The sequence below is a fragment of the Malania oleifera genome, chromosome 10, assembly GCF_029873635.1.
Source record: "Malania oleifera isolate guangnan ecotype guangnan chromosome 10, ASM2987363v1, whole genome shotgun sequence".
In the NCBI taxonomy this organism is placed as follows: domain Eukaryota; kingdom Viridiplantae; phylum Streptophyta; class Magnoliopsida; order Santalales; family Ximeniaceae; genus Malania; species Malania oleifera.
The window spans coordinates 31,912,582-32,056,760 of NC_080426.1; the positions used below are offsets into that span (position 1 = coordinate 31,912,582).

The 144,179-nt window shown below is 37.0% G+C and overlaps 6 protein-coding genes and 1 non-coding gene across 11 annotated transcripts; 6 read left to right on the plus strand and 1 right to left on the minus strand.

Annotated features, from left to right (window-relative positions):
- The first annotated feature begins 17,447 nt into the window (after nt 1–17,447).
- LOC131165714 (uncharacterized protein At1g28695-like) lies at nt 17,448–24,976 on the plus strand. Of its 2 annotated transcripts, none has more exons than XM_058123723.1 (3): nt 17,448–18,095; nt 18,212–18,601; nt 22,864–24,976. In XM_058123723.1, exons 1-3 carry the CDS (start codon nt 17,940–17,942, stop codon nt 23,413–23,415), a joined length of 1,098 nt encoding a protein of 365 aa, XP_057979706.1. In that variant the 5' UTR covers nt 17,448–17,939; the 3' UTR covers nt 23,416–24,976. The 2 variants fall into 2 exon arrangements, with proteins under 2 accessions (XP_057979706.1, XP_057979707.1); XM_058123724.1 differs by having other exon boundaries at nt 24,300–24,976.
- Nucleotides 24,977–41,991: 17,015 nt separating this feature from the next.
- Nucleotides 41,992–50,751, plus strand: LOC131165715 (tubulin-folding cofactor A). Of its 2 annotated transcripts, XM_058123727.1 has the most exons (5): nt 41,992–42,250; nt 45,270–45,428; nt 47,573–47,659; nt 50,105–50,194; nt 50,400–50,751. In XM_058123727.1, the coding sequence occupies exons 2-5, from the start codon at nt 45,276–45,278 to the stop codon at nt 50,427–50,429; spliced, it is 360 nt and encodes a 119-aa protein (XP_057979710.1). In that variant the 5' UTR covers nt 41,992–42,250; nt 45,270–45,275; the 3' UTR covers nt 50,430–50,751. The 2 variants fall into 2 exon arrangements, with proteins under 2 accessions (XP_057979710.1, XP_057979708.1); XM_058123725.1 differs by having other exon boundaries at nt 50,105–50,751.
- Nucleotides 50,752–74,980: 24,229 nt separating this feature from the next.
- LOC131165716 (heterogeneous nuclear ribonucleoprotein Q) lies at nt 74,981–81,046 on the plus strand. Of its 2 annotated transcripts, XM_058123728.1 has the most exons (12): nt 74,981–75,426; nt 77,092–77,645; nt 77,734–77,823; nt 77,927–78,166; nt 78,715–78,936; nt 79,073–79,373; nt 79,467–79,780; nt 79,874–79,983; nt 80,072–80,178; nt 80,268–80,344; nt 80,437–80,531; nt 80,722–81,046. In XM_058123728.1, the coding sequence occupies exons 1-11, from the start codon at nt 75,180–75,182 to the stop codon at nt 80,527–80,529; spliced, it is 2,355 nt and encodes a 784-aa protein (XP_057979711.1). In that variant the 5' UTR covers nt 74,981–75,179; the 3' UTR covers nt 80,530–80,531; nt 80,722–81,046. The 2 variants fall into 2 exon arrangements, with proteins under 2 accessions (XP_057979711.1, XP_057979712.1); XM_058123729.1 differs by lacking the exon at nt 74,981–75,426 and having other exon boundaries at nt 77,085–77,645.
- A 21,421-nt stretch (nt 81,047–102,467) lies between these two features.
- Nucleotides 102,468–103,502, plus strand: LOC131166594 (uncharacterized). The gene has a single exon (XM_058125180.1). The coding sequence runs from the start codon at nt 102,468–102,470 to the stop codon at nt 103,500–103,502; it is 1,035 nt and encodes a 344-aa protein (XP_057981163.1).
- A 17,760-nt stretch (nt 103,503–121,262) lies between these two features.
- Nucleotides 121,263–130,069, plus strand: LOC131165717 (uncharacterized). 2 transcript variants are annotated; one of them, XM_058123730.1, is made up of 5 exons: nt 121,263–122,044; nt 124,496–124,594; nt 126,764–126,808; nt 129,094–129,231; nt 129,437–130,069. In XM_058123730.1, exons 1-5 carry the CDS (start codon nt 121,649–121,651, stop codon nt 129,764–129,766), a joined length of 1,008 nt encoding a protein of 335 aa, XP_057979713.1. In that variant the 5' UTR covers nt 121,263–121,648; the 3' UTR covers nt 129,767–130,069. The 2 variants fall into 2 exon arrangements, with proteins under 2 accessions (XP_057979713.1, XP_057979714.1); XM_058123731.1 differs by lacking the exon at nt 124,496–124,594 and having other exon boundaries at nt 121,317–122,044.
- Nucleotides 130,070–130,768: 699 nt separating this feature from the next.
- On the plus strand, nt 130,769–130,840 carry TRNAW-CCA (transfer RNA tryptophan (anticodon CCA)). The gene has a single exon. It is a non-coding gene; the product is annotated as a tRNA-Trp (tRNA).
- Nucleotides 130,841–136,322: 5,482 nt separating this feature from the next.
- Nucleotides 136,323–138,171, minus strand: LOC131165718 (trihelix transcription factor ASIL2). Its single transcript, XM_058123732.1, has one exon. The coding sequence runs from the start codon at nt 137,577–137,579 to the stop codon at nt 136,590–136,592; it is 990 nt and encodes a 329-aa protein (XP_057979715.1). The 5' UTR covers nt 137,580–138,171; the 3' UTR covers nt 136,323–136,589.
- Nucleotides 138,172–144,179: the final 6,008 nt, after the last annotated feature.

Consider the following 144,179-nt stretch of genomic DNA (forward strand, 5'->3'; position numbering starts at 1 on the left):
GCATTTCATAAACAGTTCCAGTATTTTTACAAGCATTTCCAGTATTTCTCAAACAATTCAGTATTTCACAGACAATTCAGTATTTCAAAATCTCAAATCTAGATATACAATAATCCATACAAATTAAACCATCAATCACACGATTTTCCACATTTTAACATTTCCATATAAATAAACAAACTTTCCACCGTTCATTTTATTCAAAAATACCATACCATATATCCTAGGTTCGTAAAATCCATTTCGAACGATTGGTTTTCAAAATAGCCTTTAAATTCTCAAATGAATAAATAAATAAATAAAATTATATAAACATAACAATTAAATTGATTCGAATTTCATAAAATTACTGACTTAACTTAATCCCCTTACACGATTCCTAAAAAAACCGGTAATACGCCGGCCTACGCCCCAAGCATTCAAAAATCCTTGAGTCCTCAAATTCAAATTTCACCATATTAGTCGTCACAACCCCTAGATTAACTTTCCCTAAAATTACCCTTGGTTCTAAATACTCTAAATAGCCTAATAAAAGCCTAAATTATCAAACTTACCCCCAATTTAGGATTGGTACCCCGGAACTCCAATTTGAAAACTCGCTCCGCCTAGATAATAGAGAATCTCCCCACGAGTCTCCTGGTAATTTTCGTTCATTAATAAGGCTTATAATTTAAGAGAAATTGAGGTAAGTTTGAGATTTGGCCTTACCCCATGAGATATGCTTATGCTGCGCCCATAACAGATCCGCTCCAGTAGAAGTGTCGGTGGCGGTGAGTAAAACCCAACGGTATTTTCAGATTTTTTATCAGCCGAATATCAGAGATGAGATGGAGGAGAGTGGGAGAGAGGAGACGAGGAGAAGAGAGCCTACGCCTCTGCTCCCTTTTCTTCTAATATCTATATATATATATACATATATATTATATCATTATAATATTATATTATTATTATTATTATTATTATATTATATTATTTAATTAATATTAATTAATTAATTAATTAATCTTTTTTTTAAAAAATTTAAATCTTAATTTTTATTTTTATTTAATTTTAAATTTTTAAAATTTTTTAATTTTTTTTTTTAAGGATCACTACATGCTCCTTCAACTCCTGAAGTTCTGCTGGAGCCATCCAGTACAGAGCTTTAGAGATCGATGTCTTGCCCCACAACAACTTATCACAAACTCCACCTCACAATCCAGAGGTAAACCGGGTAAGTCTTCTGGAAACACATCCGGGAACTCGCTAACCACTCAAATATCCTCGAGCCTCAACTCATCCCATGGTAGTTCCTTCACACAAGTTAGGTACTCCTAACATCTGTCCAAGAGTAACCTCCTCGCCTGTAATGCTGATAGAACCTGTGGCATCGAACACACACACGATCCTACAAACTCGTACTCTTGCTCCCCAGGAGGTCTAAATACAACCACCTTTCTACAACAGTCGATCACGGCATAACTGGAGAATAACCAATCCATCCCCAGTATGTCGTCAAACCCTGACATATCATAGACCACCAGATTCGCTGGTAGCAATCTTCCCTGAATTATCACTAGGCAGTTTTCTAACATCCTCCTACAGAACGATACACTCCCCGATAGTGTAGTTACCGACAATTCTTTATTCATGACTCGGGTCTCAACCCCACACAGTTTTACAAAGTTAGCAGATATAAATGAAGGGGTCACACCCAAATCAAATAAAACCACAGCTCTATTTAAAAGCAATATCATAGTACCTATCACCACATTCCCCACATGCTTAGCATCCGTTGGAGCAAGCGAGTATACCCTTGCCGGAGCTGTGTTCGCCTGATAAGTTCCATGGGATACCTAATTACTTCCCCAACTCTGACACGAAGCGGGTGTACCCCTTTTTGGTGCATGACAATCCCAAGCCATGTGACCTGACTGGCCATAGTTGTAGCAATTACCCCCAAACGATTGGCATTCACCGCTATGCCATCTGTGGCACCTGATACAATGATCACTCGATTGGCTAGCCTGAGAACTCTGACGCTCGGTATTCTGACGGTAACCCGAACCCTTGTCCTTCTTCTTCCATGATCCTTGGTGAGATCCCGACTGAGAACCAAAAGGTACTATCCTCTTCTTCGATTCCTAATCCACCTCATCCTCCCGGATGCCGGTCTCGATCACCGTGGCCTTATCCACCAAAACTGAGAACTCATGAATCTAAAGCATACCCACTAGTCTGCGGATGTCCTTCCTCAAGCCCTTCTCGAACCTCCGAGTCTTCTCGTACTCGCTTGAGATCAAGTACGGCACGAAACGAGATAGCTCTATATACCAAGCAGCATACCCCTGCACCGTCATATCTCCCTGCGACAGAGCAGAAAACTCATCCGCCTTAGCATCGAGTGTGGAGGCCGGGAAGTATCTTTCAAAGAACACCTCCTTGAAATGGCTCCATGTCATCTCTGAAACACCGGCTCTTTACTTCTCCAGCAGACTCACCGCAGTCCACCAACGCCCTGCCTCCCTAGACAACTGGAAGGTAGCATAGAGAACTCTCTGCTTATTTGTGCAATGGAGGACTTCCAGAATCCTTTCGGTCTTCTCAACCTAGTCCTCCGCTATCATTGGATAGGGTCCTCCTAAAAACGTCGGAGGGTGCATACGTGTAAACCTCTCGTTGGTACACCACGCAGCCGTAGGAGAACATTCGCGTCTCCTAACACTCTGCCCGATTTCTCGCATAACCTGCCTCGTTAAACCTCGAGGCACAAAAGGAGACTCGTCACTCGTAGTCTCCTCAAAGCTACTTTCTAAGTTATTATCCTTGGGCTCCATTCTGAAAATACGATAGAAATCTTTTAGCATCCCTACTTAGGTACGGTTAACGCAATTATTCACAACTAATCATGTGAACCACTATCTCACAGATCCAGGTCTGTTCTATCACACCGACATGGAAGTCATCAATGGTTTACCGTGATTTTACTGAAATCATCATTCCAGGAAAAACACAGGACACCGCCAACGAGTCTCTGTCTAGCAACACAACAACCTTCGACCTACTTTACCCATTTCCCACATCCTATACTCTAGTATGTACACATAGCTACACTTAACCAAGTCTACAAGACCTAACAACCTGGTTAGCTCTGATACCAAGCTGTCATGCCCCGAAAACGATAATGGGACCCAGGGATGAATTAGTAACTTAGCATGTCCCTGTATCACACAAAATACCAAGGATACACTAAAGAATGGGGGTCCGACCCCGTGGGTTTCCCAAGCTCCCTATACACATTTACATACAAGACATATACACAGCAAAAAATGTTCTTTATATACATAATTCATACCATACCAGAATCTATACAAAAAGAGTCTAGGCGTCATAATACAAAACACAAGCCCGGTTGCCAACCAAAATCCCAAAACGACAACCCAACATAGTTCCAGTACTTACACAAGTACTTCTCAAAGTACACTGACCACTACACTTGTAACAACCTGCTTATTTACCATTTATTATTTTTTTTTTCCATAATAGTAAAAATTGATATAATAAACCCAATAGATCATAATCAACCTGAACCCATGGGTACCAGGGATACATCAGTATACAGTACGGAAGCCTAAGCAGTAGGAAACATAAATCATAAACACCTCATACACCATTTACCCAACACCAGACATTATAATACTAGAGTTACTACATCCACTATAATTATATATACAACCCAAAAGGAGACCTAGGGTCATTTCCCACAAAATACATCCGACCCTACCAAAACACTAACCCTTCAAAAAGGGTAGACCAGCTGTAACTACTTCAGCGGAACTTTATCCGCTCTCCTATCAGGGGCTTTAGAAATGTTCATATAATTAGGGGTGAGACACCTCTCGATAAGGGAAATAAACTAATACTTGTGTGTGGCAACATGAGTTTATCCGTGTTATACATAAAAGCATATATAAGCATATCAAGTAAATATGTTTGTATCATTTTTGGGAAAAACATGTATAATCGTAACATAGCAGAACATACTGGATTTTCAAAGTATAGTTCATCTCATATAATAATAATACGAAAACAATCCTGGTAGGTTAGCTAACTGTTGTCATGTATTACCCCCACATGACTAGGTTGTGTGGCCCGAAGGCAGAACCTGACAATGGTTGGCTGACCATTGCCAAGTCAAAAGTACAGTCTGTAAATACGATGGGTCTGCCAGACCTGGTTCGTGCACCAGGGGCATCCACAATTCTTAAAACCCCATCGACTATCCGTCCTCACGCTACTTCATACAGCAACGTTAACACAATATCATGATGATCATGAACACATAGCAGCGGTACCGTGCAAGTGCTAGCCTAAACCAAGCCAACCAAGTTCTGATAACGTATAGCATATAAACAAATTGTGATACATAGATATTTCATACTATTAATTGCCAAATCAATATCATCACATAATTTTGCATGTATAAAAACATCATGAAAATCATTGGCCCGTACACCAGAATTTCATATTTTACCATAGCTTGGCCCGTACGCCGGCAAATCATATCCATAGCTCAGCCCGTATGCCGAAAAAACATATTCATAGCTCGGCCCATACGCCGGCAAAACATATCCATAGCATTATCATATTCCCAAAAAATAGTAATTCATCATAAATTCTCCTCATGCCACACAAAATCGGTATTACGTACATTCCAAACATATTGTCATTTTTAGCAGTATTTTCCAACATAGTGTATATATAAATATATTTATTATCTTAAAATCAAATGCTGTAATATCATACATATTTTTCATAAAACATCTAGCTTAATTTATCCCCTTACCTGATTCCTGAAAAGCCCCTTAAACAATCAACTCAACACCTGCTGGGTTCCCCGATCAACACCCTAAAAATAACATTTCCCATAACTAAACTTCAGTATTTCATCATATATAACATTTCTTACAGCTATAGTAAAGTCAAATATTGAATAAAAGACCTTACCCTGATTTTAGGATGAATTCCAAACTCGTCCCACCAACGATCCACTCCAGTAGATATGCAGAGAACTTCTCCAAGAGTGTCGTGGTAGCTTTGGATCGTCGATTTGGCGACAAATGGGCCCAGAAATTAAGAGAGAAGGGTGGAGGGATGAAGGGAGGTGAGAGAGAGAGAGTTTGGGTGTCGAATTTCAACTTAAAAATGAGGTTTGGCCTATTTATACACTGGCCTTCGTCTACGAGCCACGTCACCTTGTCGACGAGGTCAAGAAGGACGTTCGTTAATGAATGTCTACTTCTTGTCGATGAAATTCAGAGATGGGTAAAAGCCTCTCAGTATCTTCTCGTCGACGAGCCCTATATGTCATGTCGTGACCTACTGTGTCCCCTTTTAATTTCCTTTTTCTCCCTCTTTATTATTTAAATATCATAATCCTTTGGGTCACTGCAACGCTCCCACCACAAGGGCGCTAGTTCTGATTACTCGAAGGACCTAAAAAACATGTACGTATGATAGGGGCGAGACACATCTCAGTAAGGCAGATTCAGGTTATATCGGTGTGTGGCATATGATTGTTATCATGACAATAAATATACACAGTTCATGTAAGAACCCGAAATATGAAAAATGGGTTTAAATATTAAGAGAAGGGCAAATTTGGAAATTGCCCGGGTTAAAGGGCTATAAAGGAAATTCTCATTTCTTCCAAGCTAAGCAAACTTAGATTTTTATCTCTTTCTCTCTCTCTAAACCACTCCCTACTCCTTCTCTCTAGAATTCTTCACCGACCGTTGATGGAATCGGAAAACAGAAGTTACCACGAGGATTGTGGAAGGATTCTCTACAACTTCTATGGATCAGAATCTCGTTTCGAAGGTTTTCGAGTTTTGGCGAAAAATCGAGGTAAGGCTCGATTTTCAATTCTGATCCGATAGTTTTGTAGGTATAAGTCTTGTGAGTATTTTCTATACTGTGATTTGTAGGTTTTGGAACTCGGTTCACTATTTAGGAGCCTTGGAGTTTGGGTTTTGTGATTCGGGGTTAAGGTAAGGGGAAACTGTGTTATATTGGTTATTTTTTAAATCGGACTTGGTGGAACTGCTGTCCACGGTCCTGTGTGTGTTTTGACAACTCATTTGGGGGGATCTAATGGGGAAAATTATGGGTTTTTCATTATTGCAGTTTTGGGAAAAAGGAGGTGATGGGCTGAATCCCGGATTTTGTTGAAAACCGAGTATATGTGTGATTTATACTGTGTGATTGGGATGGTCGTGCCTTGACTTTGTTTAAACTGTATTTGTTTAGAAAACCATGATTTAGATTACCAACTAAGTGTGATTTGTTTGGTTATATGAGCATGCATGTGTGTGTGATGTACTGAATTGCTGATGGGACCGTGATTCCAAAGTGAGTCCAGGTATTGAGAGTGACCGACTCTATATCTGAGGGTGTGTGTTTATCGCCTGCCACATAGGCAAGAGTGACCGGCTCTATATCCGAGGGCGTGAGCCATTCCGGCAGATCAAGCTGAAGGGTGTGGATCCACTAGTTAGCGCTGGTACGATGCCATGGGAGTCGAGGACTAGCCATGTGCCGGTGGCGCCGTGCTTCGCTGATGGCTACGGGCCAACGCTGGATTGTCGCGGACCTGCTTCGGGTCGATGGGTGTGACGACACCAGGTTACTGATCATGTGTGTGTATTGTGATGGGGCTGTGTATAAATGGCCGCCGTATTTGTGCGTGAACGCACTGTGTGAATTAGTACTGGATTCCATTGAATTGCGTGTATGTTGTGTCATGATAACACTCGAATGCCACACACCGATATAACCTGTGTTCTTCCTTACTGAGAGGTGTCTCACCCATACTATATGTACATTTTTACAGGTCCTTCGAGTAATTGGAACTAGAGTCCTAGCGTAGGGAGCGTAGTGGCCGTTGTACTGCGTTAGCGCTTGGGTAAGTGCTAGGACTGTAGTTTTGTTGGGTTGCCATTTTGGGTTTTAGGCACACGTTGTACGTTTTGATAGAGCTGTGTTTGGCTCTTGTATAGACTATGGTATGGTACTGCATATGTTGATATAGAAATACTTTTTCCGCTGCGTACATGATTGTAATTAGATGTGTTTAGGGTGCCTGGGAACCCCATGGGGACGGACCCTCATCCTTTGTACTGTATCTGTGATGATTTGTATCATACACGGACAGGTTAGGTTACATTATCACCTCCAGGTCCCATTTCGGGGTTCGAGGCGTGACAGTTCAATGCAATTCCAGTATTTTCACAAAACAATTCCAATATAGTGCATCACACGCACACACACATAATCAAGTAACCCGGTGTCATACACCCTTTGGCCCGAAGCCGACCCCCATTACACGGCGTCCCTGGAACATAGCGTGGCCTCAAGCTCCCATGGCATCGTACTGATACAACTGGTGGATCCACACCCTTTGGTGATCAGCTGATAAGGCTCATGCCCTCGGATATAGAGCCGAACACTCTTTCACAACCTGAAACAATTCGGAACCCAGTTCCTATTTCATTGCAGCAAAACACAACTCATGCATGTTCATATAACCAAACAATCTACACTCATTTGGTATTCTAAAATTATGATTTTTCAAAAATATACAGTTTAAACAAGTCAAAGCACGGTCATCCCCATAATATAATATATATCACAATATATTCACGGTTTTCCAACAAAACCAGAGATACAACCCAATGCCCCCTTTTTTCCCAAAATTGTAACATGAAAAACCCATAATTTTACTCGTTAGATCCCCCCAAATAAGTAACCAAAACACACACAGGACCGCGAACCATAGTTCTACCGAGTCCGATTTTAAAAATAACTGACCTAAACAGAATCCCCTTACCTTTCCCCAAATATACAAATCCGAACTCTATGGCTCCTAAACAGTTAACCGAGTTCCCAAAACCTATAAACCACAGTACATAACATACTCACAATTCTATTCCCTACATAACTAGCAAAACAGAATTGAAAACCGAGCCTTACTCAATTTTAACCCAAAACCCAAAAATGCTCGGAAAGAATATTCGTTCCACAAATCTTGAAAAGAATCCTTCCCTGATCCTCATGGTAACATCAGATCAACGATTCCAGCAACGTACGACGAAGAAATCTAAAGAGAGAGAGAGTGGTTCGAGTTCCTACAGAGAGAGAGAGAGAGAGAGGATTTCTTGATTTCTTAGCTTAGAAGCAATGAAAAAGATATTTATAGCCCTTTAACTCAGCCGACCTCATCGACGAGATGGCGTCTTCGTCGACGAGCCAATGTAGACGGTTCGTTAAAGAAACGGTGACTCGTCGACGAGCCTGAGATTTTCGATTTCCCGAAACCTCTCAGCTTCTCCTCGTTGAAGAGCACCTAAAATTCATCGCCGAATAGCAAAGGACCTTTGTCGACGAACTTTGACTTCGTCAACGAAGCCTGCTTAAATTACTGCCTTGTCCTTTCCCTTATTTATTTATTCCAGATCTCACAGATCGGGTTCTTACACCTACGCCGCTCCTACAACCAATCCACTCCAGTAAAAATGACGGTAGCGAAAAATGGAGTCCAACGGTATTTCCTGATTTCCGATCGGGTAAGCATCCGTCAAGAAAATGAGGAGAGAGGGAGAGAGAACGAGGAGAGAGATATGAGAGATTCTAGGGTGGGCTCTGCGCAGCTTCTCTCTGGATGTGTTTTGTTTTTTGTTTTTTTATGAAATCCTCCTGAAGGAAGCTTGAGGAAGTGATGATAATAATAATAATAATAATAATAATAATAATAATAATAATAATAATAATAATAGTAATAAATAATTATTTATTTAATTAATAAAAATAAAAATAAAAATAAAAATTAATTATTATTATTATTTTTTAAAATTTAAATTAATTTAATTTAATTTAATTTAATTTTAAATTTTTTATTTTATTTTATTTATTTTTGAAAATCACCCAACTAATCTTGTATAACCATTTTTGGGGTTATTACATTACCTGACTTACGGAGAAGCCTGCAAAAATCCCTAATTCCACACTCACGGCATTCGGAGCTCAAAACCCTGAAATTATATTTTTCTCAGTTTAATCAGCTCAACCCCAGAATTACAATTATCTTAATATTCCTAAGCTCACACGCTCCCATTAACCGATTAAATTTCTAAAATAACTGATATAATTTGTACTTCTCACCTTAACCTTGAAGTGGTGTCTAGGATCCCCAAATCAAAAATCTGCTCCTATTAAAATGATGAGGATCGAACCTAGGACTCTGTGGTTGTAGTAACCCGGGAGAAATTATGGTATTTTAAATAATAATAGAGAGTGAGGAAATAGAAATCGGGAAGGAAAAAGAAAGAGGCAACGAGCCTCGTCGACGAACGCAAAGCGTTCGTCAATGAAGTTACAATTGGGCTCGTCGACGAGGACGTGTTTCATCGATGAGAAAATACCGAGAGAGGTTTTGGGAGGTTCTGAATTTCGTCGATGAGGAAAGGGTTCGTCGACGAGTTATCTTCATGACCTCGTTGACGAGGTGACGTGGCTCGTCGACAAAGGCCAGTGTATAAATAGTGTTAAACGCAATTTTTTGGTGGATTTTGGCCGCAGAAATATCCTCTCTCTCCTCCTTCGGTTCCTTACCCTTCTCTCTACGATCTCGGGCTGGATTCTCGCTGGTTCAACGATTTGAAGCCACCACGACGGTCCTAGAAAAGTTCTCTGCAAGTTTGTTGGAGCGGATCGTCGGTGGGGCTGAGTTAGAAGCCATCCCAAATCCAGAGTAAGACTTTCTACTCAGTACTTGGTTCCTTGATAGTTGTAGGAAGTGTAGTACGTGTAGAAATATTAAACTTTAGTTCTGGGGAATGTTATTTTCAGGGTGTTGAACGGGGAACCCTGCGGATGTGGGGCTGTTTGTTTTAGGGGCTTCTCAGGAATCAGGTAAGGGGATGAACTAAGCTAGTTTATATATATATATGATATTATAGCATTGGATTTTATAAAAATAAAAATATTTATATATACTCTATGTTAGGAAAAACTACTATGAATGATGATATGTTCAGATTATACAAGAAACCTACTTTGTGTGGCATGAATAAAATTTACGGTAAAATACTGTTTTCTAGGAAATGTGAAATGTTATGGAGTCTGCTATGGATATGTTTGTCAGCGTATAGGCCGTGCTATTAATATGTTTTCCAGCGTACGGGCCGTGCTATTGATATGTTTGCCAGCATACCGGCCATGCTATTGATATGTTTGTCGGTGTACGGGCCGAGCTATGGAAAAATATGAAATACCGGCGTACGGGCCAATGATTTTCATGATGATATATATATACATGCAAAACGATATGATGATATTGATTTGATAATTAATGGTATGAAATATCCATGTATCATTGTTTCAATATATGTTATATATTATCAGAACCTGGTTGGCTTGGTTTAGGCTAGCACTTGCACGGTACCGCTGCTATGTGTCCATGGTCATCATGATCATGATATTGTGTTAACGCTGCTGTACGGAGTGGCGTGAGGTTGGATGGTCGATGTGGTTTTAAGGAGTGTGAGCGCCCCTGGTGTACGGACCAGGTCTGGTAGACCCATCGGACTTACAGACTGTACTTTTGACTTGGCAGTGGTCGGCCAACCATTGTCAGGTCCCACCTTCAGGCTACACAACCCAGTCATGTGGGGGTAATACATGACATTAGCCAGCTAACCTACCAAGGTTGTTTTCGTGTTATTATTATTATATGAGATGAAATATGTTTATGAAAATGCAGTATGTTCTGTCATGCTATGATGATATATATGTTTTCCTAAATATGACATAACAATTTACTAAATATGTTTCTGTATGGTATATGTATAACACGGAATACTCATGTTGCCACACACTAGTATTAGTTTATTTCCCTTACTGAGAGGTGTCTCACCCCAAAATTTCATTAACTTTTCAGGAGCCTCGGATAGGAAGGCGGATAAAGCTCCGCTGAGGTAGATACAGTTGACCTGCCCTTTCTGAAGGGCAAGTCATTTGCTAAGGTTCTGTAGTGACCCAAAGAATAATAGCATTTTAATAATAAGAGAGAGAGAAAATAGATACAGAAACAGAAGGAGGTCGTAGACTTCGTCGACGACATTGCATTTTGGAGAATAAAATAATTTTAAGAAAATTACCGGGCTTCGTCAACAAAAGTTTAAGAATTTCGTCGACGAACACAGGGCTTCGTCGACGAAAAAATACCGAGAGAGGTTTTGGGGCTGTTTGAATTTCGTCGACGAATACAGGGCTTCGTCGACGAATTTACTAAAGGATTTGTCGACGAAGTGACGTGTCTCATCGACGAATCTGGTAATATAAATAGAGGGAAACCGGGATATTTCTCATTTTTCACTGCGCCTCTCTCTCTCTCCTCTCTCTCTCTCTCTCTCTAAGCCACTCTCTCCCTTCTTTCTTCCATTCCGGCCCCACCAGTCGCCGGATCGACGATCCGAGGTTACCACGACTCTCCTGGCGGAGTTCTCCACAAGTCTGTAGGAGCGGATCGTCAGAGAAACGAAGTTGGATTTCATCCCAAATTCAGGGTAAGGTCTTTTATCCAATTTTTGACCTCATGACAGTTATAGGAAATGATATAGGCAGAAAAATACTGATATTATGCTCTGACATATGTTGGTTTTAGGGTGTTTTATAGGAGGTCCTGCGGGTGTTAGGCTTGTATTCCCTAGGGGCTTTCCAGTAGTCAGGTAAGAGAAATATGCTATGTTAGGAAGTTTCTAAATATTATACAGTTTATTTATTTATGAAAATTATGTATTAAAGTATGGTGTGGCATGAGAATATGTATGTAGTATGGGGATATGTTTTACGAATTGTAGTTTCATGATTTTTATGAATTTCAATACTATGATTATGTGAATTTCAGTACCATGATTTTACAGATTTTAGTACCATGATTATACGAATCTCAGTACCATGATTATATGAATTCCAGTATTACGAATATGCAGTTCCATGTTATGATTATTCAGATTTCAGTACGTTATGCAGTATCATGGTTATTATGATTACTTCAGAATCATGGTAAATCAGATAGATATGTATAGAAATATATTATATGATATCAGACCCTATTGGACTTGCAGTTACAGAGCACGGTACCGTTGCTACAGATATTATGTTACTTTATGAGTACAACCACCTATTCAGATAATACGTGGTAAGGTCGACCACCTAGGTCCTTGAAAAGGTTAGGCTCCCTATCCAGATATGGGTTGAGGTGGGCAAGTCGACTGACGGAGTTCAGTGATTTATTTCTAGTTGGCCAGTTAGGGTAAATCCAGCCTACGGGCCGCACAACCTTATCATGAGGGGGCATGTCATAACACAGATAGTCACAGGGAACAGTTTCAATTACTATTACATACGTATAGATTTACAGATTCGGGGACCCTACTTATGTACATTAGAAGTATTTTGAATTATAACCTACAATACTGTTATGTTAAGTAACATAGAAAGGGGATGCATTTTCGTACTTATACTGTACTTAACATATCCAGTTATACATGTTTATATGAAATCAGATTTTGCATAATATTGTTAGCTCATTTGCCACACACTAGTAATAGCATATTTCTTCTTACTAAGCGTTGGCTCATCCTAGTGTTGAAACATTTTTCAGGTGATCTAGGTAGGCGAGCAGATCAGGCTCGCAAATAGAGGGACGTCTGTAGTGCCCTATTAGAGAGTGAGTATCATTTTTGGGAACGTTTTTGTATAACCCTCACTAGTTAAGGATATTTTGGGAATACAGTGATATGTGTATATTTTGGGAAACACGGTAGTACTCTGGTATTGGTTTTGTATTGAATATAATGGTTTTTGGTTATGTTTGTATGATTTCTGCTTCCTGCTGCTTAGGTTAATGTTGTGGTATCAGAGTATGTTAATTGTTACAGTGTTTTAAAAAAATAATAATAATTTCAGTTAATTAAGCAGGTCGTCACAGGTTCGATGGTGGGTTTTTGAGTATTGACCCTAGGGTTGGTTTTTGGTTTATTTTGGGATATGTATTGTGGATATAGTAAATTCTGGTATTGTATTAAATGATATAAAGGTATGTACATGGTTTTATGATTTCCTACTGCATAGGCTTCCATTATATTTGTCTGCTGTATCCCTAGTACCCACGGGTACAGGTGGATTATGATCTACTTGGTTTATTATATTGGTTTTATTATCATGGGAAAAAAAAAAGGAATTAAGCAGGTCGTTACAGTGGTGGTGTCTGATCGTCAATTTGACTAAAAATTTGAAAGAAATTGAGGAGAGAGAGAGAGAGAGAGAGAGAGAGAGAGAGAGAGAGAGAGAGTTTACCTTATCTCAGGAGTGATGCCTACGACGCCCTAATCCCAAATCCACTCCGGTAAAAATGTCGATGACCAAGAATGGAACCCAGCAGTATTTTCTGTTCTTCAATCGGCCAAAAATCAGGAAAAAAATTTAGGAGAGAGTGAGAGTGGTTGAGGAGAGAGAAAGTAGAGAGAAAGAGAGATAGTAACGTGCGAGAGAGAGCAGGGACGTCTGTGGCTTGAATTGAAATCAAAATGTTGGCTTCAAGATTGATATATAAATTTAATACTTATATTATAATATTACATTATATTATATTATATTTTTAATAACCATTTTATTAAAATAATAATTCTTATTAATTTATTTATTTATTTGGAATCATTACATCCTCCTATAATAATTATTTTTGGGGTGTTACATTCAGTCAACCCAAGGTATCACTGGTCGACTGACCTCACACAAGAATTTAAATTTTCAACAAGGCGTGGTCAACTTTGGAAGGTGCCAGTCGGCTGACATTTGACGATTTTGAATCCTTTGTAGGTTCGATCAACTTAGGCTCAAGGTCGGCATGCCAGTACAAGGTGACCGGTTGGCTGAGGCTTATTCGAACTATATAACCAATCGACCGAGGCATAAAAAATAGTTCAAAAGTTAAGGTTGGTTGGCTAGCCTTTTGATGCTTGAGGATGGCCGGTCGGCCGAGGTCAATTGACCAAGAAAAATAAAAATACTTATTTTAACCCTATTTTGCCCCAAAATTTTCAAACATGTTTATGCAACAATATGACATTTTATGAAAGGTTTTTCCAGGAAATTTTTGGTGCCTATGGTCATTTTGGTCGTGTTTTGATTCCCTATGGTCAATTTATGGTCATCCTGAGCTCTCAATCATATCATGCATGAAATATATTATTACAGGCCAAATCAAAAACTAAATGCAATACAATATAAAACAAATGTCTTCTTTTTCTTCTTTTGCTCCTCTGATTTTTCATGGAATATGCCAAATTATGTGAGCTTTAAGTTTCGTATTGGCTTCCATTTCTCCAGTATCTTATATCTGTGCTGACATGTAAACCTGTTCACACACTAAATGCACACATAAGATACTTATACTTTGTCAGCATCCAAATAGAGATCGGACTCAAAAAGTTAACAAAATCGTCGATGGTTTAAAGTCGAGATCAAACAGTCAATGTAACAGGACAAAATAGTCGACTATTTCTTTGCACCTTAACAAAATTGTCAACGATTTCATGTAAACCGTCGACGGTTTGGTCCTGCAATCCAGTTTCAGTGTTTTCTACCATGTTTTCTCTTTATACATGCATTCCACTCAACATATGAATTACATATTACAACAAAATAATATAATATTTAGTTTAACTTTTTGGATTCAATTATTTGTTTGGTACGTATATTTTTTTAACTAAAATTAAAGTAAAATGATAAGATGAAATTAAATGTAATTAAAATGAAACTTTCCATAATTTTTTTTAAAAAATAAAATAGTCATTTATAAAATATTTTTTCTAATATTCTTAAATTGTCATGTACAATAAGATTGCTCTTTCAAAGTAAATTTTTAAATAAAATAATTAAGTAAAATTACTATAACAATTCTATTTTTATTGTGATTTTTAATTTTATATTTTTATTATTTTAATAATATATATTTTTAAATAATTATTTAATTCAATGGCAAAATTGATCATTCCTTTCATCAAGTTAAATGGACACTATTTTTCCCAATGAATTATTTTTAAAACTTTTTTTAACAAACAAACAAACAAATAATTTTTACAACATTCTTTTCAACTTCTTTTATCAATTCCTTTTTAATTTTTTATAAAAATTAATAGAGTGTCAAACTAAACCAAAGATATATATTATGAGCCGAAACTCCTATTTGGCAAGTCCTTTGAATCAATTTAGATGGCACGAAATCGGAATATGAGAATATTATTGCCCGTTTATTAATACATTGCTAATAATTTATCAAGTAAATAAAAATAAAAATAAATTAAATATGATGATAGAGACAAAGCCAAAGATGAAGCATAATAAGAACAATTTTTATTGTGGCTGAAATTCAAGTTGGTAGAAATTGAAGATAATTATTTTCTGAAAATATATGAAGTACTTTACAGCATACATCATAAATAACGACACACTACCAACAATCCAACATGAATAAAGTACAAAATGCATTAAATATGAATTTCTATTTTTAATGGGGTAGGCCTTCGCCCAGTATGCCTTTAGTGCGGCAGCAATTACAGTTCCCAATTAATGGAGGTTTACCTACCAATATACACGGCAGGGATTCATCTTGCCATATCCCACTTTATACGGAGGTTAATTATACATATGAACCAATCATAATGGAACACGTGCTTCATATGAACCAATCATAATGGAAACAAGTGTTGCGTTTGCTTTCTGGTGGTGGGTTTGTAAAATTCATTTAAATTCGACTAATTAACTAAATTAATTGAAATTTTCAGTTAACAATAATTTTTAATCGAATCGTATCCGATCGAACTAACTTTTTAGATAATTTGGTTGATTGAATTTGATCGAAATAATTTAAATTAATTATAAAAATAAAATATGATTGCAAATTTTAAAATTAATTATAAAATTAATTAATTTTTTTTAATTGTACAAGCTGAATTAGGAGAATGACATTGATTAAATAAATAAAAAAATCAAACAATTATATAATATATGATATTTCAATTATATTTAATATTGCTAATTTATATTTAATTTTTAATTAATTAGTAATTCTGGTAATTCGGTTAACTGAATTAAAATTCCCCATACCCGAACCAAAAGTCGAATACCCAAAATTGTCAAAATTTGTAACCGAACTGAACCGACCGAAATCAGTCAATTAATTCGGTTAAACCCTAATTATGCTCACTCCCTAGTTTTTCAGATGATGGAAAGGTCAACAATTTTAATAAATAAAAAAAATTAAAAAATATGGTAAATTATATTAACACTTACCCAAAGTTTTTATAAGTATAGCGAAAGTAGGTACAAATAAAATTTAATTCATCTTTAGCTCAATATTTCTTTCTACCATTTTGAGATTCGAGTTCAAAACCTTAAACACGAACTCTTCAAAATTTATATTAAGCATCTCCTAAAAAATTGTTTATATATGCATAGAAGGTGTTTGTATGTTTTTGAGTTGAAACTCGTTTTATAGCGTTGAAACAGTTTGTCTAATATCAATCAATTGTCTATTAAAGTTAGTGAGCACAAAAATGTAATAAGTAAATGAGATGATTAAATTGTGATACCAAAGAAAATGCATAGCAAGCTTGTCACTTTGTTGCTTTAATGTAAAATAGTATAAAATTTCATACTAATTTATAAATTTGACTCAACACTTGAAGTTCTTAATGTAAAAGATTAACGTAGTAAAATGTTTTAATTAAAGGTAATGGTATTATTGAAGAAAACTAATGTTTTGATAGTAGCATTTTTAAATGTAATAATATGCACGCCGTTGATTAGAGGGTTAGGCGTGTCACTAAAAAGATCTTAACCCGAGCTAACAGGTTAGGATATATTAATATTTAGTTTAACTTTTTGGATTAAATTATTTGTATAGTAAATGCTTTTTAACTAAAATTAAAGTAAAATGATAAGATGAATTTAAATACAATTAGAATGAAAATTTTCACCATTTTTTAAAAATTAGAATAATGTCATTTATGAAATATTTTTTTTTTTTGCTATTCTTGAATTGTCATGTATGATAATAAGGTTACTCTTTCAAAGTAAATTTTGGAATAAAATAATTAAGTAAAATTATTATAACAATATTATTTTTATTGTGATATTTAATTTTATATTTTTAGTATTTTAACCATATTTTAAAATTATTATTTAATTTAATGACAAAATTGAGCATTTCTTTCATCAAGTTTTAAATCTACTTTATTTGTATAAATATTAATCAAACAGGGCGTTAGATTTTAATTTTAAATTTTTGTTTTAGAGTTTTATATCCATTTTCATAATTTTTAACCATCAATATCAACCACCAAACTTTTGACTTATCAAATTTTTAGAAAAAAAAAAAAAGAAAAGAAAATAAGCAACGAAAATTGAAATGCAGGGGAGCTGTTAGTAATCGTACATCACCCCTTCTGGAATCTGAAACCATTTGCAGCTCTCATCTGGTCAATCAAATTTCCCTCTCTCTCTTTCTCTCTCCATAAATCAAAATTCTGAAATCATCAGTAGGTTTCCCGGTCAGATCAAATTGCTATTTTCTCTAATTTCCATTTTTATTTTTCTCTGTCTCTCTGGACTTTGGCGTTGGAATGGACCACCATGGAAAGCCCCAACCAAGGGCCAAGGCAGCTTGCATGACCTTCCTACCTAATTAAAACCCTTCCCCTGCCTCTGAGCCCCAAGAGCCAAGATTTATTATCCCCTGCAACTCTACTCCCCTGTTCTGTGCCTCTGCAAACACTATTCCCCTGTTTCTGCTGGCAGCACCTATAAAAGAAACAAACGCGAGCTAGGATACCCACATGGATTTCCCCAAGAGCTCCAGCGGAAGCCCTGCAATTCTCTCCCTGTTCGTCGCTGCCGTCCTTCTCTCCATCTGCATATGCCTCTCTCTCGTCTCCAAACCATTCTTCCTCTCGTTCCAAGACCCCAAATGCTCACTCCCAAACCCATCTTCCGTAAGAACTCAAATCCAAAACCCTCATTAATTTCTGATTTCCCCCCATTAATTCCTCTTAACTGCGTTACTTTTTTTTTTTTTTTTTTCGTTTGATCGATTGTCGGTTAATCCCAGGTCGCAGCGGAAATTTACCCGAGGGACGAGTTGGAGGAGGCCCTGAGAAGCGCCGCGACGGCGGATAAGACCGTAATAATCGCGGTCGTGAACAGGGCGTACGCGGAAGGCGACGACGGCAGGGCGGCGATGCTGGATCTGTTCCTGGAGAGCTTCTGGGTGGGGGAGGGGACTCAGGAGCTGGTGGAGCACCTGTTGGTGGTGGCGATGGACCAGACGGCGTACGGCCGGTGCAAGTTCCGGCGGCTGCACTGTTACCGGCTGGAGACGGAGGGGGTGGATTTCGGTGGGGAGAAGCTTTACATGTCGGAGGATTTCATCAAGATGATGTGGCAAAGGACTCTGTTCCTCTCCGACGTTCTCCGACGAGGCTACAACTTCGTCTTCACGGTACGCGCCTTTCTTCTGCATTTTATAGTGCTCTGTTTGGTTGGGTTTAATTTCCTCTTTTGTCAAATCGTCATCTCTTTATCTTTGAGATTTCTTTTTCAACGGAGTGAGCGGGTTAGATCAACCGTCTGACTAAGATTAATAGTTAGGAAGAGTAGTTCACACCATGCAAAACACACACCCACAAATTTATTCAAAAATGGAAAGAAATACAAAATAAGAAATTTTTAGTTATTTTTTATGAAAAGTTCGTAAATAGATTTGAAAAAGATGTATTATAAAATTTTGTAGAGGACTCGAATAAGAGATTATTATTTATTTTTTTCATTTGGATGCCGTGTTTTTCTCGGAATCGGATAACTCTAACGTTGCATTTGGGTATAACTTAAATTTAAATGAATGTAATTTTATATTACATATATTTTAAATTTACTCAAATTCAAATTTAGAGTAACTAAATAATGAAAATTCATATTTAATTCAGATACTTAAATATTTAATTAAAAATTGTAATCTAGATATATTAAATTTTACATAAAACGAGAATACCACCTCTTAATTTGGATGGTTTGCACTAAATCATGGTATAAACGAGAGCAGTTGCACTTTAAATGACGACCAATGGAAGTTGACGCGTAAGCAAATCATTTTCCATGTGCTTTTAACTTTTTTTCTCGGGAAAATTTTTTGGAGGCATTTTGGGAGTTCGTCCTATGTGAGGAAAGGTGCTAATGGTGGGCATCAATTTTTAAATTATTGGAACCAAATCCCAACACTGAAAGTTACCCGTAGTCTTTTAACATATGGTCTTCTTTGTCATGTCTCTATCTCTCTTTGACTTTATCTCTTTAAAAAAAAAAAATTAGGGTTTTGTCACATTATTCTTGTCGTCTTTGGGGTCGGTGGTTCTTAACTAGAAGGAATGGTTTGGGTTTAAGGGCAAGATGTTTGTGTACTTGTGTCGGTGCCCTATAGGTTAAGGGACTTAGTGCCATAACCCAGTTGATGACTTACCCTAATGAGCAATGTTACTATAAGAAAACAAGGGCTTAGAGAGAAAGTGACCCTTAAGAGACCAAGTTTCCCAAATGAAGCCCTAGTTACTCCCATGGAGCAGCCAACATTTTTGTTTATTATTTCATTATGGATATTTTTTGGGGTGTAATATTTGGAATTCTTCGAGGACTCGGAATAATAGATTCTAGCAAAAGGTTATGATAGTTTTATGCCTAATCTTCTTTAATTACGGCTGAATTATTTAAGAGAATCAGAAAGGAAAAAATCTTAGTGTTCACATATTAGAGAAGAAATGGATGAATTACAATTTCTTTTAGGCTACATTTGGAACTTGAAAAAAATATTAGAAAAAAGTATACAAAATCAAAGAATTCACTAGTTATCAAGTGTGAAAGAAATAAAAAAATATACCAATTCTATAAATAAAATTTTGATTTTACACATCATTAATATTTGATTTTTCTTGATTTTTGACATATTAAAATAATTTTTAATTTTTAATAGTATTTAATATAGAAGGAAGATACAATGAAATATGAGTTTTTTTTTTTCTTTTATTTTCTCAAATAAAATTTTTGATCCATACAAATCGTAAAAGTTAGGCAATATTCTTTGATTTGTAGAGTATATTTTCATTTTTGGTATATTTTGAATGAACTTGATTTAGCATTTAATAGATTCCATATAGCTTAGTCCAATGGCGTCAGGCATTAGGTTGGGCATTGAAGTTTGTGTTGAATTGTAGCTAACATTTAAGATTTGTTGAGTTGTAATAAAGCTTACATAAATCTTATCTTAAATCACAATGTAATATTATTCTCACAATTATTGATGTAGTCATAAAGAGGACCCATTAGATCGAGATAGGTTACTTCATAGAAGAAAATAAAAAATAAAACACTTATCATTTGAAAGGGATCAACCCAATGATGGTACCACACATTTCTGTGTGGATTCATTCTTATCGAATGGAAAAAATATATATATTATGTGATTTTATTATCGTTAGTAAATTTAATGATTTAATTGGAAGATCCTTGTAAGAGGATCGAGCATGTGTGAGAAAAAAAAAAAAACAAGGGTGTTGAAAAACCAGCTAAAATCAACCAAACCGAACTGAACCATACCAAATCGACTAGTTTTACATGCTAATCAGTTCTGTTTGGTTTATGAAGTTATAAAAAAAAAAAAATTACTAGTTTGATTTTTGGTTTTTTTGAAAAAAAATTAAAAGAACTAAATTGAACAAATGAAAATCACATATATGATTTATATAAATAGAATTGACATATGATTATTGGTTGGCAATTAAGTATTCATGATTGTAAGATGTTGAATTTTTTTATGACCCCACAATTTAAGACCACTAGGCGAAATTTTTTTGTTAATTTGGCATAATTTAGCAATGCCCATTTTGATGTTTAGTTGGGTACAACTTTACACCTTCTCTTAGTTGGATATCTTGGATAGCTTAGAATAGTCTTGACATGTTTTTTGGCTAGATGTTTGGGAAGAAATCCTCCCATTCTTAAAACATATGGTTTTAAGTGGATCACAAGCAAGTAGAATGTCTTGTACAAACTTGGCTTGTGACACTGGGGAATGAGGTTGAACCCTTCCAAGGTTAGTGAATTAATTTAAAGAGAAGAAGGATGTTGGAATGACAACCTACTCCAATCGATGTTTGATGAGCATATTTTACACATTATGTTATCGTATATCAGTTTCCAGTCCACGAAAGAAGATGGGGCTCAATAAAGGATAAACATCAATGGTGTTTTCTTTTATTAAATTGGATTATATTAGGTAGATCAAGATAACAAGTTCACAAATAATATATCCTTCTCTCGGAAGAAATTGTGGAATTTTAAAATTCATAAAAGCCTTAAAACCATGCTATGAAGGGTCATCTTAGATGCCATTCCTATAAGATTATCAACTAGTCTCATCTTAGATGTCATTCCTATAAGATTATCAACTAACTCCCTGCGTTGGTTTTGAGCACCCATTGGTCATCAGTTGCCCCTCTTCACAACCATTCTACTTAAAAGGTTTTGGCCCCTTCCAATTACTTTTGTGTTCAGAAACTTCCAATTCATCAGTATAACAAGGCAAGGGAAAATTCTCAAGCTACATTTGATGAGCACAAAGATCAATGAAGTAAGCAAATCACAAGATTCAGAAACAAAAACCAAGGCATCTAGTATCCCTTTCAAAGGGGTCAAATCAAATTTAACTTTAATGTGTTGTCTCTAATATAGAGAGAGCTTTTGTATTTGTGTGACTAGAAATGATTCAATTATTACCCTTATGTAGGCACATGGGCATCTGTCATGCAAATAATGTCATTGAAGAAGACTCCAAGACTATTATTGAAGATACTCAAAAATTTTAAACCATCCTAAAAATCCAAACATTTGGTAGAGGACATCATGATCTAGATCTCTTGCCATCCAACTAAGTTCTTATATTGAGGGTAACAAAGTAGCTCATGCTTTGGATTTTTGTAGTACCTTCTTTTATGAGAAAAGAAGTTTGCCTCTCCCCTACAAATTTGCTACTTGAGATTTGTGTAGTAGTTGAGAAGGACTATTAGACTTTTCTTTCTTCTCTGTCCTCCTATTTCTTGTTTTAGTTGTGTTTCGTGTCCATTTATTATGTTGTCTTTTCCTAGGGAGAAAGGCTGGAAGTCATCCACATAACAGTCTCATCTCAAGTTTATTAATAACTCTTACTTATGGTGGAGGAATATCGTGAAAACAAAAAAATACTTAAAATTTATATAATAACCAATAAGAACACTCCATACATCAAACTAAACAAAAGAAGAAAATAAATATATACTAATATCAAAAGGAAACCAATTAAACATATCTCATATAAGTTGTATCAATTTTATTCAATTTATATAAACTTTTAATAACTCTAAGAAGTTGATGAAGTATGATATTTAGGAGTTAAGCATTTGAGCATGAATTTATTTGCACACATTAATAAAGCATTTTTTTTTATTGGTGTACCTCTTGCATTTCTCAACACCAAACCAAGCTTAATGGTTTAATTGAAATCTACAACATTCATTTTCCCTTGCAACTCTTTCTCATCCTTTGTATTTTACCTTTTTAATGCAAATATTAAAAAAATTTAAAACAAGCAAAAATGTTTTAATTATTTAGAAAACTAAAATATAGAAAACAAGAAATGCTCTCCACAACCAGACGACCCTTAAGCTTCAAATTAAACAGGACACGGACATCATGTGGCTGAGGAACCCTTTTTTGAGGCTAAGCAATAACGAGTCAGAGGATCTCCAAATCAGCACCGACGAGTTCATCGGCGACCCCTGGTCGGAGACCAACCTCATCAACACTGGCTTCTACTGCGTCCGATCCAACAACCGGACCATTTCGCTCTTCGACCGATGGTACGCGGCCAAGGACAACTCTACGGCAGCCGGAAAGAAGGAGCAGGACGTGCTCCTGGACCTCATGAGCGGCGGCGCGTTAAGGGAGCTCCGGCTGCGCGTGCGATTCTTGGACACCCTCTACTTCAGTGGGTTCTGCGAGGACAGCCGGGACATGGCGGCGGTGACGACGGTGCACGCCAACTGCTGCCAGAGCATAATTGCCAAGGTGGCGGACTTGGGCGTCGTCCTCCGCCAGTGGAAGCAGATGAAGAAGTACTTGAGAAGTATGACCGCCGCCGCCGCGAGAAATGGAACGGCGGTGGCGGTTCCGTGGGGAGGGCGCGAACGCCACCCTGCATGTCTTAATTCATGGATTAAAAAGGCTAATTAATTGGTGGTGGTGGGCTTAATTTTTTATTTTATTAATTTATTGGATTAATGAGGTATAGTAAATAAAGTTTATATAAAAATACATATTGTCGTACTAGCAAAAGTATTCCCACTTCGAAATAATAAGATTCTCAAAATATTGCTCCAATATGTTTTAACGTATACTTCCTATTTGATTTGAAAATTTTGCTAGGAAAAAAAAAAGATAAAAATATATAAGAAAAAATATTTAATTTTCATATTCTGTTTTTTCTTTACAACAAATACTATTAAAAATTAAAATATTTTTAATATATAAAAAATTTAAATACTAATAATGTGTAAAATAAAAATTTATTAATTGAATTAAACATTTTACTTTCTTAATCTTCTTTCAACTATGAAAAAGCGAATTTTTCTGTTTGTATATTTTTTGCCAAACATTTTTTTTAGAAAAATTATATCGCCCAAGATATCTTATATTTTTTAAGTTTCAAATAGAACATAATTAATTCAGATAAAATGATTAACGTCGCCCACTCCATAATGGTAAATGTTTTTACTGAAATTTGAAAATAAAATACAAACTATTTTAGATAAATTAAGAAGATTACCCGCTAAAAATATTAAGAGCCAACAACTGTAAAAGATTAGAATATTTTTGGTAATATCTGAACAACTATAATTACTAGCATTGAAAGTTAGCGAATGTGTCAATTTTTTTTTCATCTGTATATTTCTTGCTCCTTGACGTTGAATTGTATTTAATGATGACGCAGTACACGTGGCTGCACTCAATTGGATAAAAATATTGGCCGCCATGTATCATTGGCGCAGTGTCATTGAGCATTACCCATTTAATTTAATTCAATAACTAATCATGTCTTTCTACTGTAAATTAAACAGGACACAGATAGCTTGTGGCTGAGGAACCCATTCTTGAGGCTAAGCAAGAACGAGACAGAGGATCTCCAAATCAGCACCGACGAGTTCACCGGCGACCCATGGTCGGAGATCCACCTCATCAACACTGGCTTCTACTACATCCGATCCAACAACCGGACGGTCTCCCTCTTCCATCGGTGGTACGCCGCCAAGGACAACTCCACCGCGGCCGGGAAGAAGGAGCAGGACGTGCTCCTCGACCTAATGAACGGCGGTGCGTTCAGGGAGCTGCGGCTGCGCGTGCGCTTGTTGGACACCCTCCACTTCAGCGGGTTCTGCCAGGACAGCCGGGACTTGGCGGCGGTGACGACGGTGCACGCCAACTGCTGTCAGAGCATACGCGCCAAGGTGGCCGACCTGGGAGCCATCCTCCGCCAGTGGAGGCGGCTCAAGAAGTATTTGAGGAGGATGAGCGCCGCCGCCGCTAGAAATGGAACGGCGGTGGCGGTTCCGTGGGCTGGGCGCCACCGCCACCCTGCTTGTGTAAATTCGTGGATTAAGCCTAAAAATTAATAAGGGCTAAGTGGGTAATTAAAAGGGGTAGTGGGCTTAATTTTTTTTATTTAATTAATTTATTCGATCAGCGAGGAATAATAATTGAATGTATATTGAAAAGTATATTTAGTGGTTATTTCTTATTTTGATTTGTTAATAAATAAATTAGTTTTCATATACATTATTAAAATTTATATTTGAGAAAAATAAAAATAATAAATTTTAAAAATATTATTTTTAATATATTTTCTTTTCATTAAATACTATTAAAAGTGAAAGTTTATTTTAATATAATTTTGAAATAAGGAAAAAATGATAATGATGCGTATACTTAAATTTTTACTTATAAATCTAATATATATTCATTTTATTAATTAATTTTCTTGCTAATTAAATTTTTTTTAAAAAGATTTTTTTTATAAAAATTTTTTCTTTATGTTAATTGATTAATTTGTGTTGCATTTTATGAGATCAACGTGGGAAGTGAGCTGTGCCTCTCGTATTTGAATTCATAATCCAAAAAAATACATAAACTGGGATAAGTTACTTTCTATCACGTAAAGTCTTAACAAAGTAGCATGAGCTTTTAATCAATCAGAAGAGAACAACTTATTTGTAAAAGCTAAATTTTAGAATAAAAGTATAATTATTTTGTCTATAAAGATGCATTTACTTTTTAAAATTTATAATGAAATTAAATTTAATAAAATAAAATTATATTATATTATAAAAAAATTAATCTAAATATGAGCCCATCTATCAAGAAGTAAAATGTATATGTTGAAAAGACATACAAAAGAAATAAACCTTTTGAGGAAATGTGTCTAATATCATTACACGACATCATTAAAGTAAAGTACAATTCAAGCTCTAAAAGATAAATTTAAATCCATATTCACTAACGTAACATTTTATCATTTTGGAATCTAAATAAAAATTTTTAGTAGTTTGTAAATTAAGAAACATGACTCATAAATATGAGATAAACGAGTAATTTTTTTAAAAAAAAATTATACCCAAATTAAATAACTTCTTATGCATACGAAAATTTTCAAATTAATTATTATACATTAAAATTTTAACATGCAATGTATCTTATAAAATTTACTTATTAGAAAATTTCTATGAAAATATAAATATGTTACATGTTATAAATGATGTTAAAAATAAATAGAAACAAGATAGAAATTCTGTGGTTCGGTTATGCCTACACTATGGACAGATGAGATAAAAAACTTCACTATCTTGAGAGGAATTACAATATGATTTAAAATCGACTTTATACAAAATATCTTTTTTTTTCTTTCTATCTCTCATACTCTTTCATCCTTTCTATTTGTCTACACACTTCAAGCTTTTTATGTATATATCAAAATGAGAGCACATAAGGATAATACATAATTTATGGAGGTGAAAAATGAATGGGTGGCAACCACAATTTATTTACAACAGTCATCTTTCCAAATCTCAATGTTATTTTTAAAAAAACTTTTAGCAAGCAAAAGATCTGCATTTCTAACACATAGAAATAAGAGACAAGTTGAAGATAATAACTTCATAGTTAAGTACTTGATTTCTTCATAAACACCAACAAGCGTTCATCGTATAAGAAATTCATAATGTTGATAGTCTTTTTGTACATTGAATTTGGATTTGAGTTGAATAAATTTCAATATAATTTTATATCACATCTTATCTAAATCCAATATAATTTGAAATCCAAGATCTCTCCAAACATAAAGTTTACAATTTTATTATTGAGAAAATAGTTCATAAAAATTCGTGCAATTCTCATGCAAAATGCATGTTATAAACTAGTTCACTAAATAAAAGCATAGAGATATTTTAAGGGGTAAGTAGATTATGGGTGAGTTAATAAAAGGGTGTAAATTTAGTGAGTATGGTAGTTGTCAACTCATCATATCCTATATATGTAGGTGCATCTAAGACCTACTAAGTATTGAGTGGCAAATCAATATTTAAAAGCTAGTGAAGTACTACACTGATTAGTAAAACTAGTTACGAGCACGCACACTAGTTGTAGGCATGCTTGATATGCGTGCTCTACAGCTTTTGAATGATAATTATAATTAAATAATTTTAAAAATAATAATAAATATATATTTGAAAATATTATTTTAATAAAGTTATGAGTGATTAGTGGTACTTTTTAGAATATACATGAATAGTCATGGGGTTTTTAAAAAAAAAATTTCATGGTTAATTATAGGGATATTTTGGGATGCCTTGGGAACACAACTTACATTAAGTATGTCATTTCATCTGCAGACGGATGGACAGTCTGATAGGACTATTCAGACGTTAGAGAATATGTTACGGGCATGCGTACTAGATTTGGGGATAGTTGGATACAGTATCTACCGCTTGTGGAATTCGCGTATAATAATAGCTACCAGGCCAGTATAGAGATGGCACCATATGAGGCATTGTATGGTTGTCAGTGTCGATCTCCATTGTACTAGGATCAAGTAGGCGAGCGGCAGATACTAGGACCAGAATTGATTCAGCAGGCTTTTGCAAAGGTCGAGCTAATTAGAGAGAAAATTAGGGCAGCTCAAAGTCGGGAGAAGAGTTATGTTGATACTCGCCAACGAGAGCTAGAGTTCGAGGCAAGAGATATGGTATTCCTGAAGATTGCTGCGATGAAGGGAGTAATGAGGTTTGGGAATAAAGGGAAACTAAGCCCTCGGTAAATTGGGCCATTTGAGATCTTGGAAAGGATGGGTCTAGTTGCTTATCAAGTGACATCACCCCCAGTACTATCCAAAGTTCACGACGTGTTTCACATGTCAGTGATGAGGAAGTATGTGTCAGATCCTTCGCACGTGCTGAGTTACGAGCCTTTAGAGATCAATGATGTTTTAGAATACAAAGAGATTCTGGTACAAATATTAGATCAGAAGGTGCAGCAGTTACGGACTAAGGAGATACCGTTAGTGAAGGTTTTATGGTGTAAACACACAGTGGAGAAAGTTTCATGGGAACTAGAGTTAGAAATACGCCAGAAGTACCCTCGGTTATTTAGAGATAGTTAGAGATAGACAGGTAAGTGAGATTGTATGTATGTATAGTTGAATAGGTGGTTCATGTCATTTTAGATATGGTTTCAGGAGAGTTTTTGTACGTGTATTGTAATCTCCCGAAGCATCACGTTGTAACCACGGTATTCCTCCGCCCTATGTGAGGGTATGTAATAAACTTGGGTCGGAGCCGCTATGTGGGTGGCTACCGACTCTTCTGTAGAACTAAGTTATAAGATAAGGTTATGCTTATAAACAGTTAATAAATTTCAAGGACGAAATTTTTATAAGGAGGAGAGATTGTAGAGACCCGAACTCATAAAATAAGAAAAAGGGTAAAGAGGTAATTTAGCAGGCTTCATCGACAAAGTCAAGATTCTCGTTGACGAAGGCCCTTCTATAGTTCGTCGCCAAAATTCAGAGCCTCGGCGACGAAGAGATCCCGACTGACAGGAAAAATATCGGATAAAGGTTTGTCGACGAGGTAATAGGTTTGTCGATGAAGAGCCTTATGTGGCTCATCGACGAAGTCACCATTTGTTGACGAGTTTGACCGGGTCAATAAGGTCTATAAATATCATTTTTGGTTACTTAAGGGTTAAGAAATCGCAAAAGCTCTCTCTCTCTCTCTCTCTCTTCGATTCCTTCGCTGTTCATCACCCGAATACACAATCCAACGTTACTACGTGGATTAGGGGGAAAAATCTCTACGATTATAGTGGATTGGATCTTCGTTTTTAGGACTTCTAGATTTTATCTCGAAATCGAGGTAAGGGTCTGATTTAATTTTTGATTCGGTAGATTTGTAGTAAATAGGATTGTGTTGAAATACTGTTCTTCGGTTTATAGGTTTTGAGAACTCGGTTTGCTATTTTGGAGACGAATAGTTCGTGTTCTGGAATTCAAAAAAAGGTAAGGGGATTTGTTTACATCAGTATTTTTAGAAAACTAAACCACTAAAAAGTTAGTTTATGTTTATATGTATGATATGACTGCTTATTTGTGAAGTTTCACCAAGTAAAAATATCGGTTTTACGATTTTACGATTTTGGTAAAAATGAGGGTTTTGGCGTATGACCTCCAAACGTTTCAAAACTTTTTTGTTTGTATTAATCTTAACATAGGAGATGCTTGAACCCCTTATTTTCCATTTAAATGATATTTATTGAGTTATATACTATATAGCGGATTTTTGACCAAACGAATGTGACATATGATATGAAATGGAATATGTGAATTTGTTTAAATACGTATATGAACTATGAGAACTGGAGTTTCATTTTGCTATTTGAAAAATGTGAAAAACAAGTGCCGATTATATACCGAGCTACATACGTAAAAAGGGTTAAGCCGAGAGGTTGTGTGCCTGTTTATGCCACAACACGATTGAATTAGTTTGTGAAAGTACTGGAACTGTACTGGTGATTTGTGAATATGAAACAAGTTAATTCATTTTATCATAAATTGTATATATGATATTTGAAACCGCAGCTTGTTACTATTAGAGCCATAATAAACTCACCGTTACATTGGAGTGTTAAAAAGCTCACCGTTACATGAGAGTCCTAAAAAGCTCACCGTTATAAGAGAGCCTTAAAAAGCTCAACGTTAAGCTCGGTTCTATTGCTTTATATATATTAGATACAGTGCAACCACACATATGATTTTCAGTGTGGGTATCGAGATAGTTGGCTGGATATTGGAGTGGCCACTGGTGGATTAATGGAGCAGGTGGTACCAGTCAGACTATAGTAAATCGCATAACCCGAAGCCAAGGGGTAGAACGTGTTAACATTTTTTATTATTGTATCTAAGCTGTACAGTGTTCTAAATATGCATATTTATGATTTGAAAACTAAAATGGGCAAAGTCACGGGTTTGAGTACCGGGTGAAGGGATCGTACAATCTATGGGCCAGTACCCTACTCTAACCTCAGGAACTCTCACTTGTTATGATGCTAAACCATCTATCATAGGAATTATGTTTATATGTCACCTATATTACAATATTGAGAATATGCCTTATATGTATCTATTTTTAATTGAAATAAACGCATGTGGTCACACACTGATGTAATATCTTCCACCTTACTGAGAAGTGTCTCACCCTAACATGCAACCTTTGTTTCAGGCCCTATAGGACGTCGGTCCTAGTTTTTAGAAGGACTTGGAGTGTCGTTTTGATTTTAGCTTATGTAAGTGTTTTGTATATGTAATAGACTCAGTCCAAAATATTTTGGAGATTTTGAGAACATGTTATGTTTTAAGTACGATCTTATGTATGTGAGAATACAGTTAGAAACTTTGGTATGTCTTTTAGATTTTCCATATGGATGTTTATGTTTTTCGTTGTGCATGAGATTTCAGATCATTTTGAAATACTTGTATGTCCCTATTTAGGGCGGGTTGTATATGTATGTTTATCAGAGACATGTGTATTATACATGTGTAGTAGCACTCAAGGGTTGTATAACGGGCCGAGGCGTTACAGAAATTCAGTAGTCTAGTTCTTCAGGAACTAGATGTTGCTAATCATCTTCTTTTTTCTCAATTTTGGTTGTAAAACATGTCCTTATATAGGCAAATATTATATTGGCATCCCAACGGTCAATTCCATATTGAACCATTATGTGGGCATACCAAAAGTTATAACCTATTCTCAAGATAGTCATCCACATGTATAATATACACATTTTACAACACTTCCCCTTGGATGACTATACAGTATGAATGGGCCTTGTTAAAACCTTCACTAAGGAAAACCCTATGGGGCAAAACCTTAACGAAAGAAAAAGAGTACAGTATTCATACTTCCCCTATAAAATACAATCAATTAAGAAATGTCCTTAAGTTGTCGCATTCCAATGTTATGTACATGTTTTTTGAAAATTGAAGTTGACAATGCTTTTGTGAATAAATTTGTTGAGTTGTCATTTGAACGAATCTTACAAATGTCAACATCTCCTTTCTTTAGAAGTTCATGAGTGTAAAAGAATTTTGGTGAAATATGTTTAGTTCTATCACCTTTTATGTACCCACCTTTGATTTGTGCAATACATGATGCATCGTCCTCATACAATATTGTTGGCTTGTCATTCTCTAATGTAATCCACTTGTCCCTTTAATGTGTTGGATTATAGTTCTAAACCATACATATTCACGACTTCGTGAACTGCCAATATTTCTGAATGGTTTGAAGAGGTAGCAGTAATTGTTTGCTTTACATATTGCTATGAGATAGCAGTATCACCACATATAAAAATATAGTTTGTTTGTGATCGAACTTTATGAAGATTAGAAAGATATTCAACATCAACATATCATTTCAACACAGACTTTACTCCCTTTGGGTAAAACAAATCCATATCAAATGTGCCACGGAAGTAAAGAAGAATATTGTTGACCTCACGCGCTCTCACACGCCGATAGTTGATCGCGAAAAATCGTCACGCGTGCCCACGCGCCGATGAAAGTCCGGTGTACGTTTGGAGGTTGAAGACGCTAACGTCATCGGCCACATAAGCGCTGAGTTAGTGCCCACGTCAACAAGTGTCAAGCCACGTGGTGCCATGTCAGCACTGAGTCAACTGCCACGTCGGCACGGGCCATGGCAGCAATTGAACAATGCTACATCATCGGCCGAGACCCACGATGGACCCCGTTGCCATGCCAGCAAGTGGGGACCGTGGCGCCATGCCAGCAGACAATGTCAGTGGTCATTAATGCCGTCAGGAATATTCCGTAAAGGGAGGGAATATTTTGTTAAAGTTAACAAAGAGTTGACTTTTTTGACTAGTTTGACCGAAAGTTTGACCGAGCTTTTCAAAGCCATTTCGGGTTGGTTTTTCGAACGAATTGAACCATTTCTAAGGTTTTCGGCTGTTATAGAGCCATTGGCGGTGTCCATTTTGTGAGTTTCGGAGTAGAATGACAGGTGTTGGCCCTTCAAAGTTTGAGGTGGAAAAGTTTGATGGGCGAAACAACTTTAGTTTGTGGTAGAGCACGGTGAAGGATATTTTAGTTCATCAAGGGTTGATCAAGCCATTGATCGGGAAGAAGCCAGATGATTTCAAAGATGATGATTGGACCGAATTGGAGACGAAGACGGAAGCACAATCTAATTGTGTCTGACAAATGAAGTTAAATATTCGGTGTTAGACGAAACCTCACCAATGGAGCTCTGGAAGATATTGGAGCAAAGGTATATGTCGAAGTCCCTTACCAATAAATTGTTTCTGAAGAAGAAACTTTATTAACTACGAATGAACGAAGGAAGTAGTCTTTTTGATCACATAAATGATTACAACAAGATTTTGACCCAATTGTTGAGTCTCGGCATAAAAATTGATGAAGAGGATAAAATGCTTCTATTTTTTTTTGTCTCTACCAACTTTATTTGATGGTATAGTAACTGCATTGCTCGTGGGGAAGGATACCTTGAAGTTGGATAATGTGATGACATCACTTCAAGATTCTAAGACGTTAAGAAAGTCGATTATGACGTCTTGTGAGCAAGCTTTGGTGGCTAATAGTGAGAGACAAGGAAGAAGCAAAGATCGAAAGCTCAAAGGTAAACAATGACGTTCAAAATCAAAAGGAGGAGATACGAGCGAGGTCATATGTTACCGGTGTGATAAAAAAGGGTACTTCAAGAGGGACTGTGAAGATTGAAAATGATACGAAGAAGAAAAGAAGACACGAGATGGTGTCAATGTATCGAAGAATGCCATATGGCATAGTGATGATGAGGTCCTCGTAACAACGAGCAGCTTACATCGACAAATCAATTGAAGAAATGTGCAATGTCGATACTGCAAGAAGTACGACCATATGAAAAGAGAGTGTTGAAAGTTGATGAGAAAGAACATGAATGCTCATGGCAGTCCAAATGATGATGGAGGAGTTTTGGACTCTGGGAGTTCAGTTCATGTTTGTTTTAAGAAAGAATTTTTCCATTCTTTCAAAGAAGTTCGCGGTACGGTATTACTCGGTGATGGGTCTTCATGCGATGTCAGAGGGATTGGATCTGCGAAGCTGAAGACGTCTGTTAGAGCGGTCCGTATTCTGAATGATGTAAACTTCGTTCCAAGGATGCGAAGAAATTTGATCTCCCTTAGTCTATTGGATTCTAAGGGTTGTCAAATCTCTGTCGCAGGTGGAGCTATGGCGGTGACCCAACGTGACTCAATGATATTTACTGGGAAGGAGTTTTGTGGGCTATGTCTGTTGATGGGAATCACAGTGGTTGGTGGTTTGACCTCATATGATGATAGTGGCACGTCGTCAAAAACGAACAAACGAGTTCGGTTTGCCAATGAAGAAGGCGGTACTCTTTGCATGGTTCAGAAGTTTGAACCAAGCCATGATGATTTGCCTTGATCAAGTTTGTACTAAGGTGGAGCTGTGGACTTGGGAGTTGATACTCGCCAAGGTGGAGATTGTTAGGGTGTGGCTCGTATTGGTGTCGGCAGCCGCACCACCCAGTCGCAATCATTGACACTGGAGACGGATGACCACAAAACTCTTCCTACCACGTTGACTTTGCAGCTGCCTTGTTTGACTATCCCTTTCCCATACGTGTATATATATGTGATGTATGTGTGGCAAGGTGGTGAGTTGTGTGGGCTTTAGGCTGTGTTGTGTGCATGTAGAGAGTTGTATTATGAGAGAGCTGAGAGTTGTGCATTGTAAAAGTGGTGTGGTGTGTTGTGTGCAAGGCAGAGTGAATCCTTGTAGAGAGAGAGAGAGAGAAGAGTTGAAGGCAGTAGCCTCTTCCTTCTCCTTGTATAATTCTCCTAGCGATTATAGTAGATTTTGTGCATATGTTCTCGATCCTCATACTTATTTATAAAAATATTTATAATCTATTATGTCAAACTATTTTTAAATAAATATTTTTAATTTTTTTTTCAAAAAAAACTTTCTATGAATGGTTTCAAATGAATTCATTCTCCCACAGGAGAGTTTTTTCCCCTTTTAATTTTATTACTTAATAAAATATTAAGTCGGGGAATTCGCCAAAGAGCTTGTTCGCTTGGAGTTATAGCCTTTTTAGACGCATCAGACCGTTGAGGCTCACTGGAATCCTGCCTTGGAAGCTATTAAAAAATATATTTTATTTATTTATTTATTATGACTTTTATCACAACTGTTGGATCGTTTCTAAATCCAACGGTTGTATGGTGTCATATATATGTTTGTAAGTTATGGGAAAAAAAGTGTATTATTTGTCATTTTGTGTAAGGAGAGCTAAAGGGGGCTTTCTCTCTAAAAAGAATTTTTTTTCACTGATATGAGGTGAAGGGGTGTACAGGAGATCTGAGATTAGGGGTGAGCATAATTCGGGGAAAACCGAATTAATCGGCCAAAATTGGCTGGTTCGGTTCGGGTAAAAAACCTGATTCGGTTGGGATTTTACAAAAATTTGGTTAATCAGTTTTGGTTCGGTTAGCAATAAAAAATAATTCGGTTATCCGATTAATCAATTTATTAATTAATTAGATTTTAAATATAAATTTTATTTGTTAGGGAAGGGCTCGGGCAGTCGGGCTTGGGCCTTGGGCCTTGGGGGGGAAAAAGGGCAGAGGGGTCTCACACCCTCCTCTCTCACAGCTCACTTCGTTCTCAAACCGAAACCCCAACCAGTCGCTGCGTTTGTGTTCCATACTTCCATTCTTCTTGCTTCGGCGGCCACCAGCTCGTCGTGCAAACCCAGTAACTCTTCCTCTCCTCCTCCTCTTCTTCTTCTTCTTTCACTTTTGTTATTATATTTATTTGCGTTTTTTGGGTTCGCATTTATCGACATTTTTGCTGCTCCATTTTTAATTTCTGGTAGAAATTTTCACACTGCTTCGTAATTTTTCATTCTTGGCTGAAATTTTCATATCTGATGTTTGATTTTCCTTTATATTGCGGTTGGGAAGGAGGCATGATGCTTTGAGTTAACATTCTGGTATTTCCTGATGTTGGAGATGACAAAGCTTTGACGTTTACAAAGTGGAATGGAGATGGATGCGTTGAATTTAACTTAAGTTCATTACTAAGCTGTTGAACTATTTGTATCAAGGTCAAATTTGTTTACTGATATAGGGCTGTTCAAGCACCCAATTGAAATTCAATTACTCTATGATTGGGTGTATATGAGTTTCAGGCATTAAAATTGAATTTGTGTAGATTTGGATAAAATGTAGAATAAAATTGTATTGACTTTCTTTCAAATTTACTAAATTCAGCTTCAAAACATTTAATGGATGCTCCCAAACACCACCTTGGAGCCATGAAAATTAGGTGAAATCTAGAGAAAATTTATCCTGGTTCTTGGTTAGTTTTATTGGAATGCAATATTTAGTGCTTGAAAATTTTAAATCTTGAAAGTTCAATGAGAACATATTCCATTGAAACATTATCAAGTGTTTGCTTCCATTTGATTTTGTGGAAAAATGCTGAATTGTAATTTTATTTTCTTTTAGCCAGAAAAGTGATGCAAATTTATTCATTAAAATGCTATTCACAACAAATGCATCGATTAAATTTCAGTGGGATGATCAACGCGTGCTCATTGCATGCATTTTTAATAATTGAAACCCAGAACCACATTTTTTTGAGCTTTCTGCATATGATTGCCACTTGCTAAGTTATGAATATGAATGCAATATGTAAGCATATTGTTTTATTTTAGTTTTTTCCTTCAATAAACAAAGTCATGCGTGTTTCTTTAGGTCAATCGATGGTTGATGACATAGTAAGCATGTAAAAGTTTTTAAGGTAAGAATGCTTTATGTTGTGGATAGAGTACCATTCTTCGTTTTATTGCCTGTGTAGATCTTGCAAACTTTAATTGTTGGGATAAAGTATTTTGTTTAAGGAAATGAAAGGAAAACAAGAAGCAATTAAGCTGGATTTGGTTAAAAAAAAATTTATAATTGTATTTTATTTCTAGCAATCAATCCCAAATAATTTCAGTTAAAATCGGTTAACCGAATTACTCGAATTGGCAATTCGATTGGGTCGGGTCGATTCGGTGTCATCCATCAGTTTGGTTGGTTCGATTAATAACACTATTTAACTAAATTTTTTCGTTAATTCGGTTAATTACCCGAATTTGACCGAACCGACTGTTTGCTCACCCCTATTTGGGCTCGGAGAGAGTCTGATCAGATCTTGTACTTTCATCATTTCATAGTGAATTTTTCTCCAAGTACACGCTCCGTTGACGTAGGCAATCTTTCCTAATCACGTATAATCTCTCGTCTACATTTTTTTTGTGAATGTTCTTTGTGCTATTTATTTTGTTGATCAGAAGATTAAAATCGCTGCGCGTTAACAAGTGGTATCAGAGCACGGTTTCGATTGGGTGTAGATCTGATAGATCATATCATATCAAAAGAAATTTTTTGGATCTGTAGTTTTTCCGCGGGAGTGCTCAAGATCAGAGCGGTTCGCTCAGATCGGATTGAGGTACGTGGATTTAGATCAGGTGCCGGAAAATTATTTCGGAGTTTTTTAAATTGAAGGAGGATCATTTTTTCAATTGAAGGTGTGAAAAAAAAATTTGGAAGAAGAAAAAATTTTTTTTTCACGAATGAAGAACATAATGAACAATGTCAGAATTGGGTGACACACCCAGATTCAGAATCGGGTCGGGTATGGAACGTAACGGGTTGACATGCGGGTAAAGAAGCGGGGTTGCGGTCGGATCCAAGCGGAACCCGTCGGGTCAAGGCGCGAGTCAACATCTGGGTCGGCTAGAACACGTGTGGGTCGCGCGTGCAGTGGATCAGTGATCCGGGTCGAGCGGAACGGGTCGGGACAAGGCGTGGATCCTCCCCATGGAGCGCTAACGTCACGCTGACGTCATCCTGATAGGTGTTGATGTCAAAGGAGAGAAAAAAAAAAGAGAGAAAGAAAATAAAAATTTAAATGGCGAGTACTTTGACGGCCAAGTTCGAGGTGGAGCCTTTTAATGGAAAAAATAATTTCAGTTTGTGGCGGAGCACTATGAAGGATGTGTTGGTCCAACAGAGACTGATTAAGGCACTGTATGGGAAAGACAATAAGCTAGAGACCATGTCAGATGATCAATGGGAGGAGCTGGAAATGAAATTGGTAAGTACCATTCGCTTAAGTTTAACTCCAAAAATTAAATACAGTGTGTTGAATGAAACATCACTAGTTGAGTTTTGGAAAAAATTGGAGAATATATATATGTCCAAGTCCTTAGTTAATAGACTGTATTTGAAGAAACAGTTGTATCAGTTGAGGACGACCGAGGGCACAGAAGTTTGAGACCACCTCAATTATTTCAATAAAATAATCATGCAGTTGCTGAGTATTGGGGTAAAAATTGAGGAAGATAAAACACTGATTCTGTTGTATTCGCTTCCCAGTTCACTTGATACTTTGAAAACCACACTACTGCTAGGTAAGGAGACTCTTACAGTTGATGAGGTGACTACTGCCATTGTGGAGAATGAGAATTTTCACAAACCAGATTATCCAGGACATGGAGAAGGGTTGGTGGCCGCTAAGGGTGAGTCTAGCCAACAGCGGATGATATATATATGGGTCCGCGATGTATTGCCACTCGAAATCAAGATATTGGGATTGGACTTGTCGATCGATTCATAACCTTTCGAGCACAACCAATATCTATTCGAACCTCCTTTACTTGTAGGAGTACATCTTGGATCTGTCGATTATGTTATGGCCGGAGTCCTACTCATGGCGACCTGGTCGAATTAGGCGAAGCTGTAGGTATTATTGCAGGTCAATCTATTGGAGAACCTGGTACTCAACTAACACTAAGAACTTTTCATACCGGTGGAGTATTCACAGGGGGTACGGCAGAACATGTACGAGCCCCCTCTAATGGAAAAATAAAATTCAATGAGGATTTGGTTCATCGGCAAGAGTTTTGGCAGGGGTAATTGGAATCGAGGGAAATCTCGATCCAAGTCCAGGGGTAATAATGGGAACTAGAGGAGTGGTTGTTTTTATTGTGGGAACGAAGGGCATATGAAGAAGGACTGTCTAAGGAGGAAAAGAGATTTAAAGGAAAAGAACAAGAAGAAGACTGAGCAGGCTACTATAGTGGAGAGCAGTTCATTAGTTTTTGATGGGGATCTTTTGGCTGTTACTACAAGTTCCTGTTACTTAGCCGATACCTAGACTTTGGATTCGGCGTGCTTATATCATATGTGTCCATACAGGGACTGGTTTGACTCCTATGAACCAATCTCTGGAGGGACGGTGTTGATGGGTAATGATGCTTCATGTGGTATTCTTGTTATTGGAACGGTCAAAATCAGGATGTTTGATGGTGTGGTTAGAACCATTAGGGATGTGAGGCATGTTCCAAATCTAAAAAAGAATCTGATTTCCTTGGGCTCCTTGGACAATTATGGTTTCTCTTTTTCAGCTAGGGACGGTGTGCTGAAAGTGGCTAGAGGTTCACTAGTAGTAATGAAGGGTCACCTGAGGAACAATTTGTACACTCTGGTGGGTAGCACAGTGACAGGTGGAGTTGCAACTAGTACTTCTTCAGATACAAATACAGATGATACTACTCTGTGGCATATGAGGTTGGGTCACATGAGTGAGTGTGGTTTGCAGGAGCTGCACAGACGGAATTTACTGGGAGGTAATTCTTGTTGTAAGCTTAAGTTCTGTAAATATTGTTTGTTTGGTAAATAGCGCAGGGTGAGTTTCAGAATAGGAAAGCATACGAGCAAGGAGGTGCTGGAGTACATTCATTCAAATGTATATGGTCCAGTACAGGTACAGTCTCACGGTGGTGATATTTATTTTGTCTCAATTATTGATGAATTTTCCAGTAAAGTCTGGGTGTATTTTCTGAAGCACATGAGTGAGGTATTCAATAAGTTCAGGGAATGGAAAACTCAGGTAGAGAAACAAACAGGGAAACAGGTGAAGTTTCTTAGATCTGACAATGAACTGGAGTACAAAAACAGTCAATTAATTGACTTCTGTAAGGAAGAGGGGATCACTAGGTACTATACAGTTCCACATGGGCCACAGCAAAATGGAGTGGCTGAAAGGATGAACGGAACATTACTAGAGAGGGCAAGATGTATAAGGATTCAGGCTAATCTGCCTAAGTCATTCTTGCATAAGCAGTGAGTATGGCATGCTACCTAGTAAACAGGTCTCCTTCTGCAGCTATTGATACAAAGATTCTTGAGGAGGTATGGACAGGAAAGTCAGTAGATTACTCTGTGTTGAGAATATTTGGTTGTTCATCATATGTGCATGTGCAGGAACAAGAAAGATCAAAGTTGGACTCTTAAGTCCAAATTGTGCGTATTTCTTGGTTTCCAAGAAAGAGTAAAGGGATACCGGTTGTGGGACCCTATGGCACGGAAGGTGGTCATTAGCAGGGATGTGGTCTTTAATGAGAAAGCCATGTTGAAGGAGAGTGCTGATAAGAAGGTGGAGTCTAATTCAGCGGGAGTACTTATTTAGGTGGAGTTGGATAGTATTCAGAATTCAGGTATGGGTAATACTCAAGCTATTGTTGTTGATTCTATTGCATAGGATACAACGAGACAGGCTATAGTTCCTCAGGAAATTCCTAAGATAGGTGATAGGCATGAGCCTACTGGGCTAACCATCGGCAGAGAAATGAGGAATGTTAAGCCTCCGGTTAGGTATGGGTTTGAGGACTTAGTTGCATTTGCTTTGATTATTAGTAGTGGAGATTCTTCTGATTTTCAAGAAGCAGTTCAGAGTTCTGAACGAGATAGTTGGCTTGGAGCCAGGGTTGAGGAGATGGAGTCTCTTCATAAGAATAACACTGGGGTGTTGGTTCAGAAGCCCAATGACAGGAAGCTGATTGGTTGTAAGTGGGTTTTCAAAAAGAAAAAACCTACTTCAGAATCAGAAGGGATAAAATATAAGGCTAGGTTAGTAGTAAAAGGATACAAACAGGAAGAAGGTATAGGTTATAATGAAATCTTTTCTCCTGTTGTTAAGCATGCTTCTATTAGATCCTTGTTAGCATTGGTTGCCATGCATGATTTAGATCTGGAACAGATGGATGTAAAGACAACTTTCCTTCATGGTGAGTTGGAGGAAGATATCTTTATGGAGTAATCGGAAAGGTTTGTGGAACAATGTAAAGAACACCTGATATGTAAGTTGAATAGGTCTCTTTATGGTTTAAAGCAATCCTTTAGGCAATGGTATAAGAGGTTTGATTCTTATATGTTGAGGATTGGGTATATGTTAAAAGCAGTTATGACAGTTGTGTTTACTACAGATTGCTTAACAGTGGTGTATATGTGTTCCTTATGCTACATGTGGATGACATGTTGATTGCCTCTAACAATACTGATGAGTTGAATGTGTTGAAAGGTAGGTTACGGGATGAGCTTGAGATAAAGGATCTTGGTGCAGTTAAAAAATATCCTTAGCATGGAAATCAAAAGGGACAGACAACAGAAAAAGTTGTGGTTGTCAAAGGGTAAGTATATTGAGAAGGTGTTGGAAAGGTTTAATATGGATAAGGCTAAACCGATAAGTACACCTCTAGCTGCTCATTTTCAGTTTTCTCCTAAACTATGTCCTTCTACTGTTGAGGATAAGTTGGATATGGTTATTGTGCCTTATGTTAGTGTAGTAGGGAGTTTGATGTATGTTATGGTATGTAGTAGATAAGATTTGTCATATGCAGTTAGTTTGGTAAGCAAATATATGACTAATCTAGGTAAAATGCATTGGAATGCGGTGAAATGGATTTTCAGATATTTGCATGACACTTTTGATTATGGTATCTTGTTTGAAAGTACTGATGATTGTAATGTTCAAGGTTATGTGGACTCTGATTATGCAGGTGATTTGGATAAGAGGAAGTCTACTTCTGGCTTCATTTTTACCATGGCTAGTGGTTCCATTAGTTGGAAGGCTATGTTGCAACCTATTACAACTTTGTCTACTACAGAAGTTGAATACATAACTTTGGCAGAGGTAGGTAAGGAGGCTTTGTGGTTAACTGGACTAATTCAGGAACTTGGTGTTATGCAAAATAGGTTACACGTATTTTGTGATAGTCAGAGTGCATCCACTTGGCAAGGAATCAGGTCTACCACTCTCGCACGAAACATATTGACATGCGGTACCATGCAGTTAGAGGTTGGGTTGAAAGTGGAAGTTCCCGTTATTGAAGATCCACACAGATGGAAATGCTACAGAAATGCTCACGAAACCTATTACATTAGCTAAGTTCAAGCGTTGTTTGGATTTAATTAATGTAGTCTCTTGTTGATTATAGACAGATCATCCCAGAGTGTGGGGATGGAATGTTGTGTTTGGTTGTGATTAAAAGCCAAGGTGGAGATTGTTAAAAAATATATATATATTTATTTATTTATTGTGGCTTTTATCATAGCCGTTGGATCGTCTCTAAATCCAACGGTTGTGTGGTGTCATATATATGTTTGTAAGTCATGGGAAAAAGAGTATTGCTTGTCATTTTGTGCAAGGAGAGCTAGAGGGGGCTTTCTCTCTAGTAAGAATTTTTCTTCACTAATTTGAGGTGAAAGGGTGTACAGGGGATTTGGGATCGGGGAGAGTCTGATCAGATATTGTATTGCCATCGTTTCATAGTAGATTTTTCTTTAGGTACACGTTCCGTGGACGTAGGCAATCTTATCAAACCACGTAAAATCTCTCGTCTACATTTTTTATGTGAATGTTCTTTGTGCTATATATTTTGTTGATCGAAAAATTAAAATCGTTGCGCGTCAACAGAAGCCATTGCTGTCGAGGGCGAGTTCCTCAAGATTAGATAGAGAGCTGATCGAGGCAGGTATCTTGTCGGTAAACGAGTTACTAGACAGACCCAGTCGCCAAAGGCGAGTGAGGTTGAATAGTGAGTTGGGTATGAAGCCCACAAACTAAACGCGCCGGAGGGGAAAAACACGCCCATGCAAATCTTGTAGGATGGTCCCGCTAGATTTGCTGGCCACCACGCGTCACCACACAACTTCCCTGACCGTTTAAATCTCGTAGGAAAAAAAAGGGCATTTTTTTCCAAAGTATTATTTAATATTTTATTAAATAATAAAATTAAAATGGGAAAAAACTCCCCACTATTGCCAACAATGACCAAAATCGCACGTTATTTTGCCAACATGGATCCAAGTCTAATTACCAAAAATATGAGACTTGTTTTAGAAATCAATAAAATACCTACATAGAGCGACTGGAGAGACAGACCAGGGGAGTGGGTGATGCAAATACTCGTGCTTCCGGTGACTCCATTTCCTTCGAGCGAGCCGACGATCGATCACTGAGGACTCTGAGTGTTCCTCTGTCTCCGGCAGCCGACAACAATCTGAAAGCCCACGTTCTTTAACTGTAAGTCTTGCCTTTTTCCGATTAAAACCCTAACAATGGTTAGTTTGCTAATTAGCCTTAATGTGCAAAAAAATATATGTATCATGGAAGTGAACCAAGGTCCAAGTGATTCTGCTGTTTCACTGGTGGTCTTCCACTGCCTACTGCTGCTGGTGTGGCCGCGTGAGTTTCTGTTATGGCCTATGGATGTAAACCCTAATGGGGATTATGGAAGGGAAAGATTTAAAGAATTCATGTTACGTTTTGTTTGTGGGATGAATGGGGTGGAAATGGGATGAAAATTTGAATGGAGAGTGCGAAGAATGTGTAGTAAGGGTATTGATTTATTGGGTTATGTGGGTCTGTTTGTGAGCTGCTTCCATATTGTTATGGTCTATGGACCTATGGTATCGGGTTATGGGGATTGAGGATTGGGAAGGTTTAAGGAATTAAAGGGTATGAATGAATGGAATTAATTTATGTCTCGTGGGTAGTTCTGTATAGGAGCCTACTTTTGCTATGATGCTGTGAGTAATGGGGATTATGGGTAAGTGTAATATAGTTATGTGCCAATGAATGGGACTACTCTCTTATTCGCTGCCACTGCCTAATTGTTGTTCCCTTCTGTTTGTTGAATTTGATTCAATATCAAATTAATTTCACAACTAAATTAAATTATATTGTATGATAATTAATTAAGACTAGCCATAAGCACATGCATCATGCGCACTCTGCAGTTTCATGAGTCTTATATAGTTATGGGCAAGAAGCCAAGAATATGCCTGAAATTTAAGGAGTATGGGGCTGTTAGGGTAGTAAGTTTTAAAACTCAGACCCATGACCAAGCCAGTGAAGCCACTAGGTTGATTGAAAAAGTTAAACCGATGGATCACTGGTGGTGATGATGATGATGATGACAAAAGATGTTGGTCATAATTACTTATTAGTTAGTTACAGCCAAAAATAATTAATAGTAACAACTAACAAGGATAATTTTTGTACTATTTTCCTTATTTTTTCTGAAATATTCTTTAAAATTATTATTATTATTATTAGAAATCATACAAAAATTAAATGTTAGTGAGAAAAATGTTTGATTCAGCTAAAAAATTACTTAAGGATGTAATAGTAAATGATTTGATTAATTTTTATATATGTGTATACATATATGTAATGTACTCTATCAAAATTTGCGTGCACCATGCGCACACATTTTTTTCTGAATCTTCAATAGATATTTGTTATGATGGTGGAAATTGGATGATGCTTCATGACTTTTGTTCTATTTTAATTTTAAAAGATTTATGTATTGTTTGACTATTGGTAGATTCTGCAATTATATTTTTATTGTATTGTTTTTTGTCCTTTATTTCATATAGGCGGATATTGCAAAATAATATTGCTGTGGAAAATAGATGATTTTTTTTTTCTTTTTTTTTTTCCCATTGAGTCTAATAGAGAATAAGCTACCTACATTTTTTTCATGTACTTAGAAATATAATTGAATTATTCAAAAGCAACTTGGTAAATTCATTCTCATTTCAAGTTTGTGTATTGTTAAGGCTTGATACACATTATTGGTGCACAACCTAACAACTTAAGTTTTTAGGTAAAATTGTTGGTTAACATGGTATCAGAGCCCATGGTAGTCAGGGGGTCCTAGGTTCTAGTGTTGCTGCTTGCATTACTCCCTAGTCCCTGTAACGGGTGTTATTAATAACTTGTTTCTTGCTCCACATGCAATTGGGCTGCGTGCAGGGTATTGAGGCTTGATGTGCATTATTAGCCCACACCCATAGCGTAATATCTTAAGCTTTTAGGTAAAATTATTGCTCAACACATAACCAAATGCAGTTATTGACATTTTAGTATTTTGTTCCTCTCCTAGCTCTTATGTACCAAACACAGGTATCATTATTTTTCGGCTATATTTCCATTCCTCAAACTCCTATTTTGATTACTTCATTCCCATTTGGATTGATTTAACTCCAATAACCAAATGAGGCCTAGTTGAAGAGTTAAGATGGTATCCCTCTCTCCATCTATTTTCACTTTTTCGTCTCATGCTCCTATTCCTTAGGCATGGTCACCACTTGCAATTTGGTGCCAATCCACTAGTGAAGGACACAAAAGTCTACATCTGGGGCGGGAGGTGCCTAACTTTTATACCCTCTTTGTGTGTGTAAAAATGCATTTTCCACTTGTGCTTTTGAAGCTGCACAAATGGAGCTGAGAGTTGCTTATATTATTCAAGAAATTTCCATCAAAAAGCAAGAAATAAGGTCAGGTTTGGATTCAGAATACAAATTCAGACAAATTAGCAATTTTCTCTGAGTTTTTTTATTTTTTAAAAAAAGTAAAAATAACATTTTCATATGATTACTGGGCGAATAATGAGTACATTTGGGTTGCCATTTTTGGCAATCCGGATTGTGACCTCATGTGATTTGGGGCATAGACATCTTGCAAACAAGGATGCTCAATCTTGATTGCAGTCACAGGGGTTGGCAGTGATCCTGTTAGCTATGGTTCATAATTTAAATATTTTTATTTAAAGTTCTTATTCAGCACAGGTGACATGTTTGGCAGCTGTTAGGCACTTAGTGTGCAGCATTTTTTATTTTTTTCATTTTAAAAAATTTTGCACCATTGGGAAGAAATTATAATGTTTTATATGCATACTACAACAAATGCGGATTATTTATAATAGTAGAAGAAGTGAAATGTAAGGATGGTTTCAAATGGAGAATAGAATCTTTATGTGCATGCATGGCCTTGTTTCTATCTTCTTGCCATGCTACCTAGTCTAAATTGTATGATGCCACTGTTTCTGCAGCATAGGCTAGAATGCAGATTCTATTTTTTGTTAATCCAATGTGATGATTAAAATGCTTAGTGCGTATAGAATAGTAGTGATAGAGAAGTGGCACACAATGCTAGGGTTATTTTACCCAATTGATTGTAAAAAAACATCATTCTGGCATTTATGTCATTGGTTTGATAGTTTCCCAAAAATGAGGAAAGGATTTTTCTTTGATAGGGAAATATGGAAAGCCTTAGAAATTTGAAAATCAAGACCAGTACTTGCAAACGCATTGTAAAGGAGTTGCATTCCTATGAGAAAGAAGTTGAGAGAGAAGCTGCCAAGACAGCAAACATGAAGGAGAAAGGAGCTGATCCTTATGACCTTAAGCAACAGGTATGGCTAGACTTGCATAATGCTTTTGATGGCATAATGAACTTGGCATTATCTCAAATGATAACTGCTCTTAGTGGTATTCTGAATGCCATTTTTTACCTTTGCATGGAAAGTAAATGGTTGACTGATTGAATTTTGAAATTTCTTTGCTGCATGTGAAGCTGAAAACAAAGTATCCATTTTAAGCCTCGTTGGATTCTGAAAAATGTCTTTTTTTTTTTCTTTTTTTTATGGGTCTATATTTTTATATATCAAATTTCAACCTTGTTGATTTCCTCCATTGGTGGTTCTCCATGACCTCCAAAAAACACATGATATTTATTCATAAAGTGCATGTATGATAGGATCCAACTGTAACAAGAATAACAGTGCAAGAAACAATTTAAGACGGTAGAATTTTTTTTTTATTGGAGGTCATGGAGAACCACCAATGGAGGATTTTAGATGTGTATATTGTATTAAGTTTTTCTATATTTTAGTTTGGGTAAGTCTTATTATTTTTAGAAGTTTAGTCAATTTAGGTTTATTTTGTGTAATTAAGTACTTTAGGGTTATTTTATAATTTGTTGTTTTATTGGAGCCTTTATGTAAATATGTGTTCTAGTTAGTAGTGGGTATAAGTGCTGGACATGTAAGTTATTGTACAGTTATCGTTTTGAATCAGATTGCAGTTTCCCTTTCTCTCTCTCCCCCGCAGGCTCTGCTTTTCTTCCTTTTCTTCCTCCTCTCATCTCCTTCTTCCTTCTCTTATCTCTCATCTCTTTCATGGTTATGCTGGATGCTCAAGGACCTTACTTCTTTAGCTTTGTTGAGCTTCTTGGATCATATTGATCACTTCTCAAAAGATTTTACTGCAAGCTTATTTTTTCTCCATAGCTGCTTATAGTACATCCACCACAACAATTGTGGGTCTACCTAATTTGTTGTTGGACACATGAAGCACTAGGATAAGAATGATTCAATCAACTAAATTTGAGCTTTTCCACTGATATGTTCTCTACCCATTTAATGTATATTCTTTTATCTGGTTATCAAATCATGAAGATTGTTTTTTCTTGATGATAATCAAACAACTAGTCTGATTGTGTTGAAAAAATCATCCAAATGGATTTATCTTAAGCCATTTCACTTTATTCTAATTGCTTCTCCACTATTGAATGTAGTGCGCACACGTGTGTGTGTGTGTGTGTGCTTTTTTTTTTTTTTTTTGGCTTTTTAATCACAATAAAGAGACTCCATTTGCAATATATGCAGTTTTGTCATGGTCCAATTGATAATGAATGCTTTCTCTTGATTACTTTAGAACTAGAGTTTTGTGCTTTGCAGAGTGGGCATTTGCAAAGAAATTAAAAGTAAGGAGAATAAAATGCTTTTTGAATGGCCCAAATTACTTTATCCATACCATTAGAAAATGCTTTTCTATAAGGTTTAGTAGCAAAATGGTTCTGCTTACAGGCATGTAAAATGGATTCAAGCATATCCCAAGCACTGTAGTGTACATTGTAATAATCTCTTGGCTTTATTATTTCTGCATTCTTCTTTACTTTCAACAGTTTAATGAACAATAGATTTTGTGGGTTTTCATAGAAACCCTTGAAAGTGCTGAAATATGTTTTTAATGTGGCAGACATTTACTTATAAATCGAGGACTGAGTTCTATTCTGAGCTGTTAATATTTTTCTGATGATTCTCTCGCCTGTTAGTTCTTCTACAAAGTATGAACGGTTATCATTATTCCTGGGTTTAGACCTGCAATGGAGTTGCACCAGTTCGTTTTGAGTTGTCTGAATGCAGTTCCCAATATTTTATTTTATTTTTTTATCCTTGATGATTGTGAGCAGCTTTCTTGGATACTTCTGTGTGTTTATTTTTGTGCTGTTTGGTTTTTGTTTTGTTTTGGGATTGTTGGGGGCACAACCCTACAAGACCTTGAGTTTACCCTGCTTAACATGGAGCGTACTCCTGACCTTGAACTTGAGCCCACTTGGGAAGATTTCATATATTAGGCTACGACTCTTTGGTAGAAGCATCTTAAATTTAGTCTAATTGAAACTTGTGGCATTAATTTTCTTTTTTGAGCCTTATTCTGCTATAGCTATTTCCTTATATTAGAAATCTCATTTTCATTTTCATTGATTGGACAGGAAAATGTGTTGGCTGAATCAAGGATGATGATTCCTGATTGCCAGAAGCGCCTAGAGGCCTCGTTAGATGAACTCAAAAGAACTTTGGTATTGTGTAGCTGATAGGATATTTATGTTGTTTTATCACTGTTCATGAGCTACCATTCTGAAAAGATCAATGTTTGTTATATCCTGTATGAAATTTGATAAAAGCTAGATTGCATTGTGACAACTCCTTTGTGCATTGGATGACTGGCAATGACTTCTCAGAACACACAGGTCTGTCCCTGGCAAGATTTTATTTGATTGAAATTCTATATTAATTTTTTAATTAGTCAAATAAGGAAAATTTGTAGTGAAATATGAAGTAGTGTGGCATGATTTAGAAGAGATAATAATAAAATCTATACATGGCTGGCAGGCATTGGGTGCACATGTTCATGTGGAATTAAGGACTTTTAGCTTGTCAAAGCATAATGTGGCTAGTGTGGTTTGATTAATTTGAATCAAACAAATTTAGCTTGGACAAAACTAGTGCTTTAAAGGTAGTTTCAATGAATTACATGTGAAAACAGTACACTATTATAAACTATAAGTATACTTTCTTGTAAACTTAAATAAAATACTATTATATCTTTTTTAACTGCTTGCAAATGATATTGTCATGATTGATGAAAATATGGGTGGAGTAGTATCTAAGTTAGAACTATGAAAAAAAACTTTAGCATCTAGAGGTTTTAGGATAAATATAAATATGGCAGGATGTATGAAATGTAATTTCAGTCATGATAGGAGGAATACTTGAGAAAAGATTAAACTTGGTTAAGAAATTATTAGCATTATAGATTTTGATACCTTGGATCTGTAATGCAAGTTGAAGGAAAAATCGAGGAAGATGTAGTACATAGAGTTAAAGTAGGTTGGGTAAAATGAATAAGTGCTTCGGCGTGTTGTGTGATTTTTGAGTATCCTCAAAATGAAAAGGAAAGTTTTAAAGGTCGGCTATAAGACTGGCTATACCATATGGATTACATGTTGGGCAATTAATAAATGACATATTCAAAAACTAAAAGTTGTCAAGAAGGGAACGCTATGTTGTATGAGTGGTATAATGCTAAAAAAGATAAATTAAGGAATGAACTCGTTCGCTGCAAGTTGTGCTATGCTGTAGAAGATAAGATATGAGAGGGCAGTTGAGATGGTTTGAGCACGTGCAACATGGGCCAAGCAGGCCAAATAGTGCACCTATGAGGAGTTAGCTAGTTACCATTTGTAGCAGTCGAAGAGGGATAGACCTAAAATAATTTTGAATGAGATAGTGAACAAAGATTTAACAATCCTTAGTTGTCGTAGAAAATTGCCCACGAATGTGTAAATTGGAAAAAATGGAATCATGTGGCTGATCTAGATAAAGTAATTTATTTTTATTTATATGTAAATCTAAAATCACAAAGAGATTGTGGCAAGTACTTTCTTTTTGACTGACCAAAAGAATTGTATCAATAGAGTACAATGCCCAGAGAAGTATCTTGGAAGTAAATAAAAAAATAAATAAAACATCTATCCTTGCATGCATCAAGACCTGTTCCTATTCTAAATATGAACTTTAACTAAAATCCAGAAATGGAAATATAAGTCATCTTCCCCCCCCCCCCCCCCCCCACCTAAAACAAACAACATTTTTTAACAAAATTCTGCTTCAAAGCTTGAAATAGTATTTCTTTGCCATCAACAGCTATATTTTATCTCTCTCCGAATTAAAATTTGTATAATAACATCTTATAATTCAAACGTTAACTGAAAAATAAATGGATTATCATTTCACTATGAGGGTGTGTCTTGGAAAATTGAAACATTCCAAATTAATGAAAATCATAAGGAATTAAAGTTGGATTTATCTATTGATTTTTGAAAGCCCCATTTGCACTTCAGTCTCTGCTGCTTCTTGTTCATCCATTGAGTGATAAAAATATTTGCAAATACACCGTTGATGGTGCGTGAGATCTAAAAAGAGGGTTACAAATAGTGCAACCATACTTGAAATCACATGAAGTTATGTTTGGTTCATGGAATATTTATTCTTGGGGATAAAAACAGAATAAGATAAGAACATAATAAAATTCATATAAGGATGTAATAATTTAGAAAGAACTCGTTCAAAAGCTTGTGTTATTCCATCCAACATAGAATAGGATATTAACAGGCATTCTTGTGGAAAAATTAGGAATAGGCATTCCTTTTCTTTTCCATATTATGAATTCATAAAAAATCTTGCATCATCATTTGCTTCATGATAACAATGCATCATCATTTATGAGTTATCGAATCCTTATATTATGATTGTTCTATTCCTGAGAATAGAAATTTGGAGAACCAAGTGTAGCCTAAAGTGCTTGAAATATGAATCATGTTGATGCAAGCATTTTTTTGCTGCGGCTATGAATTTCTCCATGTGTGTCATTTATGAATTGATGACAGCTAAATATTTATTTTAGTCAGCTAATTATGAAGTTCCATGAACTGCATTCTGCTAAACAAGATGATCAATTCCAGGCTGAGTTGGAGGATGAAAACCAGTGTCCAGAATTTGATGATGCTCGAAGCACCATAGCAGAAGTTGAGCAAGTGTTTCATAAAACACAGGTCTGGTGTCCCAAAATTCTGTTTGTGTTTGCTGAGGTGTTTGAAATAATCATGCTGATACAAGCCATATTTGTCTGTTGCAATGAATATTGTTCCATCCATGCGGATCAATGGATCCACAATTTCTATTGCAAATATAATTTTAGGGAGCACTCTATAGTTCCTTGAACTGTTGCATTCTGCTTAATGATATGATCAATTCCAGGCTGAGTCAGAGAATGCGGATCAGAAATAAGTTCCAGACATCGATCAAGCTTGAATCCCTATGGTGAAAACCCAGTTTGTGTTTTGACCAGCAACAGATGTCTAGCATGATCGCCAGTGTCAACCATGTTATTTTAGGTGTCTTGACTCTATATATCGGCATGGACTTTGTAATGTTTGCTTTCTGAACCGCTGCTCTGGTCGGTATGGAGCTCTTGCTGCACCAACTTATGTTGTTCTTTTCCTTCTCCCTTTCCCTGCTACTCCTGAAAAACAGACACCAGTTTTTTGTTCCCTGTTTGTATCGCCACAGATTTTCAAGATATCAGCTTTCAATTATATTTTTTGAACTATAGCTTTTTCTTTGTTTGAGGAAATCCTGAGTTAAAAGCAAACAACGACTGCAAGTAAAATGATTCTGATATGATTGGTTTATTTGCATTTTTTGAGATGGGCACATTTTTATCTCTCGGTGCAAAGTACCTCCTACAAGGTAGAGTTGTGGTGATTATATTCCAATCTCTCATAATATAATAACTTTTGGGTTATTAATAAAAGAAAATCGTCCTAGAATGAGAATGCATCAAACTAAGAAAAAGAAACTCTTATTTTTTCAATGAAATTATAGTGAAAAAAATGTAGGCGGGTGAATATTTTTTATGCAAAACTTTGATAAGATGACTTAGACATGAAGATATGTACAAATGTTCCTTTATTCTGCATTTGAGAATTTCAAGCTTGAAATTTAAATTTATGTGAATTTGGATTAAAAAATATATATAAATTTATATTTAATTATATCCAAATGTCACAAATTTAAATCTTAAGTTTTAAATTCAGATTCATAAACACCAATTTAAAGGATTTCACGCCATTTGTCAAACATGCGTACTACGGAAAAAAAAAAAAAATTAACCTCAAGTATGGGACATGGATTTGGGGATTAGGATTTTATTGTGTGAATTTGAATGGAACACGATGCAAATTGTATTATTTTTTATCCCGAAAATTTACACAAATTTAAATTCAAAGTTTCAAATTCACACTCTCAAGGTAAGATTAGTAATAAAAAGTCAATTTTTTTATATTAAACAAGTTTGAAACTTCATCTTAACCATGTCAAAAATAATTATTACATTTTATTATTCCATTTTTTAGAACACAGGTGATAATAAGAATGACTTAATTTTAAACAATTACTTACATTGTACCTGCGACTATAGATTTTAACGGTTGAATTTGGATAAAACATGATGTAACATTGTAACGAATTTATGAATTTCATACTCTCAAACACTACTTTGTTGTCTTGCATTGTATCTTTTATTTTACTTTTGCATGTATTTTGTTTTTATTTTTATTTTTAATTTTTGTTATAATAGAGGGTCAAATCTTCTTCTTCTTTTCTGTTGAATGGAAGGTATTAGCCCAAAAGAAGAAATTAAATTTGAAAAAAAAAACAATGAAACAACTATACCTAGGGCAATCACAAAAGGTTTTCAATCCTGTTGAGAGGTATCATGTTAGCATTTGAACACATACAAGTAAGATGTATAATTTAGGGGTTAAAGGCAACCAGGGTCATTGAATTTGTCACTTAAATCCGATTGGATCATGGTACTTTAATTCTTACAAATGTAGTCATCAAAATTATTGAATTTATCCAATGTCATAAAAAAAGCAACGGACGTTAAGGAGATGAGACAGAATGCCTCATTCCTGTCCTAGTTAGCATCCCTCATTGTTTAGTCTGCACCCACTAAGAATGGGCTCAACATCTCCTTCACAAGTGGGAGTAACTAAAATGAGGGTAGAAGTTTAGTGACTTGAATCAACTCCAACTCCTTGTTTGATTTTCTTCGAAGCAAAGTACGAAATTCTCTCCCATATGGGTCCAATCTGAAAGTTGGATTGAAGAAGTTAGCCTTGCTACGATAAGTTTGAAGTTTAGAAATTGTTGAACTGCTAAATTTTTTGTTAATGTGTAGATCGATTTAAAGAACTATTACTACGTTGGCCATGGTTGAAAAACACTAGATTTGAAACCTCCAATGAAAATGTTGGTTAAAAAAATCAATGTTTTGTTGATGTTGGCATGTGATTGCAGCCTTCTGTTTGGATATGTATAAAATAAAGGAACTGGGTCTATTGCATAGAGAATATTGAACTGGGTCTATTGTTTCAATAATATATAAACTACAAAATGCTTAGTGTACTATATTTTGATAAATTTAACCTATTTTTTAAGTTGTGTATAAGAATATATGTTGCAGCCTATTGTTCATTGGCAGCGACAAATTTTAGTTTCACAAGTGTTATGTTTGAATATACATTTTAATGAAGGTATTATTTACTTTGGCTAGGCAATAATTATGAATATTTTAATGTCTGATTTCATTATGATGGTAAGCTACTAGTAGCTAAGGGTGAGAGCATATATTCTACTAGTACAATTGATTATGTGATTGGTAAATAGTGATGAAGCATTACAATTAAATATTGAAGACATGGTTAAGGAGTTCTGTCGTATCAATACTTCAAGAACTATTTACTAGGAAATATCATGGATATATCTAAATGATGGCTTAAAAGCATTAAAACCAATTAAAGATGATAGAAATGTGTTAAGAATGGTTGAAAGGACTTCTAAAGATAGGTGCATTAATTTTTATGTTGAAGAAGATGAAAGTATTGAGCAAAGTGCATCTGCTAAGAAAGTTCATGAACCATCTGTTGAACATGTTGAAAGGGTATAAGAAAATGGCTTCCATAAGAGTGATTGTGATGTCAATAATGATAAAGATTTGTTTAAGATTCATGTCAACCCAATTTGTTAAGGGGAAAACAACTGTGGGAGAAGAAAAAGAAGAAGGTGTTGGCGCTAGTGAGTCTGTTAAAATCATACTCAAATTATGAAGGGTAGGATGACCTTTATGTTGCATCTAACTATGATATTGACTTTGACTCTGACTTAGTAGGTGGCCATTCAAGAAGGTGCAGTGAGTTCAATGAAGAGGTCGACATGGAAGCACCACCAATTCAAAGTTTGGATCATATTTAGATTATTCGATGAATTGAAAGAATCTATTAGGCAATATGTTGGCAAGAAAAGATTATCAAGTTTGAAAGAAATGACAAGCAAAGGGTCAAAATTGTTTGTAAGAAAGGGTATCTATGGAGTTTGCGTGCATCATACGTGAAAGATATTTCCACAATTAAAATAAATACAATGAAAAAACCACAACTGCTCCAAAGACTTCCAAATAAAGTTTGCATCAGTTAGATGGATTGCAAAAATATATTTAGAGGTTTTTAGGACTGACTTGAAATAGACAAGGAAAGGTTTCCAAGAGAGAGTGAGGTAAGACTACAACATTTAGGTGTCTTCAACTGAGTCATAGAGTGTAGGAACAGACTAAGGATAACAACATTCATTGTTGAATGATTATTGTGGAGAGTTGTTGAGGACAAAACCTAGCAACATAGTCATTATAAAGTTAGGCAATTGTATATTTCAAATGATGCATGTTTCCCTTAATGCTTGCAAAGGGGTTTCTTAGTTTATTGTAGGAGAGTGCTTAAATGTGTATGGTTGTTTTTTGAAGGGGAGTTGCAGATAATGGTTATTGGTTGTTGTTAGTGTAAATGTCAATGACTACATATTCCCTATTACTTGTGCAGTTGTTGAAGTTGAATGCAGGGATAGTTGGGGTTGGTTTTTTGTGCTTCTGATAGAGGATTTGGGCATTCAAAATAACCACTCGTGGACTTTCATGTCTGATAGGCAAAAGGTTGGGTTATTACTTTGATTTATTGCCCTTGGTTTCATTTGACTTCATTGCAACACTCACTTTATTTGGTTTTTTAACATTTGGTTTCTTTTGGCTTCATTGCAGCACTCACTTTCTTTTGGTTTCGTTTGGCATCATTGCAACATTCACTTGTTTTTTCTCGTTATGAATGTAGAGGCTTGTGCCAATATTAGAGGAGCATTTTTGCAAAAGTTGAACATAGGTTTTGTGTGCACCGTATGTATACTAACTTTTGGAAGGAGCATTAAGGTAAGTTGTTAAAGGACTACCTAAGGTATGCAACAAAGGTGACCTATATGGTTAAACTTGAGAATATGATGACTAAAATAATAAAAAATTTCCTTGCTACGCATGAGTGGTTATGCAATGGTCTAAATCTCACTTCTCAACATTGCCTAAGTGTGATATGCTTTTGAACAATTTGTTTGAGCATTTCAGTTAATTATTGGGCTAAGGAGACGGGTATTTTGACATTGATGGAGGAAATTAGGTGCAAGATAATATAAAGGTTACAACTGAAGAGGTAGGCCATGAAGAAATGGTTTGGGTCATTATGTTTAAAAGTGTAGAAAAAAGTAAACAAATCTAAGGAGGATAGATTGTTCTGCACCCCACAGTGGTTTAATGGTCTTAAGTTTCAAGTTCTTGCTTAAGCAATCAATATGTGGTGGACTTATGATCCCATTATTGCTAATCTAGGAAGTGGGACCTAATTGGCATATCCCTTGCTTATTTCGTTTCTTGTCTTTTTTACAACAATGAAAAAGTTGAAGATTATGTGAATGCATGCTACACGATTTAGACAAATCTAATAAATGTATCACCATGTTATTAATCCCATTAATGGCTTTGAAATGTGGCAAAAGAGTGGAAAGGAACTAGACCTACCACCAAATAGGGTCGCCTATATCTTGCATATGGCTGTCCCTTGTTACTAAAAAGATTACCAGGCATGTTCCAATTTGATAATGAGAATTTGTGTTGGAATTGGTGTATTTCAAAGAGAGGGGTGAATTGGGTATTAAAAATTCTTAAGTTAAATGCACAAGCAGTATAGCACAATCTAGGGTCTTTCTAAGCAATCCCGATAACCACACATATTTAACTGAGCAAATAATTAAACGATTAAAGCAATCTCATTATTTCCCAATCATCCAAAGTATTTAAAATATAAACAAATAAATGCAAAAAATTAAATAGTGCAGGGAAGGAGAGAATGACACAATGTTTGTTATCGGGGTTTAGCCAATCCTGCCTATGTAGAGACCCGAAAAATTGAAATAATAAGAAAATAAAGAAAAGAAGGAAAAGTGGTTTGGTGTAGACCAAACCATCGACGGTTTGGTGAGGGCGCAGAAAACCATCAACGGTTTTGTAATTACTACGGCTAGGTTAAGGGTAAAACAGTGAAAATGTTTGGTTAAAAAGTCAAACGGTTAATAGTTTTGGGGGAAACCATCGACGGTTTTGTCTAGGGCAAACTTGTATATAAGGGACTTAAGCTTATTTATTTGGAAGAAAAATTGGAAGTTTCTCTCTCTCTCTCTCTCTCTCTCTCTTTTCATTTTCTTCCCCAAAACTCGCCCAGATCAACGATCGGACACCACTACAAGGTTCTAGGGTCAATCCTTGTCAGTTTAATCGAAGCAGAATTGTGTTTTAAGGATCCCGTGCACTACTCCAAAGCTTAGGTAAGGGAGTTGATTATGTTGCTGTTATAAGGTTTAATGGGTTAATGGAGTGTGTGGGCCTAGGAACGTTAAATAATTATAATTTCAGGGTTGAGTTGATTGAACTTAGGCATGTGAATGTAGGGATTTGTGGGAACGCCACGGGCATCTGTTTAGGGTACTCGCAGGCATGCTCTCAGTAAACGGATAAGGAGATAGGTTATGTCAGGGATTTTTGGGAATATTATATAAATGTTTTTCTGATTATCTATGCATGGGGGAAACGATATTTTAGCACAATCTACATTTTCCTGGGTGGATATAATATTATAATTTATCAGACAAAAATTGTGTCGCATGAGGATGATGTTTTATGGATTAGATAAATATGATGATTTTACCAGTTACGATATGATGGCGATATTGCCGAGTATGACATGTGATTTATATTGGGACTGAGAATGATGATTTTTACTGGAATGTGTTTTCATTGGTTGTTGATTTATACTAAAACTGAGAATGATGGTTTTATACGAGAGGTGATTTGACTGGCTATTTATTGATTTATGAAAATAAGATTTTGATACTGTTGTTATGAAAACCACAATATAACATTGGCAGGTTATGAGGAGTTCGTTATAGTGTTGGATATGAAAATGGCAATATAACATTGGCAGGATATGAGTTTGTTATATTGTTTGATTTTATGAATTTTATGGAAACCGCAATATATCGTTGGCAGGATATGATGAGTTCGTTATATTGTTGGTTATGAATATAACATTGGCAGGATATGAGGAGTTCATTATATTCTTCGTTATATATATATATATATATATATATATATATATATATATATATATAACGTTGGCAAGATATGATGAATTCGTTATATTGATATTATATAACACTATGTAAATGATAATATATATGAATTAAGAACCCTGGTGGACGATTGGTGTGAAGAGCACGGTACTGTAGCTACAGTATTAAAGGAGTGAGTGTAACCACATTGACCTGGGATGGTAGTGTAGGTGATTGACGGTTGATTGGGTCTGCGAAGAGATGTTGACTACCCTGGGTCTGGACCAATTGCGGTAGGCCAATCGTACTACAGACATATATTGAAGTTGACTTAACCTGGTGGTGGCCAGCCTCGATTAACTCCAGCCTTCGGAATCCTGTCATGGGGGGAAGCATGACGTTAGCCAGTGAAACCCTATAAGGGACGTTCTTGATGGAGTATATATTGTTTTATTTACATGGAGACATTTTACTGAACTTGAACATGTTTGAGAAAAGTATATGTTATCAAAATATATCTATATACTTGAGTACAATTTTTAAACATTTTCTCAGTTGAATTAATTATTAAATAAATGTGTTTTATTGTATTAAAACTCACGTTGCCACACACTGATAATAACCTAATTCATCTTACTGAGAGGTGTCTCACCCTGATATTTATTCCAATGTTTTAGGACCTCGAGAGGATCGAGCCTAGAGCTCCAGGGCAGGGCATAGAGAGTGTGTTGAAAGTAAATACTGGTGAGAATTGTTTTTATATGTAGAGATGTTCTATATACCTGGGATTGTGATATCATTTTGGCGTGTGACTTATGTGTATATGATAGTACTAGAATTTTGGTATTGTATTCCGGTTTTGATGAGTATGATTCTGCTGCATATATGTATTAAATGGATTGTGAAGTAATGGTATCAGGAAAAAAAATGGCAGAAATTTCAGGTCGTGACAATTGTGGTATCATAGCCTAGGTTGCTAGGTTCTGCAGTGTCACGCTCCAAACGCGCAGATGGGTCCCAAGTGTGAATATAATTGTAACGACCTGCTAAATTTTGTAAATAATTTATAACTTTCCAATAATAAATACTATGAAATTCCACTAATCTGAAACCTTCTTATATATATATATATATATATATATATATATATATATTTATATAACTATCAACCTAAGTAGTGAAAAGCTGAAATCATATAACCATAACCATATATATACAATACTAGAGTGCCGGAATACTCCCAAAATATACATATACAACTATTCCCAAAATACCCTCAGCTGAAACCAGGCTATACAGAGGTGACCTCCTAAAAGTACTCACACGACTGACAAAGCAGCACTGTAACCCCTCTACTTGCGAGCCTGATATGCTTGCCTAACTGGATCACCTGAAAAATGTCAATTTAATGGGATGAGATGACGCTCAGTAAGACGAAATATGCTATTGCTAGTGTGTGGCAAGTGAATTACATTTCTATAAAAATATGATTCTATAAAATTATGAATAACTGAATCTGGGAATACAGGTACAAATAATATATAATACCACCTTGTTCATGTTGCTTAACATAATTGTTTTTATAAGTTTTCTATTCATAATACTTTTAATATACATAAGTACATCCTCTATTTCTGTAAACTGTATATACATATAAATACTGAAAAACTTCCCTGTGGATAACTGTATGTCATGATTTAACCTCTCACGACAGGGTTGTGCGGCCCGTAGGCGGGATCTATCACTTGCTAGCCTACCAGGATAAATCACTATACTCTGTCAGTCAGATTGACCCCCTCAACCCATATCTAATGGGAAGCCTGTTCACAACATAGGCACGATCGACTCTATATACCATATATTATCTAAATATGTGGTTGCACTCTGAACTGTATATAGCTACGGTACCGTACTCTGTAAAGTGTATCTGTAATGTTCCATCAAGGTCTGATACTATATATTACGTTTCTATATAAAACTATCTGTTTCACCATCATTCTGTAATAACTGTATTAACCATGACGTTGTAATAAACTGTATCTATATTAACTATGTTTCTGAAATTAACTATAAATTTGTATGTCATGGTACTGTAAAACTAAATAATCATGGTATTCTGAAAAATACTGTAAAACATGTTTCCTGTCTATATATTCTGTAAAATACAATCTTGAAAATACTGTAAAACAAATTTTTGTACTGTATCCATATTCTCATGCTACACAGTAATTAAAACATCTTAAACATAATTGATAACTGTATAAAATTTCTCCTGTGAATAATAATCTGGTAAAAATACATATTTTATTTTGAAAATTTTACTAGAATTGCCTAGCATAGCACATTTCCCTTACCTGATTCCTGTTAAAATCTCTTATTGTGACAGGTCCTACACCGCCAAGGTTCCCCACTTAACACCCTGAAAGCAACATTTCCCAGAGAAAAATATCATTATTTCTACATATACTACACTTTCTACAACCACTGAAATGTATAACTTTGAATAAAATGCCTTACTCTGAATCTGGGATGGAATTCAACTCAGTCCCACCAATGATCTACTCTGACAGACTTGGAGAGAACCTCCCCAGGAGCGTCGTGGTGGCCTCTGATCATCGATTCGATGACTAATGAGGTCAAAATTGAAGAGAGAAGAAGGAGGAACTATAGAGGAGAGAGAGAGAGGGTTTTTATGTTGAAAATTTTTGCGTAAAATTCAAGTTTAACACTATTTATACACTGGCCTTCGTTGATGAGTCACGTCACCTCGTCAACGAGTAAGAAGGCAACTCGTTGACGAACGTCTGCTGGCTCCTTCTGTTATGTTTCCATTTCTCTCTTTTTTTATTATTTAAATATCATTAATCTTCGGGTCGTTACATTCTCCCCTCCTTATAAAATTTCATCCTCGAAATTTACCATTCATATAACTCATCATCCCTTAAAAGCAAAACAGTCTACTTATTTTATTACTTACCCTTACTTATGGCGGAAGAATACCGTGGTTACATCGGTAGTTCTTGGAGATTACAACTATAAAAGAAAATTCCCCTAAAATCAAAATGTTACCTATCTTATACTCTACATTACAATTACATTGTACTAAACAAAATAAAATTACCACTACTTTAATTCACACATCACTGCTATAATTCACTAAAAAGGTGGGGGTATTTCTGTCTAATCTCATCTTCAAGCTCCTAAGAAGCTTCTTCTATCGTGTGATTTCTCCACATGACTTTTACTAGTGGTATCTTCTTACTGCGCAATTCCTATTCTTTTCTATCTAAGATCTACACTAAAGCTTCCTCATATGCTAGAATATCACTAGGTTCCAATTCTGCATAGCTGATTATATGGGAACGATCTGGGACGTATTTCCTTAACATGGAAACATGGAATACGTCATGAATCATGAATAAAGATGGTGGTAAAGCTAGCCGATAGGCAACCTGTCTGATCTTCTCGAGTATCTCAAATGGGCCAATAAACTTAGGGCTCAACTTACCCTTCTTCCCAAACCTCATGATTCCCTTCAGCGGTACTATTTTCATAAATACATGATCACCCACTTCAAATTCTAATTCCCGATGGCGAGCATCCGCATAACTTTTCTGCTGACTCTATGCTGTACTGATTCTATCTCGAATAAGTCGAACTTTATTGTACGCCTATTGTACCATTTCTAAGCCCAAAACTCGCCTTTCACCTAGCTCACTCCAGTATAAAGGATAACGATACCTTCTACCATAAAGTGCTTCATAAGGTGTCATGCCTATACTAGCCTAATAGCTGTTGTTGTAGGCAAATTCCACTAATGACATATACTGGGTCCAGCTACCCCCAAAATCCAATACACATGCTCGCAGCATATCCTCAAGTACCTAGATTGTTCTCTCTGTATGTCCATCTATCTAAGGATGGAATGCCATGTTGAATGCCAATTGAGTCCCCAAAGCCTCCTACAAGCTCTTCCAAAACCGCAATGTAAAATGTGGATCACGGTTTGAGACTATGGATATCGACACTCCATGGGGTCAAACAACCTCCTGTATATAAATTTTTACTAATTTGTTCATAGGATAGCCAACTTTAATGGGCAGAAAATGAGTCATCTTTGTTAGTTTATCAACAATTACCCAAATGGTATTCTGACCATGAAGTGCTGGCGATAGCCCAGTAACAAAATCCATGGATATGTAGTCCGACTTCCACTCAAGAATGAAAAGTGGCTGCAACTGTCCAATCGGCCTCTGATGCTCAGCCTTAACCTACTGACACGTCAAGAACTGCTGCACAAATTCCGCAATCTCTCTCCTCATGCCGCTCCACCATAAATACTCTCGTAGATCCCTATACATTTTCGTACTGCCAGGATGAGCAGTGTATAAAGATCTATATGCCACTTCTAGAATTATTCTCCTAATACTATCATCCACAAGCATGCACAATCTAGTTAACAAACCCGACAATTTAGAAAAACCATCAACAAACCTGCGGTAGTATCCAACCAATCCCAGGAAACTTCTAATTTCTTACATATTCTTCGATTGTACCTAATCTAATACTACCTCAATCTTACTCGGATCCATTGATATACCACCCCTGGATATCACATGTCCAAGGAAGGTTACCTGCTTTAGTAAGAACTCGCACTTCTTGAATTTCGCAAACAGTTTCCTTTCCCTTAGTACCTGAAGTACTATCCTCAGATGTTCCTCGTGCTTCTATAGGCTCTTTGAATACACCAGTATATCGTCAATGAATACCACCACAAACTGATCCAAATACTGGTGAAAGACCCTGTTTACCAAATCCATAAACACTGCAGGATCATTTTTCAATCCAAACGGCATAACCAAAAATTCGCAGTGGCCATATCGAGTCATGAATGCCATCTTTGAAACATCCTCTCCTCTGACCTTTACCTGATGATACCCATACCATAAATCTATCTTCAAGAAAACCTATGTCCTCTGTAACTGATCAAACAAATCTTCAATGTAGGAAAGCAGGTATTTATTCTTGATAGTCACTTTGTTAATTTCTCGGTAGTTGATGCACATTCTCATCGACCCATCTTTCTTTTTCATAAATAATATCGGCGCTCCCTAGGGCGACACACTGGGTGGAATAAATCCCCTGTCTAACAATTCCTGTAATTGGTCCTTCAATTCCTTTAATTCTACCGGTGTCATTATGTATAGCGCTTTCGAAATCAGCGTTGTTCCCGGTACTAGATCAATAGAAAACTCTACCTCACGATCAGGAGGTAGTCCCAAAAAATCATCAGGAAAACATCAGGAAAACCCCTAATTATCAAGATATCCTCTAATCTCAACTCCCCTTCTAATGTCTCCTTTACACAGGCCACAAATCCCCGACAACCCTCTAGCAGCAATCACCTCGCCTGAATGACAGATAACAACTGTGGTGGGGTACGCACATAAGACCCAACAAACCTGTACTCTTGTTCCCTTGGATATCTAAATACCACCTCCCTTTGAGGACAATCTATGCTGGCGTAGTGAGCAACTAGCCAGTCCATCCCCAGTATCACCTCAAATCCATGCATATCCAAGACCACTTAATTAGCTAATAAAATCCTCCCTTGAATGCCTATCGGACAGCTACTAAGTACTCTATCATATATCCCCACGGCCCCTGTCGGCGTAGCCACTGACAAACTGACACCCAACTGTTGTGTTTCTAACCCATAAAATTTAACAAACTCCCAGGCTATAAAAGAATTAGTCGCCTTTGAAACAAATGAAGCAGTAGTTGTAAATGACAAATTTGAAACTGTACCTATCACAACATCCCTTGCTGCCTTTGCATCCCCCAGTGTCAGCGCAAAGACTCAAGCTGAGGCAATATTCCTCTGTTGCCCGCCTCGAGGTGTCTGATGACCTCCTCAGTATGGTCTATAAGTTGGCGCAGCAACTAACAGTGCACGACAGTCCCTCACTATATGCCTAGGTTGATAGCACTGATAACATATTACCTCCCTGACCCGACATTCTCCTAGGTGTCTCCTGAAGCATATGGGACAAAAAAGAAGCATTTGATTGCCCTATAAAGCCCGATCTCTCACTATCTATCTCTATCCACCACTGCCATCCTGCCTTCTCCAAGGCTCTCGGCTGGACCCTGCTTGAACATCTAAAGACGTAAGCCTTTTCCCTTGACTTTGTGCTGCGGTTCCTCTTTGAAGGCCACCCTCAATCACTGCAGCTCTGTCTACCACCTTTGCGAATATCTGAGCTCAAAATCTTATAACCTACTCAAATAGACTCTACCTCAGACCCTCCTCAAATTTCATCGCCTTCATCTCCTTATCAGGTACCAAATACGGAGCAAACCAAGATAGCTCAATAAATATCACCGCATAGTGCTACACTATCATCGGTCCCTACATCAGATGTAGCAACTCCACCGCCTTCGCACTCCTAATAGTAGCGAGAAAGTACCTCTCGAAAAAGATCTCCCTGAAGCGGCTCCATGTCACCACTACAAGGTCCGATCTCTTCTCCTCCAATAATTTCGCTGATCTCCACCAGCGCTTCGCCTCCACGGTCAGTTTAAAAGTCGCAAATAAAACTTTATGCTCATTTGTACATAGAAGAATTGCCAACATATCCTCCATATACTGGACTCAGCCACAAGTGGGTTAGCTCCTCCAAAAAATGATGGAGCTCTCATCCGCGTGAACTACTTAATAGTGTAGCTCTGCGCTCCTGAATTCCTAGCCATTTTGACATCACCTACTGGGTGACACTACGCAATACAACATTAGGATCTCCTTCACCCATACCGGAAGGCCCCGCATCATCACCCCCAGCACGTGCACTACTACTCCCTGGATCCATCCTGCAGAGGGTATAAAACCATTTTAGAACTCTATTATCATATCACACTAACACACCCAGCATACTCAACTCACAAAATATTTGGCCATAAACATTTTTCTTAACATTCTTAATCTTTATTTAAGATTCAATCCTACCACTCAGAAACACGATCTGACGATAGTATCTATGATTTTCCAGAAGTCGTTACCCTAGGAAAAACATAGAAACAACCATGGAGCTCCTACTTCTAAGTCATAAGACAAAACCCTAAATTCTAATCTCATCTTCTAACAACAACTGACTCATATCTCATCAATATCCATTCTTATACTCTGATATTGTATTCTGTTGTTTACTAAAGTTTGTAGAACCTAGCAAACCTAGTCTTTGATACATACCTTTTTTTTCCCATATAATTAACACATATATCATATATCGACCACATCAACCTCCGTTACCCCAATACATAACCCGACTCGAAAGTGGGTGCTAGCTACACAATCATGTCCACATACATAATCAAACAGCGGAAGTCATTATATATATATATATATATATATATATATATACATATATACCACAACGAATACACATACCGGAGTACTACCATCCATGAGTACTACCATCCATATACACAAGTCTAATACATAAATCTCTAGGTGAATCAAACCTCCCTAGCTCAAAATACTCACCTTGACTACTCAGGGTATCTGCTCCACTCTATCTCGGAGCTCTATCACCGGGTCTGTCTCGGTTTCCTGAAATATTTAAATGATTAGGCGAGACACATCTCAATAAGACGGAATAAATTATCTATACTGTGTGGTAGTATGAGCGTCATTATATCATAACATATATTCGTTTCAATAATAATATCTTTTGAGAAAATATACCATTTCCACAGTCATAATCATATAGATATATAACAAAAGCTTGGATAAGCTTTTAATTTTATTTCCAAATTCATTTGTACACAACCTATGTTTACCAGCTGTTGACCCTATGGGTCATACCCTATTTTGATTATGACAAATACTCAGGTATTTAATGATTGCCAAATTGATGTGCAGGTTTATCTTGGCAGTATCCTATGATGGCACTCGGAGACCCGGAGGAAAACGAAGACTCTGAAGACCCTTGATATAATTGAGTTGTTGTAATTTATATTCGGGTCTGTAATAGTTAAGTAGGAAAGGTCTGTAATAGTAAATAGGTCTTTGGTTTGTGATAAGCTCACACACATCACATGCATGATAATACGTAAGCTCAAACCAAACCATGAATGAGAAAGGACCTTAGACAGACCCTAGGGTGTACCCTTCGGTCGACCGACACCGGACTTTTTCGGTGTCTTCAAAATTGGACCCCAAGTGGCCTTAGGACACACACATATGCACATATGTTTATTAGGCACTTGAAATTGATTGAGTTGGGTCAATTCGGGACCGAAATGCACACTTGGTGCACTTTCGGTCGACCGAGCCAAACAGTTCAAATTGGCCCGGTCGACCGAAACCGGTCCTGGTCAACTATTTGACTCGATCCCGGTCGACCGACCCCTTACAGGTCATTTGACCTCGGTCGACCGAACCACCTGGGAGTCAACTATTTGACCCCCCGGTCGACCGACCACTTTTGTACTCCAACAACTCGGTCGACCGAAGCGCCTCGGGAGAATTCCCAACAACTCGGTCGACCGAGCCGTGCAGTTCAAAAAGGCCTCGGTCGACCGAAACTCGGAGATTTCAAAAATCGCCTTTACCCGGTCGACCGACCCCTTAGTTCAAAATGCCCTCGGTCGACCGAGCTGCTTGAGTGCCGGTCGACCGAGCTACTTTTGGTCGACCGGACCTCTCGGGTTGCCCTATTTTTTTTACCGCGATTAAATGGTTTAAGCAGGGTTAAAATATTTGAAAGGTCATTAAACTTTCCTAATTATTCCCAATAGGTCCCCAACGGTTATATTTCAAGGGTTGTCTATAAATACCCCCTCATTTGGGATAATTAGTATGGGATTAAAAATATTGATTAAGAGAAATTCTCTGAAAATCCCAAATCCTATAATATTCATATCCAATCCCCATTCACTCATGCTTACCTTCTTCGATCTCTTAAATCCTCTGTAAGTCGATTGAGTGTTTATATTTAATAGGTTTGCTCTCCCATTCATATTTGATTGATTTATTTTCATTGAGAGCTAAACCTAAGTATTCTTAGGAGACTTTGTTAATAAGTCTATCCTAAGAAGACTTTGATAGATCTTCTAAGATTTGCACCTTCATTGCAACATCTTAAGAAGATTGTATTTGTTTTTGGTTGCAAAACATTTTCAAAATACATTCAAATATCTAGCGTGCTTTGTCTTGATAAAGCTTTAAAGAGATATTTGTTTGTGTGAGAAAAATCTTTGTTGCAATATTCATTGATTTATATCCATAGTTGAATACAAAGATTAAACTCCTTTTGCAAACCAAACTTATACATTGCTAGAGCTTCATATACATATATATATATTGAGAAAACTTGTTGATTGAAATATATGAAGTCTGGATAATATCTTTGTTTGAACACTTAGATTGAATAGCCTGTGATACAAAGATCATTTAGGTTTGCACTCTCACGTACTCATTGCAACGATAGTAAATCTATTTGAGAGTTGACATCTCAGACCACATTGAGCTTACATATTGAATCATACTGTGGTGTTTGTAATTGCGCGTATTTGGGTACACATCCGCTTTACTTGAAAGCCTATTCATTGTACCATTTGATTGTATTTCATACACTTTGGTTGTATTTCCAGGCACGGGCCTGAAGAGGGAGACTAGCCCTGGAATAGTCCCGGATTGGCTTAGACCCGGTTAGGAAAGCTAGGTGCGTCGTCCTGTTAAGGCGTGTAGGTTGAGGTCAGCCCCGCTAATTGACCTGGTTAAGGTTGAGGTCAGCCCTGTGTTAATTTGACCTGGTTGTAAACGGTGCCGCTCCACCCTTAAGTGAGCTATTAGTGGAATCCTCTAGCTTGCGAGCTTGAGGCGGGGACGTAGGCACGGTTGGCCGAACCCCGATAACATATCGTGTGTTCATTTTTATTTCCGCACTTTATATTTACCGTACATGTATATTATGGGTGAATGATGCGTATGACTTAATTTTCACATTATATTTATCTACGCATTTGGAAATTGAATAGGCATACCCTAGGTTGTGTATATATTGCTATTTATCCAGTTCAACCTAGGTGATAAATTTTAAAATTCCAATTCACCCCCCCTCTTGGGAATACACCAATTCTAACACCAGCGAAGTTCCTGAGAATTGGGAAGCTTACCTGCCCATACATGAAACGCCCTGAACCCTTAAACTCGGGTCTGGTGCGTTATACCTGATTATATCCTCATAAATCATATTCCATAACATACGCAGCAGAAAAATATGATCATAATCTCCATATAACACAATACCAGAGTTTACTAATTGTAACTATAATCCATATTAAATCATCAAACACCTGCATTTCCATAAATCCACATAACTCCCAAAATAATTCAGTATGTTCACAAACTTTCTTTTCTCCACAGACTTAAAATATAAGGATGTAAAACATAAATTTTTGCATCTCATAATTAAAACAAAAATATACCATTTCCTTTTACTATTTCCCAATAATGTTATAGAACCTCGAGCTCTCTAAGCTCGATCTCGATGAAATCCTGAAAAAAAAGAAGATAAATTTATATTCAGGTGAGACACATCTCAGTAAGGGAAGAAACCATATATTAAAGCAGTGTGTGGCCAACATGACTTTATATATAACATAATATTTAACATTTGAAAATCCTTAACATAATTTTCAAAATCATTCCTTGATCCTAATCAAACACATGCAAATGTTTCACCCACGAGATTACTCGAGGATAGGGGTGATTACCCGCTCATACAAGTAGCACCCCTCTGCTCTGATACATTTAGTAACCCGAAGGTCATAATTTAAGCATATCAGGGTACTCACCTTACTCAGCAAGCCCTCAAGTGTTAAATTGATCTCGTACTCACACAGTTCATACAAAAGTTTACCGGCAAAGGCCCTAAAGATAGGGAAATCTACCTGCCCATACAAGTAGATTCCCTCTGCCCTAGTACATTATTCGGCTACTGCCACATCTGTAGCTACTAGTGCACTCGCCTTACTCAGCAAGCCCTCAGGCGAAAGGTACGCCTCGCTCAAACATAACATGTTCTACGTACATACATACTTCTAATATCATAATACATCATTCTTTTCTGTCATTATACATTCATGCACATTCATTCCTGTTCATAACTTAACTTTGCATTTCATTTCACTTTAAGTGACTTTTTCCCATTGTATCATTTACCTTGGTCATTTCATTTCATTGCCATTTCATCGTCATTTCATTGCATAACATTTTATTTCATTACTTCGTACTACAGCTGGTCTTTAGCCATTATCAGTTAGTCTACGTAGAAACGTGCTAAATCTACTAACACAGCTCATTTTAGCTGTCATCAGTTAGTATACACAAAAGTGTGTTAGATCTGCTAACATGGCTCTCTTTTAACTGTCTCACATTTACATGGTTGCATTTAACATACGCAAGCAACATTGTCTATATCATATTTTATTTTCATTGCTTTACTTACTTAGCCTGCATCTTATACATTTAACATATATTTGCACAGAATCTCATGCCACACAATTTAACAGTAAAATTCATACATTACCTGTAAAATAAGTCAACCAACATTTAATGTTTATATACTAAAAATACCTTTCATTTCTTACTTAATTATCTTGAAAATATTTCCCACTTTCATCAGTTCATTTTCGCATATACATATCTAATAAACAACCCTAAACTTGGAAAAAAATATAATTTAAATAGTTGGCATTTTACCCATATCGAAACATATACATATACATATAACACAATTTATTTTTTCATTAAATTCATAAAAATTCTGATTTAATATATATATTTTCCCCTTACCTGGTTTCTTGAACTACGCCAACAAGGACTCCGAAAAATACCTACGGCACTCACCCAGACCTTGAAATTAAATTCCTAATTCCAATAAATTATTATTGAATAAAATATTATTTAAATATTTCCGAGGGTCATAATTCCTAAATAAATAAATATACCCTTAAATTTAGCCAAATTGCCAAATTTCCCAAATCCTACTCTCGCTTTGGAGTAGGGCCTAGAAAACCCAAATTGGAAAATTACATACGTCAAAATGACGATGACGACAATTAGGACCCCGTGGTGATGTCCGTTCATCGATTTAACTACATATTAACGGCGAAATTGAGAAAATAGGGAAAAATTACCTTTCCCCAGGAGCAGTACCTAAGCCGTTCCCATGAAAAATTTGCTCCAGTAGAAATGTTGGCAGCGGAACTAGGATTCCAACGGCACCTTCTGTTACTCGATCCATCGCAAACTCGCCGAATAATTGAGAGAAAGAGAGAGAGAGGCGGAGACGGACGCGGAGACATGCAAGAGATTTGCAGAAAGGGGGGGGGGGTCCTGACTCCTCTGACTTCTTCTCCTTCTTCTTTCTTCTTCTTCTTTCTTCTTCTTCTTTCTTCTTTCTTTCTTCCTTCTCATCTTCTTTTAACTTTTTAACTTTACAGATATAAATTATATATATTAAACTTATACTTATCATATATATATCTATATATATATATGTATATCTTATCATATACTTATTATATATATACATATATATATTTATATATTATATTAGCCATATATATTTCTCTTATTTCAATTAGTTTTTTTATTATTTTTTAATCCAATGTAAAAATATTTAATTTAATAACTAATTATTTAATTTATCTTAATTTAATTTAATTTCTTTAATTTTAATTTTTTTTCTTTTCCCACGTCATTCCTTTTATTTATTTATTTATTATTTTATTTATATATATATTTCAAATTATTTAATTTTTTTAAATTTTCGGGTCTTTACAATACAAGTAGCTTCCCTCTGCCTTGATATCATTTGCATCCTAACCCGATTAACACGGGTTCAACTACAACTTATACTTATCAGAGCACTCACCTTACTCAGTAAACCCCCAGGCTGTGTATTTCACTTTGCTTTAATTATTTATATTAATAACTCACACTATTTCATTTCCCATTTTCTTTCTCGTTTCCATTCTCATTTCTTTTCCATGTATAGCTCATGAGTGTCATTAGTTACCAATACATCTGTGTCTGTACTCATGCAGGCCCTGAGGATATCTCTCCACGTCATGTTTCCCCCCATGAATAGGGTTGTGCGACCTGAAGGTTGGACCTAACCGTGGTTGGCCAATTCGGTCAAGTCAAATATCATCATATATCCTGTGTCTATAGTACGAATGACTAGCCAAAAGCCCTGATCCGAACTTAGGGGGCACAATAACTCTACTGTACAGCTCAGTCTACTATTACGCCACACGCTTCACGAGCCTGTGTGGTTACACTAACTCCACTAGCAACGATACCGTGCTCAATATCACTACCCATCATTAGGGTTTCCATATCCATCCATGTCACGCCCTGAACCCCGAAATGGGACCCGGAGGTGATAATGTAACCTAACCTGTCCCTATATCATACAAATCATCACAAATACAGTACAAAGGATGAGGGTTCGACCCCGTGGGGTTCCCAGGCACCCTAAAGACATCCAATCACAATCTTGTACGCAGCGGAAAAAATATTTCTATATCAACATATGCAGTACCATACCAGAGTCTATACATGAGCCAAACACAACTCTATCAAAATATACAATGGGTGCCCAAATACAACCCAAAATGGCAACCCAACAAAACTACAGTCCTAGCACTTACCCAAGCGCTAACGCAGTACACTGGTCACTATGCCCCCTACGCTAAGACGCTAGTTCCTGTTACTCGAAGGACCTGTAAAAATGTACGTACAGTAGGGGTGAGACACCTCTTAGTAAGGAAGAACACATGTTATATCGGTGTGTGACATTTGAGTGTTATCATGACACAATATACATGCAGTTAAATGGAATCCAGTACTAATTCACATAGTGTTTTTATGCACAAATATGACGGCTATTTATACGCAGTCCCTTCACAATACACACACATGATTAGTAACCCAGTGTTGTCACACCTATCGGCTCGAAGCCGATCTGCGACAATCTAGCGTTGGCCCGTAGCCATCTGCAAAGCACGGTGCCACCGGCATATGGCTAGTCCTCGACTCCCATGACGTCGTACCGGCGCTAACTGGTGGATCCACACCCTTCGACTTGATTTGCCGGAATGGCTGACGCCCTCGGATATAGAACCGATCACTCTTACCTACGTGGCAGGTGATAAACACACGCCCTCAGATATAGAGCTGATCATTCTCAGTACTTGAACTCACTTTGGAATCGCGGTCCCATCAGCAATTCAGTACATCACACACACATGCATGCTCATATAACCAAACAAGTCACATTCATTTGGTAATCTCAATCATGGTTTTCCAAAAAAATACAGTTTAAACAAAGTCAAGGCACGACCATCCCAATCACGCAGTATGAATCACACATATACTCGGTTTTCAACAAAACCCGGGATTCAGCTCGTCACCCCCTTTTTCCCAAAACTGCAATAATGAAACCCATAGTTTTCCCCGTTAGATCCCCCCAAATGAGTAGCCAAAACACACACAGGACCGTAGACAATAGTTCCACCAAGTCCGATTTCAAAAATAAGTAATATAACACAGTTTCCCCTTACCTTAACCCCGAATCACAAAACCCGAACTCCAAGGCTCCTAAACAACGAACCGAGTTCCAAAACCTACAAATCACAGTACAGAAAATACTCACAAGACTGATACCTACAAAACTACTGGATCAGAATTGAAAACCAAGCCTTACCTCGACTTTTCGCTAAAACTCGAAAACCTCCAAAACGAGATTCCGATCCGTAGAAGTTGTAAAAAATCCTTCAACGATCCTCGTGGTAGCTTCCGTTTTCCGATTCTGTCAACGATCGATGAAGAATTCTTGAGGGAAGGAGTAGGGAGAGGTTTAGAGAGAGAGAGAGAGAGAGAAAGATAAAAATCTAAGTTTGCTTAGCTTTGAAGAAATGAGAATTTCCTTTATAGCTCTTTGACCCGGGCAATTTCCAATTTTGCCCCTCTTAATATTTAAACCCATTTTTCTTATTTATGGTTCTTACAATCCATCAGGGTTTTTACTACCATATACCAGCAATCATTATGTGGTATTGACATTTCATCAATCACATGTCTGTATTCATAATTCAGAATTTCACATTTCAATTCTCATCATTCAGTATTCATATTGCATAATTAACGGTGCCATATTTACCATTTTTCATATTCACATTTCAATATCAGTATTGCAGAATTTTACTTTGCAATATTCTTAATTCTCATAATCACATTTCGATATTAGTATTGCAGAATTTACATTGCAATATTTACATTTCGTATATTCACATTTCAATTTCAGTATTCTTAACACATTTCATCATTTCAATGATATTTCCTCAGTTCATAATTCATTTCATCCCATACTATCATATATATATATATCTCGTTTCAGAATTACTCAATATTTCTCAAAACACATTTTCATACTTCACCTTTCTTCATTTTCTCAGAATATACATTTCCTGTGCATTTCACTTTCATCATTTTTCCATATTTCAATTCTCATATCAAAACACATTTCAGTATCACAGATTTCATAGGGTAAATCATTTAACCCAGTTTAAACATTTTTCAATATAAATCATATGTCATGCAAATTTCTTTTGATATTTATATCATAATAAATTCCAGGTAAAATAACATACGTCATTTTCACATATTTCTCAACCCATAATTTTCATAAATAAATTGCTATAATTTATTCCTCTTACATGACTTACTGAGATTCCACTAAACACCAAATTTTCTACGCCCTTCGGCATTCGTAGCCCAAAAACCTGCAATACATATTTTTCCCAAATTATTCAATACAAATTCCATAATAGCTTCCATTTAACACGTCCAACATTTTGTATACTCGAAATTAACTTTAAAAAACCCTAAAATACATCACTTACCTTGGTTTTGGGATGGTGCCCTAGAACCTCAACTTGAAAATCTGCTCTGCATGTTGTAGAGAATCTTCCCAGGAACCCCGTGGTGGTTCCTGATCGTCAATTCGGGCTAAAATGAAGTCGGAATCATAGTGAGAGAGTAAGGAATTTTGTAGGGTTTAAGAAGAGAAAGAGAGAAAATTTATTTTGTTAAAGGAATATGGCTCGTAGGATCCCTTATAGGACTCACTGTAGAGAAAACCATCTCCAATTTTCTCTGATCCTCAGAAAATTGTCGCCGATTTTCTATTTAGCCGACTTAGAAATAACCGTCTACTTTTTATTGACCCGCGGTAAAACCTCAAAACCGTCACCGATTTTCTCCTTCCTTAGCCAAAAATCTCTTTTTCCTAAATTTTTTTATTATTTTATTTTTTGGGTCTCTACAGGCGAGTTAGAAGAAGAATTCTACATGATGAAACCACAAGGTTTCAGTAAGAAAGGTGAAGAAAATAAAGTATGTAAATTCAAGAAGTCCTTGTATGGACTCAGACAATCTCCCAGAACATGGTTCGACAGATTTGCGAAAGTGATAAAGAATCAAGGATATCGACAAGCGCTATCAGATCACACTATGTTATTCCAACAGTCTGAAAGTGGTAGAAAATAATTCTGATAGTGTATATTGATGATATAATCATAATTGGAGATGATACAGTGGAGATGGAAAGATTAAAGAAAGTCATAACTGCTGAGTTTGAAGTTAAAAACATGGGACAAATGCGACACTTGTTGGGAATGGGAGTTGCTAGATCAAAAAAGGGTATCAATGTCTTTCAGCGAAAGTATATCCTTGATCTCCTAACCGAAATTGGCATGCTTTGATGCAAACCTAGTGAAACCTTGATTGAAGCAGTAAAGAGGGTTGAAACTGCGGAATACTAGTTGAAAATTAGAGATATCAGAGATTGGTTGGTAAACTAATTTACCTATCGCATACCAAACCCGACATTGAATTTGCGGTAAGTGTGATAAGTCAACACATGCACTAAGTGAAAAAGGCTCACCTAGATGTTGTGTATAAGATCCTCAGGCACCTCAAGGGTTCTCTGGGTAAAAGACTTTTCTTTAAGAAATGTGAAAGTAAGGAAATAGAAATTTTCATAGATGCGAATTGGACAGGATCAACGGAAGATAGAAGGTCTACCACAAGATATTGCACCTTTGTATGAGGAAATTTGGTAACTTGGAGGAGTAAAAAACAAAATCTAATGGCTCGAAGCAGTGTTGAAGCTGAATTCCGGGTAGTTGCACAAGGAATATGTGAAGGACTATGGTTACGGAAACTCTTGGAATAATTACAAATCCTGGTGAAATTGCCTATCAAACTCTATTGTAACAACAAAACAGCCATCAGTATCTTTCTTAATCCAGTTCAACATGATAGGACTAAGCATGTAGAAGTGGACCAACATTTTATCAAAAAGAAGGAATCATCTGTCTGACTTATGTACCTACCAAGGAACAAATTGCAGACATCTTTACTAAAGGGCTAGCCCGCCAGAGCTTTGATGATTTCATTTGCAAGTTGGATATGATCAATATCTATGATCCAACTTGAGGGGGAGTGTAGAAATTCCGAGTATCTTCAAATATCTTGGAGTAATTTAGGAAAGTATATATTGTATATTATTGAGAGAGATTTGTTTAGGAGATTATTTCTATATTTAGATCTTCTGATTGTATTATTAATATTGTAAATTGGTTTGTACAAAATGATTCAAGAAATGCAGAAATTCCATTATGTTTTCACACGTTGAAAAGAAAATCAGAAGAAACTTATGCATAGAAAAACAACGGTGAGAAAAAAATAGAGCAAAAGGAAGACATGAGAACCTAAACATCCTATGGGCACTTGTCTTCATGCAGGTATTAAGAAAGCCAACTAAATTCTTAATAGAATATACTCATTTTATGACATTGAGAAAAAATCTTGTACACACAGCCCATCACACCATGGGAGCTGGTTATGTTCGAAGCGTTAGGGCATTCGCTCTCTCTCATTAGATAATTACCGAGCTAATGAATAATTAAAATATTTTAAAAACATTGCAAAAGAAAATGTTTTCACCTAAAAAATTCCTAAATATTTGTCCTCTTTTAGACCAAAATTTAGATCCTATAATTCTGGTCAGTAAATAGGAGTGCTAAAATCACCTACATACCATCACCGGGTAACTTGTCCTCGAAGAAACTTTTACACCAATCATAGCACTCCACGTGTCATATAACTATTCTCACCAATCGTTACCCTGCGGATGACAACACACAAGACTTTCCTGTTCCATCGCTAATATATATACTCTCATAAGGTGCTTGTTTCGTCTAATCTATACTTCGCGTTAGGGTTTTGGTTCTCTCTCGAGCTCTCTCACATTAGGGTTTCAGATCTCTCTTAGTTCCGATCTCAAGGTTCAAGTCTAGGATTTCGTTTTGCAGTTTATTGCGTTTCCTCAGTCCGATCTGTGACTTTCATCTAGGATGCCTCCGCGAGCAGCGAAGAAGGCGACCGCCGCTCCCGGCCCGAAGCGGACGCCGAGAGCGACTAGGAAGGCGCAGAACCAGCAAGACGCTGCTGAAGAGTCGCCGGCCAAGGTTGAAGAAGTTTCGGCATCGGTGGTTGAGGTGAAGGAGGATGTCAAGGTCGAGGAGGTTGTGGTAGAGAAGCCGGCGGTCGAAGAGAAACCTGAACGAAAGTCGGAGGCGAATGGAGCGATTGCAGCCAAAAGTGAGTTTTTATTGCCTTTTAATTTTGTTATGATTTCTGGTATTGGTTCAGATCTAACGAGACAGAAGGCTTGGACGATGATAAATTTTCCGTCGGGTTGTTTGATTGTTTTGGAATTCAAAACTACTACAAGTTTCCTCGTATTTAAGGAGTTTCCGGGAAAGTTTAGCCAGTTCTGTTAAACTTTTCTAGATTATCTTCTTCAAGATTATTAGAATTGAATCCGAAAGGACCAGCTAATGCGTGGATTTAACGAAAGTGGTAGAAGGGGGATTTCCTTACTTGTTATGCTTTCCTATTACTATTATTAAACCTCAAAATGTTTAAAAATTGCCCATATTACTATCTTTTAGAGATAGAGAATAAGATTAACTGAAGGACCTGTAGAGTATGCTCATTAGGCATGCCTGGTATTTATAGTTTACAGTTATTTTCCCCCACTCTGTTGTTATGAATGTCTTTATATGGTCCAATATACATCCACCTGTTTGTACAAGTGATGAAAGGAAAGCATTTGTGTTGAGGACATTCTAACAGGCCAAATACTAGGTTGACAGCAAAGTAAATCTAGAATTCGGAGAATGCAAATTAAAAGCAGGACCCCAAAAAAAATTTCATGTGCATTTTAAATTCAGACATTTTAAAGGATTGTTGTTTTTGTTTGTTCAATATTTTTCATTTTTTATTTCTTGAAGTAATTGCAGGTTGGAGTTCCGTTTTCTGTAGTTTGAAGATGGCGAAGTATATTGTTCTAATAACTACCCCAAGAGATTAAAATACAATAGAATTAGATTTAAGTAAAAAACATCTTTGGAAGTTAAGGGATGGAATTGTTCAGCTATTTGTATTTTTTGGATGTGAAACTTTCAGCCACTTTCAGCTAGTCATGCTTTTACTTGTGGCATAGTTATAGCTTGTAACGAATTCTACATGCCTTGCCCCTTTCTCTCTCTCTTACACATTTTTGAATCATTTAATTTCAATTTTTAGATTGTCACAACCAGTAGCTTTTTAAAAAAAAATGTATGGGTTACTTACTATCATATTATTGTGAATTCTGTTAGCAGAGGTTTGAAGTAACATTAGTATCTAACTATACTGTGTTGATTAAAGATTTTTGGTGTTCTCAACCAGGGATGCTTGTTGAAATGAGAAGTATATTAAAAATTATAAAAGGTAGAAGCACTCTATTGGTCAATGAAAGGGACGAACAATAAGAAATTTGTGCTGGAAGTCAACTTATATCATCTTTAACGAGTTATTACATTTATTGGATTCTGGAGGATGATCAAATAATGTATTTTTGTATAAATTGACCTAATTTCTGTTTCTTTTATCTTTTGTGCAATGTCTATGATGTTTGGTAGGCTCTGATTCTGGCACTGGGTTGCATGCCATTTTTTGAGGACAAGACCTTGAAGTGTGTGGCTCTCGCCAAATTTTGTTGTTTTCTTGATGCAATAGATTCACTTTATTGCCATCCATTCCTCTATTACTGTTTGGAAGCAGCCCTCTTTGCTGGTGCATTAGGGAAGCCTTAAAATACATGTTAAAATGTGGTTTCCTGTTGCCTATTTAATCGTGTAATGAATTCTGTGTGTTTAATGGAGAATTTCAACCTCAGCTATCTGGGATGGATATTCATATATACATTTTTTATGGCAGAGGATGATGAGATGAAAGAATCGTTAGATGAGTATGAAAAAGGTGAGCGGTTAGACTTGGAGGACAATGAAGCTGAGTATGAACCTGAGGAAGATGTTGGGGTGGATTATGATGAGAAGGAAATTGACCAAGAAGATGTTCAAGAAGAAGGAGATGAAGGTGAGGAGGAAGTAGAGGAGGGGGATGTAGCTGATGAGGAAGAGGCTGATATGGTTGAGGAGGAAATGGAAGATGTCCTTGAGGAGGTTGAGGGTGAGGAGGATGAAGAGCATGTAGGCGAAGAGCGTGCTGAAATGGTTGATGCAGATGAAGAAGAGCATCATGAAGTTTTTAAAGAGAGGCGCAAGCGTAAGGAGTTTGAAGTATTTGTTGGTGGCCTGGACAAGGATGCAACTGAGGATGACCTTAAGAAAGTCTTTAGTGAAGTTGGTGAGGTTACTGAAGTCAGACTAATGATGAACCCTCAGACTAAGAAGAACAAGGGTTTTGCATTCTTGCGTTTTGCAACTGTGGAACAAGCAAAACGGGCTGTTACAGAGCTAAAGAACCCAGTGGTATATTTCTTGATCCTAATCATAATTTGATCGACACATTTTTTCCCCAGCACAATAAGCTCTATTTTATTGACAACCACAATTCCAGGTAAATGGGAAACAATGTGGTGTTACGCCAAGTCAAGATAGTGATACCCTTTTCCTGGGTAACATATGCAAGACATGGACAAAGGAAGCTGTAAGTTGACTGGTGTAGCCTGTTTTGATGGGCATCCAGATTTTGTAGTTGGCTTTCAGTAGTTGTTATATTCCTAACTTTTTGATATAAAATGTGTTTTTAGCTGAAGGAGAAGCTGAAACATTATGGGGTTGAGAGTATTGAGGATCTAACACTGGTTGAAGATAGTAATAATGAGGGAATGAACAGAGGGTTTGCCTTTTTGGAGTTCTCTTCTCGTTCAGATGCTATGGATGCTTTTAAGCGTCTTCAGAAGAGGGATGTTGTGTTTGGAGTTGATAGGACTGCAAAGGTTTCTTTTGCTGATTCCTTTATTGACCCTGGAGATGAAATAATGGCTCAGGTAAAACATGGATCAACTTCTCGTTAACTCTAAATGTTGTTTAATGGAATCATCTTTCTCAATTTATAATGCATCATGACTGCATAAGATCCTTTCTCTTTGAGCTCCTGCAGAATCTTAATTATTCTGTACCATTTATACCTTACTTCTCATGAGAACCTTCTTTCTCTTGTGAGCACTATTTGGCATGTCTGTCGACAGAATTTTACAATTTTTAAATCTTAATTGTTTTTTCTTAGTGCATGTACTAAAACAAGTGTTTGTTGTATGAGGATTTTGAACGTTTGTTTCTGAGACTTGTTTTAATTCAATGCGATTGATTTTACTTGCATAGGTGCACATGCTTTTAATTTTAATTGCTGTTCACTTTTTGAATATTTAGCATGGAGAACTATTTTCCCTTGTTTTAGTTAGGGTTGATGTAATGTAAAGTTATTCACCTCTCTAGTCTTTCAGGTGATTTGTTTGGTGGCTGCATGGCTGTCTTGGCCTGTCTCTGATTTTTTGAGACACTGCTGTTGATCGATTGCACATTCTTTGGTATGCAGGTTAAAACTGTATTTGTGGATGGTCTTCCTGCTTCATGGGATGAAGATCGTGTCAGGGAGCTTCTCAAGAAATATGGGGAGATTGAAAAGATTGAGCTTGCCCGTAATATGCCTTCTGCCAAGAGGAAGGATTTTGGTTTTGTCACATTTGACTCTCATGATGCGGCAGTGACATGTGCCAAAAGCATCAACAATGCTGAGTTGGGCGAAGGGGATAATAAGGTTGCTGCTGCTTGTAGTTCTCTATTATCATGATGAAGTTGTTTTTTGTCTGTATGGGAGGGTCTGTTTTTTTGTTTCATTGTTTTTAAAAATGAACTGCGCATGGGTAGTTTAACATTTTTAACTTGCTTTTCAGGCTAAAGTTAGGGCTAGGTTGTCAAGACCACTTCAAAGAGGCAAGGGAAAACATGTTGGTCGGGGAGATTTTAGGCCTGGGCGTGGGGCTGGAAGAGTTGTTAGGGGATCTTGGGGTCGTCCAGTTCCACGTAGTCTTCCTGTTCGTGGTGCAAGAGGGATTGGAGGTCGTCTCCCTCCAGCTGTTGATCGTGGATTAAAGAGGCCTGTATCATTTAGGGACAGACGTCCTCCTTTAGCTGTGGCAGCAAGAGGCAGGCCCCTGCCTCCTGTGTCTAGGTCATATGACCGTAGAGCGCCTGGTATGTGTCAATTTCTCATTTTGTCAAAATGATTGTTTTGTCGGATTGAATATGCATCTTGGCTAATATAGTTTCAATGCCTTTCATTTGCAGTACCTTCATACCCCAGAAGTAGCTTGAAGAGGGATTATGCCCGGCGTGATGAACTAACTTCAAGGAGCAGAGCTGCTGCAGAGTATGGTTCAAGGGTTGTCCCAGAGCGGCGCTCATCATATAGAGATGAGTATGCTGCTCGTGGTTCTGGATACTCTGATTTGCCAAGAAGTACGTCCCGCACTGTTGGAAGGAGAACTTATGTGGATGATGGCTATGGACAGAGATTTGAAAGGCCTCCGCCAAGTTACCGTGAAGGACGTGCCCGTGATTATGATTCTATTTCTGGGTCAAAACGTCCATATAATGCAATGGTTAGCAAAATTGATATTAGAATCCTGCCTGATTTCCCCTCTTCCAACTTTTAGTTAAACTTTAATGATTTTGATTCTGCATTTATTTCGAAGGATGATGTTCCTCCACGCTATGCTGACGCTAGTGGACGCCAGTCAAGAGCTCGTTTGGACTATGAACTTACGGGTGGCAGTTCTCAATATGGGGACACGTATGGCGAGAGGTCTGTTGTTAAGTGTAAGCTTTAGAAGTAATTTCCTCCTTTTCTGTGACCTGGACTTGGTGAACCCATCTCTGTGTGTTGTGAGCAGACTTGGGAGGTCAAATCTAGGAGGATATGGCAGCAGCAGGAGCTCTATCTCTAGTCAGGAACCGCATGGGCTTTATGGCAGTCGACAGGGTATGGGCTATAGTGGAGGTAGGTCAACCATGAGTTCCCAACGTGTCTCAATTTGTGCACAGATTACTTATAAACGTCTCCTGCTCTGTATTCTTTTTTTTCCCCAGGCTCGTTCAGTGGTAGTGATGTTGGGGGGATGTACTCATCAAGCTTTAGCAGTGATTACATGTCTCGTGGAAATGATGTATGCTCCTATCCTATTTAACTAAGTTGGTGGTGACTATAAATCCGTGCATGTTTTTTTTTTTAATTTTTTTTATTGCATTTAAATTGCAGGTTGGTGGTGGTTCCTACTCATCACTATATTCAAGTCGTAGCATGGGTGGTAGTAGTTACATGGGAAGTGGTGGGTCTGGATCATATTATTGAAGGTTAGTAAAAATGGTTTTAAGTTACATAATGTCATGTGCTGAGATGCATGATAAATTATGCTTTTCTTTTTGCCTTGGTATTATTTGTTAGTTTATTGTTGGCTTGAGGTTTGGAGTCCTGTTTTCTGCAAGAGATGCGTTGGCAATATTGGAGTATTATGGTCACATGTGAAATTTGTTTATGGCACAGATTTGATTTGACAAAGAGGCTGCTTTAGGAACTGCAATGTTTGAAGGTTATGCATTTTGATGCCTACAGCTTTGTGAAGGAAGCATATTGCCAAGCATAAATAGCCTGTATGGATGTGGGAAAGAGTTGAGTTCTATAATGAAAGGAATGTAATGCTTCAGAGCTTTTTATACCTAAGAATGGATTTCCATCTTTCTAGACCTAAAAATGGATTTCCTGCAGTCGTACTTTTCTTTGTAAGGAAACTTTGAGTTATTTAGAGCTCAAAAACAAGAAGTTCGTGGTATGTGGTATTTAAGAAATGCATCTTTTATTCACTGTTAAAGAACTCCCAATGGACAAAAGGGTGTTGCTTCGTCTTCTGTTTTAATGGTCATTTTACAGGAGATTAAGGTGCTAAGTGTGGTGAAGGACCTTGGACATATTCCTATGCTGAATTTTTTTGGCTAAGTTTAAATAAGAGTGCAAATTGGAAATGCTGATCAGATTAGAAGAATATAAAGGTATGTGTTCATATAAGAATATGCATAGTTGTGCTGAATCTTCTTAAACCTGTGGTGTATGAAGTGAGTAATGGAAGCGTGCTGGAATTATTGAGCACGACCGTCATGGTATTCATGCTGAATGAACAGGCTTGTCAAGCATGCGGTAGTTGTCAACTTGCACCATATTATTACCGTGCTTTTTCTTTGGAGTTGAAACTTGAAAGCTTAGATGCCATGGAAGCTAACACAATTAACAGGAGAATTTCTGGACTTGTTAATAACTGATTTCATCCATGTTTGTTTCTCATTTGTTGTTTTTTCAGTGCATTGGGTTGACATTCTAGGAATTAAAGCTTGGTTTGTTTGTCGGTGCACTGATTGTGAATAAGCAACCGATCTTCTTTGGGGTGTAGATATACGATTAGTTGACTTGTAAGAAGATATCTGTGACAGGCTTTATGCTAACATTATTGTTACTACCTGTTATTTGATAATTGTCCCTTGTTAAGTTTTTAGCTCTGAAAGTGCCATATGGAGCATCACTTTCCTCTTATTTTTTTGGATCAGTTGCGTTAATGGCTACTGTTTTAGATGCAAAATTATCCCATGTGGTGGTCCAGTTAATGCAGTGCATGGCTGATGCTCACTGTAGTGAGATTCAACTTAGCATTGATTGCTTGATTCCTGGTGGTAATTGTGGTGTAACGTGTCATGATTTTCTTGTACGATGGATAACTGCATGCTAGAGGGTGATGATGTGTGAACGCCCTTGTTCCTTTGAGTTGTCTAAAGCAAAATCTTTCTGGAATGTTGGAGAAGAATGAAGTCTAGAAATGATGGTCGTGCTTGTGTTATTGTTGATGCAGAGGTTATCTATTTTGGAAAGCTGGAAGTGAGATGATTTTTCTGTAAAGATGTTTTCTTTGTTCTAATTTTGTTTGAAATGTGTATGTTGGCCTCGACTTCAGAAATTAAGACTACTTACTCTGGTGTTGAAAGTGGAAAGAGGAGTTAAGGAGTACAATTATATTCTTCTAATGAGGGATTTGTGTGCAATGAATTGAAGAGTTGGGAATCTCCTCAAAATGAACTGGTGTCCAATTTTTATTTTAAAAGTAATTACCATCAAGGTTTATATTTTGGTATGAATTACCAGCTAGAACCATAACAATTGTTGGTTAAATGAGAAGCAAGGAAGATGAGAAAGATTGGACTCTCTGGTGAAGAATCGTTTGCTCATAATTGTTTGACTTAGCAATTGATGTGGTGCTCTGGCAGGAATAAGCTACCAATGTTGTCACTGTGCTTGTTGAGGTGTGCCATGGAAGATTGTGTTGGTTTTTTTTTTTTTAATCTTTGCGAAGTATTATTTTTTGGATTGTTTGCGTGGAATTTTGTGAATTTGTTTGCAATGACTGCTTTGTTTATTCTTTGCTTGATTCCTATCACCAGTACCCACCTATTTTACTCACTTTTATTTTGTAGGGCTTGGACATGGTTATGCCTTGTATTTCTTGTTTTATAGATTTTCTTTAAGAATATGCTGGCGGTTTTGTTCAATTGGCAGTTCTGCACCCAGGTGCTCTGCTCTTAGGTGCGAGGATTTATATTCACGCAGGTGCAACCAGTTTCCTGATTGTGTCTAAAGTGATTCTAAGCATATTCAAATTCTGTGTACTACCATGATGACATTTCTTGCATTGTAGGCACCTACCATTCCCTTCTGTAAGGATTCTGCTCTCCCTCAACAACAGCCTCCCATCTGGACCTCTTGACCATCCTAGATGCAGCACAAAACGAAAAATAATAAAAATTAGAAATCAAACAGTTCAACATCATTGATTACCAAGACTTGGTCGCTTGCATCTGCTACATGTTCTTCAGTTTCACCTTCATTCACGCTATAAAAGTTTTAGCCTTTGTGGATCAACTGTAGGAATCTCTGGAGCATGCAACTTACAAAGCAGATCCCTTCTACAGTAAACCTCACCATGAATATCTTCTTTGCTACCCTCAATTATCTTGCTTTGTTACAGCCTTCTTTGCAACTAATTGGAACAGTATGAAAAATTTCTTTGAATCTGTTTCTATATATATTATATGTATTTTGGTCTTGACATTCCCCCCCCCCCCCAACTAAACACAGACGCGCAGCACCTTGTAGTAGAACTCAAAATTGATCAATGGCAGAACATAGTCATTGACAGTCTTCAACACCACTATGGGGGGTTTTCATTTAAGAAATGCTGCAGCGTTAGACCATAGTTGGCATGAATACTAATTGGAAAGCTGAAGTATTGTCTTATTCTCGTCATCTGGAGTCCCTGATCAAGTATGGCTAAGGTTCCCATCCCAGGCTTGCATAGCAAGTCTGTCAAGCTACTTTTTCTCCGGCTACCAGAACTAAACGTCTGACATTGAAAGAATAACCCATATAACCAACAAACTTGGGACAGTTTGTGTTTGCTTTTCATATTTGGGTACTTGGTTTGATTGTTAGAAGGTGGACGGAATATGTTGGTTCATTACTAGCTTGTTGGACAGCACTGTGTTTTCTGTTAAAGTGATAGTTTCCATGGTATAGTTTGGCCACGCTGCAATTTTACAATAAAGTACTCGTTTAAATATTACAAAAGCAAAACAACTTTATGGTGATATGGTGGTCCAAGGACTGAACATTTTTGAGTAGCAGGTAGTTCATTGTAAAGTATCTGCTATGCTGCTATGATGTATGTTGAGAGCAACTTAGAAAAGCTGCGGTCGGTTAAATGACCGTTATTTTATTTTCTAAGTTTGTTTATCTTAGGTTCGGTCGAATTGTTGCAATTTCCATCCCATTTTGTTGAGAATATATTTTTGTTGATTCTTCAAAATGCCTTGTATTAGAATTTCTCATCATTTGAGCTCTAGATGCACAAGCTTAAGGGTCTTTCCATTTCTCTATATTAAGATTGGGGAATTGTATTTCAATAGCTCCTTTCCATCTGATTTGTCAATATTCTGCGTGGCTTTGGTATTCTGTCTATTAATAAAATTTATTTGTGGTGTAAAAATTATATCGATTGCATGGTTATTTAATTTTGTGCTTGTATGTTAGTTCCTCAGAAGTAAGTTTGTTTTTTTTGTCAAACTGTCTGGCTGCACTTGGTATGTCGGGCATTCCAGATTGGCTCATTTTAAGATGTGTTATTAGTATTGCATAATTCTGACTACTGGGATGCACATCCTCAATTTTAACATATCCTGAGTTGTGTTCCCTTTGCACTGGCCATATTAGTGGTGCGAAATGCAGTGCCAAGGACTTGGGGTGGGGGGGGGGGGGACCTGAAATGTTAATAGAAGAAGCGTAAGGGTCCTGGTCCCATTCAATTCAAAAGAAGAAAGGGGAATATAAGAAACAGTTTTTAGTTCTCTGAAGTCTAAAGAAACTAAATTCATGTGGATTTAGCCAATGATTACGTAGTACTGTTCCCGAGAATGGAGGTATGTTACGTTGATATATTATCACACCCTGGTCAAATTGCGAATAGTGCCGTTGTATCACAAGTGGTTCCCTGCCGCCAACTTCATTTTAACTTCCAACAAAAAGAAGTTTCTTGAACAGCCTTCAAAAGGTTCTCTTGTACATGAGTTGCTTGTACAGATCTGTGCAAGAACCTTTTCTAAAATTTGCATTCCAGGCAGTTTCATTAAAGTAAATTCTATTACTTCTTGATTATGTATTATGCAAGCTCAAGCGAGGACGTGCAAATTATATAATTGGGTTGCCAGAGCTGTTTTATTGATTCTGTTTCATTTTTGGTGTTTGGAAACTAAATTTGGCTATCTTTCATTGTGGTTGTGTTGAGACGTGTTTCAAATTTGAATAGTGGAGCTTAAAAATAACCATCTGAATGAATTGAGTCTCTAACTTTGCGTATTTTGAGGATGGATGGTGTACTACATAATTTGTAATGTTTTTATGTTAAAAATTAAAGAATTATCAAAGTTAACATAAAAATAATGCTTTTTTAATTTGGATTGGTTCTATGATCTCCAATGATAAAAACTCCCTATGTCCAGTCTCTGTGCTAGACTACATGAGGCTCATTAGATCCAAAGCATTTTGCATCTTCAATTTCTTTGGAAAAGGACGACTTTATAGTTGGAAATATAAAATTATATTTTTTTAGTTTCTGAGATATGTAGTGGTGTAAAATTATTGGACTTTAAAACAGAACTGGCTCTCTAATTTTTCCAAAAAAATTATATAAAATAGTTTTGATAAAGAATTTTGGGATTTTAATTTGGGTTTTTGTGAGTTTTGAAACTCTTGCACAAACAATACAAAAGGAGGTTTAAAATTTAAATTTCATGCTTTAATATGCAAAGTGAGAGGTAGGAATCAAGAAAATATTGAAAAGGTGTATTTTAGCTTTTGTATGTAAATATAGAAAATAAAAAATTCAGGTGAGTATTATGTGCGACTGAGCATTTTCCAAGTTCATTAGATCATAATTTTATTTTCAATGAGGTAAAATATAATGGGAAAAAAATATATTTATTCTGAGCAAAGCTTTTGCGTTCATTTGCAAAGTGAGACTTAAACATAATTGGAAATATAAAAATTACAAATTTTTTTTTTTTTTTATAAAATTTTCCAATATATTAACTGGTGTAAAATAATTTTTTATTTTTATTTGTAGACTTCTAAATAAAACCTGTTCTCTAATTTCATTTAAAAATTATATAAAGTAGTATAAGAAATCATGAATAGTAATACAAACCAAAGTTTAAAATTTAAATTCCAGCTTTCATGTTTAAAGCTATAGTTAGACATCAAGAAAATAATGAAAAGGTTTTTCTGTAATTGTTTAAAAAATTAGAAATGAAAATTAAAACTATTTTCACAAGCCAATGGTGTCAAAAACTCTTATTATTGTTCACTTATTTAATATAAATGTTGTAATAAAATTATATTAAAATTTATTCAAATTCAAATTAAAGATTTGCAATCCATACTCTCAAATGCATTTGTAGTCCAAATGGGAGACATTGTTTGAGGAGCTATGAGACTTGTTTAAATGAAAAATCTTCATTTACAAAATTCATCTAAGTAGCTAGCAATTTGTGGTTGGGGATGATATTATCTTTTAAAAATATGCATATTTAGAAAATTAATTTCGAGTACTTTAATAATCATTTTCTTTCTAGAAAATAATATCTAGAAAATTAATTAAATTCAACCTTGGCTAGATGGGACATATGCCATAGGAGATTAGAATGGTTTATGAAGAGGCTTGAATGTAATCCAAAACCGTGAAATCAATCATTCTTATTTTTTGGGTCGCCTTCATGCTCTCCCCATAATTCTTCTGTGGAGCATATGGTGTTTGCCGTGGAAAAAATCATTTTGTATGGCATTTCTTCATCCACAAAGAATATTGGTTTTAAATCTTCATTGTGGACTTCTTGTATCTAGGAAACTTCTTTTATTTTTTTCCTAAACTTTTCTTAAGCACAAGAATAACAAGGATGTAACTTTTTTTTTTTCCTAAACTTTTCTTGACAACTTCTTATTTTTTATTTAAAAAATGAAGGAGGAAAAGAACAATCGGACAATCATAGCTAAACTAAGATTTTTCAATGGTTCTAAGTGTCCCCATAACTTCTAATGATTACAATTTTTTCCTTAAGTTGAATCTTGTGCTGCTTAATTTTGGAAGGTCTAATGGATGAGGAGAGGGACGTTTTTATATTGTAGTAGCCTTGTTGTTTCATAACCAAGAGGTTCTAGTATGGGGTTCCGGAATACCTTTTAAGGTTGACATCATTGATGCCATTTAAAACAGTTAGACATCCTTTTATAACACATTACATTTCTTATCGAGGTTCTATTCTTTTGCTTGGCTAGTTAACGATCCCAAGCAACAATGAATTTAAAGTTCATATAGCCAAAATGAGCATCGACAATTAGTATTAATCATATCATTATTTTTCTATATAATCCACAAATGCTTCCATGACTATTGCGCTCTTATATGTAATTTGAATAAAATTTTTTTTAATTACATAAGACATTATGACTCCAAAATATAACAATTCTTCTGTGCACGAAGCATGCATCTCACATGTTTTGTATCTCCATTGAGATGTAGACAAACTATCAAAGGAAAATCCGTGAGAGGAGTCACTTGTTGGGGGAGGGTTGTGAATATGTTAGATGAATAGAGTAAGGTGTGTTAAAAGTGGAGATATCCAATATAGTTTTTATAACTAATTCTATTTTAGGAGGCTACGATTTTCTTTAACATCTTGTTATTAAAAAAAAAACAAGTGTCTTGTATGGCAACAAATGGTTTTAAAGTTCCATCGAGGGTTTTGGAAATTGTGTTTTTGATCTTCCAAGACTTTTTTGCGTGTTCTTGTGATTTTTTTTTTTAATATTCTAAGGGAGGAAAATCTTCGTCGCTCCAAATATAAGATGAATGTTGAAGCTTGTTGCATTCTGGAACACATGGGTCTTCACCTTGGGATTGTGGCTTGTGTTGTTGAGATTTTTTTCTTTGGATACAAAACATAATAATCAAATTTTCTTGGGGATTCGCCTAATAGGCCAACTTCTCAGTCCCCTGCTTCATATCTTTCACTAAGAAGTTATTGGTTTGATTTATTTTTCTTCATAGGCTTCCATTTCTTATTTTCTTCTTTTTTCTTCAACGATTTTCCATTGCTCATTTAGACATGCTTTACAATCACATATATCAAAGAATCTATGGTCATTTATCATTTCTTCGTAAATCGGGCATCCATTTGAGTTTAATGAGTGGATAGGAACGTTGTCGAACCTCATCTTTTCAATTATGTTGATCTCTGTGGAGGTTATTAATAAGTTAAATGAATCTTCTCTTTTAAAGTCGATCTTCACAGCGCTATTAGTTTTCTTGATGATTGATGATTCTGAAGATTGAATAGTCTTGCTATTCAAATGGTTCTTTTCATAATTGGTGATCCAGGAATTTGGTAGTAACTTAGCCAACTTCGTTCTAAAGATTTGTTGAGGAACATGGATGCACAAAAAGCTTTGTTGGGAATCAATTTGAAGGAGTAGTGTCTCATTTGTGTGTCTTGGAAAGGCAAGAATAAAAACATGATTTTGCACTCTATAAGCCATTTGGTAGTGCAAAGTTGCCATATAGGTAGTACTCACTTCGGGAGCACCAATTATTTGAAGTTGGACCTTTAGGGTTGTTAAGACATGGGGATCAACCAGAGGTAGGTTAAAGTTTGGGAACAATGTGATGATAATGGATCCATCATCTAACGTAGTCTTGATGGTGGCAATACATGTATGTTAGTATTCAATGAATCTAGTATCAATGCTATTTTGGAGATAGCTAGAAGATCTTTTCTACAATGGAAAGTGAGAGTCAATCTAACTGCACCATAATGGAGATGGGTATAACCATGCATCTTCCAATATTGTGGAAGATCTTTAGGGAGGTCTAGTGGGATTATTTTCTCTACTTCTATTGATGATACCAAGCACTGAACAAGTTGTGTGGCTAATACCAAATCCTTTGTAGTGGTGGAATGTGATGAGGAAGAGGATGATGCATGTTTGTATACTTTTGTGACTGAAGTGGATGGTATTGTAAAATATTTGTAGGGATTCAAGTGAGGAAGACCTGGAGTAGGGATTTTATTTTTTCCATTTATATACTCTACGTTGTATAGGTACTCTACTTTATAAGATTGACTTCTATGATAAATACTTGAAGAAGAATTTGTGGTGAATGAAAACAAACTACAGGAAGAGTGAGGAGAGGAATGAGTTGCCATGTTTAAGATCTTTCCCTCTTCCTCTAATTTAATCATAATGACAAATTATCCTTTGATATACCCTAAATATACTAAGGTCAAATAGTCAATTTGCAGCATTAAGGCACAACAACAATCAAGGACATCATTGCTCAAAGACAGCTGCCCTAAAGGGGTCAACCCCATATAAGCCAGAGCGATCCATGCCTGAGCTACAGACAACTGGTGTTAGCTCCTTAAAGGATAGAGCGATTCATGCCCGCACCATAACTCGCCAATAAATGACCATACACCCTCGAGTAAACTTATGCCACTATAAATAGGGACTCGGGTGAGAGGCCAAGGTATGTCATTGATAACTACACTTTACTGTCGCATATCACTTCTTTGAAGCAGTCCCTTACTTAGGCATCAGAGAGATCCCTCGAAGTACACCCTGGGTCCTCCAAGCCATGTTTGTTTTCATCCGTTTCAAGTCATTAGAAATTGGAAGGCTTGTCGGAGGTCATCGCATTTTTATCCTGCAACAGTTGCCGCCGTCTGTGGGAATGCTTCTGAGAGGTGCTCATCCCACTTCCGACATCCGATTCTCGAATCATGACACAACCAAGGACTCTAGCTCCAGTCTTGCCGTCGGTAATTAGTCACCCCAATCTGTTCATTCTACGCTTGGAGATGGTTCGGGAGTTACAACGGAGAAATTCCTTACCTTCCAAAGGAGAATGGAGGCCTCCTAGAAGAAGATGGAGGACATTTTAACATTCTCTTACAGCAAAAGAGTCATGGAGAACTTGCTCCCCGACCAATAGCCGAGTAACCCTAACTCACAAGAGAAAGCGAAAAACCCGAAGGAGAGCAACGAAAAAACTAACCCCACAAAGAAGGTGGAGGACGTGAATAGCGTAAGAGTCAATGAGCAATGGTTGAATGAGTTAGAGGAGAGGATAAAGAAGATAGATCAGATAGAAAAAATGATGAAAGAGGGACGAACCAACCCCTCCTATGGAGAAACTTTGCTAAAGTCTTCAGATCCACCTTTAACCAAAGATGTGATGGAGGTCCTGTTGCCCAGCAAGTTCAAGATGCCAACTTTCGAAAGGTATAAAGGCTCAAATGACCCAGTTGATCACCTGGATACCTTCAATGTAGTAGCTGGATAATTATAGGAATTAAATAATTAAGAAAAGAGAGAGAAGAGAAATTTTTCAAGGGGGTTCAGCAGGGTCTCGTTGACGAATGCAGAAAGATCGTCGATGAGTGGCTTCTTAGTAACGTTGACGGGGACCTATGTCTCGTCGATGAAAAAAATACAGAGAGGGGTGTTTCCAAGGTCTGAAATTTGTCGACGAGGGATAAGTGTTCGTCGACGAACCCTCTTCTTGGACTCGTCGACGAGGTGTTGTGGCTCATCAACGAGGCCACGTGGACAACACTATATATAGCCTCAAAACCAATTTTCAGCGAGATTCTGGGCAGATTCTCTACAACCTAGTAGGAGCAGAAATTTGATTTGGGAAGTTTGGGAACCATCCCAAAATCAGGATAAGTGGATTTTTAGGTAGTTCTAGTATTACCAGTTTTATCTGAGTTCAGATTTTGTGTTGTAAGGGTATATACTGGTATTTTATGGAATAAAATTAAGGTATTATATTTTGAGGGTTAGAGTGTTTTTGGGACTTTGCAGGCATGAGTTGAGGACCCCAGCACGTATTTTTTTCAGGAACTTAGGTATATTAAATTTAAGAAATTGTGAATAGGCAGGTTCAAAACATATAAATGTGGATAATTTTCTGGGGAAATTTAGTGATTCACTGAGAAATTTGTATAAATGTATTATTGCAGGATTTAGAGATTGGTATGCCGAGGGCATGAGGGTAGAGTTGGAGGTGAGCCTCCTAGTCAGTTAGGTAAGAGAAATATGCTATGCAAAGAATCTTAGAAATTTTATTTGTAATATATATATATATGTGTGTGTGTGTGTGTGTGTGTTTTGGGGTAAATTTTATGGAGTATAAATTATCTTCATTATCAGAAAACACAAATTTTAGTATAGGAGCTTCTATTTATTTAGTTGTGTGGCATGAGTTAATATTAGAACAATTTAGAATTTATAACAGTCTTTTAGAATATCATGATTAACATTATTTTTGCACAAGAACATGCTTTACCAAATCTTACAGAATAATGAATTACAATATATTTTTCGACAGATATTTTGCAAACAAATATTTCACAAGATAGATATTTTACAAGAAGATGTTTTACAATATTTGTAAAATACCATGATTTTCCAGAATTTCAAAAGCATAACACTCATATATTTCAATTTATTCAAATAGATATCTCAGTTTATCTAGTTAGATATTTTAGTATTTTAAGAACAGATTTTTGGTGTTATGGTTATTTTGGAATCTTGATGAAACAACAAAATAATTTTATATTAATGTAATATAGTAGTAGACCCTGATGGACCAGTTCAGTTTTCAGAGCACGGTACCGTAACTATTTCAGTTTAGATTGCAACCATATATCTTCGTTATTTTCTGTAGTCGATCGTGCCTTGGTTGTGGACAGACTTCTCATCAGTTAGGGTTGAGGTGGCCGATCTGACTATCGGAGTTCAGTTGACTTATCTTGGTCGGCCAACTAGGGTAAGTCCCACCTGCGGGCCGCACAACCTTGTCATGAGGGGTTAAATGATGAATTTTAGTTATCCATCTAGGGAAGTTTTCGCAGTTATTGTATATATACAGATTTACGGAAACCGTAGACATACCTATAAATATTAGAAGTGTTATGAATAGAATATTCAGAAAAACAGTTTATGTTAAGCAACATAGGTGTGAGTTATATTGTGTATTATTTATACGTGTTATCTCAGACTCAATTGTTTACCGTACTTTTAAATCAGATTTTGACAATTATGTAAATTCATCTGTCACACATTGGTAATAGCATATTTCCTCTTATTGAGAGTTGTCTCATCCCAGTAATTTATTATTTTTCAGGTGAACCAGATAGGCGAGCAGATCAGGCTCGCAGGTAGAGGAGACTGCAGTACTGCTTTGTCTGTAGGGTGAGTATTTTTAGAAAGATGTATTTCGAGTGGTCTCTAGGAGATCAATTAGAAGGTTTTTGGGAATGTTCATGTTATATGTATGTATTTTGGGAATACTGGATTCTGGTATTATATATATATATATGGATGTATGACTTTATGTTCTCTGCTGCATAGGTATGTTATTCTGTGAATAAGAATTTCCTCAGTGCCCACCTAGGGCATGAGATGTTATAGTAGTCATTATCAAGGGTATCAGAATATCTTATTCTATGGTTTGTGTACATGATTTTCGTGGTGGTTTCTATGTCTTTCTTAGGGTGACGATTTTAGGAAAGTCATAGTAAACTATTGTTGGGTCGTGTGTCTAGGTTGCAGGATTGAATTTTGAATTAAGATCAGGGAGGGTAGTTAATTGTGAAGATGAGATTTCAGTTAGATGAAATAAATCAGATTTGTATGGGAGATGTGGTCCTTAAATTATGTTCATTGTCTTTTCAGGATGGACCAAGGGAGTAGTGGTATGAATGTTGTGGGTGATGGAGCAGGACTTTCCAGTATGGGGGGTAGAGATTCTGATGCGGTATTGCGCAGCGTTACCCAACAGGTGATAGTTGAGATGGCCAGAAGCTCGGGGGAGCGTAGCTACACGATCGAGCAGTTTACGCGGATGAGACCTCCGTTATTTTTCTAAAGGAGCATACCCTATAGCGGCTGAGAACTGGATTTAGGATATTGACGCTATGATGATGGTCCTCTCGTGTACTGACAAGCAAAAGGTATTGTTTGCGACATTTAAGCTGACTAGGGAGGCAAAACATTGGTGGAGATCAGCAAGGTTGATTGAGGAACAGATGCCTGATCCAGTAGCCGTGACGTGGAGTCATTTTTGGGAGTTATTTTTCAACTAGTACTTCCTCACCACCGTTAGGAAAGCGAAGGCAGTAGAATTTTTACACCTGACTCAGGAACAGTTGACAGTACAATAATATGTATCTTTTGTCATAGAGTTGTCTTGGTTTGCCCCACACTTGGCACCGGACGAGGAGAAGAAGGCAAGGAAGTTTAAGGAAGGTCTGAGACAGAATTTGTTTAAGCAAGTTATCAGTTTTCAGGCTCAAACATTTGCGGAGGTTGTGGACAGAGCAGTAGTAATCGAAAGTGGCATGCAGAGAGGCACCGCATCTCAGAGTCAGAGGAAGAGGCCCACGACTTAGGGTTTTCAGGTAGGTTCCAGCCGGGGCCCATGGAGAGGAGACTGGTATGGAGGAGGTCAGAGATAGATAATGAGGCGTAGCGGTTTTCAAGGTGTGCAAACTTACCCTGTGTGTCAGACGTGTGGGAAGAAGCATCTGGGAGAGTGCCGAGCAAGGAAAGACATCTGTTACCGTTGTGGGAGACCCGGTCATATGGCATGAGCATGTCCAGGACAGCTGTTCCATGCACCAGCTCCTAGACCGTATTGAGATGGCTATCAGGCACCTCGTGGGGGCCAGCAGAGGAACACAACATCAGCGAGGGTGTATGCTTTGACACTGGGAGATGCTGAGATTGCTAGAGACTCTGTCACAGGTACACTTACTGTTTTACCATATAAAGTTATTGTTTTTTTTTTTATATAGGTTCCACCCATTCCTTTATATCGTCGGGGTATGTTAAAGTAGTTGGGGTGGAAGCACAGTTGTTAGATGTTGAGTTGTTTGTAGCCACGTTGACTGGATTTACTGTGAGATGTAGGAAGGTACTTAGGGATTTTCCAGTGGCCATTCAGGGGAAAGTGCTACCATATGATCTCTTAATATTAGATATGTAGGGGTTTGATGTAATATTGAGTATGGATTGACTGGTAGCTAATCAAGCGAGCATAGATTGCCATTAGAAAAAAGTAATTTTCAGACCCCCAAGTGAGCAAGAATATAGATTTAAAGGTTCACATGTGTGCGCCTTGCCACAATTGGTATCAGCTATTCTAGTGAGGAGGCTGTTTTAGGGTGGTTACTAGGGATATGTTGTTTACATAAAAGAGTTACCAAAGGAAGAATTGAAACAAACTGATATTTTAGTGGTTAGAGAATTTTCAGATGTCTTTCCAGAAGAATTACATGACTTACCACCAGATCGAGAGATTGAATTTTCTATGGATCTGCTATCAGGGTCGACACTAATATCTAAAGCACCGTACTAAATGACTCCAGCCGAATTGAAGGAATTGAAGGATCAATTTTAGGAATTTCTGGATAAAGAATTTATCAGGCCTAGTGTGTTGCCTTGGGGAGCACTAGTCCTATTCGTGAAAAAGAAAGACGGGACCATGAGAATGTGCATAGATTATAGAGAATAAACAAACTGACAATCAAGAACAAATATCCTCTACGTAGAATCGATGACTTATTTGACCAGCTATAGGAAACCCAAGTCTACTCCAAAATTGACCTTCAGTTAGGTTATCACCAAGTAAAAGTCAAGGTAGAGGACATATCAAAAACAACTTTCCGAACCAGATACGGGCACTGCGAGTTTTGGGTAATGCCATTCGGATTGACTAATGCACCGACATTATTTATGGATTTAATGAATCGGGTGTTTCATCAGTACCTGGACCAGTTTGTTGTGGTATTCATCGATGATATATTGGTTTGCTAAAAGAGTTATGAGGAGCATGATGATCAACTGAGGCTGTTGTTACAGGTGTTAAGAGAAAAGAAACTATATGCCAAATTTAAGAAATGTGAATTCTGGTGGAGGTAGGTTACTTTTCTCGGGCATGTGATTTCTGGAACGACATATCAGTTGACCCGAGTAAGATAGAGACAGTGGTGAGTTGGGCGAGGCTAAGAAATGGCCAGGAGGTTAGGAGTTTTCTGGGTTTGGCAGGCTACTACCAACATTTTGTAAATGGTTTTTCCAGATTGTTGGGTCTGTTAACATGACTCACGAGGAAAAATGTGAGGTTTGATTGGACCGATGATTACGAGCAGAACTTTCAGGAGTTAAAACTGCAGTTGGTAACTGCCATGGTGTTAGTTATTCCATCATGAGAGGATGAATTTGTTATATACGGTGATGCGTCCCAGAAGGGACTTGCGTGCGTGTTGATGTAGTACAACAGAGTTATTGCATACGCTTAGGTAGCTTAAAAAATATGAGAAAAACTATCCTGTACATGATTTGGAATTAGCTGTAGTGGTATATGCTCTGAAGATCTAGAGGCACTATCTTTATAGTGGGAAATGCGAGATTTTCACTGATATTAAAAACTTAAAGTATTTTTTCACCTAGAAATATTTGAATATGCGGTAGAGAAGATGGTTGGAGCTTATTAAGGATTATGATTGTATTACTAGCTACCATCCAAGGAAAGCAAATGTGGTGGTTGATACACTGAGCAGGAAAACAGTAGGAGCTTCGGTGTCAGCAATGGAGATTCAACGCCCTATTCAAATGGATCTAGAGAGACTTGGAGTAGAGATAATAAAGGGTGATCACCAGGCATTCATTGCCAACCTGGTGTTACAGCTTACATTGCAAGAATGGATTAAAGTTGCCCAGAGAACTGATCCAGAACTAGAAGAATTGATAGAGAATGTGCAAGATGGGCAGGAAGAAGAGTTCGGTATATCGTATGACGGAGCCCTACGGTTCGTACCAGATTATGTGTTCTTATAGATGCTCAGATTAGGAGAGTTATTTTGGAGGACGCTCACAGATCCCTATACACAGTGCATCTAGGTAGTACTAAAATATATTGGGATCTACGGGAATCCTTTTGGTGGAGCGGCATGAAGAAGGAGATTGCCGAATTCGTAAAGCAGTGCTTGACGTGCCAGCTAGATAAAGGTTGAGCATTAGAGACCCACGGGGCAGTTGCAGCCACTTTACATCCCTGAGAGGAAATGAGATCAAGTCTTTATGGATTTTTTACAGGGCTACCGCTAGCATGATAGGGACAAAACGCTATTTGGGTCTTCATCTCTATTAAAGTCAACTATTTTATAGATAGGCTAGCAGAGTTGTATATTTAAGAGATAGTTCGCTCCCATGGTGTGCCGGTATCCATAGTATGGGATCACAGTTAGCATTCAGCACAACCTTTCATCCTCAGACTGATGGGTAGATAAAGAGGACAATTCAGATACTTGAAGATATGCTGTGAGCTTGTGTGTTGGACTTTAGGGGTAGCTGGACCCAGTATATGCCACTGGTTGAGTTCACGTATAATAATAGCTATCAGACCAACGTTGGCATGACACCTTTCGAGGCGTTGTATGGTAGGAGGTGTCATTCTCTACTATACTGGGATGAAGTAGGTGAGAGGCGAGTTTTGGGATGGGAATTGGTATAGCAGGCGTACGAAAAAATCCGACTAATCAAAGAAAGAATCAGTACAGTTTAGAGTCGACAAAAAAGTTACGCAGATACTCGCCGATAGGAGTTAGAGTTTGATGTGGGAGATCGGGTATTCTTGAGGGTAGCTCTACTGAGAGGAGTTATAAGGTTTAGGAAGAAGGGTAAGCTAAGCCTTAGGTACAATGGCCTATTCGAGATACTTGAGAGAGTAGGGTCAGTTGCCTATAAGTTAGCTCTACCACTAGTTCTATCTAGAATACACGATGTATTTCATGTTTTCATGCTGAGGAAATACGTCCTAGACTCATCTCATGTGATATGTTATGCAGAGATAGAGCTTAGGGATTCATTGGCATATGAGGAAGCACCAATTCAGATCTTAGACAGGAAGGAACAAGAATTGCGTACTAAGAAAATTCAGTTAGTAAAAGTCCTGTGGAGGAATCATGACATAGAGGAAGTTTCGTGGGAGCTTGAGAAGGAAATCAGACAGAAATACCCACACCTATTTAATGGAGTACAGTATTAGTCAGTATTATTCAAATAAAGTTAATTTTGATTTATTTAGTACAAAGTGATGAATGTATAGTTGTATTTTAGATCATAGGATAGGAAATGTTTTGGTTTTAGGAGAGTTTTCTTTTATGGGTATATTTGTAATCTCCTAGAAGTGCTTATGTAACCACGGTATTTCTTCGCTATGAGTGAAGATAATTAATAAAATAAGTAGCCCATTTTCCTCAGTGGATGGTGTTCAATACAAATAACAAATTTTAAGAATGAAATTTTATAAGAAGGGGAGAATGTAGTAACTCGAATAATTATAGGAATTAAATGATTAAGAAAAGAGAGAGAAGATAAATTTTTAAGGGGGTTTCAGCAGTGTCTTGTCGATGAATGTAGAAAGCTCGTCGACGAGTGGCTTCTTGGTAACGTCGATGGGGACCTGTGTTTCGTCGGCGAAAAAATACAGAGAGGAGTGTTTCCAGGGCCTGAAATTCGTCGACGAGGGATAAGTGTTCGTTAACAAACCCCCTTCTTGGACTCGTCGATGAGGCCACGTGGACAGCACTTTATATATAGCCCCAAAATCGATTTTCAGTGAGAAATTCATTCCATCACTCTTCTTTCTCTCTCTAACTCGGTTTATCTCACTTCTCTCTACAAATTCAGCTTAGTCTCTCCCCAGTTCGACGATCAGAAACTACCACGAAGATCCTGGGGAGATTCTCTACAACCTAGTCGGAGCAGAAATTTGATTTGGGAAGTTTGGGAACCTTACCAAAAGGGTAAGTGGATTTTTTAGGTATTTCTAGTATTACCAGTTTTATCTGTGCTTAGATTTTGTGTTGTAAGGGTATATACTGGTGTTTTGTGGAATAAAATTAAGGTGTTATATTTTTAGGGTTAGGGTGTTTTTGGGACCCTGCAGACATGGGTTGAGGACCCTAGCAGGTATTTTTCCAGGAACCCAAGTATATTAAGTTTAAAAAATTGTGAAAAGGCACAAGTTCAGAAAATATGAGTGGATAATTTTCTGAGGAAATTCAGTGATTCACTGAGAAATTTGTATAAATGTATTACTGCAGGATTTAGAGATTGGTACGCCGAGAGCATGAGGGTAGAGTTGGAGGTGATCCTCCTAGTCAGTTAGGTAAGAAAAATATACTATACTAAGAATCTTAGAAATTTTAGGTCTCCCCCAGTCTGTTAGGAAAGGTTGTCCATTTGTAACATATATATATATATATATTCTATGTGTGTGTGTTGGGGAAATTTTATGGAGTATAAATTATCTTCATTATCAGAAAATACATATTTCAGTATAGGGACTTCTATTTATTTAGCCGTGTGGCATGACTTAATATTAGAACAATTTAGAATTTAAGACATTCTTTCAGAATATCATGATTTACATTATTTTTGCACAAGAACATGCTTTACCAAATCTTACAGAATTATGAATTACAATATGTTTTTTGACAGATATTTTGCAGACAAATATTTCACAAGACATATATTTTATAAACAGATATTTTATAGTATTTGTAAAATGCCATGATTTTTCGGAATCTCAAAACCATAACACTCAAATATTTCATTTTATTCATACAGATATCTCAATTTATTCAGTCAGATATTTCAGTATTTTCAGAACATATTTTCAGTGTTATGATTATTTTGAACTCTTGATGAAATAGGAAAATAATTATATATTAGTGTAATATAGTAGCAAACCCTGATGAACCAGTTCAGTTTTCAGAGCACGGTATCGCAACTATTTCAGTTCAGAGTGCAACCACATATCTCGTTAGGATGTGAATTTTCAATAGTCGATCATGCCTTGGTTGTGGACATGCTCCTTGTCAGTTAGGGTTGAGGCGGTCGATCTGACTATCAGAGTTAGTTGACTTATCCTGGTTGGCCAACTAGGGTAAGTCCCGCTTGTGGGCCGCACAACCCTGTCATGAGGGGTTAAATCATGACTTTCAGTTATCCATCTGGGGCAGTTTTCTCAGTTATTGTATATATACAAATTTATGGGAACCGTAGACATACCTATAAATATTAGAAGAATTATGAATAGAATATTCAGAAAAACAACTTATGTTAAGCAACATAGGTGTGAGTTATATTGTGTATTATTTATACGTGTTATCTCAGACTTAATTATTTACCGTACTTCTAAATCAGATTTTGACAATTATGTAAACTCATCTGCCACACACAGGTAATAGCATATTTCCTCTTACTGAGAGTTGTCTCATCCCAGTAATCTATTATTTTTTAGGTGAACCAAATATGCGAGCATATCAGGCTCACAGGTAGAGGGTACTGTAGTACTGCCCTGTTTGTGGGGTGAGTATTTTTAGAAAGATGTATTTCGAGTGGTCTCTAGGAGATCAATTAGAAGGTTTTTGGGGATGTTCACGTTATATGCTTGTATTTTGGGAATACTAGATTCCGGTATTATATATATATATATGGATGTATGAGTTTATGTTTTCCGCTGTATAGGTATGTTATTCTGTGAACAGAAATTTCCTCAGTGCCCAACTGGGGCCTGAGATGTTATAGCAGTCATTGTCAAGGGTATCAGAATATCTTATTATACAATATTAAAAAAATGGCATGAAAAATCAGGTCGTTACATTCAAGGTATTAATGTAATTGCAAGGCGCACTTGATGCCATCATGTGCCGTGCATTTGCTGCCACCCTTAAAGGAAATGCTAGGGCTTGGTATCGAACCCTTATGCCTGGATCGATAAGCTATTTCTCTGAGATGAAGCAGCAGTTCACTAGCCATTTCATTAGTAGTTGAAGGATCGCCAAGACCACATCCCATATGATGAGTCTGGTTCAAGGAGAACAGGAGACGTTGAAGAAGTTTATACATCGCTTCATCATAGCAACCCTAGAGATCCGCAACCTGGATCACAGGGTGGCACTGGCAGCCCTAACCATGACCCTCCAACCCGGGGCCTTCCTAAACTCGTTAGGGAAGAAGCCACTAGCCGACATAGGAGAGCTGATGGCTAGGGCACAAAAATACATCAACTTTGAGGAAGTGATGGATACGAGAACAGATTGGATCGAGTTGAAAAGAAAAAGGGCTAGAGAGGTCGGTGAATCTTCCAGAGCTGGGAAGAGGCAAGAGAATAGCAAGCCATAAAACAGCTATAGGGGGATGTGACATATCAATAAGTTTCAAACTTATACTCCCCTAAACGCACCTCGAACTAATGTACTAATGCATATGAGAGAGAAGGGGTATGTGTCATGGCCTGAACCTATGTGAACACCCTTGTATAAACGAAATATTTTGAAGTTCTATCAATTCCATAGGGATCATGGGCACGATACTGAAGAGTGCATTCACCTAAAAAACGAAATTGAGGCCTTGATAAAAAGAGGTTATCTGTCAAAGTTCATGAAGAAAGGAGATAATAGAGGGGAGTTTCGTGAACAGAAAATGTATGATGTAGATGAGAAGGAGGAACAGATAAGTGGAGAAATTGCCGTGATCTTTGGAGGACTTGCCAGTGGCGGGGATAGCGGAGGAGCTTGAAAAAGATACACCAAATAAGTGCTCTTAACAGAGAGAAAGGAGCCAAGCGGCAAACAAACATAAGCAAGAAGACACTATAATCTTTAGCAGTGAAGATGAAGAGGGAGTACAACAGCCTCATGACGATGCCCTAGTAGTGTGGCTACTTGTGGCTAACTACAAAGTAAGACTCGTGCTGATAGACAACTGGAGCTCGGCCAACATAATATTCTTAGTTGGTGCTTCAAGAAATGAAGATTGGCAAAGAACGATTAAAATCTGTCTTCACCCCTCTAGTCGGGTTTGAAGGAGACGTAGTGCATCCAGAGGGTATGATAACGCTCCCGGTGACAATGGGGTCAACCCCACAGCAAATCACCTTGATGACATATTTCCTAGTGGTTGATCGACCTTCGGTATACAACATCATACTAGATCGCCCGTCGCTCAATGCAGCCCGAGTGATAACATCCACCTATCACCTGAAGGTAAAGTTCCCTACCCCTAACGGGACTGGGATGATCAAAGGAGACCAGGAAACAACTCGGAATAGCTACGTAATGGCATTGAAGGGTAAGAATGAAGCACGAGAGACCTTGACTGTCGAAGACCTGGAGGTGAGAAGGGAATACCCACAAATCAGCACGCTTGATGAAGACCTTATGGGTATCCCCATAAATGGTAATCAATAAAGGTGTGTGCGGATTGAGAATCGCTTATCCGACTATTTAAAAACTGAGCTGAGCCGACTATTGAATGAGTTCGCAGATGTCTTTTCCTGGTCGGCTAATGACATGCCAGGGATTGACCTTGCAATCATGGAGCACAGGTTACAGGTAGATCCAAACCATGGGCTTGTGAAGCAAAAGAAGAGGAACTTTGCATTGTAGCAGATCAAGGTGATAGATGAAGAAGTGACGAAACTAGTACAGGACAAATTTGTTAGGGAAGTTAGCTATACAAAATGGCTTAGCAATGTAGTCTTGGTAGAAAAGCCAAATGGAAAGTGGCGGACTTGTATTGACTTCACGGATTTGAATAAGGCGTGCCTGAAAGACAACTTTCCACTTCCTCGCATTGACCAGCTGGTGGACTCGACATCTAGACATGAGCTCCCGAGTTTCATGGATGCGTATTCGAGATACAACCAAATCCCAATGTATCTAAGAGATGAGGAGAAAACGTCATTCATCACGGAAATGGGACTCTACTTTTACAAGGTGATGCCTTTTCGGTTGAAGAATGTGGGGGCAACATACCAGGGGCTGGTAAATAAGATATTTAAAAACCTACTCAAAAAAACAATGGAGGCATATATGGATGACATGTTGGTGAAAATCCTGAGAGCAGAGGAGCATTGCGAAGATCTAAAGTAGAAATTCGAGCTGTTGCGCAGGTATCAAATGAAATTAAACCCTTCCAAATGCGTGCTTGGTGTCTCTGTAGGGAAATTTCTGGGCTTCATGGTGACACACAAGGGAATAGAAGCAAACCCAGCCAAGATATGGGTGCTACTAGAAATGAAAGCCCCTCGAACAAAGAAGGAGATCCAGGTCTTAACAGGAATGATTGCCTCACTCAGCAGGTTCATCTCCTGCTCGAGGGATAAGAGCCTACCCTTCTTTAGGGTACTACAAAAGAAAGGAGGATTCGAATGGGGGGAGGAGCAAGATAAGGCCTTCGAACAACTCAAGCAATACTTTGGTTCCCCCTCACTACTAACCAAGGCGAAAGCAGGAGAGGACCTCCACCTATATGTGGCCTCAACTCCACATGCGGTAAGCTCGGTCTTAGTTAGAGAAGAAGGAAGGAAACATAAACCCATCTACTACATCAACAGAGTACTGAGCGGAGTCGAGACAAATTACACCACAGTGGAGAAGGCAGCCTTTGCAATTATCTGTGCAGCATGAAAGTTAAGACCATACTTTCAGGCGCACAAGATAAATATGTTGACCAACTTACCACTGAAATAGATTCTCCATCAGCCAGAGACCTCAGGGAGAATGATGAGATGGTCAGTTGAGCTAGGAGAATTCGACGTACATTACAAGCCAAAGCCTGCTAGCAAAGCTTGGGTGCTGGCCGACTTCATGGTGGAACAGTCCTATGAAACAACTGAAGAACCAAAGGTCTGGACACTACATGTGGATGGATCATCTAATGCAATCGGAGGAGGAGCAGGGCTAATCCTTACTGCGCTAGATGGTTTAGAAACACTGTATGCGCCGAGGTTGGAGTTCACGACAACTAATAATGATGCTGAATATGAAGCCCGATTGGCAAGTCTACGCCTGGTAGAGTCCCTCAGAGTGGCTCGGATTCATGTGTCGAGTGATTTACAATTGGTGGTGGAGCAAGTGAAGGGAGAATTTGAGGCTAAGGAACAGAAAATGAAGAAATACCTAGCAAAAGCGCAAAAGTACATCAAAACATTTGCTCAGTTTGATATAGAGCACGTACCACGATCGGAGAACGGAAAGGCTGATACACTAGCAAGATTGGCCTCAGCTACAAAGCTAGATTGGAAGAGCTCCGTTTACTTGGGAGGAGTTGGGAAGCCTTCCTACGAGGAGGTTAGTATGAACTTGGTGGTGGTTGAAGCTAACGAAGGGGAATGGAGAACCCCCCTAATACAATACCTTTTGGACGGGTCTTTATCGAACGATAAGAAGCAGTCTATGAAGATAAGAAGGAGGGCAACCCGGTACACACTCATAAACCAAGAGTTGTATAGGTCATCCCTGACATTGCCATACCTGTGTTGCTTAGGTGCTGAAGAAGGAGAATACGTGCTAAAGGAAATTCATGAAAGAATATGCGGAAATCACCTTGCCAGCAGGGCGTTAGCCCACAAGGCTTTGCGGCAAGGGTTCTACTTGCCCACCATGAAGAAAGATGCGCTTGAAATGGTTAAACGGTGCAACAGGTGCCAGAGGTGCGCCGGAATACCACGCATGCCGGCTAGTATTCTCTCCCCCTTGACGAGCCCTTGTCCCTTCGCTCAATGGGGACTAGATATTCTGGAACCATTGCCTTAAGCAACAGGGCAAAGGAAATTTTTGTTGGTGGATATTGACTACTTCACCAAGTGGGTAGAAGTAGAAGCCTTGACCCACATAATAGAGTGCAATATCACCAAATTCGTATGGATCTCGGTGGTTTGCAGGTTCAACATCCCCTGGGATATAGTCACAGACCACGGAAGACAGTTCAACAACGAGCGCTTCAAGAAATTTTGTGTCGACCCGGGCATAAAACTTCTATTCACATTTGTCGCACATCTGCAAAGCAACGGCCAGGTGGAGAACATGAACCGGACAATACTGCACGGTCTCAGAATGAGGATCGAAACCTCACAAGGCAGATGGGTGGAAGAGCTCCTGTCAATAATTTGGGCATACCACACAACCCAATGAGCAACCACAAGCAAAACCCCTTTTATGCTGTCCTTTGGAGTAGAGGCAGTCATTCCTGCTGAAGTCGGAATACCTTCCTAGTAGAGACAACATTTTGACAAGAAGAACAACAATGAAGAATTGAGAACATAATTAGATCTCTTGGAGGAAAACAGGGTCAAGCACAATTGAGAGTCGCGAAATACCAACAAAGAGTGGCCAAGTATTACAATGCTCGAGTTAAGGCACGAACGTTCAACCTTGGAGATTTGGTCATCAGGAAGGTACGAAGCACTCCGATAGAGCCAAGATCAAATAAGATGAAGTCCAATTGGGAGGGACCATACTAAGGCGCATCAGAAATCAAGCCAAGGACATACACTTTAAAAGAATTAAGGGGAAGGGAGATAAAAAATACGTAGAACTCCGATGTGTTAAAGAAGTACTTCTCTTGAAATCCCATTACTCAAAAAGTTGTACAACAGAAATAAAATTCTAATACTCAAAAGGTTGTACAACAGAATTAAAAGGCTTCAATAGCCAAAGTGTACTACCAAAAATATAATAAGATAACTAGTTGTTCTCTTTAATCATCTGCTTTACTCCCTTCCTCGATCTCCTCTTCAATCTCCTCGGTCTCATCCATCTCCTCCCCTGATTCTGGGCTTTCATTTCCGTAACTATACGAGCACACGCCAGCTAGAGAAAGGTTAAGATGCATCGTCTTGACTTGCTCTCGGCACCTCCAAAAGCCTTCTCGGTAAGTCTTGGTAGTATTGAAGATGAACTGCTTTGAAGTTCGATACTCTGACACAGCGGCGCTAATGGCAGCAGCAAAAGCAGCGGGGATTTCCTTACTTCAGATCTTCTCTATCTCCTCTCGTAGTGCCTTCTTGCGGCGATCTGCGTCTGCATGGGCCTCATGTAGTTCGTTCTGTGCGCCAACACATTTATCCTTCGCCTCCAAGGTCTACCGATACATCTCAGCTACCTTCTCCTCTTGGGCTAGTACCATAGCAACCATCTGTAAACAATACAAGGTTAGCATGAATAAGGAGCAGTAAAACAAGATCATAGGTCCAAAAAAATAAAAATAAAAAATAAAAACAATGGTACCTGGTACGTAGTATGTTGTATTGTCACAGACAGATGATCAGAGAGAGAACACTGGGCCACCACAAGGTCTTCCACGCGCACCACATGACGCAAAGCAGGACCAGTAAGTGTGGGTTCGTGAAATATGGGCCCTCCTAAAGTAGTAGACACCTGCAGATCCATATGAGTTTGGGGCTCGCACTCTGCCACAAGAGTTTCCTCCATTTGAGAGGAATCGCCTTGAAATTCCCTCTTCTTCATCTTCTTCTTTTTGCTCGATCTCTGTTTTTTCGCCTTAAGCATTAGGGCCTAATACTTATTGAAGTCCATGCCTGCAAAAAGAAAAGAGAAGGAGGTAAGAATACTGATTGCAACAAAGATATAAATGAAAATAAGGGAAGGAAGAGACTTGGGGAGACGAGACTAAGCCCACACTGCATAAGGACTCGTTTCTTTAGCAGCTCGTCGTGAGGAACAATACCACGCCGATAGCTAGCTCGCAGGTCCTTAAGGATGGCCTGCTCTAATGGAGAGAGTGTGGGAACTAGGTGACGTAGCCGGGCTGAAGTAAAAAAAAAAAAAACAGATAAACAACGTGTACTCACATATAGCCCAACATGCATAACAAGTAAAGGAAGGAGGAAGGAACATCACCATCGAGAGGAATAGACCAGACACGAGGCCCCTGATGGTTTAACTCTCCAGAGGCAAAGAAGAATCAGGACTTCTAATCGTGAATTAAAGAGCTACCAGGAGTAAACAACTTGTAATCGGGAAGAGAATTGAAGTAGTACAGTTCTTTCTCCATGGAGTGCGTTCTAATCTAAGAGTAGCTCTAGAAAAGAGACACTGTAGGCTGATGGCCTCATTTGAGGAGGAGGACAGCAAAAATTCCAACGATAGATAAGAGTTGGGAACAAGTTGGGAAGGAGCTATTGCAACGCCCTGAAATTTCTACCATATTTTTTTTTTCTTTTCATATTTCTTTGATACCATAACTCAAATAAAACATGTAGCGGAAACATATACATAACCCCGAATACAATACCAGAGTTCTAGAACCATCATATCATACATATACATTTGTCTTCCCAAAAATCAGGAATATTACAACCCAAGGTACTACTAAGCAAATCCATATACATATACTTACTAGTGTTGTAACAACCCCAAAATTATTACCTTTTTTTTTTTTTTTATATACTTAATAAATACTGATGCCCATAATACTATTCACTATAACATCTCAGACCCAAAGTGATACCAATGATACCTATTATAAAACATACCATCTATGCAGCGGAAAACATAAAAACACTTTAACCTTATTTACAATACCAGAGTTTCATTATTTACTAAAGTATACATGTGCATCTCCCAAAAGTAGTCCAATGTCCTAGAGCATACCCAAAAATACAACTCCCAACTTAAAAACTTACCCTGTAGCTAGGGCAGTACTAAAGTTACCTCTATCTCGAAGCTCGCTCCGCACGTCTATCTGGATCACTTGAAATGTTTGGAATTCTGGAGTGAGTCACCTCTCAGTAAGACAAAATAAATTACAATCAGTGTGTGACAAATGAGTTTTACTTGCATAACATAATTATTAAATCAACTATAACTGTGATAACATTTCAATGTAAACCATATCATAACTCACAACTATGCCTTTTAAAATAAGCTTTCTATTTGATCATACTTTTAACTATAGTAGATAGTTCTTGTTCTTTGTAAAACTATATACATTTATCTATATAATTGTGAAAGCTTCCTTGGATGGATAACTGTATGCATGAATTAACCTCGCATGCTCAGGTTGTGTAGCCCGTGGGCGGGACTTAACTCTGATTGGTCAATCAGGCTTAGTCAAACTATAACCTCTGTAGTACGATTAGCCTCCTCAACCTAGACCTGACTGCCAGGGAGCCTTTGTCTCTCCTTTTGGCACAATCGACTGGACATTCCACACTTTATCTGATATGTGTGGTTGCACTATCTATACTATATAGTTATGGTACCGAACTCTGTGATTTGCTCTGGTCCATTAGGGATCTGATATTATATAATACTATGTCTGTATATTACTGTTTTACCATAATTCTATATAAACTGTATTACCCATGATTCTGTATAAATTGTAAATCATAGCTCTGTAAAAACTGTATATCATGGTTGTGTAAAAGTTGTATATAAGCATGGTTGTATAAAAGTTGTATATAATCATGGTTCTGTAAAGGTTGTATATAATCATGATTCTGTAAAAACTGTATATACTCTGTATTAAATCTATGTACTATATCTGATATTTCTCATGCCACACAATTTTAAATAAAATTCTTATACTATAACTTATACGGGAAAAACTGTATTTTTCTGCTATATAAAAATAATATATATTATTTGTAAAAATTTCCTCTAACCCAAATTTTTGAATTTTCACAAGCATATAATAGATGTAAAATCCAAATACCATAAACATATGTTATACTTTAATTGATAAAATTCTCGAAATTAACTGGCTTAATTTATTCCCCTTGCTTGATTATCGAGAGGCCTCCTAAAATTCTATACTCACGCTCGCACATTCAGAACTCAAAAACCTTGAAATTATGTATTTCCCCAGAATAACATCGCGTTCACATTTTCTTGGACCCACATACTCTATTAAATCAATGAAACATCAAACCATTAACTATTTATTGCTTTTACCTCATTCCCTGAGGAGACGCCCGTAGGGACCCTAAACCCGTGCTGTGGCGTTCGCACCAAAACCCTGAAATTTACATTTTTCCCAGTTCAATCAACTTTAACCCCACAATTATACTCATTTAAATATCTCTAAACCCATATATTTCATTTAATAAATCAAACAATAACATTTAACACCCTTACCTCAACTTGGAGGGGTGCCTAGGATCCTTAAAACATAATTCTGCTCCAGTCAAATTGACGAGGATCGCCACTAGGCCTAAAATACAGAGTCTGATTGTCGATGGGGCGAGTTTAGAGTGAGAAAATGAGGAGAGAGAGAGAGAGAGGGTGTTCACAGCTTCCAAAGGAGAGAGAAAGGGTTTTTGTAAATCTAAAAGAAAATGACATGCAACCCATTTATAATATTTTATCTCTAGCAAAAATCGTCAACTGTTTTTAGGTTCCTAGAAAATTGTCACCGATTTTGTCTTTCACCCATTCGATTTCACTATTTACCTTTTTACTCGGATGCGGTAACTATATAACCGTTAAGAGTTTTCCCAGTATTCCAGAAAGCCGTCGCCTGTTTTCTCCTTACCAACTCATTTTCCTCCTTTCTTCTATTTTTTCTTATCATTTTTATTTCCCAAGTCTCTACATTCTCCTCTTCTTATAAAGATTTCGTCCTTGAAATTTGCTATCTATTACATTTCCAACCTTAAAGAAAAACATTACAATTTTATTAATTACCCTCACTTATGACGGAGGAATAATGTGGTTACAAGAAAAATTTTTGGGAGATTACACTCATTTAAAGAAAAGAAAGAAAGAAAAAAAATCTCTCAAAACCATTTATAACCTAAAACCAAAAATACTAACTGTTCTACTTTACACTATACAAGTCAACAATACATTCATTGTTAGTTATTTTACTTTTAATATCTCATCTCTGATCTCTACTGAATAGTTGTGGATATCACTGGCACATCTGTTCCTTTAATTCCCACGAAGCCTCCTCGACTGCATGGTTGCGCCATAATACTTTTACTAATGGAATCCTATTTGTATGTAACTCGTGTTCTTTTTGATCTAGAATATGTACAAGCACTTATTCATAAGATAAGGCATGAACAAGCTCCAGTGCCTCATAACTAATCACATGGGAGGAATCTGGGACGTATTTCCTCAACATCGATATGTGGAGCACGTCATGAATTCTGGATAGAACTGGTGGTAAGGTTAGCCTGTAGGCAACCAGACCCACTCTTTTAAGTATCTAAAATGGTCTAATGTACCTAGGGCTCAACTTACTCTTCCTCCTGAACCTTGTCACCCCTTTCATCGGTGCAGTTTTCAAAAATACATGATCTCCTACACCAAATTCCAACTCTCGCCGATGAGTATCTGCATAACTTTTCTACCGACTCTGAGCTATTCAGATTTTATCTCTGATGAGTTTGATTTTCTCTGAAGTTTGCTGAACCATGTTTAGCCCCAAAATCTATCCTTCACCAGTTTCATCCCATTATAACGAGGATCGACATCTCCTACCATATAACACCTCATATGGTGCCATCCCAATGGTAGTCTGGTAACTGTTATTATAAGCAATTCAACTAGTGGTATATACTGGATCCACCTACCACTAAAATCTAATACACAGACTCGTAACATATCCTCCAATATTTGAATCGTCCTCTCCGTATGTCCATCGATCTAAGGATGAAAGGCTGTACTGAATGTCAACTGTGTACCCATTGCTTGTTGCAAACTTTTCCAAAACTGCGATGTGAACCGTGAGTCTCAGTTAGAGATGATGGATACTGACACTCCATGTAATCTCACTATCTCTTGTGTATATATCTCTACCAACCTACTTATGGAGTAGTCAACTCTGATAGAAAGAAAGTGGGCAGTCTTTGTCAACCAATCTACAACTATCCAGATAGAATCCTGACCATAAAGTGCTGGTGGCAATCCTGTAACAAAATCCATAAAAATATGTTCCCACTTCCACTCAAGAATGTGGAGTGGCTGTAGTTGTCCTGTTAGTCTCTGATCCTTAGCTTTTACCTACTGGCACGTCAAACACTATTCTACGTACTCAGCTATCTCTTTCTTCATATTGCTCCACCAAAAGAATTCCCGAATATCCCTGTACATTTTAGTGCTTCTTGGGTGCACTGTATACAAGGATCGATGCGCCTATTCCAAGATGGTTCTTTTAATTTCAGCATCTGCAGGTACACACAGTATGGTACCAAACCTTAGAGCACCATCATCTAAAATAATAAAATTGAATCCCTGTCCACTCTGTACTTTATCTTTGATCTTTATTAATTCTGTATCTTGGATTTGAGCAGTTTTAATTTTCTCCAACAATGTTGGCTGAAGTACCTGACTAGCAGTAAATGCTTGGTGATTTCCCTCTACCAGCTCTATCCTAAGCCTTTCCAAATCCATTCCGATCTGATGCTGCAATACCACTGTTGTCGTAGAAGCATTCCCTAATTTCCAACTCAAGACCTCAACTACCACATTTACTTTCCCTGGGTGGTAACTGATGGTACAGTCGTAATCTTTAATTAACTGCAACCATCTGCTCTGCCTCATATTCAACTCTTTTTGTGTGAAGAAATATTTTAAACTCTTATGATCTGTAAAGATTTCATATTTCCCACCATATAGATAATGCCTCCAAATCTTTAAGGCCTTTACCACTGCAGCCAACTCTAAATCATGCGTCGGGTAGTTCTTTTCATATTCATTGAGTTACCGAGAAGCGTATGCCACAACCTTTCCTTGTTGCATCAACACACACCCAAGTCCTCTCAGAGACATGTTAGTGTAAATCATATAATCTCCATCTCCTGATGGAATGGTCAAAACTGGTGCGGTGACGAGTCGCTTCTTTAGCTCTTGAAAGCTCTGCTCACATTCATTGGTCCACTCAAACTTCACATTTTTCTTCGTGAGTCATATCAGAGGACCTGATAATTTGGAAAACACTTTAGAAATCGCTGGTAGTATCCTGCCAAACCCAAGAAACTTCGAATCTCTTGAACATTTCTTGATCTCGTCCAATTCACCACCGCTTCTATTTTACTCGGATCTATCGAAATACCATCCCCGGATATCACATGTCTAAGGAACGTAACTTCCCTAAACCAGAAGTCACATTTCTTAAACTTAGCGTACAACTTATTTTCTCTCAACACCTGTAGCACCATCCTCAGATGATCTTCATGCTCCTTAAAACTCTTTGAGTAGACTAGAATATCATCAATGAAAATAATAACAAACTAGTCCAAATACTATTGGAATACCCTGTTCATTAGATCCATAAATGTTGCATGTGCATTGGTCAATTCGAAGGATATAACCAAAAACTCGTAGTGGACATAACTTATTTTCTCTTAACACCTGTAGCACCATCTTCAGATGATCTTCGTGCTCCTCAAAACTCTTTGAGTAGACTAGAATATCATCAATGAAAATAATAACAAACTAGTCCAAATACTGGTGGAATACCCTGTCCATTAGATCCATAAATGTTGCATGTGCATTGGTCAATCCGAAGGACATAACCAAAAACTCGTAGTGGCCATACTTGGTTCGGAAGGCTGTCTTTAGGACATCTTCTGTTTTAATTTTTACCTGATGATATCCTGACCAAAGATCAATCTTAGCGTAGACTTGGGTTCCCTTGAGCTGATGAAATAAGTCATCAATAAGGCGAAGAGGATACTTATTATTAACTGCCACTTTATTTATTCCTCTGTAGTCAATACGCATCCACATCATCATGTTTTTCTTCTTTACAAATAAAATTGGCGCTCCCCAAGGTGACACACTAGGCCTGATAAACCTTTTGTCTAATAATTCTTGCAATTGATCTTTTAGTTCTTTCAATTCAGTTGGAGCCATTCTGCAGGGTGCTTTAGAAATCAGTGCCGACCCTCGTCGGGGCGATGTTCCTCTGCTGGCCTCCTCGGGGTGCCTGGTTATTTTCCTAGAATGGTCTAGGAGTTGGTAAATTAACTGGCTATGCTCGGTAGTTTCTCGCAATGTGTCCGGGCTGTCCTCACCGATAACATATATTCTCTCCCACACGACATTCTCCTATATGCCTCCTACCACATCTAGGGCAAATAGGACACATCTGCTCGCTCTAATATCCACAGTTTCCCGTCAGTTGCCTCTGACCTCCGCCATACCGGTCTCCCCTCCATTGGCCTCGGCTGGTACCAGCTTGAAACCTAGGAGGCGTGGGTCTCTTTCTCTAGCTCTGTATCCTAGTACCCCTCTACTGCTTGCCTCTGCTGCAACGGATTTGTTGACCAATTTTGAAAGTACCGCTCCTTCAGAACTGCCACTTGTTCATAGATTTCTTACCTCAAACCCCTCTCAAACTTCCTCGCCTTCTTAGCCTTGTCTGCGACAATATATGAGGCAAAGCGCGACAGCTCAATAAACTTTTCCGCGTATTGCTGGACCGTCAGATGCTCCTGCGTCAAGTTCAAGAATTCCTCTACCTTAGCTTCTTTAACAGTGATAGGGAAATATCGGTCGAAGAACAACTCCTTGAATCGACTCCAAGTCATGGCTATTGGTATGAGTCTCTATTCTTCTAACAACTTCACAACTGTCCACCACCTCTTAGCCTCACCCGTCAACTTATATGTGGCATAGAGGATCCTTTGATCATCAGTGCAGTGTAGCACCATCAGTGTTTTTTCAATTTCTTGCATCTAGTTTTCGGCAACTGCAGGGTCGGCTCCCCCTAAGAATGTTAGAGGATTCATGTCGGTGAACTATTGGATCGTACAACTCTGATCAGCTAGTGGGCAACCCTATTCTCTACTGTTTCGTGCTATTTCTGCCATCACTTCTTGTGCTACACTGCGCAGCACCTGGTCAGAGTAATCGCCACCCATATTGGAAGACCCTGCATCACTACCACCACCGACGTGTGCATTGCTATTTCCGGGGTCCATCCTGTATTAACACGAGAATAATCTGAGAATCCTAACTTCATAATACAATTCTTACATTAATCTAATTAAGAATCACACCATATCTTCTTATACCACCAATCCACTAATTTAAGGCTCAATCTTACCATTCGAAAATACAACCGACGATAGTTTATCATGAATTTCTTGAAAATGTCACACCAGAAAAAACACAGAAACCACCCCGAAGTTTCTGCCTCCAAACTACAAGACAAAATCCTAAATTCTCATCCTAATCTCCCACATTGACTATACCAAAATCCTAGTCTACCTATTTCTACCCTCGTCAAAATTCATTCCTATACTCTGGTATTGTTTTTCGCTGTGTACTAAAGTATACAGAATCTAGCAACCTAGGTTCTGATACCAAACTTGTAACGACCCCAAAATTATTACCATTTTTTTATATATACTTAATAAATACTATTACTCTAATACCCATAGTACTATTCACTATAACATCTCGGACCCAAAGTGATACTAAGGATACCTGTTATAAAACATACCATCTATGCAGCGAAAAACATAAAAACACTTTAACCTTATTTATAATACCAAAGTTTCATTATTTACCAAAGTATACATGTACATCTCCCAAAAGTAGCCTAATGTCCTAGGGCATACCCAAAAATACAACTCCCAACTTAAAAACTTACCCTGTAGCTAGGGCAGTACTAAAGTTACCTCTATCTCAGAGCTCGCTCCGCACGTCTATCTAGATCACCTAAAATGTTTGGAATTTTGGGGTGATACACCTCTCAGTAAAACGGAATAAATTACAACCAGAGTGTGACAAATGAGTTTTACTTTAATAACATAATTATTAAATCAACTATAACTATGATAACATTTCAATGTAATCCATAACATAACTCACACCTATACCTTTTAAAATATGCTTTCTATTTGAACATACTTTTAACTATAGTAGATAGTTCTTGTTCTCTGTAAAATTACATACATTTATCTATATAACTGTGAATTTTTTCCTAGATGGATAACTATATGCATAAATTAACCCCGCATGCTCAGGTTGTATGGCATGTGGGCGGGACTTAACTCTGACTGGTCAATCAGGCTAAGTCAAACTATAACCTCTGTAGTATGATTAGCCTCCTCAACCTGGACCTGACTGCTAGGGAGCCTTCCTCTCTCCTCTTGGCACAATCGATTGAACATTCCACACTCTATCTGAGATGTGTGGTTGCACTATCTATACTATATAGCTACGGTATCGTGCTCTGTGATCTGCTTTGGTCCATCAAGCATCTGATATTATATAATACTATGTTTGTATATTATTATTTTACCATGATTCTGTATAAACTGTAATACCCATGATTTTGTATAAACTGTTAATCATAGCTCTATAATGATTGTATATCATGGTTCTATAAAAGTTGTATATAATCATGGTTGTGTAAAAGTTGTATATAATCATGGTTCTGTAAAGACTGTATATAATCATAGTTCTATAAAAGCTGTATATACTTTGTATTAAATCTTTGTACTATATCTGATATTTCTCATGCCACACAATTTTAAATAAAATTCTTATACTATAATCTGTACGGGAAAAACTGTATTTTTCTGCTATATAAAAATAATATATATCATTTGTAAAACTTTCTTGTAACCCAAATTCTTGAATTTTCACATGCATATAATAGATGTAAAATCCAAATCCCATAAACACATGTTATACTTTAGTTGATAAAATTCCCTAAATTAACTGGCTTAATTTATTCCCCTTACTTGATTATCAAGAGACCTGCTAAAATTCTATACTCATGGCCGCGGCGTTCGGAACTAAAAAACCCTGAAATTATGTATTTCCCCATAATAACATCACATTCGCATTTTCTTGGACCCGCATACTCTATTAAATCAACGAAACATCAAACCATTAACTATTTATTACTATTACCTCATTACCTGAGGAAACGCCCGCAGGGACCCTAAACCCTTGCCTGCGATATTTGTACCAAAACCCCAAAATTTACATTTTTCCTAGTTAAATCAACTTTAACCCCACAATTATACTCATTTAAATATCTCTAAACTCATATCCTTCATTTAATAAATCAAATACCAATATTTAACACCCTTACCTCAACTTGGAGTGGTGCTTGGGATTCTCAAAACATAACTCTGTTTTGGTCAAATTGACGAGGATCGCCTCTAGGCCTAAAATACGGAGTATGATCATCGATGGGGTGAGTTTAGAGTAAGAAAATGAGGAGAGAGAGAGAGAGAGAGAGAGAGAGAGAGAGAGAGAGAGAGAGGGTGTTCACAACTTCCATAGGAGAGAGAGAGAGAGAGAGAGAGGGCTTTTGTAAATCTAAAAGAAAATGACCTGCAACCCATTTATAATGTTTTGTCTCTGGCAAAAATCATCGATGGTTTTCTTTGGCTCTTAGAAAACCATCATCGGTTTTGTCTTTAACCCATTTGATTTCACTGTTTACCTTTTTACCCAATTATGGTAACTATATAAACGTCGACAATTTTATTAGTATTCTAGAAAACCGTCGTCGATTTTCTCCTCACCAACCCATTTTCCTCTTTTCTTCTATTTTTTCTTATCATTTCTATTTTCTGGGTCTCTACAAGTGTCTCACCAGCACTGTTTTTCAACCTAAATACTAATCATGTCCGGAGCTCTCTAAGCTCGTCTCTTTGGATTTCTCGAAATGTTAAAATATTAAGGAGTAAGACAGCTCCCAGTAAGATGGAATACATTATTATCAGTGTGTGGCTACATGAGTTTAAATGAATCAAAACACGTTCATTTAATAAATAATATAGCTGAGTAATCATGAAATCTGTACCCATATCCATAGATATATATATATATATATATATATATATATATATATATATATATATATATATATATACACACACACACACATTTGCAACCATATATTTTTCTTAAAAATATGTACGTGCTCAATACATTTTTCTGGGTTCGAAACCCAACATGTCTGTAACAAGGAACCAACTTGAATGGACATCCATATATCATTGTCATGTAATTACCCCATATGACTGGGTTGTGCTGCCCGAAGGCAGGACTTAGCCATGGTTGACCTACCAAGTTAAGTCAAAACATACATCATCTGTAGTACAACTAGCCCACCGCACCTTGGTCTAGACCCAGGGGCGGCCAACATCTCTCCGCAGGCCCAATCGACTTCCAATACCAACACTTTTACCAAGCAGTGTGGTTGCACTGACTCATTTCCTAGCAACAGTACCGTGCTCTCAAATACATCACTGGTCCATCAGAGTTCTCATTTCCATAATTTCCATAGTAATCTCAATATTAAAAATATCTTGTTTGTATATATCACATTTCTCAGTATAAAAAAATATTATGTCTGTATACATCACATTTCTCCTAAGCCAGTATGAATCATATTCTATCATTTCACAATATCTTCCAGTATAAATTACATCTCATCATAAAATATTTCCACATGTTAAATATACGGTAACAAAACCAATACTTACGCCACACAAATTTTAAATAATATTTCATAAATTAGTAATTGCTCAGATAAATATATGATATTCCAAAACTAGTATTTTCAAATACCGAATACGTTAGCAAATCCTTCACAACATTATCATTTTCTCATACTTTAAATTAATCAATTGATTCCCAAAATGCCTGACATAATTTATTCAACTTATTAGATTACTGAAAATATACCCGCGAGGAGCCTAACACGATGCCTGCGGCGTTCGAACAAAACCCTGTATTCATAAATCATAGTTTAATCAATTCAACCAGAGAACAATAATCATATTCACATTTCCTAGGCCCACACACTCCCACTAATTTATTAAACTTTAAAAATAATTAACTGATATAATTTCATTATGCTTACCCTAGCCTTGGAGTGATGCCTAGGAAGCCTAAACTTAAAATTCGCTCCGGTTAAATTGATGAGGATTGACCCTAAAACCCCGTAGTGGTGTTCGTTTTTCAATCCGACTTACCGACGGAGAGAAATCAAAGAGAGAGAGAGAGAGAGAGAGAGAGAGAGAGAGAGAGAGAGAGAGAGAGAGAGAGAGAGAGAGAGAGAGAGAGACGCTGCGCAGCAGAGAGGGGGGGGGTCTATGATCTATTCTTTAGAAAGAAATGAAACTTTCCTAAAGGATCTGGTTATATATATATATATAAAATATTATAATATTATATTATATTATATTAATTAATAATAATAATTAATTAATTAATTTATTTATTGGAATCACCACAGGTATGTTATAAAAACGCAACACATTAAAAAAGAAAGGATTAAATGACAACCTAAGACCCAAATCAAGGAAGTCAGTATACAAGCAGATCTTGCTAGGACTAGGGTCTAAAGTAGACTCAGAACTAGCAGGTAATCTTACATTAATATTAGAAGGGATAGCAAAAAAGCGATGAATATTATTCATATCCAAAAGGGAAAGGGTACACCGAGCAGTCCTCATCGTAACTGGAAGCCTCGATTGAGCCTCCGAGGACTGCATGAGAATCAAGCACAAGAAAAACAAGACAAACAACTTACACTACTCTACAATTTGGATTTATAGTATCAATTTTTCACAAGATTATCAAGAACACATTCAAAGGAGATGAAGAACATGAAGAGCATTCAAGCAAAATGGGAAGAACATCAAGAACATGCGAAGAACAAAGTTGAAAACCAACATGCAACACTAAATAAAAATAGCAAAAAGGCACAAGGAGAGAGGCGAAATGAGAGCGTACTTAGCAGAGGAAAAGGGATCTTTCGGTTGGGACAAGGAACAAATGGGCATACGAACACCCTTTATAGAGAAACCCGCACAAATCCCCAAAAAGTACGCATATCGAGAAGGCAGGAAATCATTTACTCATTAGGCAAAAAGCGGCCCAGCAGACAAGCAATGCTCGTGAGGCTAAATAACTGCCCAAAAAATGAGCACAACTCATTAGGCAAAAAAAAAGAAGCCCCAATTGATGAGCAACGCCCATGAGGCCAGAGAACAGCTCGGCAAGAATTGCTCTAAAGAGCGGCTCGGCAAGAATAGCTCGACATAAATTGCCAAGGAAAGCAATTCGGCTAAATAGCTCGACAAGAATTGTCTAAGAGAGCGGCTCGACAAGAACAACTCGGTAGAAATTGCCAAAGAAGAGCAATTCAGAAGAAAAAGCTCTACAAGAATTGCCATCGAGAGTGGCTCGACAAGAACAACTTGGCACAAATTGCCAAGGAAAGCAGTTCGACAAAAACAGTTCGAAAAGAATTGCCCAAAAGAGCAGCTCGACGAGAACAGCTCGACATAAATTGCCAAGGAAAGCAGTTCGGCAAAAACAGTTTGACAAGAATTGCCCAAGAGAGTGGCTCGACAAGAACAACTCGGCAGAAATTGCCAAAGAAGAGCAGCTTGGCAGAAACAGTTCGACAAGAATTGGCATCGAAAGCGGCTCGGCAAGAATAACTCAACATAAATTGCCAAGGAAAGTAGTTTGGAAAAAATAGCTCGGCAAGAATTGCCTAAGAGAGTGGTTCGACAAGAACAGCTCGACAGAAATTGTCAAAGAAGAGCAACTCGGTAGAAACAGTTCGACAAGAATTGCCATCGAGAGCGGTTCGACAAGAACAGCTTAGCAGAAATTGCCAAGGAAAGTAGTTTGGCGAAAATAGCTTGGCAAGAATTGCCCAATAGAGCGGCTCAGCAAGAACAGCTCGACAAGAATTGCCCAAGAGAGCGGCTTGGCAAGAACGGTTTGACATAAATTTCTAAGAAGAGTAGCTTGATAGAAACAGCGCGGCAAGAATTGCCATCGAGAGTAGCTCGGCAAGAAAAACTTGGTAAGAAATGTTATCAAGAGTGGCTTGGTACGAACGGTTTGACAATAATAGCCACGAAGAGAGTAGCTCGGCAAGAGCAGCTCAGTAAGAAGAGCTCGGCAAGAATTGCCCAAGATAGCAGCTCAACAAGATTTGCCATTAAGAGCAACTCATGGAGAATTGCCTAAGAGAGCGGTTCGACAAGAACAGCTCAGTAGAAATTTCTAAGCAAAGCAGCTCGGCAAGAAGGTCCTTAACCAACCTCCTTTGAGTTCGGCTCGACAATTAATGAAGTGGCCGTCAGCTCGGAAAGGCTGAGCAGGCATATGTCGACTTGAATTAGCCAAGCTCCCCTTTTCTGCTTGGATAAGCCAAGCACACTTCAAGGAAAAAAAATTCTAAATTTCAGATGTAGTGCTCCATAAATTCGAAACTAAGGGAGGGCAACTAATATACCCTAAATATACCAAGGTCAAATAGTCAATTTGCAGCATTAAGGCACAACAACAATTAAGGACATCATTGCTCAAGGACAGTTGCCTTGAAGGCGTCAATCCCATATAAGTCAGAGCGATCCATGCCCCCGCCACAAACAGCTGGTGTCAGCTCCTTAAAGGCTAGAGCGATTCACGCTCGCACCAAAACTCGCCAATAAATGGTCATACACCCTCAGGTCAACTTCTACCACTATAAATAGGGACTAGGGTGAGAGGCCAATGTATGTCATTGATAACTACACTTTACTGTTGCATATCACTTCTCTGAAGTAGTCCCTTATTTAGGCATCAGAGAGATCTCCCGGAGTACACTGCGGGTCCTCCAAGTCACGTTTGTTTTCATCCGTTTCAGGTCATTGGAAATTGGAAGGCTTGTCGGAGGTCATCGCATTTTTATCCTGCAACATCCTCTTTTCGAGTGATACGCTTTTCCATATCTTTTAGAAAACCTAGATTAACTTGAGCACAAAATTGAGGCATAACTCTTAATCTCAAAAGCCTCCTAATATTGGTCAAAGTTTAACAAGCTTGCTAAAAGATATGAACCTTCAAACTCTTCTCTAGATTTTTGATGTGAGGGATCCCTTAAAGTGCAATCACATAGCATACTTTCTTTATGTGAGCTTGAGTAAGAAGATAATAATGCATAAGAAGATAATACTTTCTTAAGAATACGGTAGTTAAGATGCCATGGATTTGATACCAAGTTTGCAACTGCGATGAAGATAATATTAGAAAGATGGATGAGTGAAAGAGGTGAAAGGAAGATGTTAAGACGATGGTGAGTAGATAAGCCTTTGCCTCCAGCCCTTTACAAGGTATTTGTATGTCCCCATGGACTCCAAACTAGAACTACTTGGTTAAGTTTTTCACAACATGCTACTTTGCTTCTTTGGTTTATTAGTAAGGAGACAATGAATGTGAAAATACTAGTGATGATTTTAGTTAATTAGGAATTTTCTTTTTTGTTTTTCGTAAAAAGAGTTTTTAGTTCATGAATCTTTCAAATAAAAATTTGTCTGGGTTAGTGTTAGTTGACATAACGAATAATGTGATCACCTAGATAAATGCAATAAACAAAAATGGTATTAACAGTTCCCTATAAAATCATAAAATTATACAAAGATCTTAATACAATCTGTAAAACTCTCATTTAATTGAAAAAAATATAAGGAAATAATTGACTAGATCATGAATGACATGTCCAAAAAAAATATAGAAGTTTTTCGGGCATCAAGTTAAAAGAAAAGATTATTCAATTTTTTGTTAAAGATTATTATTTTTTGGGAATTAAGCTAAAATTTTAAAAAATTTTCCTTTGAAAATAAGTAAATATCAATTTACGTGTAAAATTAATTCTTAAAAATAATCAAACATGCGATATCATTAATTAATTTTAGGGCATGTTTGCTATCATTTTTGTTTTTGATTTTAATTTTGTTTCAATTATGACAACCTATTTATTTGTGTTTCTAATTTTTTAGTTTTATTGTCTGTTTTTACCTATTTTTAAAAAAATTAAAAGCAAAGGAATTGCTTACTATCATTATAAAACATTATGAAAATAAAAATTAAACACTAAAACCAAAAAATAAAAAATTTTAAATCAACAACCTATTTAGTTTTTTTTTTTTCCTTTTAAAACTAAAATAATTTAAAAACTTGATGAAACAAAAGGTCATTTTAGTCTAATGAAATAATGATAAAAAAAAAAAACGAAAAGGCACTTAAAAATATTATATTGAATATAAAAATTATTATAATTGTTTTAATTAACTACCGTATTTCAAAAATTATTGTATAATAAGAATAATTTTATTGGACTTGACAACTGAAAACTAGTAAAAATATTTTTTAGAGTTATTTTTTCTTTAAAATTTAATAAAATTCATGAATGTTTTTATTTTAGTTATATATAAATTTTGCATTGTCATTTTATTTTAGTTTTAATAAAAATTAATGTATAAATTAATGATTTAATCTACAAAATATGATTAAAATAAAAATATTTATCATTTTTTGTAAAAAATAGAGTAATAATAATTATATAAAAAATAAGATTGTTCTTGTAGCACAAGGTAAGAATGAAAATATATTAATTAAGTAAAAAAAATTATAATATTTTTACTAATGAATGTATGTTTGTTCAATTTATTTTAATTTTTTTAAAATATATTGGTTAAGCAAGTATTTAATTTTATTTTTTAATTTTAATTTATCATTTTCCATTTCATATTTGACCGCAAACGGCTCCTTGATATCAGAAATAAACTGGGAGGGAGATGGACTAAATCTACTCTATGGCTGGCTATACGCCTAAAATTCCATCACCTCAATTACGAGAAGGTGCATTGTGCATTGGGCCATGAGGGTGTCGCGCGGCAAAGTCTACGAATCCCAATTCCCAACGGATTAAAATGCTGATCTTGTCTTTTGCTGTCGTTAATCAGTTCTGCAATCGACCCCAAATCTTCCCAAAACCCAGAATGTCTCCATCCTACCAAATTAAAATAGGAAAAGGTTAAAATCACTGTTACGCTCTCTTTTCCACGATGACTCCCAGCACCCTCTGCACCCAATCCGCAAATCTCTGTTTTCTGCAAGTAATTTAAGAAAAACGTTTCTGGGTTCTTCAATTTGCGTGTCAATCTGAAATGGGTCGGAAGCAAAACGAGTCGGAACTCCGCCTTTGGGCTTTTGTCGTCCTCCTCATGATGGGTACGGTCTCCTGTTTCATGGTCTACATTTGCTTCTCCAGGGCTTTCAGACCCGAGATCAATTATTCGGGTCCGGAGTCCGGTGGGAATGGCGGGGGGAGCGAGGAGGATGCAGAGAGGGAAGAGGAAGAAGGAGGAGAGTGTTGTAGAGGGATTGAACATTTGGAGCTTTGGGGTGATGCTGTGAAGTGGGGTCCGGACTTCAAGGTTAATTCTTCGGAGGATTGTTGTAGGGCGTGCAAAGCTATGTGCAGGGGAGAGGGTGGGCGGTGTTTGTGTGATTCTTGGGTGTTTTGTGGGAATAGGGAGTCGTGTGGTGACAAATTCGGCGAGGTATTTATTGTTTTGGGCTTTGCATTCATGCTGTGCATCGTGAAATGTGTTTTTTATTATTTGAGTTATCTTTCTGTTGTGGGAATTGTTTGGCATCGCTGTTGTGGGATTGTTTCTCTAAAGCAGTGAATGGGTATCCCAAAATTCATATAATCTTTGGTTAATTTACTGAATGTGTAGAAACAAAATTGCGAAAATCATCATGCACCATTTAAAAGTTCCTGTTATGGTGAGAAATCTTAGCGATTGTAAAAAACCTATTATGAATTTCCTCAGTAATCAGGACAAAGTAAACTACTGTTATGTGATTACAGGTGATGTGGAATTCCAGTATTTCTCCATATATAGGAATAAGAATTTGTGTATACTCACCAAAGCTATTATACATGTGCAACCATGCAAAATCTTAGCTCACAATGACTTTATGGATGATCTCTAAGTCACGACAAGCATAGTCAAAGTTCGTCCAAGCTCATGCTGGCTTGTTGATGATAGAATATCTCTTACTTGTTTAGGGCACAGATTTTGGAGAGTCACAGATTCTCCGGTTATGGAGGGAGAATTTTAATGATAGGTTGAGAAGTGAAAGTTTATATTGGAAATTTCTTGTTTTACTATTTGCTGGGTGCTGTCAGTAGATAGGAATTATGGGATCTTTCACAATTTGTTTACTGCCGACAACGTCTGGCCTTTGTTTTTTAGCTTCTGTTTTGGTTTTTTTATAAACTGTTCTTTGGAGTATTTTGAAAGATACGTAGTGGGATTGAGGGGCAGCACTACTGTATTTTTTATCCTCTTTTTGGATGATGTTGTGTGCTCCCATTTGTCTCTCTTTTTTAATAAATCTTATTTTTCGTTCTATTTTTTTTTAATAACAGTAACTTTTGCTTAGAAATCTAATTAGAATTGGAATTTGTTTTTTGAATATTTTTGAGTATTTAAGTTTTACTAATTTAAAGGTTGACGGATTTATTATTTTTATGAATAGATTTTGCTCACAATCAAAAGGGTGAGGGATTATGTGGGACGGCTGCTTTGGATTTTCAGTCAACGTGAATTAGTGAAACAATTGTGGGAGATTTCTCGATGGAAAAAAGGAGAAGATTGCTTTCTGTGTCAACCCAATTCTAAATGAGCCTGGTTTGATGCATCATAACACAAATATTATTTTACCTTTGTTCTTCAATCTTAAATGGACGGCATTTTTTTTTTCCTCTTTTTAATGTCGTATTATAGGTTTTCCTGCCTCACTACCATCAGTTACACTCTTTTTGAGCCATAACTATTTTAGTTCCTTTTTTTTTGGCTTGATAACTATTTCAGTTCTTTTAATTTCTTGGTCATTGGTTTACATTCCACATCACTATTTCATCTTTAAATCTCTTTTGTTTCAATTACTTTTGACTTTACATTTTGATTTTTCTGATCTTAATTAGGGTTTTGCTCTGTCTTGTCTTCACCCTGGTCACTATCCTTGTGTCAACTTTACATTGTATGAGTCAGTTATTTTTCTGCTCAACTTTTGTTGCCATAAGGTATGGATTTTCTTATGGTTGTTTTATTTAAATATTGTACTTAATTTGGGAGGTACTCTTACTGGTTGGTCCAAACTTTCGAAGTACTTTGTTGTTTCATCCATCTGATTCAAAATTAGATGGCTGCTTTGCATACAATCCAATGCGTAGAGTGGATGTCACCCCTAAGGGAAAGAAAATGACATCATATCTGTTGCTAATAATCTTGATTATTACCTTGTTCCTCCAGTAATGATAAGAAATTTTGTTCTCCATCGTCAGATGGAGTCACAGTTAGTTAATCTTGACTTTGAAGTATCTCATTGAACTTCATACCCCATTTAATTAAAACTCTGGTTTTAATGAATGAGATATATTATGCATTCTTTATATGTATATCCAGTGGTATCATTCTTAGCAACTTCAGAATACAGGTGCATATTGCTGATCCTTGATCCAGGCGTGAAGGTCTAGAAAGCCAAAATGAATGGATTGATTTTTGAATGAATTAGCCAAATGATGAATGTTTGAAGTTAGAATTATCATTATTCTTAGTTGTGTTCCCAGTTTTAATAGGATGCGTACTTTTGAAATGTGAATTCAAATAGTCACAATATTTCGAGAACATGCAATTGCAAAGGGTATATGAAGTGCAAAAGAATTGAGGAGGGATAGGGTGTGTCAAAAAATTTGTATTAAAACTGTAGTTTGGAGCTTTATTTGGATGAGCCAATGAGAGGGCTTCCAGATTCTGGTCAACTTTACAATTTGTGCTTGGAATGTATGGGTGAGGCAAGTAATTTTGATGGTTAATGTGATGAGAGATGATCCTGTATAATTTTATTTGTGCATTGTGTACGCATGCATTTAGACTGGTATCTTACCTGTTCCTCTTCTTGGTTGCTCCTAAGATTATTGTCATCCTTTTTCGCTCTAGTGTTGGTTGAAGAAGCAGAAGGATACTTTGCACCCTGAGCTGCATGAATCAGGAAATCATGTTATGTGGACTTCTGGGCATATATTTGGAAAAGGAGAGGTTTGTGCATTTTGAGTGTCACTTGAGTTTCTTTCCATGTTTAACTTCCTTTTTCTTTTTTCTTTTTTTTTCTTTCAATTTTTTTTTGGAAGAGAAAAAAGAATCAATGCTTAAGGTTCCATTTTAATTTCTAATATTATGGCTTCTTCAGCTTGCTGCTTTGTTTATAACTTAGTGTATATGTTAGCTTTGTATCTGTTTCTTTTTTATTAGCTTAGCATAGCACAAAAACATTCTTAGATAAGAGAAATATAAATTTTTTTAGATAACAAAACAAGTCTATAAAAAGAAAACATTATTACAATGAAATGAGGACAAGAAATCCTCCAAGAAAAAAGAGACATATAAATCATACTATCATAGTTACAAGTTGCTCTCAGGACTTGTATTGACAGGATGCATATAACAATCTTTTGCTATAGAGATTATTGATATCTATTGTCATAATTTTTGTGGTGGTTTTGATTTCTAGGTTTTTTATTAGTATATGCACAAGACAGTCAGAAACTGCATATTTTGCAACTTTACGATACATATGCCAAGTGATGTTTATGTTTGATCAGTTGTTCTTTTTTGTAGAAATGTTTGGGATGTGTTGTTGTTATGATATTTTGAGAAGACATTGAGAAGAATATTAATTGGAAGTTTACAAAAAATTTTCTTGGTTGTGTACATATCGAAAGGCCCAATGAATTGGGATTTCCCAATTGGGAAGTTATAATTATGTTATTATGCTCAAAGTAATTAAATGGGATTTATTTTATTATATGCCTAATCAGAACCATGTTTTTCCCCTTCAGAGTGAGATGCAGTAAGATTTACTACTGTTATGATCTTGTGTTTTCATGAAGTGTACACCTACTGATGGTTTTGATGATTACAAAGCCCTCATTGAGATTTTTCAAATTACACCAATCTTATTTATGGGTTTAGAACTATCAAATGCAGAAGGCCATTAATCCGGCACTGCAAAAGTGGGTTAGTGAGGTAGAAATGATCCTAAAGCACATTAGCATGAAGTGGCTGGTGAGGCGAAGTCACTTGCATTATGAGAAATGGCCTTTTTTGGGTGGTTGATTTTTTGAGATAAGAGCTTCTTCCATCCATTTTTAAAGTTCATTTGGAGGTTGAGCCACATGGTCTTTTGGTGCTCATGGAGAGAAAATTAGAAGAATTTTAAGGTTATGTATGTTTTTAGAATAACCATTCTTAGGAATAAGATGGAACACAATGATAAATTTGGGAATAGAGGTAATAGTTATTCCTTGTCAATTCATTACCATTCCATCCAACATCAAATATGAAAGGTGAAATGTGGGAATAGTTATTCCTTCTATTCCTTGTTATAAATTCATAAAAGGTTTTATATTTTCATTTGCTTTATGATAATAACATGTGTTTTAATATAAATTATAAAATCCTTCTGTTATAGCTATCTCTATTCCCAAGAATAGGCATTCTACAACCAAATGAAACCTAAAATATTGGAGAATTCTTAGGACATTAGGTCCTTATTTCTTTGTCCAACCAGGGATGCTGATCTGGTAGGGTACCTTTTTTTCTTTTTTGGGAATGTTTGGGTTGTTCATATAGTAGATCTGATTGATCCATTTGTTTTACGTGTGTACATGTGTGTGCACCCTTTGTTGGCATTACCTCTTCTCTAATAAGATGTCTTATACATATAAAATTTGGGAAGAGGAAGTAAAAAATTTCATGTTTACAGTCAATATATCTCAAGCTCTATAATTTTGCTAGACAATGGCACCTTGAAACACAAAGAAATAGTTTCAGAACTTTTTTCACTGGTTTTGATTATCTATAAAACAAGGGTGATGATTGTGAACCAGGGGGAAGTTTGGTTGAATACGAAAGCTTAGGCAGCTCTCTTGACCCCCTTCTCCCTTATAATTGTTAGAAACCTAGGCATAGGAGAGTGTAATTTTCCTGTCCTGAGTTGCAGTATATGGTTTGATTAATCTAAAAACTAATGCAGTGTAGCATGTAACGAACTTCCTGCATAACTTGCCCCCTTTTTTATGTGGGCACACACACACACAGAAATAAATATCCAAAAATTACTGAATGTCCCATGTAATATTGTAGTTCAAGCTGTCTTTTATTGCTAATATTTTCTTTGATTGTGTATTTCTTCCACTTGTTTTGCAGGGTATTGTTGGCTTAGAAACAGAATATGGGGTTCTGCATATAAAAGTAAGTGCTTTCTACTGGTCAGGTGCCTAACATTTTCTTTTGTAATATCATGGTGGAGTCATTTTTACCTTATTATATGCATACTGCCATTTTTTAGCCAACTTGAATGATTCTATCACCTTTTGCTCCTTTCCTTTTCTATTGATCTCAATGTTTTTACTTTGTATCATCTTTTGATGCTTGAGACCAATGTTTTGAATAGAAAAAGGAATAATGTGAGGCATTTTGACTTTCATCCAACAACGCAAAAATCGCAAGGCATTAAGACTCGAGCCTTCTAGGAGTTTAAAGTTTTATATATTAATAAATAAATTACAGTACATTTAAAATAAGGAAAATAAGGGAAATAATAAGTAAAAAATTGGGAAAAAAAAAAAACAGGTTCCTTTATATTTTGTATACTGTGTGTTGGTCATTCCAAGCATGCAAACTTAAGTCATTCAAAGTAAACTGCATGAAAAGATAACATTAAAAAGTTCAGATTGCGCTTATGATCCAAGATGCAACATTGTGTAGTTTCAGGAGTTTTAGAGATCCAATCAGATTAGAGCATTTTTGACTTTTTATTTTTATTTTTTTATTTTTAAAAAACACATTTTATTAAGTTCTGGTAGCCTAGTTTAGAACCAAATTTGACTCAAAATGCACAAACTCAAATGTGTGCAAGTCCCAACCAAAAATGCACAAAAGGTGCAAAAGGCCCACCTTTCGAACAAATGTGCAAGCTTGACTGTATTACGCATCTGCCTTTCAGGAGTTTGGTATCTTAGATCATGCCTCACACATTCCTTGGTTGATGCATCTCCTTTAAGCCTTTTAAAAATTGCTTGAAATAATACTTTTTATTATTTAGTTCACTTCCTTTCTATTTGTTGAGCTTTTTCAGATTAAAGCTTGTTTTCTTACAATAAAAAATGAAAATTTGGAAAGGGGATGGTTGTTGAAGGATCACTTATTGATAATTCTATGTGGTCATGTTTCGTTTGAAGATTTAAAAATTGAGGATTTTGTATTTTTAGTAAATCTAGGTATTTTAAAATTTTTGTAATTTTGCGTTATTTCACGTTTTAAAGTATTTTGGGGTTATTTTGTTATTATTTGTTTTAGTTGTGAGGTTGGGCATATGAAAATGTGCTTTGTGTGTTGCTTTAGAGTTATCATTGTTGGGTGGTCTTAGGCCTTTTGAACCCCAAAAGCTCATGGGGCGAGGCTTTCCCTCACACTTAATAACTGGCCGCCAAGCCCCTTCCACAACCGATGTGGGACAACCCCAATAATCTCCCCCTCACACATCGGGCTCCAAATCGGCAGCACCACATGCCTGACATCTTAGGGAGAAACCATGGGCTTTGATACCAGTGTTTGGTGGTCTTGGGCATTCTCAACCCCAAAAGCTAGCTCATGGGGTGAGGCTTTCCCTCACACTTAATAACTGACCACCAAGTCCCTTCCACAGATTCAGAACACATTTCCTGTTCCCTACTCTCTCATGCAGCCCCCTCCCTCTTTTTCTTTTTCTTTTTCTTCTTCTTCTTCTTCTCTCTCTCTCTCTCTCTCTCTCTGCTCTGCCAGCTGTTTCTCCCTTCTTCATTTCGTCTTCTCTCTCTATCTCTCTCTTTATCTTCTTTTTCTGTTTCTTTTACTGTCCTACATCACCAGGTCAATGCCATTGCCCGACACTTGTATTACTATGGTTGTGTGGTGATACTTGCAATTATTGCCTGATTAAAATTTTTCCTTCATTTCCATTTAGTTGGTCTGTAATTGAGATTGAGTATGACGCTAGGTGATGGGCTTAACATTAACTTAATCCAACACAATTTAGCCTTTTCAATCTCGGTTCATGTATTTTTGGTCAACCTTGCCTGTTCAAAGCCTGGCTGATCTTGTTAAAACATTAATTTGTGTGTTAGACTTTAATATGTTTGCATGCTGAGATTATTGATTGCTTGAGATTCCAATGCCTTGCTCTGTTCATAGGCTTTAAAACATAATTAGCTCTCTTTATTATTATTATTATTATTATTATTTAAATTCTGAATATTACCTGTTTTTTGTTCTCTCCCAAAATGAGCCTAATTTGGCGTTAGCTTGGGTTTCTTGGAATCAGGCTTGAGACTTTCTCTGGCACTTGGCTCACTGTTGATTAATGAGCCTGAATAAACTTCAGTATGAAACCTAGTTCAAGCTGTTTTATCAGCAAAAACTATGTTTGCTCGACAAAGTCAAAACAATTAGTACAGTACTTCCAATTTTGGTAATGATCTCCAACTTTTTTTCTGCAGCTTTTCCCAGACTGTGCTCCTCATTCTGTCTCGTATATTCTTGAGTTGCTGCAATTGCATCATTGTGCAGGCTGTCAGTTTTATCGTGCTGAAAGCCGTGGGAGTTCCTGGGATACAGAAGGACGCCACATAGAAAACGTAAGATTCCTATTTTCAATATCTCAGCAGCGCTGAAAATTGGATTTTATGTCGCTGTAGAATGCTACCAAGTAACTACGTTGTAATCCCCCTTCCGGGCTTGATTCTTCCACTATTACATTATCAAATTTGAGAATTGTTTAAGCTTTCAATGCTTGATGAGGCATGATTAGAAACTAAAATTCTTCTCGCTTGTACCATCTAGGCTGCATTTGGCCCGCCTTTTGCACTGATTCAAGGAACCCTGGAACCCTATGGAACCACATTTATGAGCATCCCCAGAGAAGCCTGCCCAACTGTGAGAAGGGGTTCAGTGGCATGGGTTGGTAATGGTCCTGATTTTTTCATTAGCTTGGCTAACCACCATGAATGGAAAAATGTGCACACTGTGTTTGGTTCTGTTCTTCCTGAAGATATGGAAATCGCTGAGAAAATTGCCCAGCTTCCCACTGAACAGGACATCTGGAGTGATGTTACGGTGAGAGTCTTGAAGAATCCTGTAGGCCTGCGAAGAATAAAGTCAATAGAAACCTGAACATCAAGGCAAAAATGGATGCAGATGCAGGTGTCCTTTAATTGAAGAAAATGTCACAAAATTATGTCATTACATAAAACTTCACTATACAGTTAGTTTTTCACACCTCAATATATATCATGCAATTTTTGGTAATCCGAAATCTAAAGTTACTTTGATTTGGCTTTCGTTTTGGTGGATCAAAGAAGGTTTCTTCTTCTTCTTTTTACATGAGTTTGGAACTGTAAATTACTGATGCAGCAAACTTTTCCTCTGGGAAAGACCTAATGCTTTGAAAGAAATGATAAACAGCTTGGAATGAAAGGTTTATTATGTGTGAATTAGTTTAATTGTCCTCAAAAAATCATTTTCAAGTAGAACTTGAAGCGACAAAAAGGTGAATAAAGTAATATAAATTGTGAGTCTAACTCGAAGACATATAATTTGGGTCTTGCAATTATAGAAGATTGAATAGAGTGTCAAAAATAAATAAATAAATAAATAACGAAAAGGTAATGAGAAATTTTAAGACCATTGAAATTAATTGATGTACAAAGTGGATTGTCAAGTCCAAAGGGGTCTTTGAGATGATTTGAGTCTCAGAGATTTTGTTTGAAAAAAAAAAGGAGAAAAAAGTAAGAAGCAAAATTGATATTAATTTTACTTTGTCTCTAATTAGAAAATTAAATGCTTGAACACGAGAAACTTCTAACCCAGGTTAATGATGTGTAAAATTAAATTTTTGTTCATAATTAAGTAATAAATTTTACTTAATAACAAAATATACATAGAAGTATCCATCATATTTTTCTTTTCATAATACTTTATAGATTCCAAAGAAGCCCTCTAAATCTTGAAACTTGTGTGAAAATTCCTCTTGTTCTCATAGAAATAAGATGATCTTTCCCTAAGCAAAGGAGTCTTCAAACCAAATAGGCGGTCTGTAGTGTGAAATACAATAACTAGCCTGTTCATTGTAGTCTCTACATATAATTTGTTATTGTGATGGGTTAGTCATCGGGTGGATCCGTGGCGCAATGGTAGCGCGTCTGACTCCAGATCAGAAGGTTGCGTGTTCGATTCACGTCGGGTTCAAATCCCCTACTGACCCTCTAATATTTTTACCTTCTTTTTCTTTGTCTTTCTGCGAGTGGACATGGAGGTGAATCTCATCCACTTATTTTATATTTTCTGCCTTCTTCGACCCTAACACAAATCAAAATTTATACTTTAAAATTTACGGTCCCAAATATTATCTTATATATTTTTTTAAAAAAATTTAAAAATAAGACATCTATCGTTTTTTAATTATTTTGAAATCTAAAAGTAAAAAATAATTTTTTTTTTTACATTTAAGCAAAAAATAATTTTTTTTTTTACATTTAAGCAAACTCTTTATTTTTTTTTAATACGAATCTTGAGAAATTAAAAGATAAACTAAAATTTTAATAATTTTTTAGAAAATTAAAAAGTGCAAAATAGCGAACGTTTTTCAAAATTAATCCTAGAATTTAAGTTGTTCACTCTTAAGACATGTGCACAATATAGTTCATGTTTTAAATAGTGAGAGAGAGATAAAATGAATACGGAATGACAGACGAATCACTTTTCCTTGTGTATATAATTCATAATTTTGGTCCAATGTGTATCTACTGGGGGCAGATAGCGTGGGCAAAAGATTAGTTTGAGTACCTCGTGATACCACTAGTGATCATATATCATGTAGTTGGGTGAGTCGACCCGGCGTAACCCAAAAAAAAAAGAAAAAAGAGAGAGATATAACACGATTTAAGCAGGTTGTGTCTAAATATTTCAAACAATTTGTTAATTATAGGGAAAAAACTAGCATATCAAAATCTCAAAGGATAATAAAAATTATGAGAGAATATATAGAAGATATGAATATGGAGAGAGAAAAACGAGGATGTTAAAAAAAAGATATAATAGAAACATGACAAAATTAATTTAATAAAAATGAAGTATAAGGCTTAAACTTAGAATTGACAATTGAGTATAAAGTTAAAATTTTGAGATTTATAAATAAAAATAGAGTCAATGAAGTCAAAAAAAGAAGAAAAGAAAATCTATAAAATTAGATGGCATTGAATTGAAGTTTGGAAATGCCAAACGAGGTGAAAGTTATATATATATATATATATATATATATATATATTAAGAAGATTAATGAAAAAGTTCTATAAAAAGAAGAAGCTTGTACATATAATTGTTATTAACTTAGAGAAAGCTCATGACAAGATACCTAGAAAATTTATGGTATACTGTTAAGAAAAAAGAGTGTACATTAGGTATACTAATGTCATTGAATATATACAGATAGAGTAATGAGTAATGTTAGAATTATAAGTTGAAGAACTCAGGTATTGGTGTACGTCAATGATCTGCTTTGAATCGTATTTTTTTGCACTAGTAATAGATGAACTTACTATGGGTATTTAAAATAAAGTTCAATGGTATATGTTATTTTGTAGATGATGTTATATTGATTAATGAAATTAGGAGTGTATTACAATGTAAGTTAGAATTATGAAGAGAAATTTTAAAATCTAGAGGTTTTATGATAACTAGAAATAAGATCGAATACATGAAATGTAATTTCAGTAATGATAGAAGAAATGTCAAAGAAAGTATTAGACTTGATTGTAAAGAAATTAGTAACATTATAGACTTTGGTACCTTGGATCTATTATGTAACCTAAAGTAGAAATCAAAGAAGATACCTAGAGTTAAAAGCGGGGAAGGCGAAATGAGAATACCCATTATAATTAAAAAGAAAGTTTTATACGATATGAATTATAATTTTGGGTAACTAAGAAATAACATATCTAAAAAATAAAAAATGTTGAAATGAGAATGTTAAGATTGAATAATTGTAGCAAGTTAAGCATCACCCTTGTAGAAGATAAGGTAAGGACGAGGTCAATAAGATAATTTAGACATCTACAATAAAGGTCAAATAATGTACTAATGAGAACGACTGAGTTAACTATTGTTAATGGCAGTAAAATGGATACAAATATTAAAAGAGTCTTCTTGGAAATATATTGATGAAAAGAAAAAGAATTAAATATTTTTTTAGGTTTTTTAAAATTAATATCGCATTTTTACATTTTTTTTCTTTTTGTGGAGATAATGGGGAGTTACGAAGATAATAGGAAGTCATAAAGATTTGTTCAAATTTTTAAACATTTTTAAATATATTATTTTCAAAAGATAATGAGAATTAATAAAATAATAGGATGTTGTAAAAATATGCTTAAATTTTAAAATAAAAATAATCTACAAAAGTACTTGTATATCTATGATTTGTAATATCGTAATTATAAAATAATTTTCAAATTGAGTAAACTTTTAGAAATACGATTGAAGTAAAAATAAAATAAAAAGCTAATATCCTCCCGTTAATTAATAGCAGAGATAGGTGTTTGCATAATTTTTTCAAAGTTCATTCACTCAAATTATTGGGATTTGGAAGGGTGAAATTCATGTTCTTGGTTGAGAATTATTAATTTTTTTTTTCTATAAAAAATTTTAACGCCATTAATGTTATGTTTTCAAATATATATTTTTTAGTTTTAATTATATTGGATCAAATTTTTATTTTTAAATAGCATTTAATATAAAAAATACAATAAGAAGTTGATTTTTTTTAACACAGTTGTGTAATTATTTTGAGAATGACCTTGGATCATTAGGATCTTCACCATTGATGCGAGAAAGTAAATAAAGATGGTATTTATTTGATTCCGAATTGTCATAGTGAAAAGCACTTTAATCTCAAATTTTGTTTCAGAGAATCAAGTGGTAACTGCAGTATACCAATATAAAAATAATAATAATAATGATTCAAAAAATATATAATAAAAATAATAATTTTAAAAAATGCAGGTAATTTACATGACTACTTCTCTCCACCGGCCACCACGCATGAAAGGCGATGAAACTACCTCTCAATCTTTTGAAAAATAAATATTGGGTGGTTTTGGTGCCTCGGATTTTGAAGCATATTCAAAGATTTACAAAACCCAAAGGTGAGATTCAAGCTTTTGACCTAAAATGCCGCGGGGCATCATGCACCCCCACCAAAAGCGGCTGGGCCACTGCCACCGCCACCGCCACCGCACCCGCCCCGGTGGGTCAGCAGACCATCAAGTGTGTGTGTTGAGAGAGAGAGAGAGAGAGAGAGAGAGAGAGAAGCGAGAGACTGCAAGCAATGAAGCCAGCCACCACATAATCCAACGCCACACCCATCAAAAGATACCGTCTACTGTCTACTGGAGGGGGCAAAGGAATTGGTGCAAATGGGTAGGACCCTCCATGTCCTCCTTTCATACTAATAGAGGTAGACGCCTTTACAAATCCCTATACCGAGAACGTGAAAACTTCAAGATATTGGAAAAGTAGGGGAAAGTCGCATTCTAAATCAGAACACCCACCCACCCACCTCCACCACCACCGCCACCATATCAATGACAATAACAGGCAGAGCACAACCACCAAATTGGGTGTCATTGTGTACACCAAATTGCAATGGCTAACAACTAAGAGAGCCCAGACAAAATTCAGCACCAAAACTCGTGTTCATATAAGAGCCACTGAGACTGGTTTCCCATTTCGTGAGAGAGCCTGTGTTCAAGCCTCAGGCTAATCCTCGTCCTCATCCTCATCCTCATCCTCAATCAATGTCAGAAATCACCTCTGACAGTTTAAGAAAATGCATTTTTGTGAGGGGTTCCATAGTTACCCTGTTCAGTTTTGTGTCGGGTCCAGTCGCCAAGCAAATGAGAGAACACACAGGATGCATTGAGAGTGGAAGCAAAAACTGCAGAGAGTTTTAAAGATAACTAAAGATTTTTTAAATGGGGGCAAGACTTTGAATTAGAGCGAGCCACCATATCTCTGGATGGAATGTGAAGCAGCGAAGAACATTGAATGTAATCAATCAAGAGAGAAATACTTGGCCCATCAAGGGAAATAAAGGGAGAGGCCTTCATGGAAAGAACAAAATTTGTAAGACTCATTTGAAACTCCAAGAATATTAGGAAAAAAGAAAAAAAAAATGAAAGAATTTACATTTCCATATTTGGTTATTAAGGAAAGTGAAAAAGAAAATAAAAATATATACCAAATCCATGAACAAAATTTTAATTTTACACATAATTAATATTTAGTATTTCTTAATTATTAGTCATATTAAAACAAATATTCATTTTTGATGATTATTAATAGAAAAGAAAAATACAAGGAAAAATAAATTTTCTTCTAAGAAAAATCTTTCATCCAATCGGACCCTAAATACTTAAAGAAGATATGAAAAGGGATAATTTTTTCTAACATTTTGTATCACAAACAGAAATCAAAGTACAGTGCATAAATATTCAAATTTTGAAAAAAAAAAAAAAAAGAAAAGGGCAAAAGTTATTCGGAAAAAAATAAAGCAGCAGACAATTGGAAAATTGAAATGAAAAAAAATAAAATGAAACCGGAAAAATTCCTTTGTGTCCCTCCCTCTCATAAACAATGAAAAACGGAAACATATCACAAAATTTTCAATGCCAAACAGATTGGCAGCATGATAGCATCCAAAACACGGCTCGCGAGCAAGGTCCTTCCAGAGTTGCATGCAAATACAAACATTACAAATACAAGGTCCTTCCAGTCTCACTAGCAAATATTCAAAAGGAGCTGCCACAAATCAGCTATACAATACAATGTCCTTCCAGTGTCAATGCAAATCCTCGGAAGGAACTGTCTCAAATCAAAGCTATAAAATGCAAGGAAGGCCCTTCCCATCCCATGGAAATACACAGATGGAACTGTCCCAACTCTCAAATCAGCTGTACAATACAAGGAAGGCCCTTCTAATGTCATGCAAGTACTCGAAAGGAAGAGCCTCAAATCAGCTATAAAATACCTCAACTATGGTCATCGAAATAAGGATAGGATGGATGGTGATGGTGGTGCTGTCACAATATGGTTCCCCCATACTACAGTTTTCTTCAAGTACTTCGAAAGAACATATTTTTGTCTCCAAACAAAAAATAAATTGTCTTAACCCCTACCAGGAGAAATGGTAACACACAAACAAAACTATCTTACAAGAAATAACACATAGTTTTATTTCTTATAGGAAATAACACATACGGTTCTAAAATAAAAGTCTCAAGACTCTCCAACTGCCCTTGGTCAAAACATTTATGTTCATACATCCTCAAGATGCTTGCCATCCATTCCAACATCTTCTCTTAAAGTTTATCAGCCACTTCAAACTAAAACTTGTCATCAAAATTTCCCTCCTTCTTTTACATCACCTCCTAGTACCCCCTTGGCCAAACTTTTAAAACAACAACCGTTTCATTATGGAGTAAAAACTAAGCATTAAAACACTCTCCTTACCACAATTTCAAACCAAAACAACAGCATCCCAACTTTCCTGTTTCCAAAAGAACACGCAATGGAAACACAATAATGTAAGAGAGTCACTCAATTGTTACAGAGCATTTGCTCCGATGCATTGAATCAGATAACAAGGTCACCACCATTGCCTCTACATCTGTCATTTTGAAATGAAGGTATATTCATTGCAAAGCAAGCCGTAACCAAGTTCCGAATTTCTCTAACCAATCAAAATATGTAAGAAGTAGCATGAAAGAGGACTAAACAAGAAACTACAACTAGCAAACTTACATCACTAAACCACGACATGAAGCCCACTTCTCAGTTTGAAGGGCATAGAATCCCAGAGCTCAATTGGGCAACATCCATAAAATTAACCAATTTTGTGAATCTTCCAAGCAAGAAAAAGAATGGTCCAGTTCAGACCCATCTACGATTCTGGGGAGGGCATTCTTTTTGCCTTCTTCTTCTTCTCCAAAAATCCTTTGGCAAAGGCTTCCACTATCCTTTGCTGAGACTCCAAAATCATCTCAGTCCGTTTCATCTCCATCTCCATCCGCATCGCTTCGATCTCCCTCGCCATCTCCATTTTCATCTGTTCCATCCTCATAAACCCATCTCCCAACACCTTTAATGCCGCGACCATCTCTACCACGGCATCCCCTTCCTCCTCTCTTTTCCCACCCTTTTTCCCAGCCCCCAAACCTCCCGCAGCAGCAACATCCCTTAAAACCCTAGACCCAAAATTAGAATTAGGGTTTTCATGATTCTTTGGCCGAAACCCCATCCCGGACGGTGCCATACTCGACGAACCGCCGGGGATTCTAATCCGAAACGCGCTTCGACCGCCACCGCCCCCGACTCCATTACTCATCGATGAATTAACATTTCGATTATAAGGAAAACCATGTTTCCCACCATCCCCGTTCATATCATCGTCAACGTCGTTTGCATAATCGTTCTCGTCATCGTCGTCGTCGTCATCGTCGGGGCCGTCGCTGCCGGAGGCGACGGCGCCGGGGCCCTTCTCCATGGAATGCATCCGCTTGAAGTGGACCCAGGAGGAGGTGAAGCGGTGGCGATTAGGGGTGGAGAGGGATCGCTGCAGTTCCGTGCGGTAGCGCTTGCGAAGCTTCTCCATCTTGTGGCGGCACTGGACGGAGGTTTTGGGGGGAGAGGCGAGGGGGCAGCGGCGGGAGACGGCGTCGGCGACCTCCTGCCAGTGGGGGGCTTTGAGGTTGCCGCGGCGGAGAGAGTACCACTTGTCGCGGTAGGAGTCGATGAGGGCGACGGTCTCATCGTGGGACCAGCACGGCGGGGGGAGACGGCGGGAGGAGGCGGAGATGGGCGGAGCAGGGAGCGGCGGCGGGATCGCGGAAGGATGGGAGGTGTCTTGCGGGGGCGGAGAAGAAGCGGCCATCGTGAACGGTAGGCGGCGGCGGCGGCGACGGCGGAGGAAAAGGGCGGAGGCGCAGTTTAGAAGAGGGAGATAGGGAAGAGGAGGAGGAGGAGGAGGAGGAGAGAGGGGTGGGGGAGTGGTGGTGTGGGGACATGATGACGGGGGATAAAGGGAGAGGTGGGTGGAGAGAGGGAGGAGGGTGCGGCTGAATTCAAGATCTAGATGGGATGAGACCACCGCTAGGGTGAGGTGGTGGCGAGGGCTAACGTACGCGGGAGGTGCGCGCACGCAAAAGGAGGGCCACTTTTTCTGACCGTCTAAAATGTGGTGTGGGTGTGGGCGTGGGGATGGGGGTTGTCAACCTCTAACCGCCACCGCCACCAATTAATATACATATGAGGCATCGCCGCCGCTCATATTGGCTTTTTTGGGGGCGGCACACGGCGGCGGCTGGGTGGAGCCCTTCCGTGAGTGGGTGGCCTGGCTCTGAGTCCGTTGACTATTGACCACTTGGTCGTCGGTTTGCAATTGCATTAGTTGGAGAGAGAGAGAGAGAGAGACAGAGAGAGAAGGGTGCTTCCATTCTAAAGCAGATAATTGGAGAATGGGTTGACAAAAAGAGGGAAGGGTGGGGGGGGTTTTATTTTAAGCTTTTAACCATTAAATAATGTCATGTGAAATGGATCTAACTTTCTTTGTTTTGTTTTTGTGAATAGACCTTGGGAATTGGATTTTGTCAAATTTGGTTTACATTTATTTTGGATAAAACTTTTGAGTTTTCTTTTTTCAGTTTTATTATTATTTTATAATAAAATATAAAATAATACTCTATTGGGGAAATTTTTTTCTAATTTAATATTTACGTAATCTCGCAATTTGATACTGCGAGATATAAAAAGGTCAAGGCTTCTCATTGTGACGTGTAGCATGCTGGGAAGCAAATCTCGTAGGGGGAAATGAACCGATAGCTTACACGTGGCAAGCTGGGAAATTAATCTCGCAAGATGAAGTTGCGAGATTTGCAGGGGAAACGAACCGTGAGCTGACACCTGGCAAATCTCACAACTTGGTCTTGCAAGATTTGTTTCGGCCCTTCAAATGCCTTTTCTCCTTCAATTTTCTACGCACAGAATAGAGAGCGAGCGAAGTAGACAGGGCAAAGGCCGAACAAGTGGCAGGTGAACGTTGCTCGTGAACTTTGAGGAGAAATATATAAAAGGGGGAGATGGGGTAACTTCATTTTAAAACCCTTCTCATTTGTTGTTGAATTCAAATTTATATTTTTGATTGAAGAAATTGTTTGATTAATAAAATCGTTAGTGTGATTTATAAATTAGTTGGGCTTATTGAAGGCATCATTTCGAAATGCCCAAATTTGAGGTTAGGGGGTTTTTTTGGGTTAATAGTTTACTTCATTTCATTTGTTATATGTGTTATGTGTAATGTAATTGATATGTTGTAATCTAGTGTTTTAAATTTGGCATTTAAAAAATAAATTATTGATTGGATTTTAATTTAAAATGAATTATTATTTGGATTGACATTGTGAGTTTGGAGTTTGTATTTAATTTACATTATAATTGTTTTGTTATTTTCCCCAATTGCCTGAATGGTGGTTTGGATGCTGACATTTATAATATAATAGAGACTGATGGATTTAGTTATGGAAATATGTTTTTTGTGTTTCCAAAATATCTACAACAAAATAAGCTAAATTTTCAATTTATATAAAAAAAATGAACGATATAGAGATTTTGAAACTCTCCATTTCTAAAAAATAGTTTTTTTTTTTTACATAAATACGAACTTGTTTTTTAATTTTATAAATATGCATAGGAATGTTATACAACATCTTTTAATTATAAAAAATAAGAACTGTTTTTCATAATTTAACAAATCCTTTATTCCTCAACTTTTTAATGCAAATCTTGAAAAATTGATCTAACATTTTACTATTTTATAATTGAATAGGAGTTTAAGGTTGATTTTTTTCTTCTTCTTGTTTTTGTGAAAAAAAGAAAACAAATAGGAACAAAGTATCATTTTACTATTTTATAACCGAAGTAGAGGGTGTTAGTTATAGTACTAAGCCGGTTCGACTAATTCAAATTGACCATAGGTGTAAATTAAATAAATTGTATTCGAAAATATACCAATATTTGCATATTGATCCATATCAATATGCATTGCGGGTGACCGCAATATACCCTATGCGAGGGTTCAATGATATAATCCTCTATGAGACTGTTTTCGAAACTGATGATTACGGTCTATGCATTGTGTTGGAAACACACTGCGTAGGTACGACATATTTGACTGTGTAGTTAGCGGATAGGCAGATGGAGACACAAACTGGGGATACAGCTGGGCCTTTGCATTGACTTTGTCCATGAGCTTATAGGACCTTCACTACACATCATGTTCATTTTGTATTTACTGTAATTCATTGTCACCTTTTGCAAGATCGATCTAATATTGATGATGGACGATGATCACCAGTCTAGCCGAGCGTGGACGGATGGTCACTCAGACCCCTTGTTCTGTCGAGGGGGTACGCAGTTTGCCGAGTGTTGGTTGGAGGCAGACGACCACATCGTTCAATGGATATGCGATGCGAGGTTCTACGGTATATATTGGATTGCCCATATCCAGTTGGATTGACATCTTGTGACAACTTTGGTGGAGCGATGGAGACCGGAGATGCACACGTTCCATCTACCGCATGGGGAGGTGACCGTCACACTCCAAGACATTGTGGTTATGTTTAGGCTACAAATTGATGGGAGCCCCGTCACTGCTCGTACTGCCGGACCAATAGAGGGACCTACAAACCGTCAGGGACGACTCGCACTACATACTATGTGCGAGCGTTTGTTAGGGTTGTGCCACTTGATAGCGAGTTGTTTGGTGCACGCATTAGTATACGGTTCCTCAAGGGAGATATGTTTCGTCAGCTCTCGGCCGATGCAGATGTGCAAACTATAGCGTGCCACGCACGAGCCCACCTATTACGCTTGATATGCGGGGTGTTATTTTGTGACATTTTGGGGACTTATGCGCATATAGTGTTCCTTCCACTCCTTGCAGTCCTAGGAGAGATTCCCTCATACAGTTGGGGGTTCGCGACTTTGGTGTGGCTTTACAGGAAAATATGTCGCGCCGCTCACCTATCGAAGACACAAATTGTTGGCCCACTCTGCTTACTACAATTTTGGGTCTAGGAGAGATTTCTGTCCTTAGCTCTTACGCAGCGAGGTTTCCTGCAGATTTAGAAGAGCCATGAAGATCGTTCGGTTGATCCACTCCCACTCGCATACCAGTTAGTACCAACATAATTTATTATAACATTTGTGTTATAAGTACAATGAATACTAATTTGTAGTACTTACCAGTTGTTACATTCGAAAACTTATGTTTCATCTTGTACAGATCGAAGGACAAGTTAAGGGCACCGTTGGTTGCACAACACACATTGCCCTGATACAAGTTTGAGTTGGACATGCACCGAAAGCATGAGGTATAGTCCGATTAAAGTATAGCACATAATAGTATTTTTCTACCAGATACGTATAGTTCACTTACATTTTACTTATGTTTAAGTGCAGTTCCTATGGAGGCCCTACACAACTGAGATTCTAGCCGACCTACCTCCCGATTATGCAGTTGGGAGGGACCTATAGGTAGCCCAAGTGCCACTCATATGCTTTCATATTATTGAGTAGTATCTCCTCGACCAAATTATATGGCAGTTCGGCTATCGACAAGGCATTCTCGACCGATTCTTGACGTCAGGAGTAGATGTACTTGGGGAGGACCTCCATGGCATGGATGGACACAGTCGAGGGATCATGGATTGGGTGACTACACACGAGATATACGTGACTGCATAGGAGCATCGGCGAGAGTACATCCTACCGGGAGTGGCGGAGGACGGTTCGATGCGTCTAGATGACCCATACTTTACCTAGTATAGGTCCATCACACGACACTTCATTGACAGGACCACTACAGTATATCTGAGCCTTGTAAGAAGACTTTAACCCACACTTACTTTTGTTCTTTGTACATTACAATCTGCATATGTTAACCAATTTTTTTTTGTATCCTACAAGCTGACATACTACATGTAGTGATCCGAAGAATAATGATATTTAAATAATAAAGAGGAAGGAAAATGAAAACAGTAATAGAAGGAGGCAGCCAACTTCGTCGACGACATTGCAATTTGGAGGTGAAAATTTTCAAGAAATTTCCCAGGACTCGTCGACGAACACAGGGGTTTCGTCGACGAGTGTTCTTCAAGATCTCGTCGACAAGGTCCTGTCTCATCGACGAGAAGATACCGAGAGAGGATTTTTGGGAAGTCTGAAATTCATCGATGAGGATGCAGGTTCGTCGACAAACCTTCTACAGGACTCATCGATGAGGTGACGTGGCTCGTCGACGAATCCCACAGTATAGATAGTGCTTAAACTTAGTTTTTACGTAGAATTTTAGTGAAGACCCTTTTCTCTCTCTCCTTTACGGCCCTTCCCCCTTTTCTCTTCAATTTTGGCCTCGTCAGTCGCCGAATCGTCGATCTAAGGCTACCACGACGCTCCTGGCGGAGTTCTCTTCAAGTCTGCTGGGGCGGATCGTCGATGGGATCGAGTCAAATTTCTTCCCAGATTTAGGGTAAGACATTTTAGTCAATTTTTTGCCTTCTGGCAGTTGTAGGAAATGATGTAGGCAAAGAAATAATGATATTTTGTTCTGGCGAATATTATTTTTAGGGTGTCGAGTAGGAAGCCCTGCGGGGGTAGGACTGGTATACAATAAGGGCTTTTTAATAGTCAGGTAAGGAAAATATGCTATGACAGGTAGTTCTAAAATGGTTTCCAGTATGAAATGTATATTTTTACCAGGTTATTTTCCACAGCAGGACTTTATATAGTCTATTAATTATGAATATTATGTATTAAATTACTGTGTGGCTTGAGAATATAAATATAATACAGAAGCATGTTTTACAATATTTTTAGGGTATGTTTTACAGAATATACATCCAGTGAATATGTTTTATAGTAATTACAGAATACCATAATTATACAGTTTTCAGTACCATGATTATACAGTTTTCAGTACCATGACTTACATATTACAGTTCAGTTTAGAAATATAGTTGACATAGTTACAATTTATTTTAGTGTCATGGTTAATACAGTTATTTCAGAATCATGGTAAAACAATTAATTGTATATAGAGATGTATTATATAGTATCTGTGACAACCCGAATAATAATGGGATTTAAATAATAAAGAGGAAGGGAAATGGAAACAGTAATAGAAGGAAGAAGCCGACTTCGTCGACGAATGCTTCACGTTCATCAACGACATTGCACTTTGGGAAGGAATAAATTAGGGAAATCATCAGGGCTTCGTCGATGAATATAGGGGATTCATTGATGAGGGTATAAGAAAATTCGTCGACGAAGACAGGATTCGTCGACGAGAAAATACCGAGAGAGGTTTTTGAGGCGACTGAATTTTGTCGACGAGGAGTGGATTTTGTTGACAAAATTATTGAAGGACTCTTCGACGAATGACGTGGCTCGTCGACGAATCTAGTCTATAAATACTAAAAATCCAAATTTTAACTTCATAAGTAACCTAACCCTCTCCCCTCTTCGGCTCTCTCTCTCTTTCTCTTTCTTTCTCTCTCTCTCTCTCTCTCTCTCTCTCTCTCTCTCTCTCTCTTCGATTTCGGGCCAAATTTACGCTGGATTGACAATCTAAAGCCACCACGACGCTCCTGGGGAAGTTCTCTCCAAATCTATTGGAGCGGATCATTGGTGAAAGCAAGTTAGAAATAATCCCTGAGTTAAGGTAAGACTTTTTAAGCCAAATTTGGTCTTATGGTAGTTATAGGAAATGATGTATACATGGAAATACTGAAGTTTAATACTGGGAGTTTTCAGTTTCAGGGTATTGATCAGGAAATCCTACAGGGGTTAGACTAGGATATTTTAGGGGCTTTCTCAGTAGCCAAGTAAGAGAATAAACTAAAGCAGTTATTTTTCCACACATATTATTATTATTATTATTATTATTATTATTATTATTATTATTATTATTATTATCAATAAAGAAATGTTCAGTAAATATGTATGATTCTTGAATATTACTGAGAAAATGTGTGTTACTGGAAAAATACTGCTGTTGTACGAGAATTGTGATTTTAAAATGAAATGCATGATTTACCCAACTTGTGTGACATGAATGTTATTTTTCATAAAAAATATTATGATATGGAAGATTTTATGAGTAAAGTATGTTTTAAGGAATTACGTAATAATGCAGTAAATGATAATTTTGAAATACATGATAAATGATTTATTTTTAGAATGATATGTAGATATGTTCGGCATGAGACTGTAATTATGATATGTTCGGCACGAGGCCATAATTATGAAATGTTCTGCACGAGGCCGTATTTATGAAATTATGAAAGATACTATAATATCATGTATTATATGTTATCAGAACCCGGATGTTAGTTTAGTTCAATTTCAGGAGCTCGGTATCGTAACTTATAGATCAGATGTTTATGATCAGATTAGTGCTAACCACCCCACAAGGGGG

Coding starts and splice junctions, on each gene's coding strand:
- LOC131165714 (XM_058123723.1), top strand. CDS start 17,940: ATGGATTTCCCCAAGAGCTCCAGCGGAAGCCCTGCAATTCTCTCCCTG. Junction 18,096..18,211: donor CACTCCCAAACCCATCTTCC/GTAAGAACTCAA, acceptor GGTTAATCCCAG/GTCGCAGCGGAAATTTACCC. Junction 18,602..22,863: donor GCTACAACTTCGTCTTCACG/GTACGCGCCTTT, acceptor CAAATTAAACAG/GACACGGACATCATGTGGCT.
- LOC131165715 (XM_058123725.1), top strand. CDS start 45,276: ATGGAAAGCCTTAGAAATTTGAAAATCAAGACCAGTACTTGCAAACGC. Junction 45,429..47,572: donor CTTATGACCTTAAGCAACAG/GTATGGCTAGAC, acceptor TTGATTGGACAG/GAAAATGTGTTGGCTGAATC. Junction 47,660..50,104: donor ATGAACTCAAAAGAACTTTG/GTATTGTGTAGC, acceptor GATCAATTCCAG/GCTGAGTTGGAGGATGAAAA.
- LOC131165716 (XM_058123728.1), top strand. CDS start 75,180: ATGCCTCCGCGAGCAGCGAAGAAGGCGACCGCCGCTCCCGGCCCGAAG. Junction 77,824..77,926: donor AGACATGGACAAAGGAAGCT/GTAAGTTGACTG, acceptor ATGTGTTTTTAG/CTGAAGGAGAAGCTGAAACA. Junction 79,374..79,466: donor ATATGACCGTAGAGCGCCTG/GTATGTGTCAAT, acceptor TTTCATTTGCAG/TACCTTCATACCCCAGAAGT.
- LOC131166594 (XM_058125180.1), top strand. CDS start 102,468: ATGATGAGATGGTCAGTTGAGCTAGGAGAATTCGACGTACATTACAAG.
- LOC131165717 (XM_058123730.1), top strand. CDS start 121,649: ATGGGTCGGAAGCAAAACGAGTCGGAACTCCGCCTTTGGGCTTTTGTC. Junction 122,045..124,495: donor GTGGTGACAAATTCGGCGAG/GTATTTATTGTT, acceptor TTTTCGCTCTAG/TGTTGGTTGAAGAAGCAGAA. Junction 129,232..129,436: donor AAGGACGCCACATAGAAAAC/GTAAGATTCCTA, acceptor TGTACCATCTAG/GCTGCATTTGGCCCGCCTTT.
- LOC131165718 (XM_058123732.1), bottom strand. CDS start 137,579: ATGGCCGCTTCTTCTCCGCCCCCGCAAGACACCTCCCATCCTTCCGCG.